General features: G+C 38.6%; 5 protein-coding genes and 3 long non-coding RNA genes across 13 annotated transcripts; 3 read left to right on the forward strand and 5 right to left on the reverse strand.

Annotated features, from left to right (window-relative positions):
• Nucleotides 1–5,684: 5,684 nt before the first annotated feature.
• Nucleotides 5,685–7,233, forward strand: LOC111191538 (uncharacterized). Its single transcript, XR_002649514.2, has 2 exons — nt 5,685–6,218; nt 7,037–7,233. It is a non-coding gene; the product is annotated as an uncharacterized LOC111191538 (long non-coding RNA).
• Nucleotides 7,234–11,652: 4,419 nt separating this feature from the next.
• LOC103021809 (uncharacterized) lies at nt 11,653–22,256 on the reverse strand. Its single transcript, XM_007241349.3, is given in 7 exon segments — nt 11,653–13,832; nt 13,834–17,865; nt 17,958–18,139; nt 18,529–18,735; nt 18,868–19,028; nt 19,165–19,318; nt 21,939–22,256. Coding segments are annotated over 7 exon segments (6,357 nt in total). The 5' UTR covers nt 21,997–22,256; the 3' UTR covers nt 11,653–12,269.
• A 5,019-nt stretch (nt 22,257–27,275) lies between these two features.
• On the forward strand, nt 27,276–33,024 carry LOC103031481 (patched domain-containing protein 3-like). The gene is made up of 4 exons (XM_049475886.1): nt 27,276–28,081; nt 29,079–29,206; nt 30,563–30,708; nt 30,845–33,024. Exons 1-4 carry the CDS (start codon nt 27,389–27,391, stop codon nt 32,482–32,484), a joined length of 2,607 nt encoding a protein of 868 aa, XP_049331843.1. The 5' UTR covers nt 27,276–27,388; the 3' UTR covers nt 32,485–33,024.
• Nucleotides 33,025–39,895: 6,871 nt separating this feature from the next.
• LOC125799363 (PWWP domain-containing DNA repair factor 3B-like) lies at nt 39,896–45,348 on the reverse strand. 5 transcript variants are annotated; one of them, XR_007438268.1, is made up of 10 exons: nt 45,081–45,348; nt 44,775–45,009; nt 44,119–44,658; nt 43,759–44,032; nt 42,060–43,653; nt 41,608–41,658; nt 41,490–41,532; nt 41,347–41,411; nt 41,062–41,260; nt 40,363–40,793 (listed from the first exon to the last, which is right to left on the reverse strand). XR_007438268.1 is itself a non-coding variant. In XM_049475912.1 (7 exons), the coding sequence occupies exons 3-7, from the start codon at nt 41,529–41,531 to the stop codon at nt 39,918–39,920; spliced, it is 600 nt and encodes a 199-aa protein (XP_049331869.1). In that variant the 5' UTR covers nt 41,532; nt 41,608–41,658; nt 42,060–42,147; the 3' UTR covers nt 39,896–39,917. The 5 variants fall into 5 exon arrangements, 1 of the variants encoding a protein (XP_049331869.1); XR_007438269.1 differs by having other exon boundaries at nt 42,060–43,356; nt 43,523–43,653; nt 43,759–44,658; XR_007438270.1 differs by having other exon boundaries at nt 42,060–43,000; nt 43,093–43,653; nt 43,759–44,658.
• A 10,193-nt stretch (nt 45,349–55,541) lies between these two features.
• Nucleotides 55,542–70,939, forward strand: sp100.1 (SP110 nuclear antigen, tandem duplicate 1). Its single transcript, XM_049475913.1, has 15 exons — nt 55,542–55,703; nt 56,061–56,235; nt 57,157–57,375; nt 58,096–58,215; nt 58,594–58,727; nt 60,887–60,934; nt 61,043–61,091; nt 61,202–61,435; nt 63,004–63,143; nt 63,319–63,387; nt 65,854–65,981; nt 67,196–67,307; nt 67,440–67,514; nt 68,417–68,560; nt 70,635–70,939. The coding sequence occupies exons 1-15, from the start codon at nt 55,560–55,562 to the stop codon at nt 70,713–70,715; spliced, it is 1,872 nt and encodes a 623-aa protein (XP_049331870.1). The 5' UTR covers nt 55,542–55,559; the 3' UTR covers nt 70,716–70,939.
• Nucleotides 70,940–81,065: 10,126 nt separating this feature from the next.
• Nucleotides 81,066–89,184, reverse strand: LOC125799366 (uncharacterized). Of its 2 annotated transcripts, XR_007438276.1 has the most exons (5): nt 88,973–89,184; nt 82,569–82,719; nt 82,031–82,097; nt 81,414–81,534; nt 81,066–81,303 (listed from the first exon to the last, which is right to left on the reverse strand). It is a non-coding gene; the product is annotated as an uncharacterized LOC125799366 (long non-coding RNA). The 2 variants fall into 2 exon arrangements; XR_007438275.1 differs by having other exon boundaries at nt 81,414–82,097.
• Nucleotides 89,185–96,058: 6,874 nt separating this feature from the next.
• LOC111191544 (uncharacterized) lies at nt 96,059–96,750 on the reverse strand. The gene is made up of 2 exons (XR_007438280.1): nt 96,663–96,750; nt 96,059–96,453 (listed from the first exon to the last, which is right to left on the reverse strand). It is a non-coding gene; the product is annotated as an uncharacterized LOC111191544 (long non-coding RNA).
• A 6,953-nt stretch (nt 96,751–103,703) lies between these two features.
• On the reverse strand, nt 103,704–107,736 carry gh1 (growth hormone 1). The gene is made up of 5 exons (XM_022666735.2): nt 107,672–107,736; nt 105,502–105,641; nt 105,267–105,383; nt 104,979–105,110; nt 103,704–104,495 (listed from the first exon to the last, which is right to left on the reverse strand). Exons 1-5 carry the CDS (start codon nt 107,679–107,681, stop codon nt 104,289–104,291), a joined length of 606 nt encoding a protein of 201 aa, XP_022522456.1. The 5' UTR covers nt 107,682–107,736; the 3' UTR covers nt 103,704–104,288.
• Nucleotides 107,737–144,179: the final 36,443 nt, after the last annotated feature.

Raw genomic sequence — 144,179 nt, forward strand, 5'->3', positions numbered from 1 at the left:
CGCGCTCAACACACTCCTGTGACTCTGCCCCGCACCCCCACACCAGAGAAAGCTGCGCTGTCTGCCCCAGAGCCCATGGACATCCAGAAAACCCGGTTAACTCCAGAGGAGCGACAGCGCCGTATCAGGCTTCGTTTATGCCTTTATTGTGGTGAGGGCGGTCATTTCAAGGCTGAGTGTGGTCTCCTGACCCGACCTGTGAAAGCTCCAGCCCTGGGACAGCGCGTGGAGTGCTCTCCACGTGCTAACGTGGTACGTAAGCAAAACACAATTCTTTGTTCTAAATGTTTCTCTTTACTAGTAAATATTGTATTGCCTAATGGTATGCTCTCTGTCTCAGCGCTTGTAGATTCCGGGTCGGAAGGGAACTTCATCAGTCTGGACCTGGTTAAGGAGCATAACGTACCCACCCGAGAACTCCTGCGTCCTTTATCCATCCATGCTGTGGACGGGACGACGGTTCGCTCCAAACCTGTTACTCTACAGACACTACACATCACCCTGCAAGCCAGCGCTCTTCATTTTGAGGAACTGCCACTTTTCGTGCTTCCCTGCACCGAGCATCCTGTTATCCTGGGCATACCATGGCTGAAAACCCACGATCCCACTGTCTCCTGGCGCGATGGGGATATCACGTTTTGGTCTTCTCACTGTCATGAACATTGTTTAGCCTTGGATGGTCTTATCATTCAGTCCACTTCTGTAGAAAGTCCTGAGGTTTCTGATCCCATTGTTATACCCGCTGAATATTCAGATTTTTTAGAGGTGTTTAGCAAGGATAACGCTACTAAATTACCTCCGCATCGCTCTTATGATTGTGCTATCAACCTAGTGGAGGGTGCCACCCTACCCAAAGCTAGAGTCTACCCCCTCACTCTCGATGAGGAAAAGGCTATGAACGATTATGTTACCGAAGCGTTAGCTCAGGGCTTCATTCGGCTGTCAAAGTCCCCTGTCGGTTCGCCGTTTTTCTTTGTTAAGAAAAAGGACGGGGGGCTGAGACCCTGTATTGATTATAGAGGTTTGAATGCCATAACTAAGAAGTTTGCCTACCCTTTGCCCCTCATTCCTTGTGCGCTTGAGCAACTACGTCAGGCTTCTTACTTCACAAAGCTCGATCTGCGTAGTGCGTATAATTTGATTCGCATTAGAGAAGGGGACGAGTGGAAAACAGCGTTCACTATCACCAATGGCCACTACGAGTATCTGGTTATGAGCTATGGTCTCGCTAACGCCCCCGCAGTATTCCAGTCATTTATGAATGACATATTTAGGGACATGATTGGAAAACACGTCACTCTTTTTATAGATGACATTTTGATTTATTCCCCCGATCTTGACTCGCATGTTCAACACGTTTGTTCGGTTCTTCAAAGACTATTAGAAAACAACCTCTATGCTAAAGCCGAGAAATGCGAGTTCCACCTTCAGAGAGTCGCATTTCTCGGCTATGTCATCAGTTCTCAGGGTGTTCTCATGGATGACTCGAAGGTAGACGCCGTAACTAGTTGGCCAGTTCCCCAATCCATCAAAGACCTCCAACGTTTCTTAGGGTTCGCAAATTTTTACAGGCGTTTCATACGAAACTTTAGTGGTATTGCTGCCCCACTTACAGCACTCACTAAGAATGCCACCAAAGTTCTTAAGTGGTCCCCTGAAGCCGACCAAGCTTTCCAAAAGTTAAAAGCCGCCTTCGTCTCTGCCCCCATTCTCAAAACTCCTAATCCTGACCTACCCTTTGTAGTTGAAGTCGATGCTTCTAATACTGGCATAGGAGCAGTTCTCTCCCAACGCAGCGGTTCACCGCCTAAACTACATCCCATAGCCTTTTTCTCAAAGAAAATGTCACCAGCGGAGCGTAATTATGGGATAGGGGATAGAGAGCTGCTGGCTGTTAAACTGGCTCTAGAGGAGTGGCGTCACTGGCTGGAAGGTGCTGCACATCCATTCACCATTCTAACTGATCACAAGAAACTAGAATATCTCCGTACAGCTAAACGCCTAAACCCCCGTCAAGCTCGTTGGTCATTGTTTTTCTCTCGCTTCAATTTTTCTATCTCGTTTCGTCCAGGCAACCGTAATACTAAGGCTGATGCCTTATCCCGTGTTTTCAGTTCCCCAGACGACACATGCCGCGCTTCCGAGCCTGAACACATTCTGCCACCCACTGTTAGAGTAGCAGCTATTAGATGGGAACTAGATGACCTCATTCAGCAGAGTCTAGCTAACACACAACCTCCGGAGGGTTGTCCTCCTCACAAGATTTATGTACTCGAACAATTTCGTACTCATTGGCTGGGCACATGCTGCCCTTACTTCTGGTCACCCTGGTGTTACACGTACGCTACAACTAATCTCAGCTTGGTATTGGTGGGAAACCATGCGAGCTGACATTCAAGCTTTCGTAGTTTCATGTTCAGTCTGCGCACAATGCAAAACACCCAAAACCCTTCCAGCTGGTAAACTATGTCCTCTGCCTGTTCCTGAAAGACCATGGTCTCACATAGCTGTAGATTTCGTTACTGATTTACCCGAATCTGAAGGTTACACTACTATCCTTACAGTTGTAGACAGATTTTCTAGGGGGGTTAAATTTATCCCTTTTCCTGCACTTCCTACTGCTCTTCAGACAGCCCAAGCTATATACACACACATTTTCAGACATTTTGGGGTCCCGGAGGACATTTTGTCAGATAGAGGTCCTCAATTTACTTCCCGGGTATGGAAATCGTTCTTTGAACACTTAGGTGTACACGTGAGTCTCACTTCTGGGTTTCACCCCACTAGCAACGGTCAATGTGAGAGGGTAAACCAGGAGTTGGGAAAGTTTTTAAGGCTATACTGCTTTAAACATGCTTCTGAATGGTCACAGTATTTGATTTGGGCTGAGATAGCCCAAAACTCCCTAATTAACTCCACGTCTGGTCTCACTCCCTTTCAGTGCATTCTGGGTTATCAGCCTCCGTTGGCTCTGTGGACAGCATCGTCCACTGAGATACTTGCTGTTGACGACTGGATGAAGCGGAGTGAGCAGGTGTGGGAGGAGACGCATCAGCAGATCTCGGAGGTTTTACGCAAGTATAAGGAGCAGTCCAACAGACACCGTGGTACCACCCCCCAATACCAACCTGGAGACAGGGTGTGGTTGTCGACCCGGGACTTGAGGTTGGAGGGGGCCTGTAGGAAACTGCTGCCTAAGTATATTGGCCCATTTAAGGTTTTGTCTCAGGTGAACGAGGTGACTTATAAGATTGAGTTGCCTGCTCAGTACAGAGTGTATAACTCGTTCCATGTCTCTCTGCTCAAGCCTCTTGTCCCAGGTCCGCTTGCTGAGGGTATTCCTGATGACGTGCCGCCCGCGGCAGTGGAGGGGGAGGATTCGTCTACCTATGCGGTTCGAGAGGTGCTGGATTCATGCAGGCGTGGCGGTGTGCTCCAGTACCTCATAGATTGGGAGGGTTACGGCCCTGAGGAGCGTTGCTGGGTTGCCGCCGGTGACGTGCTGGATCCTGCTCTACTGGCCGAATTTCATGCCCGTCACCCTGGTAAGCCTGCTCCTAGACCCCGTGGGCGTCCCAAGCGCTCACTCTCTTCTTCGGCTCCGGTGCGTCGGGGTTCCCAGTCTCACAACGCCCGCCTGTCCGGCACCTCTGAGGCTACGCCTGGTCCTCCCGCCAGTACTCCCTGTCCGTCGGGTGGACGTCATCGTGGTCGTCCCCGTTCCGGCTCCGTTCCGACTCCCTTGGGGGGAGGTACTGTCACGTCTGGTGCTGTTAGCTCCTCTGTCCCTTCCACACCAAGCTCTAACGGAGGTTCTCAGGCCAACAACTACACTACCCAGAATGCACCACCCGCTGACATCACGCACTCACCTGATCACGTGACACCTCACCTGCTTCCTCCAGGAAGTCCCGAATACTGATTACTGGCACTATAAAGGTGCACGCCACACAAACACCCACGCCGCGTATTGTAGGTTCTCCTCATTACAAAGCGTTCTATATCTCTTGTCTTCAGTTTATCTTGTGTATGACCTTGCTTTTGTTTTCTCGACGCCGATTATTGCCTTTGCCTCTGATACTGGCTTGCTTGTGTATTACCTGGACTGTTTCTCGTTTATGGTATGGTTTTGTCTTCGTTGCTCTGTTTATTGGTGATCACCCATTTTGTCTGTTTATTGTTATAATAAACTTTATATACTTTTGTCAGTATCTGCTCGTGTCTGCAATTCTGTACAAACCATGACAGCTATCTTAAAAAAAATGCCTTTAGGTCTTGATAGTTTTGGTGATATGCTTTTGTATGAGCGATTTTTGACCTCCATGTGCCCTGCAGAGAATACAGTACATTGTTAAAAGCCATTATTATTATTATTATTATTTTTTTTTTTTATATATGTTGTATTTTTTTTTTGCTGCAACAATAAATATATTAGAAACATATACAACATTTTTATTGGAAGCATTTTATTGATGGTATTGTTTGTAGAAGGACCTTTACCTTAAGAATACTACATGTCTAACAAGATCACAAAAATACACTTTCAAATTTTACATAAAATCCAGTTTGTTCATTGACATTGAGAGCTTATGGTCCTTTTGTGGAACTGTTGATAAAACCTTTAAGCATTTGTCCTAACCACCTAAACGAAATACTGCACAGGTCCCTTATCCGTGAGGTAAATCCGCTTACCTAACTGTAAATGACTAAGAGAGAGAAGAAAACCGTTAAAAATCCTCACTTTAAATACCCCCCCCCCCCCCCCCCCCCCCATTTATATTATATATGTATATAAACCCCAACTTTTTTTTTTTTTAATAAAAACATTTTCAGCTTCTACTCTTATATAACCTGGAGACTCTTATATTAGAGTGATATATTTATTTAGTTTAAAAATATCAAACTCACACATTTCTGTTGTAGTAATGGTTTATTTGTGTGAATAAGACTGAATGAAAAAGCTGCTGCAGTACATTAAACTGGGCAGTAGATGTCAGCATTGAGACACGTTTAAAAAGCTTCACAACACTTAATCATTCACAGTTTCAACTGTTTAAATGCTTTAAAACCTCCACAGCTTTATTTATGACCTGTTGCTGTTTGTTCACTGGTCTTAATAATGCTGTTTGATCAGTGTTTTCTAACATACCTCTGAGGCCTTCACAGAACAGCTGTAATTATACTGAGACTAAATTATACACAGAAAAACTCTATAAACTAAGTGACTTCTGAAGATAAAAGATCACACTGGATTTCATTTAGGGTTGTCAGATTAAAGGGGATGGAATACAAATACACACCACACTTTTCACAGATTTGTATTCACTGTTGAAAATCATGTATTATATTCTTTTCACACTTTGTGTGGGTCTATCATCTAAAGACCCAATTAAATAAATGTAAGTTTTGTGGGTAAAATATAAAAAAAATGTGGAAAATCTTTCAAGGGTTATGAATAGTTTTTTAAGGCACTGGACGTGAGTAGACAGACCTGTAATAATAGCAGTGCAGCAACATGTCATATAATAAAGTCATGTGTCCTTCACATTGTGCAATACAGTAATGAGGATTAATTCTTTCTTGAGCCTAGAATGATCACTTTTGAAACTCTTTAAGCCGCCAGACGTTTGGCAGCATAGCTGGAGCTGTGGAACTGGTTCTGAGCAGGCCCTGCCCCGGCTGGGTGTTGGGATGGAAAGTCAGGGAGCAGGAATGTAGTTGTGTTGGTGTTGTTTTTTTTTACTTTAGACTTATTGCTTTTACTGTTAAAGCCTCAGTGTGTCTCGTCTCGGTCTCTCAGGAGGGATGAAATGCTCAGAGTTTGTGGGCCGCTGCGTCGGCTTTTTCATTCTGGCTATTGTCTTCGACGTGGTGGGTCTGATAATCTTTCTCCTGGGCATATTCGCTCCCCTCAGCTTCTGGGACCTCTTTGTGATCTCCGGCCCCATCATTATCTTCCTCAGCCTGGCGTTCTGGATATTCTGGTACCTGGGGAACATCACTGTGCCGTATCAGCAGCTGATTTCCAAATGAGCCACCCTCCAACTGTCCTGTGTGGGGAAGAGGGGGTGGAGAAAGAGAGAGGGCAGGCTGGTGGTGTTTGGGATGTGGATTGGGTTTGTGTGAACAAGCCAGAGGAAACCAAACAGAGCAGGGAATACATGAATGTTTCTGGAGGGTCCATCACTGAGGTGATCAATACAAACTGGTAAGACAAGGTAAGTTTCTTCCCAAATTTCCAGTTTTACACCAAATATAGTCAAAGAACCAAGTTATATTTGGGGTCTGAAGTTGCATTTTTTGGTTTAGGCTAAAGCTACAATGATAATGTTGCTAACAAGTTAAGAAAGCTTATTGCATGGTGCTAACTGCAGGCCTAAATCATCACAAACTCTCCTCAAAATGTGTGGAGGTGCTCTGAACTTGAGAATGGGATTTATGACACTGTACAACACCCTGTAAACAAAAGTTTTCTAACATTGGTATCATTAATGGAACTCAACATTAATAATAGTTATATATTAATAATAAACACTATTGTGTTGTCTGATTATGTTGTACTTGTGTGAAGCTATTTTTGTTTCAGGTGATACTTCATAATTTTAGTTATTCTTTGCATTATAAAGAAATCTTGAGAAAATTACTAAAGTTTGTCAAGTGTGTAAATACTTTTAGAGGCACTGCATCTACAGTTTACATGTGTCTGTATGTATTTTTGCACATTGGACAACACAATATTTAAACTGGATTACTGGTTCAATTAGATATTTTTAGGCAGTAACAACTATGAGATATTCAGTATCCATTATGAACTTTTCAGTAGCTACTAAATAACATCCAGAATTGACTTTGAATTATTCAGTAACTACTATAAACTATTCTGTTTATAAAACAACTCTACATTTAATTACTAAGTAAATTTCATGAGCTCAAGCCTTACAGCTGCAGTGCCAAACGGAACTTGTTAGTCAATTACATCTGTTGAAGAAATCCATGGAAATCTAGGAAATCTGATTTTATCTGTTCTTCTTTTTAGATACAAGACTGTGGTGAACTCTCATGGATCCTGAAAGTCTCAGGACGCACCTAAAGATGCCTCAACAGCTTATTTCAGGAATTTCAATGGAACTTTAATAAAGTTTTGCTATATAATGAAGCTACAATGGATACTTATGTAATTTGGACCAGCACTTTATGCCTGTTTGATATTCTGCTTAGCCTTGTTTTTTTTTTGGTTGAAAGATTAAGTAAAACTAAGCCAAAGATAAAAAAAAGGTAGAAAACATGTCCGAACATGTTCTATAGATAAGAATGTTACATTTTATGGTCAATCGAATCACAGTACTATCATTGTCAGGATTGTCGGAAGCATGATGTACAGATTCCTCAGTAAACCTGCTGGACTGGACGGTCTGGTTCAGCCTCTTACTGTGTGTGATTCTGAATGTGAATGATTTTCTGACAGTCATTAGAGTGAAAGGCTGACTGATGATGTAGAAAAGGGTCAGGTTAACATTTATTCAGTTCTATTTTTTGACAGTGTGTGGCTATTTTGTTCCATTGGGTGAAATTGCCTTTTATTCATATTTCCAATTGTGTACTCTTTCATGTCTGCTCCTCACAATTAGAATTTCAGGGGGAATTTTTTTTCTCAATCCTCAAAGTTTACATTTTTGCATTTTGTAACAGACGTATGTAGGATTATATGACTAGACTTTGGGAGAAAATGAGAAAATCAAATAAAGATTCATTTTTGTGAAATTAAGATTGTGTGAAGCAGAAAATTTAAAAAAGCTAGAAATCTCTAACAATGATTGAAAACCCAGTTCTTCTTTATTATATCAAATCAAAAATTTTATTTACTAATGAAGTTTTACCCCTATTTTTATTATTTTTTTCTAAATTGAGCCTGATGAAACAGGCTGTCCGCAGACTGTTAAAAAGCTTTCAAATGTATTATTGTTAATTAAATTAACCTTAACTTGAATTTAAAACATATTTTTCCCAAAGATCTTAAAAATGCCACAGACAGTAAAAACAGTTCCAGTGTTCAAGCTCACTGATTTTACAACACTATAGACATAGGGAAGTGTAAATGTAACTTATTTTGCATTGGACCCTTTGTTAAGTGTCAAAACAATTACATTTTTGTTTGTGCAAACCTTTTAATGTATGTTTGTGCATGTTTATATTTGCAAAATACAGGAATCACAAGTTTACAGTAAAGTATATAAATTAAATATGAATATTGGTATAGTGTGCTTTGTTATTTTGTTATGTGAAAGAGGTCTTGATTGTGTTTCTAAGAGGTATTAAATTTAATTTCTCCATACATGCAGATACCCTGTAAATGTTACACTGACTGAAATAGATGGTTATTGAAGGTATCGGGAATTTGTTTTACACAATTTACATGTCTTTAATTCATGTCTACCGTTATGTGAAATAAAACATAATATCTTGTGTGTATCTTTTTTATTTACATTTGTGTATATATTTTAGACAGGAATAAAAATTATGTTTCAAATCATTCCCCATCCTCTGCTCTCAGAACATTTGATTCCTTCACTCATATCCCCAAATACACGCCCACACAAGACATCGCTAGCAGCCTCGAGCACACTCACAAGAACTTGGGCAACATAAGTGAGTTATCGCCTGGCAGTGTGAACACATGGCTGCTCTTTTCTTTTTCTCCCCTCTTGTTTTCTTTCTCTCATTTTCAAGCTTCTTCTCTGACTCTCTCTATAAAGACGTGACACTTAGTTTATAGTTTATAGGCTAATCCTAGCACCTCACAGCTGCAGCCCCTTTTTTACAGGACAAGACAATTAAACAACCAGACGTAACACTGACTCCAGAATCAAAATAACATGTATAATAAAGCATATTACAGCACACTCAATTACCATTGTTAATACAATAAAAGAACAGATTGGGGTAGTTTTTATTCTTGTTACTGAATATTTATAACAAAAATAACAAAATACTACATACATGCTATATACATTAATGTCACTTAACCAGTGTTTTAGCACAGTTTATGTTCAAAAGGGAAAAAACAGCAAATCATTTTTCGATTTTGTACATATCTCTTATTGCTCAATAAAAAAGTTACAATTACATGGACTTATTAGGAAATAAATGTGTTCTTGTTAGAAAGTCTGATTTTAAAACATCCCACTTAACATTTAACTATATCAATTAAAATTTGGACATGAATGCTTTTACTACCATACAAGATTCAAAACATCTCTTTAAACCCATTTTTACTTTAAAAGAAAGTCTATCAATGCAGTTACATATACAGGAAAGTTTGCTTTATAAACGTAAATTAATGCATTATTTAATTACTTATGATCAAAAACCTCAGCTCTGGAATTTCTGGAACTACTGGAGCTGCCCATAGATCAAGTGACCACAAGCATTATGGACTTCTGTTGGGCGAAGCTTCCCATTCAAAAACATCACAGAGAAGCTAGCTTGTTAGCTTCATGACTCGTTCATGGTGATATACTGTAGTGTGTTGATCGCTTTGGAGTTTGTTCTAGTGTTTATAAAGTTATAAAGTTTTTGAAGTTTTTGAAGGATTGGGGGTGAAACACTTCAGTACTAGTTAAGCCTAAAAGGTGAAACTCGTTTCTGATATGGGTAACCGTCTGTAGATGGCGCTGTGGAGGTGCGTTATTATGGACTAAGAGCTGCTGAAAATTAAACACAGTTTCACACCCACACAACTGTGATCCCTGCTGAGAGAGAAAATGCAGGAGAGTAAGCAGAGTGCTGCAAAAAACTGCAACAAATGCCACAGAATTGTTAAAGTGTAATTAAATCCCCAGATTTTTGCTGACTCCACCCTCAGCTCAAATTTTAAAAGGCTAAAAATGGAAGGGGTAGGTTGGGAGGGGCACTGGGTGATGTGTGGGTTTAGGGGCGGGGTAGGAGGGAGAGCTGATTGGCTGAGTTGCAGCAGCTGCAGTGTATCTCTGATAGCAGTGAGATGCAGATGGTTGGATGTCAGCATTGATTGATTGATCTGCATATTGTGACGTGTCTGCATACCAAGGTACAGACACATCATCCACACCTATGGTACAGGTGGGGGCGCTGCAGAGACAGAAATAACCAGCGTGTTTGCTTTATGTTGGGTACATGAGTCTCGAACACAATATGAAGCTACAGTTTCAGTCTTCCTGACTGCTTTTAAAAAGTTTATTTTTAAATTCAATTATTATACCTTTCAATTATTATACCTTGTTTTTGTTCTATACACTGTGTGCACTTTCACTGAAGAAGATAAAACTGAGCAGACAAGCACATGTTTTTTAAAGAATTAATTATTCATTTATTCATTAATTTATTAAACTTAGTTATTGAGTGTGGTTATGCTGGACACTAGTAGAGCCTACTCACATCTAAAACAATAATAGAAAATATTACAGAGGCAGTTGTTAATTGTAATTAAGTGCAGCAGGCTGTTGCAACATTTACAAACATATAAAATGTAAAAAAATATTCTTATTATATATAAAATATATAAAATAATATATAAAAAAATATATAACAGCTAATTATGATAATATTTTGTGTACCAACTTGCCAAACTCACAGTATCAAAATTAATACATATAGTAAATACATTAGTAGTCAAAGGGGATAGAAGCCTAAAAGGTAGAACTCTATTGCCATATGAGTCTGCACCCACACAACTGTGATCAATTAAAATGCAGTTAAGGGATATTTAATTGGCCCAACACACACTAGACCAAGGTTCCTTTTCCAGCTTTTACTTTCTAAACTCAGAACATTCTAGTTTCTACTGCCATTTTATTTCTCTTCCTAACAATGTGCTGCCAAATTTTATTTCACATATAGTAATTTAATAATAATAATAATAATAATAATAATAATAATAATCATACCTATTAAAACACTGATACATATATAACAGGGATGGGCAATGCTATAAAATATTATATTGTGTTATTAAAATATATTTGCACAATATTTATAGAGATACATTTGATTGTGGTCATAAAACAGCAGTAGGGACCGATCCTTACATTTTTTGAAATATTATCCCATATAAGTACAATGTGGGTACAATGGTTATTTATATTCAAAGTATAGTGCAGTTCCAATTCCGATCCTTTGAAAATTTTGTCATCAGCCCCGATTTCCGATCACACGATGGGATCAGGGACCTCTGTATTACACTCTAATCCTCCAATCCTTACATTTGAATCTTTGTCTCGCAGGAAGGAGAATAAAGAGTTAGGAGTCTTTCCCCACAACTTAAAGAGTTGTGTTATCCACTATTAGTGTAATCTTTCTTGTGAAAATCAGAAATGAGAGTACTTAGGAGCATTTACTGTGGATGACAACAAATATCTGGGAGTGCACATCGACAATAAACTAGACTGGCATGAGGACAGTAACTCCCTTTAATTATGCAATCATTTGAACTGTGTTATATAGGATATTTTATATTTATTATTACAGCCATTATTTGTGTGTTTAGATTTTTTATTCCTTACATGAATGGTTGCAACTGTAATAACCAAAATTTCCTGTGATTATTGAATTGTGACATTTCATCCAGCTGAACAAAAAAAAACAATAATGCAGAACCAAAAAATTCATTTTCAGCATTAATTTATTTGTTGAATATTAACACATGGAGTTGTTATATGTATGGTACCACATAAAAACAACCGGACCTTTTACATTTTACACTTTTTCAGACATCAAAAAAACGTAAAATCACAGCAATTACATGTATCTTAACTTTTCTGAGAAAGAAACAGATTGTAACTGCGTATGTTAAAACAATAATAACAGCATTGGGTTCCTGAACATAAAAAACTTCAATTAAACAAAAACATGAAATTTAAATTATAAACATTTACATGGACATTTTCTTAAGTGACTCTCGTTATGAAACATATAGTCACTGTTACCATTGTGCTTGACTGTGTCTTGAACTGGTCATTTTTGTAATATTTTACTTTTTAGCATAATGTCATTCAGGCAGTTGATTTTTCTTCATCACAATAGAAATGCTAAAAATTATTTGCCATTAAATATTTTTACATTGGCTTCCTTTTTTTGCCTTTTTTCTGTAAAATGTTAGAGATATGAGTTTTTGTTTGAAAGACATGCAAATTCTGTAATGAATTATTTTAGTTTTTTTTACTAATGTGAACTGTTATTCTTAGCTACTATAGAACCCCCACCATCTCTGTCAATTAAACGAGTTTAGCATCCACTTAAAGTGCTGTTGATTCTTCATTTGATTGTATATTTGCTAGGCTAGGCTCTGAACTATCTGTCAAATCAATTTCCCCACTATCTGCCTCTGCCACAACTGCCGCCAGTGCAGCCAATGTGGTGCTTGAATCAAGAAATTTGACCAGGGGAATATTCACACCTTTTTCTTGGGCAAAGAGGTTTTGCAGAGTCATGGCCAACATGGAGTCAACCCCTAGATCAGCGAGGGTCATGTCTTCACTCAGCTTCTCCTCTTTCACACCAAGAGTGTTGCAGAGGACAGACCTCACATATTCATGTGGGGATGATTTGGATTTGGTCGTCTCCAATTCTGCTATCTGGTCATTTCTGAACGCCTCCTGAACCAAAGCAGAGAAACGCATCCTGAGGGAGGCGTTTTGTGAGAGTACGTGGGTCCTCAAGTTTCTAAAATTAAATTTGCAAATTACCTGCTGGGGTCTGTTCAAAAGCAGGCATTCCTGCAAGCACTGGTGAATTTCATTCACCTCCATAATTGCCATGCCCTTTGACTCAAGGAACCTTTGGAAATGGTCTTTGTTTAACAGGAGACCAAGGTTCAGAGCACCCCAATTGATGGACTGTCCTGCAAGTCCAATGTTTCTTCTGTAATGGCAAAAGGTGTCTAGAAATGAGTTAGCTGCAGCATAATTTGACTGGGATGCATTGCCTATGAAGGAAGAGATTGATGAGTAGCACACAAAATAATCTAGTTTGCAGTGCCTTGTGGCGTGGTGTAGATTGAGAGCACCACAGACTTTGGGCTTCAAGACTTTCTCATAGAGAGCTCTGTTGAGGCTTTCAATTAAACCATCATGAAGGACCACTGCACTGTGGAAGACACCTTTAATTGGACACATTGGGAAAGTTTGTCCAATGACAGAGATCACTTTCTCCACTTGTCTAATGACTGAAACATCGCACTGTAAACTGAGTATCTCAACATCATTTTGATTTTTAACAGTGCTGATTTCTTGTTGCATCTCTGGACTAGCAGCACTTCTTGAGAGGATCACAATATGACCTCCCCCCCTCTGAGCAATGAACTTTACAGTTTCAAAGCCAAGTCCAGAAAGTCCACCCGTCACAATGTACACAGATCGCTTTTGAAAAAGCTGCTTTGCTCCTAACAGAAATGGAATATCAGACTGGATTCTGGGATTCTCGTCTCTTAGCGTAATTGTGCGTATTGTCTTGGAACCGAAGTACGATTCAGAGTTCTCCACTGGCAAGATGTCTATGCTTCCAGATGTCACTTTTTGGAAGGTGACTACTGGGAGGTCCAGTGACCTGACATCCAAATGCATGGACTTGAGCCATTTGTAGATCTGAGGCTTCCATAATTTGAGTGACCCCTTCTCTAGAACTCTAGAGACTTGAATGGGGTGTACACAAGCATTGCAGTTTTCTTCTCTGAGGATTGTTTCACAAAGAGAAAGCGAACATTGGTCCTCACAAATGGGAACAATGTACCTAACAGAGTTAAGTCTGCACACTTCTGAAAACAGAGTTCTGTCGAATGGAGGCAAAAGGACCCATGCATCGAATTTTTTTTGCAGTTTGAATGGGACCATTTAAGTTTGTCCCTACAACAACATTCCATCCTGATTTGGAAGCAGTCATGGTTAGGACTGTAAGGAAGCATGCATTGGGTGTTGAAGAGAAGATGCCTAATTTTCTCTGCTGTTTTACCCTAGGCAAGGCATGGTGCAGAATTTCCCATGAAAGTGCCAAGAAGGACACACAAGGGGCATGTCTTAAAAATTGAACTTTCTTTGTCTTGTAGCACACATCCTCTGGGATTTCAATTTTGGAGGATGCGGCTACAGGATAACAGGAAACAATGTGATCTCCGACTTTAAGACGGCTAACTGCCTTTCCCACAGCTGTGACTGTGCCACTGAAGTCAAGGGCTAGAAGCTTGTGGTCTTGTGTGGCGTAATTGTCCCAGTAAATTGTCTGGCCAAACTTCAGACCTGAAACACTGACGGGATAGTAGTCTGAGGAATGAACACACAATTTGCTCAATTGAATCTCCACGTTGTTCTCTTTGATATGAGCGCTGGAGTCTTCAGCCTGAATTGCTGATAAGCCAGTAATTGTGTAAGGCTTGGCTGTCTGTAAGACAAAGTTTTCAGGGGGGGATACCTGGACACTATTCTTGGATGTAAGAGAATTTCTCAAGGATGTGCGCACAATGTTCGACTTCAGAATCTGTCCATCTTTCACCAGCAACTCTGGGTATTTGTGACATGGGTACGACTTAAGAACCTGAGCAAAAGCCGCCACATCCTGAGAAGAAACTGAGCTGATGTCCACAAGCTGGAAGAGGAGTTCTGAGACCTCTGCCGCGCATGCCCTTATCATACCAGACAGCACAAATCCTAGAGTGACTTGGTCTACTGTGGTTTCTGAAGCTCTGTAAGTTACTGTTCTGATTGAGTGTGGGAAACTGCCTGATTTAAGTGCAGTAACAATTTTCCGGAAGACTTCACAGCAGTTGACCATTGTCTCCAGAGTTCGATCAGCACTGCATGTGGTAAGATTAGTATCACTCCAGATAAACAAAATTTCATCAAAGGGCTTGTTCACATCTGAAATATTCAATTTCAGCATCAGTGCTTGAAATCCCTCATGCAGCAACTCTTCTGCATGTTTAAAGGAAATGTACTTAGAAGTTGGAGCCAAATGCTTTTTGAGGGCTTCCGCAAGTCCTAAATGATCAGCAAATACCAAAGCTTTGGGGAAAGGAGTCTTTGGTGTAGAATTTTGATTTTCAGAATTGACTTTAAAGTCAGTATGGTAAAAAAATTCCTTAACGAGATAGGATGGACCTTTAAGGTATTTCAGTTGTGCCTGCCTGATCTCAACCAACAGCTTGCCATCTTTGTCTGTGAAACAGCCACACACCTCCAAATTTTCAGTCTCAATGTTAGTGGCTCTCAGGTAAATGACCATATCTTTTTGTAGGGGCTCAAGAACAGACAGCCTGCCTATTCCAATGGGAAAGCCAGGTCTTGACATAGCAGTTCCAGCTACAGTGACTGGAAGAAGCTGCATAAAATAGTCAAGAATTACGGGGTGAATGCAATAGTCATGCAACTGGGCAAGCAGCTCCTCAGGAACAGATACTGTTGAGATGGCCTCCCTGAGATGTTCCCCATAATGAACAGTCCCTTCATTTCTGAAGACAGATTCATACTGAAACCCACCCATATTCAGGTTTTTGTAGAGTTCTTCAGAACTCATGACTGAAGTGCATCTTTTGTAAATGCTTTCCAGAAAGATTCTCGGCTCTTCAATTCCCTGACCTTCAATTCTGTGCGTAACACTACCAGAGGCAAATGTTGCACTGCTGGAATGAATATTAAAATTGGTCTCATTTTTAGCTGTTTTGAGTGTCACTTTCATCTCTGTTGGGTTCTGACTGTATACAAATGGTCTCTGAAAGTTTACATGGAGCTGCAGTGTGTTGAGTGGAACCTTTGGTTTTGTAGCTGCTATGCAAGATGCAAGGCCAAGTTCAGCGTAAAAAGCACCTGGAATGATGGCTATTCCATTGTTTTTGTGCTGGTTTAAGTAGGACAGTGAGTTGGAGGTGAGATTACAGGCAAACTCAGTGCTGTCTCTGCTTGTCTGTGCAAGCACAGGATGACTACCTGTAGATCCTGTCTGCATAGATTCAAAAATTAAGGGCTTCTTGACACAGTCAAACCGATACTTTGGGAAAGCAGCTGGCTTGGTTTCACAGCCTCTGTAGAACTGGGCCCAGTCTACATTACATCCAGCTTCAAACAGTTTGGGCACAAGTGTAAGCATTGTCTCGTGGTCTTTTTCTGGTTGAACAGAAGAGAACACTCTGGTTTCTCTGCCCAGTATTTCTACAATATTTCGCTGCAACGCTCTTCTCGGGCCTATCTCCACAAAAACTGCATTTTTCTTGTCTTTGCCAACAGACCTCACAGCCTTTTCAAATGCTACTGGCTCCCTGACATTCTGAGCCCAGTATTCACCAGTAGAAAAATCACTGTTGCTGGCCATGTTCCCTGTCACAGTAGAATACAACTCTGTTGCCATTTCATTTTTCTTTAGGAACCCAATGCGATCCTTTATCTCTGAGAGTATCGGGTCCATTTTATGGCTATGGTAGGCAGCCGGGACGTCCAAAGCATGAAGGAAGAGCTCTTTGCTGTTTGGTAAACTGCTTAACCTGTTGAGCACACTGTCGATTGAGTCTGCGTCACCTGACAGGGTGCAAGATAGAGGGCTGTTGCAGGCAGCCAAGCAAACCTTTCCTGAATAAGATGGTAAGAGTTTTGAGACTTCTGATACTACCATGTTACTGACAACAAGCATCTTGCCACCAGTTACTCTGCTTTGCAGAAAACTACGGTGATGGATCACCTTCACTGCGTCTTCAAGAGACAGCAGTCCTGAGCAATGTGCAGCTGCTACCTCTCCTACAGAGTGGCCAAGCACAGCTTCTGGTCTGACACCCCAGCTTTTCAAAAGTTCATATATGGCAATCTGTATTGCAAAAAGGAGTGGCTGAATGACTTCAGGCTTTGAAAATTGATCTCTGTCTTCTGAGTCCTTTTCCAGGAGGTCTAGCATGCTAATTTGTTGGTAGCACTGGAAAAGATGTTCAACTTCTCTCACTTTTTCTCTGAAAACAGGCTGTTCTTTCAAGAGCTGTCTGCACATGCCTTGATAGGTAAGGCCATTTCCACAAAAAACAAAAATCAGCCTCGAATCTAACTGTGAAGGTTCGATCTTTCTGTGTTTAGCCAAAAGAAGATGCTCTTTCAGATCAGCCAAGCTTGATGATGGAAAAGCCCTCCTGTATTCATTCTTTAAATGACTTCTCCTGCATGCGGAAGTGTATGCAAGGCTTGCTATATCTAAATATTTTGCTGTGTCAAGTTTTTCAATGGTGTCTTCAATCATCATAGCAAGGGATTTTTCTGAAGCTCCAGAAAGGACATAATACTGAAGGGGCTTTGTACTCTTTTTAGTTTTAGGAACGTTGGTGTTCTCTCTGTACTGTTTGATCACTGCATGTGCATTTGTTCCCCCAAAACCGAAATTATTAATACCAGCAATCCTCCCAACATTCTCAGTCATTTCCCATGTTTTTGATTTTGTGGGGATGCTAATATTCAGAGCCTTAGTATCTATACTGGCATTGTCCTCAGAGTAGAACAATGAAGGCACAATGGTTTCATGTTTCATCATTAGGAGTACCTTAATTAGCCCTGCTACTCCAGCAGCAGACTCAGTGTGTCCAATGTTACCCTTCACTGAGCCGATACAAAGAGCGCCAGACTCAGCGGGTCGTGCTTTAGCAATGATATTAGATATGGTGTTGGCTTCAATGGGGTCACCCACTGGTGTTCCAGTCCCATGTGCTTCAATGTACTGAACCCTGGCCACGTCACTCTCTGCGTTGTAGAGGGTCCTGAGAAGCTCCTCCTGTTGTACCATAGATGGCTTGGTGATTGGACTTGCAGTGTGGCCATCTTGGTTCACAGCAGTCTTGCTTATAATGCCCCAGATATGGTCAGAGTCTGCTATAGCCTTAAATTCAAAAAACAGTCACATCAATTGATATACTGAACAAACTGAGATTTTGGTGAATATTCAGCAGCAAATTATGGATAGAAATTGACCTTTTTCAGAGGTTTGAGCAAAACAACTCCACAACCTTCTCCTCTTCCGTAGCCATTTGCGTCCTTGGAGAAAGGTTTACTGGTGCCGTCGGGAGAGATCATCTTTGCTTTGCTGAGAGCCACAAAAAGTTGTGGATCATAAATGCAACTCACACCACCACACAGGGCCATCTCACAGTCCCCTAAGATAAGGATATAACATTTATACTTTAGTAAAAACAATGAGAATAGGTGAGTGGTTTAAATGAAGACATACAATTAAAAGGTTTAAATACTGCCAGTAGGCACAGAAAAAAAGTTTACACATGGTAGGCCTGAAAAAAATTGAACTATAGATGATCTACTCAAGTCATCCAGACATTTAATACTTTTTAATACTTTTGCGTAAGTAATAATTAAAAAAAGGAAATTTACTCTTTAATTTACTGTACTCCTCAAAAATCAGTTACCATTTATATTTACATTTCAAAAACTAGAACAAGGGATGGTGTAAAATGCAGAAACTCTGAATTAATATTCAAACAAATATCACTGGCCAGGGACATTCAAAAATCAATTACTTTACCATTACCTTGTTTAATAGCTTGACATCCAAGGTGAAGAGCCACAAGTGAAGAAGAGCAAGCAGTGTCAATAGCCAGAGAAGGTCCAGTGAGATTGAAGGCGTATGAGATGCGGTTAGCTGATATACTCATAGCAATACCGGTACCAGTCCAGTGACTGATGGTTTTTGGGTTGCCCTTCATTTTGTTCAGCTCATAGTCTCTGTTCATCATCCCTTAATAAAATTAATTATAAATACCCATTAGTAATTATAACATAAATTGGAAGCAGTATATAAAATGATCAAGTATGGGACTTTTATTAAAAATAAATAAGTATAACTTAAAAATACTGAATGGAACTGTACCTATGAACACTGCTGTTTTGGTTCCGCTGGCCTTTTCTAAAGGAATGCCGGCATTTTCGAAAGCCCTATAGGTAGAGTGGAGTAAAAGCTTGTGCTGGGGGTCCATTTGACTTGATTCAGCTTCAGTCAGGCCAAACAGTCTGTGGTCAAACTCATTAACCCTGTGTGAGGAAACACAAATAAATACAATATGAAAATAATTAAATATATTTAAATATGCCTATTTGAAAATACAATATAATATATATTAGTTTAGTCCTCAAGAAAGACTGAGGAATCTGTGTGAACATGTTTTACCCATCTATGAGAGCGGCTCTGGAGGTGTACGTCTTCCCAGGTTTGTTTTGGTCAGGACTGTACCAGTACGAGCAGTCAAACCTCTCATTCGGAATTTCCACCGCACAGTTTTTCCCTTCACAAAGAACCTTCCAGAAATTGTCAATTCCTTCACCTGGAATTCAGTGAAAAACATGACTTTTTAATTGTTAATTCACTTTTAAAACCTACTATTAGAAATTATTATTTTTTTAAACAATTAACAAATATGTAAACAAACTAAATATGAGCCAATAGATTATTTAAATAAAAAAAACACTAGACAGATAAACAAACAAGCTAAATCTAAAGCTATTTTAAAACTGGCGTCATTGGTGGGGGAGGGGAAAAAGTGTGCCAAACCCATACCTGTACATTTTAAACGTAATTTAATGGTAAAGATTTTTAATTATAAACCTAAAAATAACTGAATCGTTCTTCTTTTTCATAGTAACCCCAGATCATTTAGCACAATGTTGGAAGCTGGGCTGGTTCATTGGTAGGGGTATGTATGTTGCGACGCTAGGGCACAGTTTTGTTCATACATACAGTTTTGTTCTCAATTATTTACAATTACAATTTTACTATAAACAAATATTTATTTTACATGTAATAAATAATTATACATTGTAATTACAGAGTTTTACTCATTTATCAAACTCATTTATGAATGAAATCTGACTACTGCAAATGGTAACTTAGGGATATATCTAATTTAGTTTTAATATATGCACAGTTTAGGTCCATAAAATATAGTCTTAGGTATAAGTAACTTTTCTGAATAAGAAGAGATAATAGAATGGAATGAAGATTCCCGTTTTTTAAAATAACTGTAGATGTCGTATCTTAAATGTTTACTTTTTATAAAAATTAATTATATTTAAAATAAGGAAGTGAAATTTCAGAGCGCATGTAATCAGTGACTGTTCTAAGTTACAGTAAGAATCCTGGCTGAATGACTATTCAGACTAGCTCTATGGATTTGTAAATCTCATATTATTATCCATACTAGTAAAAATATAATAGTGAAATCTGAATCTTTAGAAACATCTTGTATTAGAGGAAATAATGGCTGTGATCTTCAGTTCTTTATCTTATCTGATAAAAGATGAAATGAAATGGAATTGGCAGAAGACGAGAATTTATTAACTCCCGTAAGTCAGTCACCAGTACACAAAGCTTACAGAGTAGTTCCAACGCTTTTCCAATTGTTAATAATTTATGGATTGATACAATAACTAATGTTCATTTGGTGATGTCACTAGCAGGCAGAGAGTGTACAGTAAACTACATTAGTTCATGCTCTACTGAGTTCCTTAAAGAGCAAAAGCTGATAAGAATTACGCTTAAGATTTAATCTGTTGTCAAATTTAGCTTAGGTTTGAATAGGTAAAATTTTAACCTGATTTTTTTTTTTTAATTTAATTATTAAAATTCTTTAAGTGTTTATTTGTTGAAAAAAAAACTGTACTGGCGACCCTAACAGTACTCAGCACTGCACACTATATGATAGTGTTGGTTGGTCCTCACTAGCTGCACTGAGAGAATTGGCTAATTTATATTTATAAATCATTTATAACTCTTCTTTAATCTCATTTAATAACAATAATTATCAGAGTCGCTTCAGTGGCTGGATCACCTGTCAGATACCGAGAGTTTTTACTGAACTGGGAAAATCTGCTTTTAGCTGCAGAGAGAACACCAGTGAGCTGAAATTCACTACAGGAAACGCTGAAGCTCAGCTCTCCTGGATCACTTTAAACCTTTTAAATTTTAAACTTTTACTTTCTAAACACCACCAGAAAGCCTGTGACTGTTTTTTATATAAATGTATTTAATTTATTTTATTTATTTATTATTACTTTTTTTTAAATCCTAAGTTTTATATTTTGATTATTATGTTCCTAGTTTATTATTATTAGTTTTATAATTTTCTTTTAATTTTTGTTATTTTACTTTACTTTTATTTTTACTAGTTTATTTATTTTATATTTTATAAATTATTTTAACTTATATGACCTTTTAGAATTTTCTTTTTTACATATATATTTTATTCATATATATTAAACGTTGATTTATTCTTTTTTTTTTTACTACTTTAATGTTTTCAATCTCTTTGATGCTGTAAATGCTCAGCAACATTGTGAATGTTTTCCCGAGTGAAAATAAAGGTTAACTGAAACTTTACCATGTTATTTTCAGTGCATTAATTGTGTTAATCGTCTGATCTGATTTGACCTCAATGTTGTACACAGCATTGCTCCTGCTCAGACGTTCAGATTACTTTTTTTTTATGTTGCGAGTCTCTGCATCCCCCCTTACTCACTCATTCACACATTCTCTCTTTCTCTCTCTCTCACATACACACACTCACACACATTGCTGCTTCTGTTCCTCCTATGTCTGTTTAATGCACCTGTTTATCTCCTTAAAGAATCAATCCTTCATCATTTTTTTATTCTACATAGATGTTGTGACTGAAATTCAGCCGGTATTAAACATAGTGTAAAAGACACAATCTGTGTACAAAGTTAAAAAGATACAATTAAACACATATATAAATACAGATATAAATACAGATATAAATAAAATTTCAATTTGTTGATTATTTTACTTTACATTTACATCATTAAAAGTTTTGGTGTTAAAAAGGAAACGCAATTAATTGTGATTAATTGCAGCAAACTGCAATTGATTCTTTTTTTTTTTTTTTTTTTGGTGGCTCGATGCTTCAGTTAAATATATTTTTCTCTTACCTCCTGGAAAATTGCAGCCAATCCCAATAACTGCAATCTCTCCATCTTCTTCATCCATGCTGGAGTGAAGATGAAGGCTAATATTTGGTCAGCTTCACTTTCCAAGAGCAGAGCCAAATGCCAAGACTCTTGTGCATCATCTGAAAGAGCACAGCGCGGTATATATGTCTTGCCCAGTTACCTGCCCTCAAAGTTCATCAGCCAGAACCAGATCCAGGAATTCTGTTAAAGGCTGAATCACCAGCTCTTTAGAATCAATTTGGTATCAGATTTTATTGCAGCTGTGCAACAACAAGTTTTTCCTCAATGGTTTACATTAAAAACTCTGTGACATTGGTACAGCAGTTCACCGTGGGCGAAATCAGAGGAAGTAAAATTCATTGATTTGCAAGTCGTTATATGATTTATACAGCTTTCCAGAGAAAATAGTTTACTGTCCTCTTTTACCAATTATTAACTAATAATTAAACTGATACTCTGAAGCTCATGTAGACGTGTCAGTTGGCATGAGTACCCACTCTTGTCCTCAGGGTTTTTCCCTGCACTGCAAATATTTCTGTGTCATTTCCTCCTTTATCCCCTACAATAAGTATGGATGGACTTATAAAGTAGTTTGCAGTACACACACTGAAGTACGATGTTGTGCTTCCTTAGTCAAATCATAAAATAATACTGTATTTTTTGCACTATAAGGCGCACTGGATTATAAGACACATTATGCAACACTTGTAAGGAACAGGGCTGTCAGCAGGTCCACTAAGGCTGGGTGCAGCAGCATTGGCCTTAATGACTAACCGCTAGCGCTAGCCACGGTTAGCAGCTATTGCCACCCGACATCACTAAGGAACCCCGAGAGATATGATCAGATATGAGTTAGTGGTTTGTCCCACTAGCTTGTTTTAACACGGTAAACAGGCAGACTACAGACCGATAATACTCACCTCTGAATGGCAAAAGAACTAAGACAGTTAGCGGCTAATGCTGCTTCAGCAGTGCTAGTTGGGGTTAGCAGTAGGCTACAGGCCGATAATATTCACCTCCGAAGGGCGAAAGGCTAGCGCTTAGCGTGGTGAGTGACTAATGCTAATGCTGCTCCAGCAGTGCTAGCCGGAGTTAGCAGCAGGCTACAGGCCGATAATACTCACCTCTAAATGGCAAAAGAGCTTGCGCTTAGCACAGTTAGTGGCTAATGTTAATACTGCTTCAGTCTCGATGCTGGAGAACTAAACTGAAACTCCTGTATAACTCTGTACTTCAGCGGATGGGCTTTACTGCTCCTTACAACCTGACTGTTAAAATTCATACATAAGGTGCATTGACTATGTTTGGGGAAATGAAAGGATTTACAGTGCACCTTATAGTGCGAAAAAAAAATGTTGGTTTAAGCAAATGATTAATTGTCTTTCTTCTGTATAAAATAAAAATTGTCCTGGACAAGAACACTCCAGTTTAGGTAAGCTAAGTGTGTTATGTGCTTTTCCTTTCATTTCCCTAGTATTATATTTATTTGGTAGAAAATCAGTTTTTAAAGTTGATGTGTTGGAAGGGCAAAAACGTGCATAAAAAAAAAATCAGCATAGGATATCTGAAATCTCCTCCCACCTATATAAAAACCTGCTTTATGTTTTTTAAATGGATGATATGGATAAATCAGGTACATTTTTACTAAATAAGGCTTTTTTTTTAAAGAATGGACTTACATAGCAAAAAGATTAAACAATATATAATGAAATATAAACAAATGTCATAATAAAAATTAATAATTGTGTATTCTTATAATCTGCTAAAATTACTACACTTTTATTTGTTGATGGGTTAACGGTTGCATGGCAATCTGTGTTGGCATGCGGCTGATTTATATCTTACATCATGATTTCTGTAGAACAGACTTTCTGCCCTTACGGGAAAGTGCTCATTATCTTCTAATGCTTTATTGCGTCTAGTTCCCACTATTCCAGGTTAATCTGTTAAGAGGCTTGTATTTCTCACTGATAAGCAGCTAATTTATTGTCTTCTGAACCATAAAACACTTAATCACCTACATTTTGTTAATCATTATGAAATAAATTATAGGGCACTAGGTCTAAAAATCTGTGGACAGGAGAAAGATTACTATTGTTTAATGCTTTAAAATTATGTTTCTTAATTCCATCATCTTGATATCCATGTATAACAAAGATCAATAAAAAAGTAATCACAAACTTTGTCTCAATATGTAAAGTGGCTCACTGTAAAAAAATGCAAAAACAGGATGCAGAGTATTTGTAAACTTTTTCACTTATACATCACAGTTTTATCAACAAAAAATATTAAATTGAACCGTAAAAGAAAAACTGAAACCAGAACTATGAGCTGTGTTAATGCAAAATCCTTGACTAATCAATATATTCAAGATCGGCTGAAAGTAACCCATGTTATCATGCTACTTTAGGTAACCTGGTGTGCGACTATATTCAAACCTTGCTTACATAATCTAATGGAAAGGTTGGAAAAAGAATTTAAGACTTGCTACTTTTTTGGAATAAAAAAATAATTAATCCATTCCACCTTAAATGAAGCCTTCACATTGTTAAACCGAACCCAAACACAATTGTTTAGTAAAAATGATTTACATAATAGAACATTTTTATTCAAATATGCAGCTAAATATTATTAATGAACACAGAACAACATCAACTTAGCATCACAAATATAATTTTTAAAGCTTTTAAACTTCTGTTATAAACCAGTTAAACATGCTCTGCCTTTTACACAAGCATCAGCTCACCAATGAATCAGCTCACACTATCAGTAATGCAGCGTCTCTGTGTGCTGTAGAAACATAAAATTATATGGATATGTTTTTTTTTTTAGGAAAATTGCATTATTTTATTGCTTAGTAGTAGTTTAACAAGTAGTTTGTTTTAATTTCAGTTTTTATTCCATTTACCCCTCAAGCAGAAGGTGGAGCTACACTCTCCTCAAAATGTGTTGGAACTGTGAGGCCAATCTCGTTATTTCTGCTGCAGACTGAAAACATTTGTGTTTGACATTAAAATATGAATATGAGACAAAAGATCAACATTTTAGCTTCTTTTCCAGGTATTTACATCTGGATCTGATACACAGTTCAGAAGATATCATCTTTTATCTGAACCCACTCCAAAAAAGTATTGGAACATGTGACTTTCAGGTTTGTATTGATAGCGTGATTGTGTCCTGATATATTGTTTATTCAAATAATAAACATCACTAAAAGCTCAGTTTGAGATTTGGATTTTACCTGTACAGACTGAGCATTTATTGTTAAAGGAGTATCCAACATAAAAACCACAGAGCAGCCTATGGGTGAAAAACAACTGTGACGCTGAGACAAGATAGAAGATCAATCAGAGCCATTGCACCATAGCCAGTACAACAGTTTGGAATGTCTTGAAGAAAAAAGTCTAAACCGGTGTACTAAATAACAGGTGATGAACAGGTAGACCAAGAAAAAGCATAACAACTGATGACAGAAACAAAAAAGATCGTAAAACAACTGTTAATGACATCAGCAACAGCCTCCAGAGAGCAGGAGTGAAGGAATCACTATCTACTGTTTATAGAAGACTTTATGAACAAGAGTACAGAGGCTTCACCAGAAAACACTAAACCCTAATTACCAAAAAGTATAGGAAGGCTGAATTTGTCCAAGAAGTTACAGAGACAAAGATTAACGTTTACCAATGTGATAAAACAGATTATTTTTAGAAGGAAATGATCCTTGAGGACATGATAATGTCAGCTTACATGGTTTCTTCATTAATGTCACACATGATAGCAGCAGCACAAGTCAGAACACACTGACAAAAGAAAAAAGTTTAAGAGCATGTCACAGATAATACGCAGTTATTGCAAGCAAAGATTTTGCAACTACATATAAAATCTTATTCACTTCTATTCTTCTAATCTACTTTAAATTTATTTGTTCCAGTACTTTTCCTATAGTAAATGGGTTCAGATGAAAGAACTGAACTGTGTATCAGATCCACATATAAAAACCCAGAAATTAATGATGCAATGTTGTTTTTTTGTTTCATATTCATCTTTTAATGTCAACCTCAAACATTTTCAGTCTACAGCAGGAATACTTTGTACATTTACACAAGGTGGGCATAGGAGCCATGTTAACCGTGTTAATAATAATCAGATTTAGGTTCCCAGGGGCTTAAATATTGTTATTTACCACTCATTCAAAAACTGGGATGCAGGCAATTTAGGGAGATTAGAAATGAGAAATGAGATTATAAACCAAAAAAATAAAATTGTGTTGTCAAACAGACATTTTTATTTATTGTTTAGAGAAAATGATCCAAATGTAAGGTATTTGTAGGTCTCCCTTTACTGCCCATAATGTCATTAAACCATTCAGGGAATTGTGAGGAATTACAGTATTTTCAGATTTGGTTGCAGAGCCAGCTTAAGACATACTCAAATAATGCAGCTGTGCAGCCGCATAAGGCTCCTGTGCCACCAGGGGCCTCCTAAGAGCACCAATATCATGATAAAAAATCTATTTTAAAAATAACATTGAATAATACTTAATTGTATTTAATTGTAATTAAAATAACATTATTCACATAAAAAAGATTTTTAAATTATTTTCATAGTTGACAAACCATTAGGTTAATGGATTCCTGCTGTTGGCTTCTGCCACTGTTGGGCAGATGCAGACATGCTGCGCATATAAAATTGTTAAAAGTCCTTACAAAAACATTTTTTACCACTTGCAAAGGATATCGTTTAGCATTTAACTTTAAACCAAAACTTAAGATAGTTTCAATGTAACATAGTTCTTCTGTTTTAACAGTATAGTGTTGTGTGGGATTATTTAATGGCATACAGTACAAACCAAAAATGTTTCTTATTTTGTTCTGTCGACTTTATTTTTTTTTTATATATATAGTATATCAACTGGCCAAAGGACTGATAAGCAGATGGCAAAAAAACTTCCATCAGTAACCTTAGATGTTTCAATGATATAATTATGAACTCAATAAAGATTTAGATAGCACTGTAATTTGTATAACTACTATTAATATTTCAGAAACCAGTAACTAGTTCTTTTCCTCTATAAACTGGAACACATTACAGGCAACAGAGATAGCCGTTTCCCATCATGGCCCTAAAACCAGTTTTATTATAGCTTACCTAATAAAGCAAACACATCAGGGCTAATGCTTTAGTTCCAGAGAAACACAGTAAAGAGTCATTAATGACACACATAGACCTGCCCATTTTACCCAGCTAAACAGAACAGTATGACAACAGACACTGCACTCCATGCTGTTGAACTGTAACGCGTGTTAATGTGTAACTAGATATTGAGCTGCTACTTAACACACATAGAGATCAGAAATAGATGCTATAGAGGCCGTGGGCAGAGAAAACTCTACTCTGAAGCTCAGGAAGCTGAGAGAAGGTTTGGTAAAATGGGGAGCTGCAATACAAACTGTGTAGAGAAGCCCCTCTCTCTGGGCTTTAGGAAGTTCGGACGCTGTGTGGGAAAATATCCGTGGTGTTTTTTTATTTTGCCGCTTATTATAGCAGCTGGTCTCGGAGGCGGATTTTATTTTCTCTCTGAGCGAGAGTCGAACGACATCGAGGAGCAGTTCACACCAAAAGATGGTCTCGCCAAAGCAGAGAGGACTTTCGTAAAAGACAATTTCCCAACAACACAGGCTTTCTCTCAGCTCCGGCTGTACACCGAAGGCACATACGCCTCGCTAATCATCACGAGCAGTGCTAACATTTTAACAGTAGACGCTTTCCGAGAAATCCTTGATTTGGATGGAAAGGTAAAAAAAATCACTGCAGGGAATTCTTTGACTTTTGAGAGCCTTTGTGCCAAAACAGGCAACAAATGTATGACAAACAACATCTTAAATATTATCAACTATAATGCAAGTCAAATTGCAGACACTGCTATTAATTATCCGCTCAACAACAACGTGTTTTTAGGGACTGAAATCGGTGGTGTGACTCTAAAATCTGACAACCTCACAATTGAAAGTGCAAAAGCTATCAGACTCTATTATTTCCTGAAAGACAAAATTACAAACGAGACGGACGAATGGCTGCTTACGTTTCTGAACGTGTTCTCAGAGGATCCAGCGTCACAAACGGTAGGATTTATCACATTTTATGTTCGTGTTTATACATTTGTGGACATTTGCAAGAAATCTTAAAGTAATATTTTCATTAAAAAAGTCAGTATTGAAAAATACAACCCTGATAACAAAAATAATTTTCCACTTACTGATTCCTTTGAAGCAATGTTAAATAAAGTTGTTAAAAGGTTTTTCCATAATTAAAATTATGTTAATGCACCCAAAAAAATACAGTAATTCAATGTTCTTTTCTATCAGTGAATTATTACAAAATACTATTACTGTGTTTATAATATTTCATGATGAATGGAATAATGTTGACTTGTTAATTGTAAGAAGCTCTCATCATTCTATAGTAAAGTTGTAATTTTCAACAAAAAATATTTAAAAAAATCATATTCAAAAGTAGAGAAAATTTGAAAAAAATGTTAAAATACAAAAACAAAAATAGGCAAGTGATCAATCAGTAGCTTTATTCAGTTAAAGTTAATAGAACTGAAAGCCCTTTGTTTTTTGTATGTTGTTTAGGATGTGTATCTGATTTAAAGCACTCAGGTTCAATCAGAAATCTGGGATCCAGTCATCCCAGTGCCAAGAAATGCATTTCCCGTCTAAGTCGACTGGGACTGTTTAGTGCTACTTTCCCATCCGTATCTCTTGGTTACTCCCTGCCTTTCAAGCAGATATCTGGGTTAAGCCCTCTCACGATGACAGCGTAAACAGGTTAAATGATTGAAACATAAATAATAAATGTTAAACACTTCCTGAGACATCCTAAAACAAACAATAAAAAATTATATAAAATCTAATAAAACAGTTGCAGGCAGAATGAAGATGGTTACATGGTTATAGATGAAGAAGGTTACATGGTTATAGATGATATGAAACGTTTGTGTAGTGTACTGTAAAGTTTCAGAGTGGTAAAACTGCTGGAAAAACATTTTGTACATTGTGCATTGTTTTGTATATAACAGCAAATGCAAATCAATAATATATATTTTTTCTTTGACAGTTATCCGTATCATATTTTACTTCAATGTCCAGACAGGAGGAATTCAAGAAGAGTCCAAAAACAGTTATAAAGTTCTTCTCTGTGACTTATTTCCTGGCCATTTTCATCTCAGTTATGTCATGTTTACGGTAAGAAAGCAGTAATAATAATAATAATTATAATATATTTTATTTATTATTGTATAGTCTGTATAGTTATTTCTGTCACCCAAAGACACCATACAAAGAGTGTAAAATGCAAACAAATAAAAAATAAATAAAACACAAAAAATGTAAAAAAAAATATTTAAAAACAAGGTAAAAAGACTTGAATGAGACATTTGAATCAGATGGAAAAGGTAACTCTTTCTTTTTGTAATCAAGTTTTTATTGAAAGTTTTGTAGAAAACAGATGTAGCAAACATAGTGGAATAGGTTATTCTAAACATGTGGGTTTTGAGTGCAAGTTTAAACTGTGAAAGTGAGTTTATGTTCCTTAATGTCAGGTGGTAAGGAATTCCAGAGTTGGGAAGCAGAGCGGCTGAAAGCTCTGCTCTCCATGGTGGTGAGACAGGCGGAGGGGACAGTCAGGTGAATGAAGGAAGATGATCTGAGGGAGAGAGAGGGAGCAGCAACATGAAGAAGTTTGAGAATATATGGTGGAGAGAGATTGTAAATGGCTTTGAAAGGAAACAGAAGAATTTTGTAATTGATGCAGAACTTAACCAGTAGCCAATGAAGCTGCTGCAGGACAGGAGTGATGTGATGAAAGGATGGGGTTCTGGTCATGATACGGGTGGCAGAGTTCTGGACCAATTGAAGCTTATGGAGAGATTTGTGGGTGAGAGGGGGGCTGTGCACAAGGATGGCAGTGGAATGGGAAGTAAGGGAAGGACGAAGGCATGAAAAGATTCCCTTCAATTTACCACATAATAGCAAACTTTTAAAAACAGGGGTTGTTTATGATTCTAAAATTATTTAAAAGACATGAAATATATTGCCCTGTAATAATAAAATATTCTAACCCTGCTTGAAATGCTTAAAAATTAAATGCAATTAACTTTTAATCAAAATATGCATATGTATTATTATTATTATTATTATTATTATTATTATTATTATTATTATTATTATTATTATTATTATTATTATTCATTTAAATGATCTGCCCTGGGGCTTTTATTATGATATGATTATGGCTATAGTTTATTTCAGTCTTTAGTTATTCAGTCTTTAGAACACAGAACTCAACAGTAAATATTGAAGGATGTTAGCTTGGATGCTAACACACACACACACACATATGATTAATCTGCAAGGATTTTTTTGTTATTTTGCGTACATTTTGTTCTGTAATTAATTAATCAGAATTAGGGCATTAAAGTGATAGCCATAATTAATAACAAAGTTTCAAAAGCTACATAATTCTCTCTGGTAACTATAGCATGTACTGTTAAAAGAACACAACAATTAAATTTTAAATGACATTTTTCTTTTATTCTATAGGTTGGACTGCGTCAGGAACAAGGTGTGGGTGGCCACTTTCGGCGTGCTGTCGGCCGGTCTGGCCGTGCTGTCTAGCTTTGGATTACTTTTGCTCTGTGGGATGCCCTTTGCGATGACTGTCGCCACTTCTCCCTTCCTGATTCTGGGTATTTAAAAAAAGTTATTTTTGTTGTTAGCTATGCTAGCATTTTTGGTCAATTGCATAATATAGAATGCAAATTAATTTAAATGATTTATTAATTATATCATTTTCTTTAATAATACTAATTATGTTTTCATCAGGGATCGGCGTGGATGACATGTTCATCATGATCTCCTCCTGGCAGAAGACTAACGTTCACGATGACGTAGAAAAGCGGCTAGCAAAGACGTACGAGGAGGCAGCAGTGTCAATCACCATCACCACGCTGACCGACGTGCTGGCTTTTTACATCGGCCTCATGTCATCGTTCCCATCGGTCCAGTCCTTTTGCATCTACACGGGCACTGCCATCCTGTTCTGCTACATCTACAACATCACTTTCTTTGGTGCTTTCCTGGCTTTTAACGGCAGACGAGAAAAGAGCAACAGGCACTGGCTGACCTGCATGGTAGTGGACCATCCAAAGCCTGACTCCAAAAACAGCATCTGCTCAGTAGGGGGCGCCTATGACCCTGTCACAGAAACAGAAGAGGAAATGCCCGTTAACTCATTCTTTAAGACACACTATGGTCCATTTTTAACAAAGCCCTGGACCAAAGTTGGGGTGGTGCTCATTTACGCTGTGTATCTAGCTGGCAGTGTCTACGGCTGCATACAAATGAAGGAGGGTATAGAGCTGAAGAACTTAGCACCTGATAACTCGTATGTGGCCAAATATTACGATAATCAAGGCGAGTACTTTTCAGACTTCGGTCCCAACGTCATGGTGGTTATTAAAGATGACATGTTTCAGTATTGGAACGAAAGTGCTCGTCAGGAGCTGAACACCTGTCTTGAACAGTTCCAAAAGCTAGATATGGTAGCTACAGACATGACCACCTTCTGGCTCAGTTACTATTTGCAGTATGGTGAAAAAGTGAACGTCAGTCTTTCTGTCAAGTCAACGTTCTTCAGTAATTTACGTCTATTCCTGATAGTGTCAGGGTTCAGTCAGGATCTTAACCTCAGTTACGTCTCTCAGCGGATTTATGCCTCTCGATTTTTCGTCCAGACCGTGAACATCAGAACCGCAGTTGATGAAAAGAACATGCTGAATGCTTTCAGGCAGACCGCTGAGGACTGTTCAGTTCCATTGCTGGTGTACCACCCAGCGTTCATCTATTTCGACCAATATGCCGTCATCATCAGCAATACGATTCAGAATGTTTTAGTTGCTACTTTGGTCATGCTCTGCATTTCTCTCCTGTTGATCCCTAATCCCTTGTGCTCTCTGTGGGTGACGTTTGCTATCGCCTCCGTTATTTGTGGAGTGGCTGGCTTCATGGCGCTGTGGGACGTCAACCTAGACTCCATATCCATGATCAACTTAGTTATCTGCATTGGCTTCTCTGTAGACTTTTCCGCTCACATTTCCTACGCTTGCGTTTCGAGCAAAGCTAATACAGCAAACGAGAAAGTCATTGATGCGCTCTACAACCTTGGCTATCCCATAATACAGGGAGCCGTCTCTACGGTTGCAGGTGTAGTTGTTCTGGCTGCCGCTGAGAGCTACATTTTCCGAACCTTCTTTAAGATCATGTTCTTGGTCATCTTGTTTGGGGCGCTTCATGGACTCGTATTCATACCGGTGTTTCTCACGTTTTTCGGAATTTGCTGTAAGAAGTCTGAGGTCACAAACGACAACGAACCAATTGAAGAGCTGTCAGAACGTTCTAGAAGCGCACGGATCAAAGAGATGCATGCGTACGATAACCCATACATGAATTACAAACGTAGCTAAAGAAATGCTGAAGATTCTCTACGCTGGTTTTATACCTCAAACCAGGAGCTGGTGAATGATCGTCAGTTTGATATGCACAAAGGCTGTTTACCTTACATGGCTAAAACTGTGTGTCCTTCCTCTGAGCACTGAGCACATCAGATCTGCTATATGAGCTTCCAGAACTGTTTAAGAAAACTAGCGATAAAGATCCTTTCACCATCTGGGAAAACATCGAAGTGTATGAACTGTATGAGATATCCTTACACATATTTATTTTGTACTCCTTATGAAGTATTACAGTGGGGTATTTCAGCAATGCTACAGAAAAAAAAATAGTTTAGTATCATGACCATTTTTTACGAAAGGGATGTGTGGTTCTCTGTGGTTCTTTATGGAACCAAAAGTGGTTCTTCTATAGCATGCCTCAAAGAACCCACTGTAATACTTTATTTTATTAGCACTTGTTAAATGTACTGTACAAATGCTGTAAATATGCCATATGTATAAGTATATTCCTTGTATTGTTTGCTGTACAATTAAATCAATGCTTAATGATGATTTCTACTTTTAAGATAAGCGCTAGTTAATACAGGTTTAACCTGTTTTTTTTTCATTCAATATAATTAATTAATTAACTAATAATAAAATAAATTATTATTATTTAAAAAACACACATTTTCTTTTTAGCTTTTTGTGTGTAAATATGTTTAGCTGTGGCCTGAAGGTGGAACTAGAAGGACACTGAAGTGGCAGAAAGTATTATTATTATTATTATTATTATTATTATTATTATTATTATTATTATTATTATTATTGTTATTATTAACTATTGCTATTATTATTAATTATTAGTATGTATAATTACAATGCTAATATAATTTGCAGTTGAATAATAACAGTGGCTATTATTATTATTCAACTGTAAACTTTACAGTACATTATAAAATAATGATGATGAGTTATTATATAGTATTCATAATAACGCACTCACTGGACCAACTCCTTCCTCTAGTAACAGAAAGAAATGAAAAGTGAAAAATGATATACTGTAGTGGTAAAAATTATTATGCAGACCTGACACCATAGACATTTTTACCTAAACAGCACCCATTGACTCTGACAGCAATTACACTGGTCCACAGCGCTTTCGTGTGGTTAAAAACAATTACACTGGCCAAAAGTGCCCTGTGGTTATTAAAGTACTTACACTTATATAACAGCGCCCTCTGGTGATAACAGTAATAATAAAGTGTTCTCCACAAATAAAAATAGTCCGAAATTACTTCCTACTCCCTTCAATAGTATAAAGCTCCCTTATTAGTGTTGCGCTATATCATACCTGTCAAGTCTCCCGTTTTGGCCGGGAAACTACCGTATTTTACTCCTCTTTCCCGCCGTCCTCCTGTATTAGTATTTTCCCGTAAATTTCCCGTATTTTATTAAAATAAAAAAATATATATTATTGAGGATACAGGGCACTGACCGCTCTGTGTCTCTTAACCAATCGTGGAGTCGGTTCAAGGAGAAAGTCCCGCCTTTCAGGAGAAACAGCCAATCAGCTTGCAAGGAGGGTCAGTGTGGGGAAGCCCCGCCCTCCTCGCTGTGAGTTCAGGCAGCTAGTTGGAGCTGCTGATGTTAAAACATACATGCAGCGATTTTTCTAAAAGAAAGGTAACGGTAGTCTAATCATGGAAACTGTGATGAGATTTTTCTGATAGCTGCTTAAAAATACTCCGAAATAAAACACACAGATTAAACCTTTTAAAATAAAAAAAATTACAGCTTGTGACTCAGTTTAACTAGAAACGTGGAGAGGACCGACATTAACTGAACTGATCAGGGGTGGAGTGATCAAAAGGAAGAAGTATTAATTAAAAATTATTGTGTAGGCCCCTTAGGACTAATTTTTACTGATGGAATATATCTGGTCCATGTCCTTTTAGTAAAAGCTCATAATACCATTTTTAGGTCACCAACAGTCATTTTGCACAATTTGTGCACTCATTGTTCAATTTTAAATCCATTAAATAAATAAAAAATATATCATATAAAAGAGTGCATTTATTACAAAAAAGACATGAAATCTTAAATAAAAAAAAAGATATAGAAAAGGGTTTATAATTTGGCTGTATTAAAAGAATGACATGTGTAGGAATGTCCACAACATGTTCAGATTCTGATAATCTAATTGTAGTGTGTAAGTGGTTCACATGTGGTTATTTTAGATTTCTTGTAAACCTGTTTTAAAATGTAAGCGATACTGAACCTTCGTTGGGCTGGTGGGACGGCTTTAAGCGGACAGAGGAAAATATCCCTTATTTTTAATCTAAAACTTGACAGGTATGCGCTATATAGGGAGACACTATGTAGTTCACTAAGTAGCGGTGAAAACAGGAGTGAATTCTGACACTCCCTGATCATTATCACGCGCCAGCACCGCTCGCATAAACACACACACCTGAACAGCTGAGCCGTGTTTAAAACTGCATAAACACAGGAACTGAGCTCTGAATTAGTTATGAATAAGTTAGTGAAGCTCTGAGCTGATCCTGGAGTAATCTCTCTGACAGTGGTGTGCAGTCAGGCCTTTCTAACCCTTCAGGGGTGACAATAAGTGCATGTAAAAATGTACATAATTATTAATCAGGAGGGGTACCCACTATATTCACTGCACGCCACTGCTCTCTGCCTGTTATATTTACGCTGTTTAGATACATAATCCTCACAGTAATGAATACAAGAAGAGACGTGAAATTAACAGCGTACACGCGCTCGAAATGTTGCCAGATTGGTTCATGCTAAATGTCGAGTTGTGTCTGAAACTGACTGGAGGAAACGCTGTGATTTGACGGGAGAACAAAACAACCAAGTGTTAAGAGTTTAACTCAGCACTATTGTAGTTAGATAGCTATAGTTATAACCTTATATAAGTTATACGTTATATAGCTTATATATTATATAAGTTATATATTATACTATATATGTATTATACTATGTATTATAACTATATATAACCTTATATTTATAGTTATAACCTTGCAGAGACAGAACAATGCATAAAACACAAAACAAACATGCAGATAAAATCATTTAAATATCTTTTTTTTTAATTGGTGATATTTAATGTATTTTATTTAAGATCATGTGGGAATAAACCCTGTAATATTGTTGATATGCTGAATATCAGCTATTTGGGCGGTTTCCTTTGCATTTGGCGGATTTAAAACACGTTTTACCCAGTGAATTGGTTTTATCTGAATCCCACTGTAACAATCTGGCAACCCTGGAGGCATGCTGTCAGCTCCGTTTGTTCGACTGTCTGTTGCTTAGTAGCGAGACCCGCAATGCATTCTGGGACACATGTAGCTTGCGTAGTAAGCAGCGATGTGTACTATAAATCAGGATGCATTATGGGAGTTTATAGTGACACCCCTTATGATTCGGACACTCAGAGAAAAATGGCTGACGCACTCAATAGTGCAATAAATGATAAATATGGAGTCATTTCGGTAACAGCCTTAATTATGGTTCAACCGCAGTTAAAAAGACTTGCACTGGTCAACAGCGCCCTCTAGTGTGAAAACAAAACAAAATAACACCTGTCCAAAGGCACCCTCTGGTGATAATAAAAATGTTTATTTTCAATATTTAATGTTTATATTTACACTGTCTGTGTAATACATAGACTGTATATAGCTGGACAGAGCATAACTCTCAAAAGTGAAACCACCACAGGTCGGGCGCCCACTGCTGTTCGGCTGCAGAAAGCTGTGTAACCCCACCCATCCCCATAGGTTTCAATGGCAAAACAGACAACTTTCAATCACGTTTTTTTTCTAATATGCTGTAATTCTACCTCCATTATTTGAATGCAACAGCTAGTATAACCTCTGCTTATATTGTCAGTTTTTTATATTCTCACAGAGTTCGTTTTTTAAAACGTTATTCAGCTCTATTCAAAAAAGGTGTGGTTATTGTAAAAGGGCTGGTTATGGGCGGGACCAATAACAGACCGTCAGCTCTGCTCCGCTCCGCTCTGCACCCTGTGACCGCGAAGCAGCCCTCAGGGGCGGGGTTATTCAAATGAGTAGGCAGTCTCTCCACAGTCTTTCTCCCTCCTCTGGTCTCTACTGCGCAGACTCTGGTCTCAGAATCGCCAAAATGGCGGAAGATTTTGGCTTCATTTTCATTGAATGAATGGGAACGGCAGCACGGCGTCCATCTTTATATACAGTCTATGGTGTAATATATATAGATTTTTCCTTTTTAAGCCTGATCCACATTCAGCTCTATAATAATTACAGTACACTAATACTACAACACCCTCTAGTGGTGAAATTATTTACACTGGTTAAACAGTGCTCTTTATTGACAAAAAAATAATTATACACTTCCAGCAGCTCTGAGATACTGCTAATGTAGCTTTTTAATCAAATACTACTACTACTACTACTACTACCCAGATAGCCACCGAGTGCTGGCCCAGTACTGGGCCTTAGCTGGTTTCTGACTGTCCTCAAAGGTGGCCCAGAACCGGCCACCGGACTCGGCCCAGTGTATTTTTGAACGTAGGACCAAGTCTGGGCCTTATTCGGTTTCTGACTCCTCGAAGCTGGCTGAGAGTCGGTCACCGGACTCGGCCCAGTGTCTTTTTGAACGCAGGACCAAGTCTGGGCCTTATTCGGTTTCTGACTCCTCGAAGCTGGCTGAGAGTCGGTCACCGGACTCGGCCCAGTGTCTTTTTGAATGTAGGACCAGGTCTGGGCCTGCACTGGTTTCTGACTGTTCTGGAAGCTGGCTGAGATCCTGCCACCGAACTTGGTCCAGTGCCCAACACAAGTTAAGCAAAACTTTTGTAACTGAAGGTACTTTGTCTTTTACTGTTGGTGAATTTGTTTTCTAAGAACTAGGAGGTTCAGGAACCTACAATGTTATTCCTACTACTACAAGCTACAAGCTATTTGTACATAAAATGTATGTAAATAACCACTTTGTACATCAGTACATCAATATGATTATTATATATTATTATAGGAAACACTAATAAGGAATTTACCATTGGTTTAAATAGAGTATTCTGTTTACTCAATTAGTGTTAATGAGAGAAAAACTTTGTCTGGAAGCTCAAAGAAAGACATAAAACAAAGATTTATATTAAATTTACGTTTAATTCACAAAGTTTACATATTTAAAAAATAAAGGGAAAAAAAGAAAACAGAAACAGATTACAATTTGCAAATTCTTTTTAACTCATTCAATTGAATACACTACAAAGACAAGAAATTTAATGTTGCAAATATTCACTCATTTTGAATTGGATGCCTGTAACATGTTCCAAAAGTTAAGACAGGGGTAACAACATTATGCATGCATTATGAAGACCAAATACGAGAACGGAGACCCCGGACTGTTTCTTTAACTAGCTGAGCTCCGCGGTACAGTTAAAAAGCTCCCCACGACAGTGCTCTTACTGCCTCTCCCTATTAGGCTACAGAGGGGCATGTAGTGTTGTGTTACAGTGTTTGTTGTTGCGCCGCTAAAGTATGGAGGATGAAGAAAAAGAAATCCAACTGATTTGAAAGAATCAGGAAAAAATTGAATTGTGACCCCAAGAATCAATTTTGAATCGAATTTTGGGATTCCCAAAGATTCACAGCCCTACTTTGTACTATGAAAAACATTGGTTTAATAGGTTCGCCCAAACAAAGGTTTGGCACCTGTGGACTTCTTGTTACTTTTTACCGTATTTATTTTTATTTGTATCTGTTTTAATGCGTGGTACCTTTGCCAAGTAAAACTCAATATTAATTAACTCAACTTAATATTGAGATAATTGGTTTTAAGAAATTTGCATCGGCCTAAAACATTTTCACAGTACTGTACGTATACACACATACTGTATAGGTTTTTGTGTGTGTGTGTTTGAGCTGTACTATGGAGGACCAAAAATGACATAAGTATAAATAAATAAATGCAAATATAAATGTAGAAATAATAAATATATACATGAATAAATGAATAAATAAATAAATGTTGAAATAAATAAATAAATATATAAATAAATGCACATATAAATGAATGAATGAATGAATGAATATTTGCATAGGTAAATAAATAAATTAATACATTTCTTATTTATTTATATATTTATTTATATATTTACTTATATGTGCATTTATTTATTTATTCATTCATTCATTTATTTCAACATTTATTCATTTATTTATTTCAACACTTATTTATTCATTCATTTATTTATTTCAACATTTCTACATTTATTTATTTATTTATTTCCACATTTCTTCATTTATTTATTTATCTCCACCGTCCTGTACTTCCGGTATCAGTGAGACAGAACAAAAGGGACGGCACAGCAACATCGCGGCTATAACCCCTACTGCAGTAACAACTGCTGAAAATGAATGAGGGTCAACAGCTTAAAAATGTCGCCGCTGCAGGCCAAGGCAGGAGCAGTGTCACTACCCGATCTGTACCCCCTGCCCGATTTGTTCCGCGCATGCGCACGCATTGCAAACTGAGCAGGGGCACAGATCAGGTAGCCACGGCTGTTACACCAGCCGTTGTGCGCATGCGTCAACAGTTTTCGGCTCTGTGAGGTCGCTGCTCAAGCTTAACTTCCGTTTTCTGAATTATAGATAGACTGATAGGTGTTTAAACTAAATATATTTCGAAAATCAAACAAAATAATCTATTAAAATGTATGTATGTGGTAAACTACTTCACATTTTATTAACTTAATTACACCTTTAGCGATAAGATTAACATCTACATGCTCAAGTATCAATTTATAATGCTTACCATGAATTAATGAATGAATAAATTCATAAATAAATAGAGCCAGAACACAATAATTCGCATAGGCTAACTAGCAGTTTATCTTTCTGTAATCTAGATAGACTGGGAGATATAAATAAGTAAAATACAAACATCAACTAGAAAATAATGTTCTTTGTTCTTGAGCAGTTGATATATAAACTGTGCATTTTATGCTTTGTCAAATTTAGTATTACAGGGTGTATGAGGCATTTAAAAAATTTAATTTGTTTACCATTATAACAAACCTGTTTGGATTATATCCATTATATGGGGTGGTGGTGTGGTCTTTGACCATTTGTAGTATTCCTGAAGCTAACAAAGAGTTTATTAATAAAAAACATTTATTTTTGCTTAAAATACACAGCAGAATGTTTAGAAATGGGAACCAAATACCATGTCTCTAAATGTGGTCCTGTATCAATATGCTACTAACCATTAAAAATAAGGTACAACACATTTATCAAAATACCAGTTTATTTTCTTCTCAGAGAAAGCATGAGAGCAAAAAGCAAAACAAAAGAAAAACATCCCTCTCAACACACAACCACCCACCCTACCTCACCCCACCTCACCCCGCCCCACTCCCACCTCACCCCGCCCCACTCCCTTCTCCCTTACCTTCTGCTGTAGTTAGGACCTGAAAGAAACAACTCTTCAGCCTCTTGTATAGTTATTCCCTGTAGTGTAGACATGGCTTGGGTGATGCACTAACAAAAGGGTTAAAAAAATTAAATATAAATTATAAAACTGCATTATAAAGATTCAGCACTGCAGTGCAGTGATTAGAAGTGATTAGCAATGGTGGTGGTGTATGAGGTGTTAGTGCATGTTGTGCTGGTACAGTGAGTGGATCAGATATATCAGTGCTGCTGGAGTTTTTAAACACTGTGTCCATTTATTGTCTCTCATTCTATTAGACACTCCTACCTATCTGCACCACAGTGTATATGTAAAGTCAGATAGAAGCTCTGAGTCTGTTGCTGCATAGTTGGTGCTGTCAATACTCTAGTCCTTCATCAATGCTCACTGGATGTCCACCGCCGGTGGACTATTCAGGTCAAGCAAGTGAAACTGAGGTGTTTAAAAACTCCAGCATTAGCGTTAGTGTCACTGCTGAAAATGACCCAATAACTGTCTGAGAAAATGTATTGTGGTTATCATGGTCTCACAGTACTACTCTATTGGATTTTAAAAAAAGATACATTTGATTAAAAATTTTATGTAACTTAAGTCACAACAGGCTATTTAACATTGTTAATAGATATTTACTGCATACCTAGTAACCTTACCTCTGGGAACAAAACATCCAAAATGAACTGCACTTGATCCTCAATGTGGAATTCTACTGGTGCAGATTTCAGGACATCCTGAAGATAGAAAAATAGGGAGTCCTGTTCTTCCTCCGAGTCCAGGTACACTGGCACCCGTAGAGATGATCCCTTCTGGATTCTGCTGAGCCACTTCGAAGGCTCTTTTCCACAGAGTACACCCTTAGGTCAAAAGGCAAAGTGCCAAAAGCACTTCATCAAAACATGAGCAAACATTTAACATTTCTAGTTGAATGTCAAAAGTAGTTTATGTTAAAAGTTTTGGACTGTAAATCCACATTAAAAAAAAAAAAAAAAAAAAAGTCCCCCAACACATGGTGACAACAAGCATGAATTATAAGGCCTTTTGCTTATTTGCTTATAACACTGTAATGGTAAAACAATGTGCAAATTGTAAATAACAAACATTGTTAATGTGTGACAAACATACCAACAAATGTTGCCGGACTCCATGGTCTTGTACAGCAAAGTCTACCAGCTTCTTTTCTTGGGCTGTGCGGTTGACCATGGTTTGCACATGAGGTGGAATGTCTGAAGTGATTGACCTAGATACCCTAAAAAGTGGCTGAAGGGTCCCTTGCAATAGCCTGCTAGCCTTGTCAGTCCAGAAAGCAAACCTCTGGCCATGTCTGTTGAATCAAAAAACTTAATCAGCAGGTAATCAAATGAAATAAAATGCAGAAAAGGCATGAATACTTTAGCAGAGTGGCCTTACCCTTCAATCTGAAATCTTTCCATCAGTAGGATGCACCACCACTGGCGGATTAATGGCACATCATTCTAAAACATATATAACAATGATCAGACAATTGGGGTGGGGTTTGAAATATTTTTTCTATATTAATAGATGCAACTGACCTGTGAAGATAAATGGGGTATTGGTGCAGATACAGAGGGCATACTGTAAAAAAATAAATCTCTCTATTATACCCAATAACTCAAAATGCTGCTTATCACAACTTAAAATGATGCTTACAATGAGTATAAGGATGCCACAGTAGTTCCCAGAAGTTTGTTGAGGGAAGTGCTGGAAACAAAATATTAAATATTACTGTTAAGTAAAGGTGTTGAACCAATAGAAACAGATGTAGACAAGTGCTTCACTAAAGTAAGCTTAGGTTCCCCCTTACTGAGTTACTGCCAAAAGCCATTAATACATGAAGTAGATGTGCTGAAGATAGAGATTGTTTCAAATTGTGTAAAATAGACAAAGTCCCTAGGTCTGGACAAGAAAGAATGTATGGTGGAAAGAAGACGAATGAATATAGCAAAAAGTATCAACTGGTGGGCTAGTCATGGCTCAGTTTCCCAAAATCACAGTAGAAAATTCTCTTCAAAAGAAAATATCTATAGTCTTACATTACATTTAAGCCAACTGATGTCCAGAGTTTTATATAACCCAGTAAGAAAATAAAGAAAAGGCTTTACATCAAAACTTCTGCCGGTCTTCTCTGTCCAGGGTCTTGGGTCAATCTGGCCTGCAATATGTCTGCACATAAAATGGGAAAAAAAATTAATTATGGACACACACTTACTGAAACCTATAGTCATACAATTGTTCTCCATGGTCTAGTTTCATAAAATGAGACCTAATCCTACAGCCATCGAACAAGGCTACTGCGTAAACATAAAACAAAAGAACAAAGCTATAAATAAGCAGCCATAGAACAAGGCTTTTTGTAAATCATTTGCCATAGAACAAGGCTTTTTGTTCATTTTCAGCCATAGAACAAGGCTTTTTGTAAATCATCAGCCATAGAACAAGGCTTTTTGTTAATTTTCAGCCATAGAACAAGGCTTTTTGTAAATCATCAGCCATAGAACAAGGCTTTTGTGTAAATCAGCAGCCACAGAACATGGCTCTTGCGTAAAATATTATTGGTAAAAGCCACTGAACAAGGGCAACTTTTTCCTCTCTCTTAACCTAAATATCGTTTTGTACGAGTCATCTCCAAAACCACCAGGGAGTACAGAATCTAGAAAAATGATCTCTCTCTCCACAACCAGTAAAACCTGCAATGGACATATTTCAAAATGATAAGCTAATCAACAAACTTCATTCTAAAAATCTGAATATCTATTTTTTGAAACTGTAACTCAACACATAGCAAATAGTGATCCAGTTGATTCTGTTGCATACTCCATGCAGGGAACAAAATCGCATCCTTGGAACACAGATTGTTCTGGTGTAGAGAAAGAAAATGCAACCATTCAACTACTGTGCATTGTACAGAAATCATTGCATTAATGTGCAACTGTCTGTCTGTGTGTGTTTAACTTCACTTTACCGGTAAACTTGAGAGTGGGTCCACATTCATCGTTTTCCATGTGGGAACCACATACATGTCAGCAATGTAAACATCTTTCCCCTATTTACAACACAACAAGATTAGCAAATGTATACAAGTACCCATGAAGAAGTATACAAAATAACAATGTTTGAGCTTCTGTAATTAATTACATGTTTTTGAGCAGCTTCTCTGATGATCTTAAAACATGCATTCCCAATCTAGACGTAATAAAACAAAATAAAGGCATAAATTACACACAAAAAAAACTATTTCTGTGCCTTTGAGCAAGCATGCTGCAACATGAATATACTTACAGTAGACTCCATGCACTGATTTAACCCAAGACTCCACAAGTCCTCACGTGTAAGACAGATATTGTCATCTTTAACAATCAATTCTGCTGCTGGAAGGCTTTTGTCCAGGACATATTTCAACTGCAATTAAAAGAGTTAGCAAGGGAGGGGGGGGTGAGAATGGTGTGAGAGTGTAAGTATGTGAGAGATGGTCTGAATATACGATTGCAAAAAAATTATTGGTAGTGTCTAACAGTGTGTGAAGGAGAGTGAAATTTGGAATGGGCTAGGTGGAATCATCCCCTACCAGTTTTTCCTGGAGAGGACCCAAGTCTTTTTCCCATTTCTCTCCAGAAAAAGCATAAGGATGGTCTGTTGCTTCATCAGGTGTACCATACTCATGGTCCTGAAGTGACACACATGGAACTGCTCCATGATCTGAAGAGAAAATAAAAAAAATTAAGTCTAATATTAATAAAATAAACTTTACAATATACACCTTACATGTCAACCATTACAAAAAAAACACTACTTAGCTCTTACTTTCCAACCTGTAGAAAGGCCTTAGCCGTGAGACATTGATGCAACATCGAGTCCCATTATCTTTCACCACTGATGCCACACCCTTTTTAGAGATACTATCCACAGTGAAAGGACCTTTGTGGCGGTCAGCAAGGGTGTCTTTTCTCTGTTTTATATTGAAATCTTGAGAAATCAAGACCTCATCGCCAGGACTGATTGTGCTCATTAGCTTTCTCTTACGGTTCCTGTAAGACTTTTGTTGTCTTTTCTGCGCATTTTCAATGTTGCTAAGCACCTGAAAAAAAAAAAAATTACACTTTACTACATGCCATTGAATTAAAAAAAACTTCTGTGGTCAGACTACATGAATTTGGACCTAACCTTCTCATTTAAAATTTTCATTTCATTTACTCGGGTGTCAAGATCATCTTCTGGGTCAGCAATTTTAAAGTCTTCTCCCATGGGACAGGCGTTCATAACCTTTGGCAAATGAGGGTGCCGATGGAAGAATAAGAAATACGGGGTGTGCCTGGTTGAAGACTGGTTAAAAACAAATTAAGTTATCAGAAATAAAACATTATATATCGATTACATTATATATCGACCATAATGAATGTATAATGAATACCCACTTGCTTAGCAGTGTTAATACCATACACAACTGCAGGTAAATGGATGTCCCAATCATTATGGCTTTCATTTACATACTTCCGCAATAAACGTTTGACATTTTGATTTGTTCGCTCATCCTATATATATATAAAAAACAACAACAATTAAAACATTTCCTATTTTTTTTTAACATTACAGGGAAATGTCAAATAAAATTATGTTGAAAATTACCTGCCCATTTGTCTAAGGGTGGTAGGCACTTGAGACAGCATGTTTGATTTTCAGAGTTGCAAAGATGTTTTCATTCAGCTGTGTGCAAATCATCAAAAAGGAAATACAGTGTGCATAGCAGAATGTCAGAAAAACATGTGTGCTAATTAAGATAAATATCAATGTTAAGAATTCACATTATACTAGACTTTTACCTCATTAACAAACTCTCTCCCTTGGTCAGTAATAATTTTCTTGACCATGCCGAACAAGTAAGAGTGTCTTTATGATGGCTGCTGACACTTCAGTTGCAGTCTTATTTTGCAGTGGCTCAGCAACAACCCACTTTGTATATAAATCAGTCATGGTCAACACATACTTGTTTTTTTGACCAGTTTCTCGCAGTGGGCCAATTAAATCCAGGCCAATCACCTCCCATGCAGCCTTCACCTAAACACATATTTTCCATTACCTTTCAAAACATTTATTTTCTCTATTAAACAAAACAGAATTTGGAATACCTTAATAGAATGTAACACTGGTGTCCCCGTCTTCATGGGGTCATTTAGTTGGCAGCGGCGACAACACTTCACCTAAAAAAAAACAAAAAAAAGAAGAATTAAGTTGGGACAGTGTCTAAACATGTACAAAAAGTAAAATAAAATGCATATCATAAATACATATTAGAACAAGGGGTGTGCTATATAATTTCGTGCACAATAATATTTGTCGTTACATTACTTTGTTTTTGTTACACTATTTTTATACAAAATCAGAATCTTGGTAACTATCTATGAAAGATTTCTTTTGTTTCTACTGAATAAATAATATGAGGCTGAAGTTGGTTTGATATTCGCAGCTGCCGCTTCACTGAACCACCGTGAACTAAAGGGAGCGTTCACAAACTGTTCCGCATATTATATTTAACACCTCACATATCAACACTGAAGGAGCTATAATGAAGAAAAGCAGTACAGCTGTTTATTAACTATGTAAATATACATTATGTTATAAAATGCAATTTTATATACACGACCTTCCACTTATTTTCTGTTCTAGTGTAATTCATTCATTTCCTAAGTAGAAAACATCTTAAATAGAGAATTAGCCTCCTACCTTAAGGGAAAACCTGGCATTAGCCTGGCCAGAGCTAACTGTTAACTGTAAAATATTTATTTTAATTACTGAATATTAAATTAATAAATTTTATATATAATTTAAAAAATACAATAATATTTTAAAAGCCGTTGCGCTCAAAAAAAAATCCAGTGTGATTTTAAGAATTTTTTCATCTTGGGCCAGACCAAATACTGATACTGATAAATGATATGAAATTCTAGTCTCCTATTTTAAGGAAAACCTAGAATTAGCCTGGCCCGAGCTGATTTTATACTGTAAAATGCATACACAGCCATAATGCAGCAAAATTTTAATATAAGCTGATGGTCCAGTACGATTTTGAAGGATATTTAATCTTGGGCCATGCCAAATACACATGATATAATGAGTTTTAGTCTTCTACTTTAAGAAGAACCTGAAATACTTTATACTTTAAAACGAACTGGCAACATGGCATACAAGCTATAATGCACAAAAATTAATGAATATAAAGCCAGTGATTCCAGTGCGATTTTGTGAATACTAGAACTCTTCATCTCATGTTTATTTGTTCTGGTCCAAAATGAAAAAGTCCTTCAAAATCATACTGGAACGTCAGCTTAATATTCAATTTTTGGTGCATTATGGCTCGTATGTCATGTTGCTAATTCATTTTACAGTATAAAATCAGCTCGGGCCAGGCTAATTCTAGGTTTTCCTTAACATAGGAGACTTCAATTTCATATCATGTGTATTTGGTCAGGCCCAAGATGAAAAAATGATTTGAAATCACATTGGAACATTAGCTTTTTATTCATTTTTTGTGCAGTATGGCTCACAAAGGTTTTTAAAATATAATTTTATTAAATATTTTTTTCATTATATATTAAATTGTTAATTATATATTCAATAATTAAAATAATGCCAGGTTTTCTCTTAAAGTATGAGGCTAATTCTCTAGTTAAGATATTTTCTACTTAGTAAATGAATGAATTACACTAGAACAGCACGTTAAAGTAAAACTGGAGAAAGTAAGTGATGGAAGGTAGTGTACATACAACCAAACGAATCAGGAGCTGCGAATATCAAACCAACTTCAGCCTTGTATGAATAATACTGTAATATTTATACTAAATAAAACATTTATATGTACTGTGTTGCAGTTTTACGCTCTGGAAATAAATAAGAAATTGTGTTATAACTTCACAACATACCCACTCAGTTACATCTTTCATTAGGGTAGGCCAGAAGTATCCAGCAATCACCCTGTCTCTCGTGCCTCGTACACCGTTGTGGTTGCCGGTGCCGGAGTTATGGCACTCCATCAAAACAGACCTTTTTTCCTCCTCAGTACAAACAACTAGTCTCATATACATTTTATTTGGTCCAGTGTAAAACAATCGGTTGTCTGCCGAAAAAAAAAACACGTTTCATATTTAATTACTTATTGATATAATAAAATACTCCGAGCTAAATTAGCTAGCATAGTTAACCTAGCTATACTAACTAGTTCACATAACGGGACACTTCGCTTCCTCAGCTAACGCAAACCTTTCTAAAATATGATATGATTTTAACTTACCTTTTGCTATGAAGTTTTCAGACACACGCCGCATTTCCTTGCACATTTTTTTGTTGCATGGTGGAGTAAATGTTCCACTTAAAATGTACTCTTTCAGAGCTCTGTAAAAACGTAAGTCCTTCATTTTGAAACCGCGTTTTACAAGCTGTTTGCGACAGTGTGAGCGGAACCACAACTTGGCATTGCCTACCTGATCTGTGCCCCTGCTCAGTTTGCAATGCGCATGCGTGCGCATGCGCGGAACAAATCGGGCAGGGGGTACAGATCGGGTAGTGACAAGCAGTAGAACCAAAACTTTTGCAGCTCAAAAACCAATCCTGCTTTAGAGCGAGGATAGGACCGCCTACCTAACTATCATACAAATGCAGAAATACAGAAATAAATAAATTAATAAATGTGGCAATAAATCAATAAATAAATGTAGAAATGTTGAAATAAATGAATGAATAAATAAATGAAAAAATAAATAAATGCACATATAAATGAATAAATAAAAATAAATATAAAAAATTAGAAATGTATTTATTAATTTATTTATTTACCTATACAATTATTCATGCGTGTATTTATTTTTTATATATTTATTTATTTATTCATTTCTATGTGTATTTATATATGTATTTATTTATTTCAACATTTATTTATTTATTCATTTATTTATTTCAACATTTATTTATTTCTACATTTATATGTGCATTTATTTATTTATTTATTTATACGTATGTCATTTTTGGTCCTCCATACTGTAATACTTAAATATATAAATACATCTACATTAATTATAAGGAAAATGTGTTGATTATAAAGATTAAAATAATATAAAGACAATTAAAATAAAGATAATTTAATAATTCATTGATGTCTCCTCCTCAGTAAATTTATATCTTACTCCCTGAGAGCATTACACACCCACCAGTATAGTTTTTCTTATTTATATTTTCTGAGTAGGCTCTAAAAGCAAGTTATACCTTCTCTACACATATTTAATTGTACGCTTGTTTCTATAGATACTACTATCAACTAATAGAATCAAAGTACAGTAATAGTTTAATGTTAAATATGTTTATTGCAGTCATATTTACAAATATAATGCTGTTATGTTTTTTCTTTTGTATGACATGACCATTTTAAATTCAGCATCACATTCTTGAAATAAGTACTTGGAAAATTGGGCACCAGCAGAAGCGAAAGTAGGGGCAGCAACATTAAAACATATTAATTTACTGACAATAATAAAATGTATCTATGATTTTCCTATTTCCTTTTTTTGCCAATATAAAACATGAATAATTTAATTACTCTGAAAAGCTCCACTATTTTACTTAATGTTGTTAAATTCTCCTGTTGTGTCTAACAGGATAACTGTGTGTGTGTAATTTAATTTTAAACTTTTTCAAGTAAAACATTTTTGTCTCTAGTATACACTAATATACTGCATACACAAACAACTTCTAGTGTGATTTTACAAATTAGAGAAATGTTGACTAAAGCTTATTTGGTAGTAGTGAGTGTGTTTATATAAAAATGTGCTAGCTAAGTTAATAACATACACTTTTAACGAAGTAGCAGAGTGTGCAGGAACGTATTACTGAACTCTGGAATAAACAATACAAATAAAGATTTTTTTATATTAACTCACAGACACAGCACCATTTTATTTAACTAAAAAGCTAGCTAAAACAAACATTACACAGTGACTTGTAGAGACACACAACCACTAAGTTAACCTAGCTGACTAGCTAGCTAATGTACAACATCTAAACAAAAGTTCTGTGGAAGCATTTAGGTTAGCTAGTAAAGACCAATTCGCTAGCTAACTACCAAATTGGTTAACTAGCAAGCCTAAATGCTTTTACAGTATGTATGTTTGTAAAAGCATTTAAGCTAACGCTAGCAAACTGGCTGGTTTCTATCCTAGCTAGCTAACTGTTTATAGCTTAGCTAACGTAAATACCGAAACAGTACTTCTGTTCTGGCCTTGTACACTAGTTAACAATTTGAATTTCAAGTAAAAACATACTTTTTGGTTGTCTGTTAGTAACTGTTATAGCAACATTAACATTTACATTAACATGAAATGTGTTTAATGCTACATTCTGAGATAATTTAGCTTCAGATAATATCACCTTGATATGCTGCTAAGTTAGCTAGCTTAGCTAACTGAAGAGGCAACACAGATAGGGTTATAAATCATATTTGACGGCCAAAATATTTATTAAGTCAAAATAAATTATATTTCAAAAAAGGTACGTAATACTTAGTTAGGTTTGCTACCTACCTACAAACTTCAAAGGTTTCAGGATAGCTGCAGTTGAGGAACGTTGTAATGTTTGAGGAATCCGCGCGCCAAGTGCTACGAGAAACCGCACGGGTTGAACTGGGCTGATGCGCAGGGGCACCAAGGTAACATCTAGATTCATTTACACTCTAAACGTGATCACACGTTTGGGGTGTGCGCGACGGTTGGTTTTGGGGTCTAGGGATGCTGATCGTGTGTGTGCGTGTGTGTGCGTGTAGCAGTACTATAACAGGCTCTGTGTGTGTGTGTGTGTGTGTGTGTGTGTGTGTGTACTATAACAGGCTCTGTGTGTGTGTGTGTGTGTGTACTATAACAGGCTGTGTGTGTGTGTGTGTGTGCGTGTAGCAGTACTATAACAGGCTGTGTGTGTGTGTGTATACTATAACAGGCTCTGTGTGTGTGTGTGTTTGTGTGTGTGTACTATAACAGGCTCTGTGTGTGTGTGTGTGTGTGTGTGTGTGTGTGTGTGTGTGTGTGTGTACTATAACAGGCTCTGTGTGTGTGTGTGTGTACTATAACAGGCTGTGTGTGTGTGTGTGTGTGTGTGTGTACTATAACAGGCTCTGTGTGTGTGTGTGTGTACTATAACAGGCTGTGTGTGTGTGTGTGTGTGTGTGTGTGTGTGTGTGTTTGTGTGCGTGCATGCGTGCGTGCGTGCGTGTGTGTGTGAGGAGCAGCATAACAGCGGGAGTAAGTATTCTTACTGACAGGAGTCATCTATAACTGTAAATAAAAAGAAAATATACAAGTCAGCTTTGGTAGAAAATGTGCTAACAGTAGGGAACAGTCAGTTTTCCACTTTGTTAGTGCAGTGCTGGTACAGGGTCGTCTGCCGTATTTGAGCCAGTACACACCTGTGTTCAGAGAATCAGCAGGTTAGGTGCGACAGTCGTTCACCAGCACCAAAACGACTGCTCAGTGACACTGATGTAGAACACTCAGAAAGTGACACTGGGCCAGCTGTGGGCCAGAAGTATTTTTCTGCTTGCGACTCTAAACCAGCAGTGCCGACTTAGAAACGACTCCGGGCCAAAGTCGCTGGCTATCTGGGTACTACTACTACTAATAATAATAATAATAATAATAATAATTAGCAGTGTTAGCAGTGCTAGCCGTAATAATAATAATAATATCCAATCTACAGAAGACATTCTTTTACCAGAATTACACTGTCTCTCTCTCTCTCTCTCTCTCTCTCTCTCTCTCTTTTCATCAATTTAAGCTTTATTGGCATTTATTGGCTTTATTGGCAGATTATTACCTGCAAATGTGACGTCCTTCTGACTTTGGTCCTGGAAAAGTTAAAGAGACTTTACTCTCATGCAGTTCATGATAAGCATCTGTTGAGATGTGACTCACAGTGTACTCACTTCACCTAGTCACGACTTTTAAATATTTATAAAGATGCTGACTCATCTTGTGACAGGTCCCAGCAAATCACAAGTTACACACTCATGTTTTGGTCTTGCACATCTTTTTAATCTTACTGGGCAGAAATATTTAACTCTAGATATAACTCGGAAAAATGCTAAATCCAGTCTGGTGACGTCTTTATTTGGGGTAAACCCAACACCAGTAGCTCTCTTTGTTCTGAAGATTGAATCAGGTGTTTTTGTTCCTTTGCTGGCCAGACAAATAATTTTAATCAGACACCCTCTATTCTATGTGGATTAAAGGAGTTTTTGTTTTTTTAATTAGAAAAAATTAGAGGAATTATGCACAGTGAATAGCTCTACTTAGAATAAGAATAAAATAAACACCAGATTCATATTTTATATTTATAGAAAGCTGACCTACTCCAACATATTTACATCATAGAAGACACCCTGCATTTACTGTTTACAGAACATTAGACAAATAGTACAGCGGATAACTCTAAACATCTAAATGTGTTTTGTTTCTTTTGTTTTTCCTTATTTCATTTTAATGTTTTGTATTTTCATTCTTGTTCTTAGTTCAATTTTTCATTTAATCACTTATCATTTTTAATATTTTACTTTACTTTTACTATTATCTATTTACTTATTTACTTACTCTGATATTGACATAATAAAGTATCACATATCCGAACCCAACATTACTTTTAACATGAGGTTTTACATTTAGCAGTGTCTGAAAGAGACCCAGTTAACAACTAACTGATTACTGAATTAATGTATAGATGGGGTAGATGTATTAATACCAGTGGCGATTGCTCTAAGACTGCAAGGGAAGCTCAGCTTCCCCTAAAATGTAAAAAAATAAGTGATTAAATATATAATGTTGTGTGTACATGTCACTGATTAAATATGCGCTACACCGCGCTGAACTTAGTTCAGAATCAGCTTCTTATCACTGGTAACGCCGCGGCTTTCCTCTCACTCATTCCCGCAGCTTCACACCGCTTTAAACAGTGCGGACGCTGAGCGTCCACAGACTTCAATAGCGGAGCAAAGCGCGCGGCGAAACGAGACGAGTCATTGGATAAATGCTGAACTTTTTCCCGCCCATCGGACGCTCAGCGTCTCTGGGGGTCTATGGGGCAGTGGGCTGGCCTCGGCCGGCCAGGACGCTCAGCTTCTGCGTGATGATTGGATGATCTGTCTGAGGCGGAGTCCCTTTTTGATTGACAGCGAAATGAGCGAATCAGCGATCTTTTAGTGTAAAAATTTAAGAGTTAAACAGCAGGGCAGATCAACTGCTCAGATTAAATTGGTGTAAAAGGTGGGGAAAAGTAACAGGTATTTTCAGCTGTGCTGGTATGATAAAGTGAGCTGGCTGACTGGAAGTGCTGTAACAAATAAAATGTACTGATGGCCATTCCTCTTGATGAAACTATCTCAGGACATAAATGAACAGGGGCCTTTAGTAAGTATTGTGTTATCATTAAAAATAATTTAAATAATTTAAATTAATAAATGGATTATTTAAGGAAATTAAAACTGCCCAAAAAGGAAATAAATTTACCTGCATTTTTTTCCTTTACCAACTTTAAAGATTTTGTGTAATGTTTTTTTTACTGATCATTTTATGTTTATTCATGTCATAGCGTCTTTTTTATGTAATTGTTCAATGTAAAGAATGGGTACCTTTTTGTTGTGTAGTGAAAACTTAAAAATAATGCCTTTTGTTTAAAAAAAAAAATAAACATCTCAGGGAGAGTAGAATTTACGTATAAATAAAACTACATATGTTAAGATGTAGGCCGGAATTGAGCTTCCCCTCCTTGAAAGACCAACATCCACCACTGATTAATACATAAGCTTTTATTGATTCCTAAGTGTGTGTGGAGGTTTGATGGTGGAGTCTGACCCCCCCTAATTAAGACTTGAACCTCCCCACCATCCCCCCAAAAGGGGTGAAAACATATATGTTAGAATATGTGTACACATGAGGATGAATCTTGTAATAGAATTTTAAACACCCCTAAAATGGATCATAGCATCCCAGTTAATTATTATTCCTCTCATGTGCCTGCTTCACTATTATTGGTCATGTGGCTCGCGTTTTTATTGAGGTAGCACATGCACAACATGTAAGTGGCTTGCTGGCTATCTTTCTTATATACACTATATTGCTTTCATTAAATCACTCGTGTTTGATTGTTCCATATTAAAAAGCTTTCCCCAGAAGCGGTATGCCAAATCCCTCTCCAAGAAACCAACCCTAACATAGTAATGTTATTTTCTATGTTTTCCTCCCGCTCTTCATTCTTTAACCTGTGCCACTGTGTGTTTTTGCCATTTGAGTAGAATGAATTTTTTACCTCGTTCAGATTCTGCCTGGAGTTATTCTTCCTTTAATTCCACTGTCAGATGTTCATTGATTTGACAGGTCAGGTGGTCTTCTCCATTTTTTTTCATCAGCTCATCAGCTCACAAACATATGTCCAATCATGTGTGGTGTATCACTTTACATTCTCTCATGAATCTAAACAGAGTGCTCTTTTTTGCCACAAGATCTTTATCAATATTTAAAACTACTGAATATCTCAGTGACTGTGGACTATGTTTATGATATTGATTTATAATCATGTCCTGATTCTGATCCATAAATATTTTTGGCTCAAGAACCAGTAAAAACGCTTTTCTTCAGAGAGCTGAGAATGGAACAGGTGAGGCGTGCTGATGAGGGTGATGTATCTTCCCTCCACCACTCCAACAGCTCTCTTACTGTGCTGCTCTACTAAAGGAGGTGGAGCTTCAGTATCAAACGCCTTTCTGCCCTGGATGAAGTTCCCCACTGTGCTGATCTCTGTGCTGCTCTTCCCCAGCAGAACCATCCTCAGCTCAGATTCTGTAACACAATGGAACAAATCAGAACAGAAAATATACTATGGCACACTGTGTCAGATATTTTATCCTCAGGCAGAACCACATGCTGCACACATTACGAGGCGTACATTTCAATGTGTTGAAATTTGAGTAAGACAAAACACACACACACACTTAATATTAATAAATAAAATAAGTTGAGCAGATAAATAAAAAAACATTTAAAATGTCAGATATGTCGCCATTAGTTCTTATTTCTTAAAGTAGAACTCTGGTGTAAAATTTACTTTTGGTGTAGAAAACATAAAAAGTATTAACCTTTGTTGAATAGCCCACCTTCATTCTCCCGCAGGTGTGGCATATTAAGATGCTGATAAGACACAGTGATTACTATACAGGTGTATCTTGGGTTGGCCACAATAAAAGGCCACTCTAAAAAAATGAGAGAATTCCTTATCAGAATAGAATTTATACTTTTACAGATGTTCAAAATCACATCTGATTGCACACTTTACTGTGAAAAGACCAAAGATAACTTACTACAACAGAAACACAACTGAATGGCCTGAATAAAGCTCTATTTATTTATTCAAGATATTAAGCAGTTATTACTTTTATATTGTATACAACTTGTACAGCTTCTACTGAGACTGATTTTGAAAATGGTCATTTTAGATAGATACGGGTGGAGGGATTCTCACTGAAGCATCAAAACTATGAATAAACACATGTGGAGTTTTATGTACTTATCAAAAAATGGTAAAATAACTGAAAACATGTTTTATATTCTAGTTTCTTCAAAATAGCCACCCTTTGCTCTGATTACTGCTTTGCACACTCTTGGCATCATTCTCTTAATGAGCTTCAAGAGGTAGAGTCACCTGAAATGGTTTTCCAACAGTTTTGAAGGAAGGAGTTCCCAGAGGTGTTTAGCACTTGTTGGCCCCTTTGCCAGCTCATCCCAAACCATCTGGATTGGGTTCAGGTCTGGTGACTGTGAAGGCCTTTTTTTGTTAAGTACATAAAACTCCACATGTGTTCATTCATAGTTTTGATCCCTTCAGGGAGAATCTACAATGTAAATAGTCATGAAAATAAAGAAAATGCATTGAATGAGAAGGTGTGTCCAAACTTTTGGCCTGTACTGTACATTATTTGATGCTGTCTGTAACATTTTCCAAAACTTTCTTCCATTTTTCTACCACTATAAGGAGAAGGAGGTTAAACTGAAGTGCCACTCTTTGGCTTGTTCAGGCATGCTGACCTCTAACGAATAATCTTGGTCTGTCTGAATATGTGAAGCCTCAGGTGAAGAAACCTTAGGATAGTATTGATAAGGAGTGTTGGTGGGTGACTCAATACACTGAACCCCAGCCTCAGGTGGGAGAGGCGTGGCTCCCCCTGCGGTGAGCTGCAGAACTGCGGCTACAGTTTAGTTTCGGTTTCCTTACGTCATCCTCCCGTTTCCGCTGCTGTGCGGGTGCGGAAGAGCTGCGGAGGGTCGGATCAGGCGGGAGATTTTTAACAGCTTCGCGCCTCATCAGTTAACGCCCAGAGCGCGAGCAGGTACTATCACCTGAGAAATAAACAGCACAACCAGGACACCACCACTGCTGGACAACACTCTGCGAGAGCCACACTCTCTCACACACACATACTCACACTCTCACACACACATACTCACACTCTCACACACACTCATAATCACAAGTTTGCATAACTGCTGCAGTTCTTCTGGACAGGTAAATGAATAGGAGTGAAGGTCCAAATGGATCCGTTGGACTTTCTAACGAAGGAGGAGCTGATTCGGTTCTTTCACTGCAAGAAGACAGAGATGTCCTGCCTGGAGAACCCACACACATTCCTGAACCAGCTCCGAGACCACAACCTGCTACCAGAGAAACTCTACCAGGCAAGAAACAACAAATTCTCTCTCTCTCTCTCTCTCTCTCTCTTTCTCTCACTCGCTCTCTATTTCTGTCTGTCTGTCTCTCTCTCTCTTTGTCTGTCTTTTTCTGTCTCTCTCTATCTCTTTCTGTCTGTTTCTCCCTCTTGTTCTGTCTCTTTCTCTATCTCACTTTCTCTTTCTCTCTATCTCTATCTTTCTTTCTCTCTTACAAACTTTTTTTATTAAAAACAAATGTTTTAAGAGGATTTTGGTAAAAGAGACTCTTTTTTTCCCAGTATACACTGATAATGATCTTATATATGACTTATAAACTGTCTGCTGTACTGTAGACCCCTAACCATGGTGCTGGTGTCTGTGCAGAAGGTGATCAGTATGAGGTGTAAGGAGAGGAAGAAGGATGGTGTGTATCAGATCCTGGACTGGCTGGAGAAGCAAAGACCCGATTCCATTAATAGCTTTTGGTCATGTGTGTTTAAGGACCATATCCTGCAGCGGTACCCACCTCTACGCCTGCTCAGAAACAGCCTCCTGGATGGTCAGTCTGTTTATTCATTACATTATCATGATATTTGATTGATTTTGATCTTTACGTTGCTCTGTACCAGAGACTGTAAAAATATGGACACCGTTCCCATTCATTAAATGAAAATGAAGCCAAAATCTTCCTCCATGTTGGCGATCCTGAAACCTGAGTCTGCACAGTAGAGACCAGAGGAGGGAGAAAGACTGTGGAGAGACCGCCTACTCATTTAAATAACCCCGCCCCTGAAGGGCTGCCTCCACAAAACGCACACAGTCTATGGTCCCGCCCATATAGTCATTGTACCCACCCCGGCTAGGTGTAACCCAGCCCTTTTACAATAACCACAACTTTTTTAATAGAGCTGAATAACGTTTTAAAAAACGAATTCTGTGGGAATATAAAAATTTGACAATATCAGCAGAGGTACACTAGCTGTTTCATTTAAATAATGGAGGTAGAATTACAATATATTAGAAAAAATCGTGATTGAAAGTTGTCTGTTTTGCCATTGAAACCTATGGGGATGGGTGGGGTGACACAGCTTTCTGCAACCGAACAGCAGGGGTGGCTTCACTTTTAAGAGACGATGCTCTGTGCAGCTATACCCAGTCTATGCTCTGTACTTTAATATACTCTGGTACGATAACAATTACTTTTCTGTATTTATTCTCTACTTGTGTAATGCCATTGATGGAGTGATATATGCTTACTGGAAATTTAAGCCCCTTTTCCACTTCACACAAGTACTCCAAATATCAAGAGAATCAGAGACACTGAAACTAACATCATCAGTATGGGGTTACTTTGATACTCCGTCTGACTAGTACACTAGATATGCTTCTGACTCGTTTTTCCAATGAACTGTTACAGTTCTTTCAGACTCCATAAGTTTTTTATTTCGCTCTCATTTACTAATTGGGGTTCCTATTTCAGGCTCCTTTAGGTTCTATGAGAACCTTCCTCCCCCTGTGGACCGGACAGAAAAAGAGAAAGAACCCACAGCAGCCCAGAGGAAAGAACCCACAGCCAAGGAGAAGAAAGGAGGAAAAAAGAGAAAGAAAAGTGTTGATGAGACAGAAGAAGAAGAGGAGCCAGGCCCATCCTCTCTCTCCACCCCCAAACTAAAGAAACCCACCAACAAGCCCAAGTTCTGTGAGTGTGTGGCATAATACTGTTGGCACCTATCACATGAGATTAATCTCTTTTCAGTTCCCCTAGCACCCATATCAGTACATTCAGCAGGATGAGCAGCACAAATACTTATACTATATCTGACATATGCATGAGCTTTAATTGAGCAGAACTTTAATGGTTAATCTAATATATATATATACCTGGTCAATGACCTGAAGAGATTTCCAAGGGTACTGTGAGTAATACACGTCAGAGTTTAAAGTGATGCATGGCATGCTAAAATCAGCACACGTGGCTGGGTCTTCCAACATGACAATGACCCAAAGCACACAGCCAGGAAAACCAAGGAGTGGCTCCATAAGAAGTACATCAAGTATATCTAGCCAGTCTCCAGACCTAAACCCTATAGAAAATCTTTGGAGGGACCTCAAACTCAGTGTTTCTTAGTGACAACCCAGAAACCTGGCTGACCTGGAGAAGATCTGTGTGGAGGAATGGGCCAAATTCCCTGCTGCAGTGTTTGATGCAAACCTGGTGAAAAACTACAGGAAACATATGACCTGTAATTGCAAACAAAGGCTACTGTACCAAATATTAACATTGATTTTCACAGGTGTTCAAATACTTATTTGCAGCAGTAACACACAAATAAATTATTAAAAATAATACACTGTGATTAAAACTAAAATAAGAATAACATAAGTTGAATACTTTTTTCTCTCACTTTGCTTTTTTTAGCTTCTCCAGTAAAGAAAGGAGAGAAGGCGCCTGTTTGGACATGGGGAATTTATAAAACTCAGCTACCTGTTAAATGTGGAACTAAAGAAGGCACTTTTTATCGAGAAAAGCTGGCTACAGGTACACTTTTTTCTTTTTTTTTTCCTCAATCCAGTATCATATCATATTAAATCCTGCAGTAGATAAACGATGATGATTGATGAGTATACTTTGAAGTAGCATTTTTCTAGGGATGTGAAACAGTTATTAACTTGTTGATACTTGTCGATACTAAAATGTTTAATATTATTCCTAAATTGAATTACGATGAATATAAAGACATTTTACATGTTAATTACAATGTTTAAGAGTAAAATTGATGATTAAAATTGAATAATTAAAGATTTGTGGATGTTGAAGAGTTGTAGTGATCTTATTTTTCCTCTATAAGGCTGTACTGGTTGTAATACTGTAGTGTGTGTGTGTGTGTGTGTGTGTGTGCGTGTGTGTGCTGTGTAGGGGGTGAGTGTATTCTGTCGCAGGGCCGCTGGTTTACCCCTACTGGCTTTGAGAAGTTTGCAGGGAAGGAAAGATGCAGGAACTGGAAACTAAGCATCCGCTGTCAGGACACTCCACTGCAGAAACTTATAGAGGTGAATATGCCTTATCTAAAGAAAAGAATCTCCATAACTGATCAATGCATGTTAGGGGGTCTATAACACACTTGGGGAGGTGGGGCTTAAACTCAATATACCGGGCCGGGTTGGAGTAGAACCGGGGTCGAACACATTTTAATGAACTAAAACCATGAACATAAAACCAACATAGTTCAAGTATTTATAGGGCTGTGCAATGTGATAAAAAATGTATATCTCCAAAAGACCATTTCATATCAATATAACAATTAGAATTAATTATGTATTTTATAAAATAACCACATGAAAGACCTATTTCTTAATACAAATTAAATTTACACTCCACAAATAAAAGTATGTCCTCATATTTTATTATATTTCTCTTTTTTCAGAAACATACAGATAAAATATTAGGTAGTAACATATACTTTAAATTTTTCAGCTGCAACAAACTTCTGCACCTAACTAGAGTGAAGAACATAAATTAACAATTATATCAGTGTCTCTCAATCCTGGTACTGTTCCCCCACCTGTCCTGCTTTCTCTGCATTAACTCTCTGCATTAACCACTGCTACTCTCAAAGCACTTATTAATGAGCTGGTTATTAATGAGCTTATTAGAGCACTGAAGGGGACATCAATCCACCCATTCATCTGTTAGGGCTTAAGCTTATCTCAGCCAGCATCGGGCGGAAGGCAGTACACACCCTGGAACAGGCTGTCAATCCATCACAGGGCAGACAGACACACAAACACACTCACTCACACAAAGAGAAATCAAACCCAGGTAGTCGTGCTTTGAGGCGACACCACTACCCACTGCACCATGTGCCGCCCCTGAAGGGGATATGTGTCCAGAAAGTTTGGAAGTGTCCCCTGGTTTAGGAAAACTAAAACAGTATTTCTACCGACTCTCATTAAATCTTTTAACATGCACAGCACACAAACACAACATGTTCACTGCAGTATAATGTTGCTTGGCTGAGAAAGTCCCTCACCTGTTCAGAACGACCCCGTTCTGTAGTGCAGAATAAAAATCTAGCCGTGTATTTTGCGTCAATTTTGCAACTATATAGTAGATGATAAAGCGTAAAATTAAAGGACGTTTTTCTATCACACAAAATACATTATCATATCGCACAGCCCTTGGACTTTAGATAACTTAAATGCGGTAAGTGATTGAAAATGAATAATAATTCTAAATAAAGAAATAGTGTTAAAGTAGCATATTAAAACCATTTATTGCATTTATTTTACTCTTATTTGAGATGCTGGAAGAGGACATCTGTTACCATGTTACAATATTATTTTGGACTAGCTGACTTGTAAGTTAAATTTCCCACATTTGGGGTTGCAGCAGTGTCTGGATTCACGGCATGCCATGGAATGACAATGGATGCTTATTATACCATTGTACCTGTACTGGGGGATAACGCCAGCGAATGGAGAATAGCACCTACACATGCTCATGTCCACCAGCCTTTAAAAACTGCAACAGGCACCTTACTCAAACAGACAGGAGAAAAATACAGAGAGAAGCGATACTGATTTTATCTCCACCTCTATTAAAAAATAACACTAAAATCTGCAACATGGGATTATTCTGCATACCCCTAAACTAAACGCAGGGTTTTCTTGATTGTAAGAAATGTGGAGATAAAGTGGCTGCTAAAGGAGGCAATCTATATTTCCCCATCTATAAAACATGCACATAAAAGTAATTGTCCTGTTAATGGTTTTAATCTCTAATCAAAAAGTGTAGGGGGTTTCACACTTGTCCTAAATAAATGAATGTGCACCCAGGACAGGTTCTGGGCTCAATTGGGGGAGGAGCTTATCATCACTGATTTTACACACAAGAGCTTTTTCATACATCACTTCTCTGTCTGTGGTTTTATAAAAGCTTTAGCCTTTTTGCTGCTTTAATTGGATTTAATTTAATTTTATTTAATTGGACACAAAAACTCACGCTGTAAGGCCAGTGCCTATAGATCATATTTATAATTCTGTTTATTATTCATTTTAAAATGCCATTATGCTGTGATGCCAGGGCTGGACATTAATGAAATATCAGTATTTATTGTAATAGAAAATGTTATATACTTTTGGACACTTTAATATAAGTAAATGCTAAAATATGCTTCTCTCCCTTTTTCCCCTTTTTATTCTCTTTTTAGGATGGACACCTGCAGCCTCCACGGACAAAGAGACGCTGTGTTAGGAAGGTTATGGGCTGTTTTTTATTGATATTAAACATTTTGTTTCTGATGGTTGTATATTTTGTATGAGGTGTATTTATACAGATCAGTAACGGCAGGTTTCTGTTCTTGCAGAGCCAGAAGGTGCCGATTACTGTCAGTTCACCTGAGAGCTCCAGCTCCCGTTAGTATACAGAGACTCATCTTCAGCATTTACTGTCCTCATTAACAGTTTCTGTAACTCTCTGATTGTGTAAATAATGTCGGTGTGGGTGCTGTACCACTTTATATTAGTTTCAGACTCCAGCAGAGAGATAGAAGCTTCAGGTGAAGAAGATCAGGAGGAGCTGAGTGGAGTGGAAGAACTGGAGGAAAGAGAAGGAGACGAAGAAGAAGAAAATGAGGATGATGCAGAAGATGATGAAGATGAGACAGGGCCAGTGGACCCATCTGTGTTCCAGGCTCCTTCTTTACCAGTCAGCTGTGGCTCTGTGACTGGATTTTTTTACAAGTGCAGATTTGCCTCAGGTAGGTGTGTTCTTTATAGTCAGATGATCAGATGAGTTAATCTAGAAATATGGTTTAAAGGAATAGTTTGGGGGAAAAATCTACCTTTACAGCCGAGACATCTTTGACTTGAGAATTACTGATCAATTATTATTGCCGATTATTATTTTTTTTTTAGAAAAGCTGATCATATAAAAGGGCAGATAGTTTCAGATTTTTTAGCCCCTCTGCATTGGCCGATATCTGTGTGCAAGAGGCGTATTTATTTAGGGTAGAGTCAGCTTTTTTGGTAAATGACTTACAAAACCATCAAATAATCTTTGTATGAGATCTAATGATGTTTATAAATATTTATACATTTAAATATTTATTATATATACACTATGTATTTATTATTTGTTTGGAAAATGTATAATATTGTGGAATTATAATAGTTAGAGTATTATTCCATTCCCTCTTGAGCTATCTTGGCACAATGTTTAGGTAAGATAGACCAGCTGTTCAGTTATAATGGGCCAGTAAAATTTGCTAAGATGTCCTCACTTACCGTACGATTTCTCTGACGTACTTTCTTTAATGCTCTGCCCCGCCCACCGTAACAAACTCAAACCAATCAAAACTATTGCTACATGTCAAGTTGTGTTGTTCCAACGATACAAGAGCATTTATTGTGATTGGCTGTAAAAATGTACAGCTATGAAGCTACAGTCTTATCTGGCCATTTACCCGATGGCCTATTTTAGCTGACTGGGATGCCTTCAGGCACCACTAAATACGATTGTGGGTCTGGCTGCAGCTCACTGAGCAACCTCCACTAGGTGGCAGCTCCACATGTGGGGTCAAAAATCACAGTACCCTGTTTTTTCCTTACTGCCCCGTTTCTTAGTCCATGATTCTTAATTAAAATTGTGCAATTTTAGATAGAGAAGGTCAGTCTTCAGACAAAAAATTAATTACGTAAATGTTATATATTTAAATATATAGCTTCAGTTACTAAAAGCTAATAAATAAAATGCTTTTTAATGTGATATTCTTAATGACTGTTTGCTAAGCTAGACTGTTCTATTTTAAATCACCTCCCTCACTGCACCACCCTCCAAAACAAATGGTCTAACATTTATTATTCATTTGTAGATTTTCTGCAGTAATGAGCCGGTACTTTATTCATTTATTTACCTTTTTTAATAAACCGTTTCATTCGACAATAGAACATCGACGTGACGGCAATAGCACAGTTTATGATTATTGTACATGTTAAAAGAAACAGCGACAGACTAATCAATAAAAAAATATTTACAATACTAAGGTACATGTTCTGGGCAGGAGACAGCTCGGGACTCAAAATCGCAAAAAAAAATTTTTATGATTTATGTGTTTTCAATATTTTACTATTTTTAACTAATTAATTATATAAATTCTTCTGTCTTTTCACTTATTTGGTGGAAAGAATTTAACCAAATGATTCCAGTTGCTGAATATTTGGTGTGTCCCTAATTGAGCTGTAATTTATTACAATCAATAAATGCAGTGTACTTTTTAATATTATACCCTAAACACCAAACAAGCATGTTTTATTTTTTATACCTCAGGGTTACGTGGTAAAAGCATCCGCACTGAGGAGCGCTGGTTCACTCCGGAGGAGTTTGTGAAGCACGGGTTAAACCTGACAGACGGGCACTGGAAGAAAGATATACGATGTCATGGCAAGACGTTTAACTACCTGCGGAAGGTAAAACAAGAGACAGAGAGACAAAAGTCACGAGAAAGGTTGAAGGCACCCTAAGCTTATGGCCTTTGTGATCTTTAACATCTAGTAGAAAAATAATTTTGAATCACTTAAAGAACCCTTTTTATTCTGATTTATTTTTTTAGTGTTCACTAGAAATTGTATGTTCTGTCTGTAGAAGAAGATCCTGGAGGTACATTCCCTGCTGTGTAAATGTAAACTCTGCGGTTCTAAAGAGCAGGATCAGGTGAGCCTGAAATCCAGTCTACCAGTGTTTGTTTCCCTCAAATGCTATACATTTAGACACAGTTTACAAAGCAGGTGTAAGTGGCCCTAATGTTTACATCATATGTAACACAGATGTGTTGTTTGTGTCAGCGTGAAGAGCAGAAACCCATTGAATCTGACATTTTCCATTTTAGCGGCTTGTGGGAATTTTAGCACATTTCTCCATACAGAACAGCTTAATCTCTGGGATGTTGGGTGGTTTTCCTCACATTAACTGCTCTTTTCAGATCCTTCCACAACATTTCCATTAGATTAAGGTCAGGACTTTGACTTGGCCAATTTAATGATGCCATATGTATGTAGAAATATAAAAAATTCCAAAGGGTTCCCAAACTTTCAAGCACCACTGGAACGAAGCTCATAAACATTTAGACTAATGTATCTTTTTAATAATATTAGAAGACTTGTGTCACAAACAGGGCTGGGTATTGAAGTTCAATACCAAAAAAGGCACCAAGCGAAATGTCTCGGTACCGAAAGGTCTAAAAAAATGTGGTGCTTATTTTGCTTTTCATGAAACGCACTTAAAAATGCCAAACACATAGCATGCTCACAGTGAGGTTACAAAAAAACACGTCACCCTGGCGCCCACAAGTGGAGAGTACGCACGGAATCGCGGCTCATTCAAATTGTGATGAAATCTGAAAAGTTCACATGAAGCAATGCTGTTTAGTTACACAGAACAGACTGTTCACACAAATATCAGCTATATCCTCTATAATAAACTGCTTTTTTGCTATCTGGACAAAAACAGCATTTTTCAAAAGAACATATTTCTGGACATATTTTCTTATACATTTTCATGGGATACTACTATAAAAGTGAAATAGAGCAGTCAGTGTACGGTTAAAAAAAAATACAGATCTTCTCAAAATAAACACACAGACATTAATGTCTAAATAGCTGGCAAAAGTAAATAGCCCAATAGTAAATATGTCCAAATTGTTCCCAATGTTGTAAATTTTTTGTGTCACTACTATTATCATCTAGCACTGTCTTGGGCATGGAGCCCAACAGAGCTGCACAGGTTGCCACAGAAATTCTTTTCCACTCATCCATGATGACATCATGAATCTGGTGGATGTTAGACATCTTTCACTTCCTGTGTGAAGATGACCCACATGTGCTCCATTGGGTTTAGGTCTGGAGACATACTTGGCCAGTCCATCACCTTTACCTTCAGCTTCCTCAGCAAGGCAATTGGCCTCAGCAAAATATCTTTGGTGTGTTTGGGGTCATTATTTTTATTTTTTGAAAGTTTCCGGAAAGAGGAAATTGTTTTGCTTCAGAAAGTAGAAAGTATGTGTTGGAATTCAGCCTGCAGCACTCATGCAGCCCCAAACGATGGTGCTACCAACACCATGCTTGGCTGTAGACAAGGGACAGTAGCCTTGGTACTCCAGGACGCGGCCACATGCTCAACACCATCTTAGCTTAGTTTATCATGGTCTTGTCAGACCACAAGTCATGGTCCAGTAATCTATGCTCTTGGACTGCTTGTGTTCAACAAACTGTTTGCTGGCTGTCTTGTGCATCAGCTTCAGAAAAAGCTACCTTCTAGGACAGTGCCATGAAGACAGAGTTGATGCAGTGTGTGGCATATGGTCTGAGCACTGAAGGCTGACCTCCTACGTCTTCGGTTTCTGCAGCAATGCTGACAGCATTCATTCATCTATTTTTTGAAGCCAACCTCTGCATGTTTCACTAAATATATGAACTGTACTTTTTTGGTCGACCATGGGAAGGCCTGTTCTAAATGGAACTCATCCTGTAAAACTGCAATATGCCACTAGCCACCATACTGTAGCTCAGTTTCAGAATAATAGCAATCTTCTTATAGCCTAGGCCTTTTTTTGTAGAGAGGAACAATTCTGTTTCTCACATCCTCAGAGAGTGCTTTGCCATGAGGTGCCATGTCGAATATATGGTGGCCAGTTTTTGTAAAATTTGTAAAAAAAAAAAAAAAAAAAAAATTGTACCCAAATTTAACTGCCCTGCTCCTCATTCACAGTGACAAAACAGGGAGACACAATTTGGACATATTCCCTGTGAGGTGTACACACTTAGGTCACCAGGTATTTAATCATGAATAGCTGTGTGTTAAAGTATTTCAGAGTAAATATATTCTGCTGTAACTGTACAATGGCTAATTTAAGTTATATCCCAGTTTCATTTCTGTTGTGATTAAAAGATCAAATAAAATATTTGCAGAAATGTTAGGGGTTGGATTCACTTGTTGTGAAATGGGCTTAGCACTGAACCTTGATGTACACCTATACTATAACCCTATATGTGAGTGTAATGTAAATATTACATTTTAAATTAGATTGTTCTTGTTTAGTAAACAAATCTAAACATATTCGAATATTATTATTCTATAATAAACAATACAATGTTCTTCCTTAATCTTTTCTTCTGCTATAAGCTGGTTCAGGACAATGATGATGTGTGCTTCATCTGCAACTCTGTGGGTGATCTGCTTTGCTGTGATGAATGCCCAAGATCTTTCCATCTTCACTGCCATTTACCTGTTATAAACGATGAAACACTGGGGTAAGTGAGAGGCCATTCTCAGGACAGATTCATTTATAATGAAATAATAGAGAAAAAGGACAACATTTCTTCCAAATTTCAAATAAAAATATTGTCATTCAGAGCATTTATTTGCAGAAAATGAAAAATCGCTGAAATAACAAAAACTGAGTTTTCAGACCTCAAATACTGCAAAGAAAACAAGTTTATATTCGTTAAGTTTTAAGAGCTCAGAACTCAATATTTGGTGGAATAACCCTGTTTTTAAAAACCATGCATCTTGGCATGTTCTCCTCCACCAGTCTTACACACTGCTTTTGGATAACTTTATGCCTTTTCTCCTGCTGCAAAACTTCAACAGTTCAGCTTGGTTTGATGGCCTGTGAGGTTTTCAATTTGGTAAAATCAAAGAAACTCATATTTTTAGGTGGTCTCTTAGGTGGTCGCTTATTTTTTCCAGTATATAATTTAACACCATCTAAAATTGAGTAGGGGTGGAAATCACAGTGCTATACTTTGCCCACAATAACGATATCACGATACTGTGACACTCCAAATATTCTCTCTGATACTTCAGGGCATCTGTGTTACTGAAGAAGATAAAATACTTGTAAATTAGCAAATACAAGGAATTATGGATTTATTAGTTTCAGTTTTACAAAATTTAACAACCGATATTCTTTACTCAGGTTCACTCACTCACAATGTGGAGCAATGAAGCAGTATCTTTAGTAAGTCTGACAGGGGGGAGGCGAATTTTAGGGAGTTTAGAGAACCAACTGGTTCTGTTGCTCCTTTATGGAATGCCCTCCTTCCCTGAGGGAACAGACTATTGGAAATTTCTTTTGTAGCACATCTTATGAGTCCCAATGATCTTGTGGGATTTTAATGATGTATACTTGTTTTGTTTCATAGTGTCTTGCACTTTAAGTCAGATACTTTCTTTCAGCAGAACCTTTTTTATTAACACGTTTCATCCTAGATTTTTTTATTTGTTTAGTGTTTTTTTACCATGTAGCGCTTTGAGATTTAGTGCATTACAAAGTGATTTATTGTTGTTATTATTATTATTATTATTATTATTATTATTATTATTATTATTTAATCCAGGGCATTTTCAGAACAACTGCCTGATTTAAATTATGGCACAAGGCCAAAATGTCCATTAAAATTGTTATTGTGTGTGTGTGTGTGTGTGTGTGTGTGTGTGTGTGTGCGTGCATATTTGTGTGCAGAGACACATGGATGTGCACATACTGCGTGTTGAAGACTTACCAGAGATGCTGGCACAACGGTCACATGACCCAGAGAGAACTGCTGGACAGTGACATTACTCAATACACAGTGGTACAATCACAGATAAACACACACACACACACACACACACAGACACACACACACACACACAAATTCACACCTCAGTATTCCTGATTTCTGTGTGTATGTGTGTGTGTGTGTGTGTGTGTGTTTATTTGACAGCACTGTGAGTATTTGCTGTTGTGCCTCTATAAGGAGGACATGGATCATGTGTTTACTGAAGACCCCAATCGGACAGTAAGAGATTCTCACCCTCAGTTAATGTGTTAATGTGTAATGACTGTGTGTGTGGTAAAGAAAAAAAAAGACGTAATTTTACAGTCATGTCTCCACAGATTAAGATGCCCAAGAACAGGGGTGTCCAATCTTTTTTAAAGGGCACCAGATTGGATCATTACAGCCCAGTAATAGAAACTTATAGCTCTTAATTTTAAATAACTTTAATAACACAGTGGTGTAATAAACTGATGCTACTGTAAAGTAAAAGTAAAAAATGAAATGTGCTAGTGGTCCACTAATAATGTGCAGAGGGCCAGTTAATATCTGACTATAGGCCACATTTGGCCCCAGGGCCAAATAGAATAAAAAAGAGTACACAGAACACAGAATTGGACAAACAAAACAAAAACACAGCTGAAAAAACTGCACATTTCAAAACCCTAAAGTGTTACATAGAAAAGCTTCTCATTTTATTTATGCTCCCAAAAGCTACATAAAAACCCCACCCACTAAAAGAACCCAGTGGTGGGGTTACAGTACAGAGAAGAGAATAAATAGGGTTGGGGAACTGTGTCACAGGAAATCCAGTTCTAAAGACAGTGCTATGCTAGGTTAAGCTATGTTATATAGCTTTTGTAAGCAGCTGCAGTATTGTTAAACCAGACACTACAGTAAAATAACTAGAATGTAAATATGCATCTGAAAATTTTTACCCCAACCAAAGTCAGATACTTACAGTTTATATATCAAACAACAACTTTAATCCTAAAAGTAAACTTAATAAATAAATATATCCATTTAAACCCAGTTTTACAAAAATAATCTGCATGCTTATTTATATTTGATTCCTTTTTACTCAAGTGTATTGTGTATTTTTTGTGTTTTATCTTTCTGTCTGTCTGTTTGTGCTGTTGCTGTAGATTCCACGCTACAGCAGTGTGATCTCTAAACCCATGTGGCTGAACAGAGTGAAGGAGAAGCTGCAGAATAAAGATTACAGAACACTGATCCAGTTTGTGTCTGACATCCGGCTCATCTTTCAAAACTGCCACATCTTTAATAAGGTGAGGTGCTGCAGTGCAAATATCAGGAACCACCAAACTCTTCGTTCTTTCTCTTTCAGTCAGAACACCTGCACTCAAAAAAATAACTCATTGGATTAACTCAAATAAATTGTGGGCAGGATTTCCACACATCGACTTTGTGTAGCCTCAACCCAACCTAAATACCTCCATGGAACACAACGTAATTGAGTTGGTCGAACCCATCTTCATTATATGTAGCCACAATAACTGAAATACCCCGGTGTACTATAATGTAACTGAGTTGGTCAAACACATCTGTATCTAATGTAGCCACAACAATATACATATATTAAATTGCATAAACCGATAAAGATTTATGCAATGAAACCTAAGAGTGCTAATCCAAAATAAATTTGTTATAGTGAACTTAAATACATATTCATATATATTTAAAATTAAAATTTTCCTGAACTTGTATTTAGTCTTCTTTCTGGTTTCATTCAACTATTTTTAAATACTTATAGAAAAGTAGATGAAAGAAAACAGTAAAGAATTAAAAGTACTGAGAGCACAGCAAGAACACAGAGTTTCTGCAGCTCAGTAAATGATGCTTGTTCTACAGCTACAACACAGAGACCAAGTATTTAATCATAATATATGATCTAGAAGTTTACCTAACCTAGCCTGGGAGGAATCACTACACACTGATGGTGAGTGCTAGAAACTGGGGGACACAGCCAGTATGCAAATCGTTTGTGACAGAAGCCAATGGTAAAGAGGCTTCCAATGGCAACAGACTAAACTCAGTTATTATAAGTTGGTTCAACTCAAAGATCTCAGTTTGAGTGTATATGTGCCCACAAATGTTCATCTAACTCAGAATAATTGAGTACTGGTTAGAAATGGGTTTACAGTGTACCTCAGTTGTCCCCCCCACCCCACTTCAGACACAAAATTTGGTTGTTGTTTTTTATTATTATTCAAAACAGCAAAGAGCACAACTCTGCCCAACCAGAACTTGGCACCATGTGCTATCAGCCCTGAAGTAAAAAAAACACTAAATCCCTTCAAACATTTCAATATTTTAAGCAAAGAAAAGAGGCACTCAGGCTGGAGTCAAAGCCAGGCCACCCTTCACTTACCTCACGCCGCTTTATGACGGTCTCTCTTCCTCCGGCTTAGGCGCATGCGTACGAGAAGGTCCCGAATTGAAACAAACACATTTGTATTGGGTTCATGAATGATGGGTAAATGTATTGTGTTGAAACAATTAGATCCAAATGCATTTAATATTTAACCAATTTGTTCGAGCAAATCAAGCAAAAACATAATGTGGCACACCAAAGGAGGGCTTGGGTCATTTTTTTGAGTGTGTCCTTGTACCACATGTACAATTTCCTCATTTTCAAGATCTTTTTCTGAGGAGCTTAGATAGAAGATAATCCACTTGCATACGTGTTGAGAAAGAGAAAAAAAACAAGTATTTCCTCAACTGGAGTGAAATAAAACCCCTAACGATCTTGCAACATCTCAGAGAGAGGAGATAATCAAGCTTCATTCTGGCTCCAGATCTGAGAGCCCCAACAGGTGTTCATATCCAAGCTTTAACTGTGTGAAAACCCTTGGAGCTGGAAGCACACAATTTTTTTTTATTTGATCCATTCAAACAAAGACTTCAAAATCACTGTTTTTTAAATGTCTTGTCTTTATTAAATGACTCTTCTTAAGTGTTTTGAAGAAAAGTTGCAATTCTTATTCTTATTCTATAAAGGTACAGGCAGTTAGTGAATGGAGATGAGTGCAGTAAATGTGTCTTCAGTGAGTGTAGTATAAAGATCCCTGCCTGGAAGCTCCAGTCACTGGATAATCAGAACCTATACACATAATGTAATACACCATGAAGACCGAAGAACATCACACACATCCCAGAGAAAAGATTATTCAAGAGTAGAAGTCTGCAGCAAATCATCCTCACAAACTAAAAGAAAAGAGAGAGAAAAAAGAAGACCCATGTGACACACTACACAGACTAGCACAATGAAAAGTAATGTATCAAATTATTTCTGTCAGTTATTGAAACAAGACTGTGACGACTGTCTGTGTTTGTCTGCAGGGTAATGAGTTTGACAAGCTGGGATCCAGACTGGGTGAAGTGTTTGAGAAGGCTTTCCACACCATCTTCAACATCCAGTAGTATCACTCCTCAATCAGGAACCTTCAACTCATTATTTTAAGTAATTTTTTAAGCATTTGGCACAAATGCTAATAAAAACAGATGGTTTCCTCATGCTGTTTAATGACGTACAAATATTTCTTTTCCAGTATTGGGATTTTTTTTTACAATGAACTAATGCCTTAAACATTGAAGTCAATCAATAATAAACTGCTTGTAAATAAGTAATCAGAAGTTTTTGCTTCTGTCATCTGTGTACTAAAGAAGCTAACACTTGGTGTTTTAAATATGACAGTAATGTTATATCCTGTATCTTTATATCCTGTTGACATGAGGATATGACCACTAGTGCAGCTTAAACCAGTGAATCAGAATCATACAACAGGTTTTTAAACATCATTTTGTGTAGGTTTTTTAGTTCCTGGTCCTGGCTCAACCCTGTCCTTTACAACCCACACTCTAAGAAATGAAACACGGATATTGTTCTCATTACATAAATGATTATGCTGAAATTACTCTTACTTTTTATTTTTTTTACATTCAAAATAATCAAGTTTCATTGCATTAAAATAATAGTATGAGATTTAAGTGCAACAAAATACTGCAGATTTAAACCAATGTAACCAACTCACTTTAAAAGCACTAGCCCTTAACTGTAAAAAAAAATTCACTTTAACTTAAAATGATTAAGCAAATAATTTCCTGTCCTTTTTTAAGTTTAATTTTATGGCTCATTTGTTCTCCTCACTTACAAAATTAAGTTGACCTAACAAGTCTTAAATGTTAGCTAAACTTAAATTATTGTATCACCTTAACATTGAATTTATCATAGCTCTTTTATCATTATCTAATATTTTAAGTTGGCTGAACTTAAAATATTTAGTGAAGGTAATTGAAAAATGGATGCTAGACTTAGCAAAATAAATTGTTGAAATTAGTCACTAAAACATTTTTAGTTAGATTAACAAACTCAGAAGTGTTTGTTGTACATGTCAACAAAAAAAACACTTATATTATTAGAGTATTTTTTATTCTAGAGTAAAATCACTTTTCTGGACTTTTGCAGTACACACAAGACAGCTGCATACAAAACAAAGAAATAAAAAAAGGAAAAACACAACAAACTGTGTATTTAACCACTAAAAGTATATTTAACTAAAAAAAATCAGTATACTCTAAAAGTGATTATGTGTTTTAGTCAGGAGAACTAATGAACTAACTAAGTGGAATGAACTTATCGGCCAATACAACTCTTTAACTTTAAATATTTGGCATGTAAGCATTAATAAAGCATTAATAAAGAATTTCCAATAAAACTAAGGAGGTTATCATTGATTTTAGGAAAGGCAACAGCATTCACGCTCATTAATGGTGATACAGTAGAAAGAGTCCCCAGCTTTAAGTTCCTAGGGGTTCATATATCTGAAGATCTATCTTGAACTGTCAATACCATCTCATAACAGCGATAATATGTTAATCTAAATAGGGATCTACTTGTTACTGTTTACTGCTGCAGTATTAAAATCATCCTGTCAGACTGCATTTTAAAATGGTATACCAGCTGTACCTCGGGAGAAAGATGTACTCTACAGCGGAATCCAACTGCCATCACTCCAAGAGATCTATAGTTCCAGCCACCACCATCTGCAGTGACCGAACTCACCCCTCTAACCACCTTTTCAGCTTATTGCCTTCTGGACGCCGTTTTACGAGTTTCAGGACCACCAATGGTGATTCTCTATACATGTATTCTTAATCCGTGCCCAGGAACTGTTAGTAAAGCCTTCCAGTGACTTTGGCACTTTAAAAAAAATATTTATTTATTTTTAAGTTCCAAGCACGATCTAGAGCAAAAACTGTAAGGGCTAGAAAGACCAAACTTAAACAGAAGGGTCTTATTCCTTGGATCAGGACACACAACTTTTAAATTTGGACTATGCCCACTTAGATATTTTGCGAACTGTGGATCTGTGAATTTTTAACCAATCCTGACATGTTGGATGTCAAGCAACTCGGGAGAGTGTGAACCTCAATAGTTATTGAAAAAATCTTGACATTTTGACACAAAATGGCCAACATTTGCAATTGAGTCATCCTGAAGCAAAGCCAAATTTACTCTCACAGCCATAACTTTGTGAATGCCACTTGAAATTCACATCACAATTCTGAGGTACCAGGTCAATCATTGTAGACATCCGCCTCCATGGGGACAAATATCTGTTTCTCAGCAACCGTACAAGCTTTCACCAATAAGAATGAAACTCAAAGACCATATGTAAATCAGGGTCTGCTATCATGCTGTAAAGTGGGGGCACTACACCAAAAAATTAGTTATATCTAAATGTACATATAGCCTATATATATATATATGTAGCATATGATTCTTGGTCGGCTACAGGTCCTTCTAAAAAAATAGCATATTTTGATAAAGTTCATTCTTTCCATAATGAAATGAAAAAAAATGATTGTAGATTCATTGCACACCAACTGAAATATTTCAGGTCTTTTATTGTTTTAATACTGATGATTTTGGCATACAGCTCATGAAAACCCAAAATTCCTATCTCACAAAATTAACATATCATGAAAAGGTTCTCTAAACAATATATTAACACCTTTAAACACCTGCAAAGAGGCTTTTAAAAACTTTCAGCCTGGTTCATTACTCAAAACCGCAATAATGGGTAAGACTGCCGACCTGACTGCTGTCCAGAAGGCCATCATTGACAACCTCAAGCAAGAGGGTAAGACACAGAAAGACATTTCTGAATGAATAGGCTGTTCCCAGTGGGAAGTCTGTGGGAAGGAAAAGAGTGGCAGAAAACGCAGCACAACGAGAAGAGGTGACCGGACCCTGAGGAAGATTGGGGAGAAGGGCCGATTCCAGACCTTGGGGGACCTGCGGAAGCAGTGGAGTAGAAACATCCAGAGCCACCGTGCGGTTGGTCCACTGTGTTTTATCAAAGGCAGGGTCAATGCAGCTAGCTATCAGGAGATTTTGGAGCACTTCATGCTTCCATCTGCTGAAAAGCTTTATGGAGATAAAGATTTAATTTTCAGTAGGACCTGTCACCTGCTCACAGTGCCAAAACCACTGGTAAATGGTTTACTGTTCATGGTATTACTGTGCTCAATTGACCTGCCAACTCTCCTGACCTGAACCCCATAGAGAATCTGTGGGATATTGTAAAGAGAAAGTTAAGAGACGCAAGACCTGACACTCTTAGCTTAAGGCCGCTATTGAAGCATCCTGGGCCTCCATAACACCTCAGCAGTGCCACAGGCTGATTGCCTCCATGCCACGCCGCACTGAAGCAGTCATTTCTGCAAAAGGATTTTCGACCAGGTATTGAAACACAAAACTGGAATGTTTCCGGCTTGCATGGCAGCATAGTCTCAAAAAAGACTACATAGACTACAAAAAAGCCCTAATTAAAACAAAATCCCAGTATATTTCATCGCTTATTGAGAAAAACAGAGACAATCCTAGATTCCTTTTCACTACTGTGGCTAAACTCACCGGCAGTCAAAAACAAACTAGCTCCGTTATCCCTGCCGACATTAATCAGGCCCATAGCCAGGCGGGATTGAAGGGTTCGTTCCCCCCCAACCCCCCCTCAGCCACCCCAATTTTCAGTTCTCTAGCCTATTTAGCCGTATTTCCTTTCAGAAAATAAACATTTAGGGCGAAATATGCCTAGTTTATGAAAGTTATGAAATATTTTTTTCATATTTGCGTTTTTCGTACGTCCATATTTGATCGAATGTGGACATGTTATACACAAAATAATTTGAGGCAGAAAAAAATTATATCAACTTTAACGCATTATTATTATTAATAATAATAATAATAATAATAATAATAATAATACATTTTATTTGTTGGCGTCTTTCAAGACACTCAAGGTCACCTTACATTCCGGTGTACATACAGTACATAGATCAAGTAGTACATTTTAAAACAAAAGAGCAATAGCAATTAAATAAAAATAAAACAAACAAAGTAAACAAGTTGAAATAAATACAGAATTAATTAAAATAACTTAGAATACAAGAATCATAGTGAATAAGCCATCTTGAAGAGATGCGTTTTAAGAGCAGTTTTAAACTGCGTAATGGAGTCCAACCCATGTATGTGAGGAGGAAGCGCATTCCAGAGTTTCGGGGCTGCATAAGAAAAGGCTCTAGCGCCAACTGTGCTAAGCTTGATGTCTGGTAGTGCTAAAAGGCCTGCAGAAGAAGACCGCAGAGCCCGAGGTGGAGTGTAAATCTGGAGAAGATCTGTAAGGTAGGTAGGAGAGAGGTTATGAAGAGCTCTGAAAGTAAGTAGTAATATTTTAAAAGTAATCCGCTGTTGCACAGGGATCCAGTGTAATTGGATCATTAAAGGAGTGACATGCTCAGTTAGTTTGGAGCGTGTAATAATCCGAGCTGCAGAATTTTGAACGCACTGAAGTCGTTGGATAAGTTTATACGGAATACCTGAGAGGACTGCATTACAGTAGTCAATACGTGATGTGACCAGTGCATTAACTAGAACTTCTGTTGCATGTTGTGATAGGATCGGCCTTAACCTAGAAATATTCCGAAGGTGGAAAAAAGCAACTCGAGAAACATTATTTATATGGTTGGAGAAGGAAAGAGTACTATCCAGTATAACGCCAAGACTTTTAACCTGCGCAGCCACTGGTATAACCGATTCTGCAATGGAGAGCGAGCAGATCTTAGATTTTGAAAGTGTTGCCTTAGACCCGACCAAAAGTAGCTCAGTTTTACTGCTGTTAAGCTTTAGGCAATTATTAGTCATCCAAGTGTGTACATCACGTAAACAGGCAGTGAAAACACTAGGAGGCAGAGCAGAGGATGGATTGGTAGACACATACATCTATATATCATCAGCATAGCAGTGAAACTGAATGCCATAATGTCGGAAAATATTGCAGAGAGGGAGGAGATATATGTTAAATAAAAGTGGCCCCAATACTGAACCCTGTGGTACTCCATGTTGGACTAAGGAGGTCTCTGACCGATAGTTCTGGATCTGGACATACTGTACCCTGTCAGTGAGATAGGAGGCGAACCACTGGAAAACAGTACCACGGACCCCAATGCTAGCTAATCTGTCCAGAAGGAGCTGATGGGATATGGTATCAAATGCCACACTGAGGTCCAAAAGAATAAGAATAGAAAGAGAACCAACATCAGCTGCCTGAAGGAGATCATTGGTAATCTTAACCAGAGCTGTCTCTGTACTGTGTTTAGAACGAAAACCTGATTGGAATTGTTCAAGTAGGTTAGAGTTATCAAGGTAAGTCTATAGAACTGTGCTGCAACTACCTTTTCCAGAATTTTTGAAAGAAAGGGTAGATTTGAGATGGGCCGATAATTATTCAGATCACTTGGATCTAAGCCAGTTTTTTCAAAATTGGTCTAATAACTGCAGTCTTTAAGGATGGTGGCACGGTGCCAGTAGCCAGAGAAGAGTTAATGACATGGGTAATCATTAAAATTATGGAGGGCATACCTGCCTTAACTAAAGTAGTGGGTATAGGGTCTAAAGAGCATGTAGTGCTAGATTTTTTGATGAGATCAGAGATGTAATTTTCAGTAGTAAGACTGAAGTCACAAAGGGTAGAAAGTGTGGACAGCTCTGTAACAGTTGCTGGTAATAAGACACCCATTCCAGTGTCATCCACATCAAGCTGCTTATAGATTGTACTAATTTTGGAGTTGAAAGACTTCAAAAAAGCACTACAAAGACCATTAGAAGGATTGATGCTTATATTAGTGTCTGGTGGCTGAAGTAGTCTCCTTACCGTGGTAAAGAGAGATCTCTTTCCCCCTTCACCCGCACTAACAATGTTTGCATAATACAAATTTTTAGCAGTTGAGAGAGCATTTTTATAGTGTAGTAAATGATCAAAGTACATCTGCTTATGCACCTCAAGCCTAGTCCTGGCGTAGAGCCTCTCTAAGCGCCGACCAAGTGCCTTAAGCTCACACAGATCAGACGTATACCAAGGAGCAGTGTGTGCAAATGAAACAACCCGTGTTTTTAATGGGGCTAGTTTATCAAGAGCAGTAGATAAACTGTCATTATAGTGGTCAACAAGATCAGTAGGTGCATGGCCTGGAGCAGGGAGAGGGTTAAAAGTGATTAAACTGGCAAAGTCAGAGGGAGAGACAAGTTTGAATTCCGATATGAAATCACACAGTCTGACAGTTCAGTGATAAAGTGACTTTGAGATGACTTGGGTGGTCTATACAGAACAGCAATGATGGTTGGTACAGGACCGCAGATCTTAGCAGCCAAGAGTTCAAAGGAGGACTGTTCAGGGAGTGTGAGCGGTGTTAGCTTCATACTCTCGCGATAGATCATCGCAAGACAGATCATCGCAAGCGAATTATTGGTCGCTCCACGAATCCACACATATCTAATGAATCAGCAGACCCTCACAGACCAGACGGTATGCAAATGAGCTCTGTCAGCCAATCAGGCACCGAGTTCAGCGAGCTGAAGGGAGGGGGGGGGGGTGCAACGAAGTCCCAGCACAGTTGTAGGAAGATTTGAATAAGACAGAACACTTCAATTTATATTATTATTAATTCATGTTTAAGTTTTAATGACAATATCGATAGTGTTCCTAATGAAGTAATTTGTCACGTCCTGGTCTTGTCTTATGTCTGTGTGTTATTCCCACGTGACCTGTGCCCCTCTGTGTCTCCTGTCAGTAGTTTTCCACCACCTGTTTCTCATTTGTAGCTCCGCCCCTTCCCCAGGTGTTTCCAATTATAGTGTGTTTCCTGTTTCTTAAATAGATCCCTGTGCCACTTGTCCCTCGTCGGTCTTTGCACCTTCCCCTGTTGTTTTGTCTCTCTCAGTGTTCCATAGCTTCTCTCAGTGTTTCATAGCCTTAGCCCTTGTCCTTTGTTTATCTTCTTGTTTATTTCTAGTTCCCTGCTTATTTTCCATTGTTGCCCTGCTCAGTTAAGTTTTCCTAGTCTTGTTTAGCTTCTTGTTTATTTTCCTTGAATATATTTTCCTTGCCCAGTTTAGTTTTGTATTTATTCAGTCCCTCGTTTGTTCTTTGTTTATTTACTCCCTGTTTGTTTATATTATTAGTACTTCTTGTTTGTTTAGTTTATGTTCTCTAGTTTCACTGGTTTGTTTTGGTTCTTGGTTATTTGTTTATCTAGTTTCATTTATTTGGTTCACTCCCTTGTTCCTTGTATATATCTCCCTGTTTATGTTTACGTGTTTACTTGTTCCTTGTTTACCTGTTATTTATTTATTAAATTATTATAATTTATTTTCACCCTACCTGCACTTGCGTCCGTCTCCTCGTCTATTCCTGACAGAAAGACATGGACACAGCAGGTTCTGCGTGGACTGGCTCCAGGATGGCGATTCGCCGTGCTCCTTGTGGGACCCCGGCGCAGGACATCTCGAGGCCTCAAGGACGCCGCAGGCCTCAGTGTAGGCGTTTTAAGGGGTTCCGCCAGCCGGATGAGGAGCCCTTTTACGGGGAGGATTTTCTTGGGGGGGCGCTAAAGGTTGGTGCAGTTAGCCTCGGGTCTCGTCCCAAGTTAGGCAGTGCCTACGAGTACCCGAGGCTCGTAAAGCGGGACCCATGGGACTTTCTCGGGTGCGCTCCCAGCAGCTCTGAGGACGAAGAGGAGCTCTACTCCGCACCAGCCCGTGCTCCCTTACCGTACCCCCCAGGGGCGGTGCTCTACCCGGCTCTCGGCCGCACAGCTCCTAATGCCATTCCGACTCCTGTGAAGCCCGCGGCCGAGACGCCGCGCTCCGTGAAGCCGGCAGCCAAGACGCCGAGCTACGTGAAGCCTGCGGCCGAGACATCGCGCTACGTGAAGCCCGCGGCCGAGACGCCGCGCTCCATGACTTCCGCGACGGCTGTGGAACCGCGCTCCGTGATTTCCACGGTAGCAGCCGAACCGCGCTACAGGACCTCCCACCCGGCGAACCAGCCGCAAGCAGAGACTTTCCCTGCGCTTGACTCAGTCGGAGAGAGTAAAACTTTTTGCGACAACCGCAGCCTTGAGCCCCACAGCTGCAGTGCCAGCCCCTCAGACTGAGGAGCTGGCTTTCATGGCGGCTGCAGAGCTGGATTCCGCCGCGGCAACCCAGCCGCGCTCTGGAACTCTCTCCGCGCCGGACTTTACCGGCGGCCCCGCGCTTTCTGCCTCTACAGACTTTGCCGGCGAAGCCAAGTACGTCTCGCTGCAGCCTGTAGGAAGGCGGAGTTGGACATCCAACTCCGCCCACATCCAACCCCGCCCACATGTGCTCTTGTACGCCAACCCCCCTACTTTTTTGTTCAAGAAGCACTGTGTGCCACGTGAAATACGCATATAACGCCGATGTTGCGCTAAATTTACGCATATCTTGTGAGTAGTTCCACCACGTAGCCTTGGCTACAGCACTACACATGCTGTAGTGTAATGCACAGATATCACAAAAAATAGGCTATATATACAGTACCAGCCAAAAGTTTGGAAACACTTTCTCATTCATTTTTGGTTTAACATTGTAAATAAAGTAATACATAAGGAATCATGTGAACTTAAAAGTGTATGATTTTATTGTTTTTCTTATATGGCATGCTGCTAACTTGTGGTTTATGAGGCTGGTAACTCATTCTGTGTAACAGAGGGAACTCTTGCTCTTCTTTTTCATCACGTGTGCCATTTCTCCTTTATTTTATACAATAAGCAAATAATTGCATACGATTTGCTGTTTCCAAAAGATCAATTGCCTCTGTCCTGTATATCACAATACATTTTACATTAATCTGTCCCACTCACCAGCAGAGTAAGCCATTATTTCACTGCATTAATCCTTTAATTAAAATTTTCTGTTTTAACAATTTAACATTTAAATTTGTTAAACTAGTTGCCAGAGTGTGTAGATTTTATACATTTATTTTAGACTGGTAAATATCTCCAGAATTATTGATTAGCTATCATAGGAATCATTATTTACTTATTATATAAAGTTAAAACTTACGATATACAGTTTTTGGTTATGTTCCATATGAAATAAAGAGCACATTATCAATCATGGCTTTGCACTGGTAGAGGCTGGTCAAAGGGTGCATCTGATTATTAAAGTGTTTGATTGTTAGATCACACCTGTTCTCTGTACTGTAATGCTCTATACTTCATATTACAGATAGACAGTGCTTCTTATCACCACTCAGCAGGGGGAAGGCTATTTGTGTCATAGGCATAGCTAATATATAATAATGATATTAGAAGTAATTCTGCATCTTCACTGTCAACAGGGTGCTGAAAATATTACAGATGAGAATGACACAGCTGCACTGTATAGCATACAATTTAGGACCACCACAGAGCAGCTATTATGTGGCTTGTTGGTTATTCACAACACTACAGTGACACTGACATAGTGGTGTTAAGAGCTGTGTTGGTATGAGTGGATCCGACAAAGTAGTGCCTCTGGAGAATTTAAACACCTCGTTGTCACTACTGGACAGGAAATGCTCCATCAACCAGCATCATGTGGGCAGCGTCCTGTATTCAGCATCAAGTAGGCAGCATCCCATGGGCACTGATGAAGAATTTGCAGATTTGCAACAAACTGTGCAGCAACAGATTTAAAGATTCTGTCTCTGACTTTTCACTCACAATGTAAAGCAGCTGTTGGTAGAAGTGTCTAATAGAGTGAACAGTGTTTTATACCTACTGTATATTATACACCAGTAAACCATTATGCAACTAAAGTGTCCTAGATGCTAATTGGAGCTAAAAAAAAGAATAATAGAAGCAGAAACAAGCAGGTGGTAATAATGGTATGCTGGATAGTGTATAACGATAGAGTACAATATATCAAATGCTGTGGTTTCAGAAATTAAAATATCATATGTATACATAGCTATTTTGTCAATAATAATAATAATAATAATAATAATAATAATAATAATAATAATAATAATGATGATATCCCTCTCCTGCTTCTCCTCTCCCAATTTTGTATGGCTGACAGTAGTTCCCAGGGAAATTAACTCCATTTACAAACACTTTGTCCAAGCTAATACAATATCTTTATTGGCATTTATTGGCACACTAGCCTTTAAAATGTTTGGTTACATGCTTTGGTCAAACAAATACAGAAGTCTTTATTTAAAAATGCAACACCCAGCCACTCACACACCCAGCCACTCACACACCCAGCCACTCACACACCCAGCCACTCACACACCCAGCCACTCACACACCCAGCCACTCACACACCCAGCCACTCATGAAGCTGGCTGCAGAATCCAGGGTGCTCGTTTTCGCTGTAAAATGCCACAAGCTCCCCTCGTCTCCCATGCCCAACATAGCCTGTAATATAAGTAAAAGCACACACTTTCACAAAGTAACAATCTCTCAAGCCCCAATACCTTAAATATATTGACTTACCAATTTCTGACCTCAGGAAAAAATTATCAAAATTTATTTAGAACAAACATACCCAGTATGTAGTCTTTATAAGTTTCTTGACAGTTCTGGCAGCACTGCAGTTCGTACATCCTGCGAAACTCGTCTTTACATGCAGCACTGTGATGTTTTCATGGCACTACACCTGTAGGTTTAAAAAAATCAAGAATTTTAAAATGATTTCAAAATCAGTGAGTGTAATTCTTTTTCTAAGGGAAAACAAACATCTTAACTGTACTGAAATATCATGCTTACTGTCAAGCCACTCGAAATGTGCCCAGGCCCGGAATGATTGTTGTCCAAACAATGTCCCGGAAGAGACGACAAACCAGTGACAGCTTTAAAAAAGCTTTGTCACCCTCTTCCAGAACTGTATCTATGAGAATAAGGGGCATCTGTGAAAAACATTATAGAAGCATGTAGATTTTGATTCATGAAAATTATAGTAATTGAAAAAAATGACCAGATAACATTCTAAGGCTGCAACCAATTACTATTTTGGTATTCTATTAATCTGAGTTGGCACTTATTATTTCAATCATATCCCCAATCTCTAATTACTGTAGGAATGGCTAGCATTTTTGCCTGAAGACTGTAGTCAGCGTCATTCTGTTGACTAATCTCTGCCTTAACGTAACAAAACAGCTCTCTTCTTTTCTATCCCTTTAAAATGATAGCTCTCCAATAGCTTATGGGCTTCAAATGCCCTTGAAATGACTAGTCAACACTAGGTCAAGTTGAAATTTCAAATAATGTCAACTTATCTTTTCAGCCCAATTCAGACTTTTGAAAACAAACCACAACAGTAAAACATTTTAAATGGCCCAGTTAAATTAACCCGAAATAAAAAACACACATCCACACCCTCACACCTGTTCAAAGGAGACGTTGCCCATTCTATCTCCTTCATCAGTCACACGTTCAACACGCTGAACTTTCCTGAGAGAAAATATAATAATTAATATAATTAATACCATGCACAGAGGAAGCAAGACCAGAACTGGGAGAAGGTGTATCAGGAGTAGCTGGCAGAGGGGGAGCTGGACGTGCATCAGAAGTAGCAACAGTCTGTGGATTAAACACTTCTGCTATAGTGGTCTTGGTTGCACTGCTGCACAGAGATACATGATGTCTGAACTGGTCTTTGCATAGTATTGTATGGCTGCAATAGACACAATAAAAGTGTGCTGTAGGTGTGCAGTTTAGAGATGAAGGAAACTGTAAGACCAAAATGCACACAACATGCAATTAAGCCTATAAATATTAATATTCTTCAACTCATTATGCCCATCAATTGAGTGTAAGATGTAAGTGCATTTGTTGATTCAAGATATTACATTTACATGTTTATTTGTTATAGCCAATAAAATCAATATCTCTCTCTCTGTTTAAAGAAATACTTCCCCATACCGTTATTCTCGACTGCTTGTTTGATATGGTTTTGTAGATGTAGGCTGTTATTAAATCGCTGGTCAGTGTCAAAACTGAAGCAGGGGCATTTGAAAACACCACACTGGCCAAACCGTGAAGGGTCAGGAGTGGCCTGGACATGTGTTGGATGCTGTAAAACAGAAAGCAACAAAACACAACATGAGCTTACAATTACTATATCGGTGCACATTAATTGTAACTACATTCAGTACAAAGGTAATAAATGTGCATCGACTTAACCCTCCTGTTACGTTACGGGTCAAATTGATCCATTTAGTAAGATAGTAAAAGTATTTTTTCTGTATGAAACGTCTTCAGCTTGCCTTTATTTGTATAATTAACATATAACATGAAAATGGTTAATTTCATATTTGCAACAACCCCCTGCAAAAACTAAAACGAAATTGTAATGTTATGTTTCATTTATATGTAAAAATATTGTGTTGGTCGTTTAAAAGTAACAAAGTAGTAAAACAAAAAAAAAAGTAAGATTTTTTAAAATGGAAAAACAAGTGAATTAACCTAATTGAACTATTACCTCTATTGTACACTATTGTACTAAATGTTGATAGAACAATCAGCAATGGAGTTAGTTATTAAATATTTACTCTTCTGGTTAGGATTATTTTGGTTTCAGAAATATTTTGGATAATTAAAAATGAACCAGGTCAAATTAACCCGGGAATACCATTGCTATTCCTGACAAATTAAATAGGAGGATTAAGCATTGATATCTTCAAATATTTATTTGTATGACTAAGACTTTGAACCAATTTTAGTTAGCTAGATTATCTTGCTATCTTGTTAGCCAATTAACTTCTTGTATAGACAGTTTAAACAGTTTTTTAGGTTAGCTGACTATAACCCCTAGCTATGCCTTAAAAACAAAACTGATGCCTAGCTCACTACTAGCTATGAGAGTTTATCTGTGATACCATTAATTGGTAGCATTTTAGCCCATAAAACAGAAGGTAAGATAACTAAAGTTTGAATTAGACAAGACTGGGTGCAATTCTGCATTAGAATCCATCAAAAAAAAAAACGGCAATATGACTAGCTAGAAGCAAACAAACCACATGGTACACGCGCCGATGTAGAACCTTCATGTGACGAGGCTGAAGTTGGTTTGATATTCGCAGCTCCAGATTCGTTTGGCTCGATATTCGCAGCCTCGTATTCCCCGGCTGAAGTTGGTTTGATATTCGCAACTGCCGCTTCACTGAACCACCGTGAACTAAAGGGAGCGTTCACAAACACCCGCTGTTTATATTAAACACCTCACAGATCAACACTGAAGGAGATAGAATGAAGAAAAGCAGTACATCTGTTTATTAACAATGTAAATATACAATATATTATTAAATATAATTTTGTATATTGTAAAATATTTATTTTAATTACTGAATTTATAATTATATATATTACAATAAATAATTAAATATACATTTAATAAAATTATATTTTAAAAGCCATTGCGCTCAAAAAATATGAGGCAGATGTTCAAGTGTGATTTTGAAGAACTTTTTCATGTTGGGCCAGAACAAATACACATGATCTGAAGAGTACTAGTCTTCTACTTTAAGAAAAACCTGGAATTAGCCTGGCCCAAACTGATTTTATACGTTAAAATGAACTGGCAACATGGAATACCGATCCATAAAGCACAATTTTTTTATGTAAAGCTGATGTTCCAGTGTGATTTTGAAGGACTTTTTCATCTTGGGCCAGAACAAATACACATGATCTGAAGAGTACTAGTCTTCTACTTTAGGGAAAGCCTGGAATTAGCCTGGCCCAAGCTGATTTTATACTTTAAAATTAACTGGCAACATGGCCTACCGATCCATAATGCACAAAAAAATTGAATATAAAGCTGATGTTCTAGTGTGATTTTGAAGGACTTTTTAATCTTGGGCCAGACCAAATACACATGATCTAAAGAGTACTAGTCTTCTACTTTAAGGAAAACCTGGAAATAGCTTGGCCCAAGCTGATTTTATACTTTAAAATGAACTGGCAACATGGAATACCGATCCATAATGCACAATTTTTTTATGTAAAGCTGATGTTCCAGTGTGATTTTGAAGGACTTTTTCATATTAGGCCAGACCAAATACACATGATCTAAAGAGTACTAGTCTTCTACTTTAGGGAAAGCCTGGAATTAGCCTGGCCCAAGCTGATTTTATACTTTAAAATTAACTGGCAACATGGCATACCGATCCATAAGGCAGAAAAAAGTTTAATTTAAAGCTGATGTTCTAGTGTGATTTTGAAGGACTTTTTAATCTTGGGCCAGACCAAATACACATGATCTGAAGAGAACTAGTCTTCTACTTTAAGGAAAACCTGGAAATAGCTTGGCCCAAGCTGATTTTATACTTTAAAATGAACTGGCAACATGGAATACCGATCCATAATGCACAATTTTTTTTATGTAAAGCTGATGTTCCAGTGTGATTTTGAAGGACTTTTTCATATTGTGCCAGACCAAGTACACATGATCTGAAGAGAACTAGTCTTCTACTTTAAGGAAAACCTGGAAATAGCCTGGCCCAAGCTGATTTTATACTTTAAAATTAACTGGCAACATGGCCTACCAATCCATAATGCACAAAAAAATTGAATATAAAGCTGATGTTCTAGTGTGATTTTGAAGGACTTTTTAATCTTGGGCCAGAACAAATACACATGATCTAAAGAGTACTAGTCTTCTACTTTAAGGAAAACCTGGAAATAACTTGGCCCAAGCTGATTTTATACTTTAAAATTAACTGGCAACATGGAATACCGATCCATAATGCACAATTTTTTTATGTAAAGCTGATGTTCCAGTGTGATTTTGAAGGACTTTTTCATATTGTGCCAGACCAAATACACATGATCTGAAGAGTACTAGTCTTCTACTTTAAGAAAAACCTGGAATTAGCCTGGCCCAAGCTGATTTTATACTTTAAAATGAACTGGCAACATGGAATACCGATCCATAAAGCACAATTTTTTTATGTAAAGCTGATGTTCCAGTGTGATTTTGAAGGACTTTTTCATCTTGGGCCAGAACAAATACACATGATCTGAAGAGTACTAGTCTTCTACTTTAGGGAAAGCCTGGAATTAGCCTGGCCCGAGCTGATTTTATACTTTAAAATGAACTGGCAACATGGCCTACCGATCCATAATGCACAAAAAAATTGAATATAAAGCTGATGTTCTAGTGTGATTTTGAAGGACTTTTTCATCTTGGGCCAGAACAAATACACATGATCTGAAGAGTACTAGTCTTCTTCTTTAAGGAAAACCTGGAATTAGCCTGGCCCGAGCTGATTTTATACTTTACAATTAACTGGCAACATGGAATACCGATCCATAATGCACAATTGTTTTTATGTAAAGCTGATGTTCTAGTGTGATTTTGAAGGACTTTTTAATCTTGGGCCAGACCAAATAGACATGATCTGAAGAGTACTAGTCTTCTACTTTAAGAAAAATCTGGAATTAGCCTGGCCCAAGCTGATTTTTTACTTTAAAATGAATTGGCAACATGGTATAACGAGCCATTTTGCACAAAAAAAACACTGTTCCAGTACAATTTTGAAGAATTTTTTAATCTTGGGCCAGAACAAATACACATGATCTGAAGAGAACTAGTCTTCTACTTTAAGGAAAACCTGGAATTAGCCTGGCCCAAGCTGATTTTATACTTTAAAATGAACTGGCAACATGGAATACCGATCCATAAAGCACAATTTTTTTATGTAAAGCTTATGTTCCAGTGTGATTTTGAAGGACTTTTTCATCTTGGGCCAGACCAAATACACATGATCTGAAGAGTACTAGTCTTCTTCTTCAAGGAAAACCTGGAATTAGCCTGGCCTGAGCTGATTTTATACTTTAAAATTAACTGGCAACATGGCCTACCGATCCATAATGCACAAAAAAATGTAATATAAAGCTGATGTTCTAGAGTGATTTTGAAGGACTTTTTAATCTTGGGCCAGACCAAATACACATGATCTAAAGAGTACTAGTCTTCTTCTTTAAGGAAAACCTGGAATTAGCCTGGCCCGAGCTGATTTTATACTTTAAAATGAATTGGCAACATAGCATACCGATCCATAATGCACAATTTTTTTTTTTATGTATAGCAGATGTTCAAGTGTGATTTTGAAGAACTTTTTCATGTTGGGCCAGACCAAATACACATGATCTAAAGAGTACTAGTCTTCTACTTTAAGGAAATTTTGGGATTTGCCTGGCCCGAGCTGATTTTAGACTGCACAATTAATTGGCAACATGGCAGCACAAAAAAAATATTATTTAAAGCTGATATTCCAGTATGATTTTGGACTTTTTTTTAAGACCAAATACACATCAGATGAAGAGTTCTGGTATTCTCAAAATCAATGCTTTATATTCATTATTTCTGTGCAAAATGGCTTTCATGTCATGTTGCCAATTCATTTTAAAGTATAAAATCAGCTTGGGCCAGGCTAATTCCAGGTTTTTCTTAAAGTAGAAGACTAGTACTCTTTAGATCATGTGTATTTGGTCTGGCCCAAGATTAAAAAGTCCTTCAAAATCACACTAGAACATCAGCTTTATATTCAATTTTTTTGTGCATTATGGATCGTTATTACATGTTGCCAGTTCATTTTAAAGTATAAAATCAGCTTGGGCCAGGCTAATTCCAGGCTTTCCCTAAAGTAGAAGACTAGTACTCTTTAGATCATGTGTATTTGTTCTGGCCCAAGATTAAAAAGTCCTTCAAAATCACACTAGAACATCAGCTTTATATAAAAAAATTGTGCATTATGGGTCGTTATGCTATGTTGCCAGTTCATTTTAAAGTATAAAATCAGCTCGGGCCAGGCTAATTCCAGGTTTTCCTTAAAGTAGAAGACTAGTACTCTTTAGATCATGTGTATTTGTTCTGGCCCAAGATTTAAAAAATCTTCAAAATTGTACTGGAACAGTGGCTTTTTTGTGCAAAATGGCTCGTTATACCATGTTGCCAATTCATTTTAAAGTATAAAATCAGCTTGGGCCAGGCTAATTCCAGGTTTTTCTTAAAGTAGAAGACTAGTACTCTTTAGATCATGTGTATTTGGTCTGGCCCAAGATGAAAAAGTCCTTCAAAATCACACTAGAACATCAGCTTTACATAAAAAATTGTGCTTCATGGATCGGTATTCCATGTTGCCAGTTAATTTTAAAGTATAAAATCAGCTTGGGCCAGGCTATTTCCAGGTTTTCCTTAAATTAGAAGACTAGTACTCTTTAGATCATGTGTATTTGTTCTGGCCCAAGATTAAAAAGTCCTTCAAAATCACACTAGAACATCAGCTTTATATTCAATTTTTTTGTGCATTATGGATCGGTAGGCCATGTTGCCAGTTAATTTTAAATTATAAAATCAGCTTGGGCCAGGCTAATTCCAGGTTTTCCTTAAAGTAGAAGACTAGTACTCTTTAGATCATGTGTATTTGGTCTGGCCCAAGATGAAAAAGTCCGTCAAAATCACACTGGAACATCAGCTTTACATAAAAAAATTGTGCTTTATGGATCGGTATTCCATGTTGCCAGTTCATTTTAAAGTATAAAATCATCTTGGGCCAGGCTAATTCCAGGCTTTCCTTAAAGAAGAAGACTAGTACTCTTTAGATCATGTGTATTTGGTCTGGCCCAAGATGAAAAAGTCCTTCAAAATCACACTTGAACATCTGCCTCATATTTTTTGAGCGCAATGGCTTTTAAAATATAATTGTATTAAATATATATTTTTATTATTTATTATAATATATAATTATAAATTCAGTAGTTAAAATAAATATTTTACAATATACAATTAGCTCCGGACAGGATAATGCCAGGTTTTCTTGAAAGTAGGAGGCTAAATCTCTATTTCAGATATTTTTTACTCAGGAAATGAATGAATTACACTAGAACAGCAAATTCATGTTGTAAGTAAAACTGGAGAAAATAATTGATGAAAGGTCGTGTATATAAAATTATATTTAATAATATATTGTATATTTACATTGTTAATAAACAGATGTACTGCTTTTCTTCATTCTATCTCCTTCAGTGTTGATCTGTGAGGTGTTTAATATAAACAGCGGGTGTTTGTGAACGCTCCCTTTAGTTCACGGTGGTTCAGTGAAGCGGCAGCTGCGAATATCAAACCAACTTCAGCCGGGGAATACGAGGCTGCGAATATCGAGCCAAACGAATCTGGAGCTGCGAATATCAAACCAACTTCAGCCTCGTCTTCATGTGCGTATCAACGACTCACCGTTTATTCATAAAATATAATATAGAAAAACAAGAGGACATTATAAAAATAGCTCTGTTAACTTAAAAAATAGCTCAATATTTGTACTTACCGCCATAACCGGAGATATAAATCAGATAGATGCTTTAGCTGCTTTCTCGGCTACAATTCCTGTTTACCGGGAGTAAATGTAGGCGTTCGTGACGGACGTAAGGTGGGTGTTGCTTTAGACGTAAGGCGGAGTTGGACATGGGCGGAGTTGGATGTGGGCGGGGTTGGATGTCCAACTCCGCCTTCCTACAGGCTGCAGCGAGCGGCTCCTCGGCGAAGCTGCAGATCCAGTCCGGGTTTTTGATCTTCCCGCGGTCTCAAGCCCCGCTGCTGCTATGCTGGATCTCTACGCGCCCAGCTCCGAAATTCTCTCGGCTGCTGAGCCACGCCCCCGGATTCCTGCCGTCCCGGAACCTGCATGCTTCCACTGCCCGAGTCGCCACCCAACCGGTTCCTGCTCCCAGGACAGTGTTTGGCTCCAGGTACCACGTACCCAGGCAGGCACCGAGGTCCCCGGACTTTAACCCCAGAACTGTGCCCAGGCTGGCTCCTCAGACTTTTCCACAGACATTTGCCAGTCTTGGGCACCCACCCGTGTCTCTGGTCCCCATGTCTCTCCCCGTTTTGGTCCCTGTCTCTGTCTATGTCCCTGTACCCGTGTCTCTCTCTGTCTCTGTTCCTGTCCCAGTCACCGTGCTTGTTTCTGTCCCTGTTAATGTCCTCGTCCCTGTTCCCATGTCCAGTCCCGTCCAGTCTCCTGTCCAGTTTCCGTGCCCTGTCCAGTCTCCTTCTCCTGTTCAGTCTCCGTCCCCTGTTCTGTTTCCCAGCCCTTTCCAGTCTGCGTCCTTGTCTAATGTCCAGTCCCAGTCTCCCGTCCAGTCTCCCGTCCAGTTTCCTGTCCAGTCTCCCGTCCAGTCTCCGTACAATGTCCAGTTTCCGTTTCAGTCCCTGGTCTCGTCTCCTGTTGTTCCCAGCCTCTCCCCGCCGCCAGCCCCCGGGGTTCGTTTTTACGCGCCTCGGGAGCTGCGCGTTTAGGGGGAGGCTTCTGTCACGTCCTGGTCTTGTCTCATGTCTGTGTGTTATTCCCACGTGACCTGTGCCCCTCTGTGTCTCCTGTCAGTAGTTTTCCACCACCTGTTTCTCATTTGTAGCTCTGCCCCTTCCCCAGGTGTTTCCAATTATAGTGTGTTTCCTGTTTCTTTAAATAGATCCCTGTGCCACTTGTCCCTCGTCGGTCTTTGCACCTTCCCCTGTTGTTTTGTCTCTCTCAGTGTTCCATAGCTTCTCTCAGTGTTTCATAGCCTTAGCCCTTGTCCTTTGTTTATCTTCTTGTTTATTTCTAGTTCCCTGTTTATTTTCCATTGTTGCCCTGCTCAGTTTAGTTTTCCTAGTCTTGTTTAGCTTCTTGTTTATTTTACTTGAATATATTTTCCTTGCCCAGTTTAGTTTTGTATTTATTCAGTCCCTCGTTTGTTTCTTGGTTTATTTACTCCCTGTTTGTTTATCATTAGTACTTCTTGTTTGTTTAGTTTATGTTCTCTAGTTTCACTGGTTTGTTTTGGTTCTTGGTTATTTGTTTATCTAGTTTCATTTATTTGGTTCACTCCCTTGTTCCTTGTATATATCTCCCTGTTTACGTGTTTACTTGTTCCTTGTTTACCTGTTATTTATTTATTAAATTATTATTATTTATTTTCACCCTACCTGCACTTGCGTCCGTCTCCTCGTCTCCCTGCCTGGGTATTCCTGACATAATTCTTATCTATTTATATCAATAGTAGAGAGATAGACAATAAAGGACAGCTACATCAGAGACAATGGCAATGGCAATGGAGGGCAGCAACAGAGACAATGGAACAAAGCAACAGAGACAATGAAGACACATCACAGGTGTAGGAAGTTTGAGTAACACTTACATTTATATCAAATTTATGTTAACAGTGGGGAGCAACAGACAAACAAATAAGGACAGCAACAACAGATTCACAACAAACTTATAATGAATAAAAAATGTCTAAATTAAAAGGTTTGAAGTGTGCTCGTGTATTTAGGGGGCATTGGAGTAGAGAGCCAAATGAAGTCCACTTTTGGGGGAAAAAGATCCCCCCCATCACAATGCTGGCTATGGGCCTGATTAATAGTAATGATTTCATGAAGTTCTTTGATGATAAAATTAATAGCATTAGACAAAAAATTCAGTATCACCCCCAAAATTTACCTATAGATATGAATGCTGCTTCAGCTCTGAGGAACACCTAGAGTGTTTCAGCCAGGTTACAGAAAAAGATTTACTTAGTGTAATTAACTCATCAAAATCAACATCAGTCAAGGATTCAAGGAGATTTTATTGTAATTCGCATCACATGTGGTACATGAGGTGGAACAAAATTGTGATCTCACGATCCAGTTTACACCCAAAGAGCTGTTATTAAAATAGATATATAGATAAAAAAGAATACAATAAAAAAGAATATACAAAATAGATTGATAAATACCCCAAAAGAATAAAAAAATAAATACAGAGTAGAAAGGTTCAGCAACATGAAGTCCAGAGTGCAAGTGTTCTATAGCAGCATGATATGGAATTAGAGTAGTGGAGATAAAGTGTCTCAGTGCAAGTAAAGTGACAGTGTTTGTAAACAGTATTTTGTCCTTGGTGTCAGTGCAGTGGAGTTTAAGAGTCTTACAGCTTCCGGAATGAAGCTGTTTCTGAGTCTGGTTGTTTTGCACTTAATGCTCCGCAGCCTCCGGCCTGAGGGGAGTGGGACAAAAAGTGCGTGTGCTGGATGGGCGGGATCCTTCCTGATGCAGGTGGCCCTTTTCCTGCATCTGGAGGTGTAGATGTCTGTGGTGCTGGGGAAGCTAACTCCAACAATCCTCTGTGCATCCTTCACCACCCTCTGCAGAGCTTTCCTGTGTGCAGCAGAGCAGCTTCCATGCCACACGTTGATGCTGGAGCACACAACGCTCTCCACCACACATCTGTAGAAGGAGGTGAGGACTGCGCTCCCGAGTCCAGCTCGTCTCAGCCTCCTGAGGAAGTAGAGCCGCTGATGTGCGCTCCTGACCAGAGTGGAAGTGTTGTTGCTCCAAGTGAGGATGCTGGTCAGGTGCACACCCAAGTACCTGTAGCTGTCAACCACTTCCACCGCAGATCCTGCAATTGTGCAGGGGGAGGTGGGCATGCTTGCCCCTTCTGAAGTCCACAATCATCTGCTTTGTCTTTTTTACATTGATGCAGAGGTTGTTTTCTCTGCACCAATCCTCCAGGTGTTTATGGAGGGGGAGGAGATGTTGTGAATCCTCACAGACTGCGGCCTGTTGGTCAGGAAGTCTAGGACCCAGTTGCACAGGGAAGAGCTCAGACCAAGTGAGGAGAGTTTGGTTATCAGTGTCTGAGGAATCATGTTGCTGAAAGCAGATGTAAAGTCCACAAAGAGCATCCGAACGTAGGAATCCTTCTGCTCCAGGTGGGTGAGGGCAGTGTGGACCACGGAGGAAATGGCATCCTCTGTGGATCGGTTCTTCCTGTATGCGTACTGGTGTGGATCCACAGTGATGTTGATGGTGGCTTTGATGTGGGTCTGAACCAGTCTTTCAAAGCACTTTGTGACTATTGGAGTGAGGGTTACTGGCCGGTAGTCATTCAGACCTGTCACTGCGGAGCTCTTGGGGACCGGGATGATGGTGGCGGTCTTCAGGCAAGTGGGGACAGCTGCCTGGATGAGAGACACATTGAAAATGTCGGCCAGGACGTCCGAGAGCTGGTCTGCGCAGTCTCTTAGCACCCATCCGGGGATGTTGTCCGGGCTGGCAGCTTTCCGTGGTTAATCCTCCTCAGCGTCCTCCTTTCTTCTGCTGGTGTCACGCTGAGAGGGCTCCTCTCCTGGTGAGTGTGGGAGTCTGGTGCTGGGGGGTGTGTCAGGGTTCTCAAAGCGGGTGTAGAACTTGTTGAGAGCCTCAGGCAGGGATGGGTCTTTGGAGCTTTGTGCAACGTTAGATTTGTAATCCGTGATGCACTTTATGCCCCTCCACATGCTCTGCGGATCCTGGGAGGAAAAGTGTCCCTGGATTTTCTGAGCATATGCAGCTTTTGCCCTCTTAACTCCAACAGTCAGCTCTCTTCTAGCCCTCCTGAGTTTGTCTGAGTCTCCAAATCTGAAGGCAGCATCCCTGGCTTTCAGCAGAGAACACACCTCTGCGTTCAGCCAGGGCTTCTGGTTCGGGTAGCAAGTCACAGTCTTGGTGGAAGTGACATCCTCCACACACTTGCTGATGTACCCGAGAACAGCAGATGTGTATTCCTCCATATCCAGCTCCCCCTCACACTCAGCAGCCTCCCTGAAGACCTGCCAGTCTGTGCAGTCGAAGCAGTCCTGCAGCACAGAGGTGCCGTCACTGGGCCACACCGTGATGGTTTTCTGTGTGGGTTTTGAGCGTCGCAGCGGGGGGTGGTATGCGGTATATTAGATCATGTATATTAGATCCAGTACCCACACAATTATTTAAACAGGCACTGCCAAAGGTGGGAAAATCATTACTAGAAATAGTAAATTCATCCCTTGGCATGGGCTACGTACCCAATTCTCTTAAATTGGCGGTCATTAAGCCCATTATCCAAAAGCCAAATCTGGACCCCCGCGAGCTTGCTAATTATAGACCAATTTCTAATCTTTCCTTTATAGCCAAAATCCTAGAAAAAATCGTGTTTAACCAGCTGCACTTGTATCTACAAAGTAATAATATTCATGAGTTTTTTCAATCTGGATTTAGACAAAACCATTGTACTGAAACAGCTTTACTTAGAGTAACTAATGATTTACTTAACTAATGATTTTACTCAGCTCTTGATAGGGGCAGTAATGCCATCCTTGTACTGCTAGATCTGAGTGCTGCCTTTGACACCATAGATCACGCTATTCTACTTGATAGGTTAGAAAATCTTATAGGAATTAAAGGATCTGCCCTCACCTGGTTCAGATCTTATCTGAGAGATCGTTTCCAGTGTGTTTACTTAAATAACGAATGCTCTTATCAGTCTAGAGTAAAATATGGTGTCCCTCAAGGATCAATACTGGGTCCATTACTCTTTACTCTTTATATGCTACCACAGGGTAAAATTATCCGTAGGCATGGTATTAACTTTCACTGCTATGCTGATGACACGCAACTTTACATATCTGCTAAACCCAACGAGGAGCTCTGTATAAATCAAATAACAGACTGTATTAAAGAGATAAAAAATTGGATGAGACACAACTTTCTCTTATTTAATTCTGATAAGACTGAGGTCCTTCTATTAGGTCCTAATATTGATAAAAACAAATGTTAATACTGTAGATGTAGACGGTCACTTAATTATACCTTGTAAAACTGTGAAAAACCTTGGGGTCATCTCTGACCCAATTCTTTCGTTTGATGCTCAGATATGTAGCATTGTCAAAACTGCATTCTTCCACTTAAGAAATATAGCTAAAATCCGCAGTATACTCTCTCTGGAAGATGCTGAGAAGCTGGTACATACATTCATAACCTCCAGGCTGGACTACTGCAACGCGTTGTTGGCTGGAAGTCCACATAAATTACTTCATAAACTCCAGCTAGTTCAGAATGCAGAGTGCTTACTAGAACCAGAAAGTTTGATCACATTACACCTATTCTTTCATCCCTACACTGGCTACCTGTTAAATTTCATATAGCCTATAAAATACTTCTCCTGACGTATAAATCCCTGAATGGTCTGGCCCCGCATTATCTACAGGAACTCCTTACTCCTTACAATCCGCCACGTTCACACTGCTCCCAAGACGCTGGCCTGTTATTAGTCCCGTGTATTAGAAAAAACTATGCAGGAGGAAGAGCGTTCTTTTATAAAGCTCCCCAACTTTGGAATAGCCTCCCTATTAATATACGGGACTCAGACACACTCTCAATCTTTAAATCTAGACTCAAAACATTTCTATTTGCTCAAGCTTTTGAGTAATGTCTCATTACAATTTTCTTCCTCTTACAGCTTATCCAGCAAATATAAACCCTGTCCTAATCATCTGCTTTCTCTTTCTCTCCACATGTCCTGAGCTGCTGCTGCCAAGTGCCCATCGCACTCCAGCAGAGTTTTATAAAACCATTCTAACCCCTTTTTCTTCCTCTCTGTTCTCTCTCTCTATCTCTCTCACATGTGCTGAGATGCCTGGCCGGCCGGTCGGCCTGGATGTGTCCGTCTATGGTTCCAGCTTTCAGGAATCAGCCCTGTCCTTCTACTCATCAGAATTATTACACAACCCTTCTAACTTCTGCTTTTTGTTTCTCTTTCTTTCCTTTCTGTTTCTCTATCTATCTATCTCTTTTACATGCTTGGAGATGCTGTTCCTGATGTTCCCAGTCTGGCTCTCCACTGCCCACTGTGTTGTTCTCCGGCTCTGCAACCCTGCACTGATTAACATTAACACACTCAGTATCTGTTTCTGTATTAGCCATATCTCTATAGTTTGTGCCCATCACATTCTTATATTCATAAATTAGTACCTGTTATATTAGCCATAGTTCACATTAATTCTCTGTACTGTTTTGTTCTGTTATTTGTTTGTTGTTTGTTACTTGTTTGTACTGAGCAGGTCAACCCGAGTAGGATGGGTTCCTCTGACTGAGTCTTGGTTCCTTCCAAGGTTTCTTCCTCTTAAAGTTTTTCTTGCCACTGTGTCACCATAAAATTGGCATCTCTGTGGTGCTGCTCATAAGAGGCGTGGACCTGTTTTTCCTGTAAAGCGGCTTTGTGACAACCTTTGTTGTAAAAAGCGCTATATAAATAAAATTGAATTGAATTGACCTGTAGATAAACTTTTTTTAATTTATTACCAAATGCTCCAAATCTATGGTGGCTCTGAAGGCAAAACCACATAAAAAAAACGTCCTTTTATCTTTAATTGCTTCTCTTTATTTAAAAGGGCGTCAGTTAATTTTATTGTGATTCTTTTTTTGTGGGTTTTTTTCGGTTTTGCCCTTCAGGACCACCGTACAAAACCCTGAAATACAATAAATGCCCGGTTTTAATACTTGACTGTTATGAATTGTGCACTTATTGATAAAAGGGTGAATCTATTGAAAGGTGTTTTGCAGACATTATTTTCATAAAATGTACTTACCACAGTTTGTCATTGTTAGTTTTATTAATATATTTCAATACAATAGATACAATTTAATTGTGAAGTAAGCATCCAGTAGTTTTGTATGATCTTAAAGCATATATGTATCAGTACAGTATGGAGGCATGTTCAGGATGTCGATATGAATCTTGGTTGGTGTTTTTCTCTCTGAATTCTTTCCTTCTCTGCTTGTTCCTTACGCCTCTGATCCTCCTTCACTTTTTTCTCCTCGTTTTCTCTCTCTTTTCTTTGTCTTTCGTTTTCTTCCATTTTTCTTTTTTCTGCTGACAGTCTTTTGTTTTCTTCCCTGAGCCGCTGGGCTTCTTGTTTTGCTTCTTTCTCTTCCTGGCTGATGCCTCCACCCATCTTACAATGATGTACTTTACTTCAGGTTGATGTGCTGTTGGTGTAAAAATGACCTGCATTAGTGAGAAAAAAAGCTATCTGACTTCACTAACAGTTTAATCCAATAATGTATCTTTGCAGAGGTTTTACATAAAGCAAGACGGTGAGAATTATTTTCCTCTAAAGATGTTTAGAAAATGAAGAATGTAGAAAAAAATATATATCTGAGATCAAACGCAGATATAACTCAATAAAAACTCTTACCAGAAATACAAGCAAAAGAGTAGATGATCCTGAGAATTCACTGATCTGTCAGTTTCAGATGTGTCTTTGAGTTGCAGTCGGTTTATCTGTAAGAGATAAAAGCACTGATATTCAATGTGATATTCAGCATAACAGAAACTGAAAGTATGTTCCTGTATAATTACTGCGACAAAGTGCCAAGACAAATTTAAAAGATAGCTGTCAAAGGATTTTTTCTTTTTTTGGCAAAATTGGTGGTCTCGGCTCTGATACATCAGCTCACAAATTCCGACATCACCTTAGGTTTAATGTGAGGAGAGAGCACTAACCACCCACCCTGAGGAGTGTGGCCTATTGTGCTCTTTTGGACTCTGGCTGCTGAGGGCAAGCAGCATGATCTCGGATCATAGTGGCATTGCTAGACTACTCGGAGCCCATGTTCAATTGTTTTTTATCAAGCAAATAATTTTCCAGCTCATGTATACTTTAATTTAAGTCAGTTGCTCTCCTCCTATATAAATGTAGGTTAACAGTCTCCAGAAGGCATCTGGCAGATTTTAAGATGTTTGTTGTAGCCATGATGTAGCAATGGTGCTCTCAATAGACTTTATTTGGATTTAGGTTGTATTCTATAGCAGTAATTCTGCTATAGTCGCACTGATTGTGTCCACCCCCCACAATCAGTAAGCTACTAAAGCTGTCCATACTCTGCATGACTTTGACAAGACTAAAAAAAAAGTTTTATAAGTCTGAAATCTGACACACTCTCTAAAAACTCCTCACAGACTTTTTAGTCACAGAATAGTCACAGGCTAAGATTTTACAAAGACTGGGATCACTAACTGCAAGACTGCAACTAGATTCTTTCTGAGATTATTTCCCATCATGCTTTTGGTGGAGTTTACATACAATACATATTACATATTAAACTACAAATAATTAAATTACAGTCAATACTGTGATTTATCAGAGACTCACAACATTTTTCCTCATCAATTTCTTTCACACTGTTTGTTCTTGATATTTTTAATAGAATACATTTCATGTTCAGCTCTAATTATAAGCTTCTTTTCACCCTTTTTTTGCTACACTCTTGTATAGCAAAGAATCACAGCTTCGCTGCTATACATTTGCATTTGTTTTAGATAGAATTAATGCAATAAAGAACATCGTTCTTGCAAAATGTGTATTTATTAAACATGTTTATTAAAAATAACACTTCACAATTAGACAAAGTAGGGCAAAATAAAATTACTTTAAATATAATGACAGTGCTACCTGTGTTTAAAATACTTACTTATTAAAGTAAGAACCAATAACCTATTAACTGCAAAATGTGTTCTTTTTTAAATTGTTTGTAAAAAGTCACTTGAAATATATTCTTGTCCTTCCAATAGCTCCTATTGGTTGTTGACATTGTTCACGTCACTATTTTCGTGAGTGAGTCTCAAGACTTGCGATAATATAAATATAATTTTTCTCTTTTTTTGCATTGTTGTCTCATGTTACTCTGTCAGACATTCCCCATCTTTCTCTTCACAATACCATAATAGATTCTTAATGGGGTTCAGGTCTAATTGTTTCAATTCATTCTCCCCTTAAAAACTTACTGTAGTAATGCATATATTTAACTCTGCCTCATTCAGTCTGTTACACGGAGGAGAACTCAAACACAGATAAAACTGACATAAAGCTCACATCTCACAGCTCCTGGTAGATGCTGACTTTGGACTTGTTATAACAGTGGACCAGCACCAGCAGATGTCATGGCTGTGTGTTAAACCTACTTTGTTGACTCCTTTTGTTAAAACCTAAATTCTGTACCCATCTTCTACTAGGAATGTATTGTCTTCCACTGTGACAAAAAGGTGACTTTACAACCTAAACATGTTACTCCACATTACATTTACTGTTGTTAGAAAAAATATGCATGCAATGTCTGAATTATATACATAGCACAAAAACTGATCAGTTATCACCTAATTTTTAAAATAATATAACAGTTTTGGTTATTATTATTATTATTATGTATTGTTTGTCAATTCTGTTGTATATTTACATTTTCTTCACTCTTGTTAAAAGAAGACTTTGGGTCCTGCGTTTTTATTTTTTTCTACTGAGAGCACTTCTTTCTAGAACAAAGATTTTTGGCAGAAGTTAATATAAACGTCAGGACATGTGGTCTAACTGTGAACTACAAATGAACGGAAGTCAGGTTAGATCAGTGTTTCTTAAGCCTGTTCTTACATATTCTATTGCATATTAACACTGTTCTGCATATTCTAGAGCTTCCTCTGTTTAAAGGCACTTAATAAAGTGGTGGTATAATGTGTCTAATAAACTGCTGGATATACATAATGATTAATTTAGGATCCATAGGGGACTAAGAGATTTTAACAGGTGAACTAAATAAATGACTGTTTATTAGCTGATCAGTTGGATTTAGTCCTTTAGTAAAGGTACTGATTATATGATTATACTGTTTTAAAACCACAACAACTGGAACAGTTTAAATGCTTAAAACATTGGCATACTATAACATGGTAACAAGAAAGGATTTTACAGAACCTCTTTTTGGCCTGCAAACTCAATACAGTATACTCTCTGAAATTTTGTTTTCTAATGTAAAATCATAAAACTTAACTTTAAGCCATTTGCTTACATTCCGTAACTTATGAATGGTAACTCCAGCACCCCTCTGCCAAACCATGCCACACTACTCAGGCATTGTGGTACACCCAGCCACTTCCTTCTAGCCTTATTCATAATTCTTAAGCCTCGGGACCACACCATCAGTGGGCACCTTACACAATGCAACAAACCAAACTGCAGATAACACAGTTCTGCTTTACTTGGCAACCTGGCCCCACCTTCAGGCCACCTAGAAGCTCTTATAATCACCTCCATCACCAATGCTAATGGTGAAATTGTACAATGTACATTTATACCTTTATCTCCAGCCTTTGCCAAGTAGTGAAATCAAGTAATCAAACTTTATTTAAACTACAGTACAACTACAGTACAATTGCTGGTGGCCTTCATTTACAGTGTAGCCAAGCCAATACATAGAATATAGATTCAAAAACAAAACACTTTTTAATAATTACACATAAGATCTAAGACAAATTAGGTGAAGGAGTAAAATTTATTGTATTTTACAGACTATAAGACACAGCGAATTATCAATCAATCAATCAATCAATCAATCAATTAATCAACCTTTATTTCCGCTCGGTTATATATTGAGGGTAACCCTCATTTTCAATGCAGACGAATATTACAAAAGTAAAGGGCCTGAAAAATAAGTTTAAAATATAAAAACAAGCTAATAATTTAATTAAGCAGAATAAAATAAACTCAGAATAAAAGGATATGCAGACAGGCTAAAATGTAAAGCAATGAAACAAAAAGATAAATAATTAGAATAATAAAATATAAACTCAATTAAAGAAATAGAGGACTAAAATAACATCACAATTATAAAAAAAAGGTAATTGATTGTCTGATTGAAACAAAATAAATAATAATAACAAGTTAAACAATTATAAAAAAATAAAAGAATGAAATAAAAAGGTAAAAGGCGAAAGTAAAACCAGTAATAGAACAAATAAAAGTATGAAATGAATAAAATAAATAAAAGGTTAAAAGGTAAAATATAAAATTAGATAAATAAAAAACCAAAATAAATAAATAAATTAAAGGGTAAAAGAAAAACTCAACTATATCAGTTACAGGCTGTCTGAAGGTGGTTAGATATTAAAAGTTTAAAATAATTTAGTGACACCAGCTGCTGCTCTGTAGCTAAAAGCAGATTTTCCGAGTTCAGTTAAAACTCTCAGTTTCTGACAGGTGATCCAGTCGGCTGATAATTTCTGGTGTTTATAGAAATCATGGATGAGATATAGGATGGCATATGGTCGGAGAGCGAATTATAAATATATATAAGCCAGTGTGTTTCTCATCGATCTGTTAGTGAGGACCAGCCTACTTTTTGGTACAGTCTGCAGTGGTGAGTAGTGTAAGAGTCATCAGTAATGAACCTTAGAGCAGAATGATAGACTGAATCCATCAGCGTAGTACAATAATGACAGTAAAGTCGCCTCCACCACCACTCTAGCAAACATAGGCAGACAAGAATTATTACGATAAAGGAAACCCAGTCTCTGTCTGCACCAAATAACTAAATTATTTATATGAGTTTTAAATGAGAGTTTTTCATTCAGCCAGATGCCAAGGTACTTATACTCTGTGACTCGCTCAATGTTGGATCCTGTCAGGCTTCTAATAGTCAAGGTATTAATATTAATATTTGGAGATCTGAAGAACAGCATTAAATTCGTTTTCTTAGCGTTTAAAACTAATTTATGATTGTATAAATCAGTCTGCAAAGCATTAAATGAACACTGAAGCTTTTCAATTGCTTCATGAACAGAATCAGCTGAACAGTATAAAATGGTATCATCTGCATAAAGGTTCACTTTGCAGTCTGAGGAAGACCAAGAATCACACATTGTCTGAGAGGTAATTTTGGGGCCACTGCATTGAATTTTCGTCAAAACCACAATCTTTTGCAGGTGTGCCAGAAGAAGACTGTGGTCAACAGTGTCAAAAGCTTTTGTTAGGTCAGTAAAAATGGCAGCACAGTGCTTCTTCCTGTCTAGGGTGGTGTACAGGTCATTTAAAACCAGTGTGGTTGCAAAGATGGTACTGTGTCTTTCTCTAAAACCAGATGTATGGGGAGAAGGTTTGGAGTGTGAAAACACCATGGTTCTGGTTGGCAGCAGAGGTAAGATCACACTCAATCATAGACATGCTTATGTCTGCATTCTTAAATGTATGACCAGCTGTAACAAAACTATAAGACCCATTATCAATTAACGTCTATTTTCTGGCCTATTTTATACATAAGGCGCACTTTAAGTGACAATAGTAAGATACAATGGTGTCACCATGTTTCCCTTCTAGTGGGGAAGCTGGGGGGAGTGCCTGTAAACAAAACTGTTAAATAAATAAATAAATAAAAACATTTTCTTTTAAAGTCAAACTAATTCTGGATATTAATATACACAGACTTCTCTCCTGAAGACTGTTTATTTGGGTGAGTAAAGCATGCAATATTTTCAACTGCATGGTTAGCAGCAGTGCTAGCTCCACTAAAACTCCTGCATTACACTGTACTTCAGTGGAATGGTTTTTTTTTGCACTGATGACTTTATAAGTGTGAAAAATACGGTATATAAGCAATAACTAATACTATTAAAAGAAAGAATTAAAGAAAGGTAAAGGAAACGGTTAAGTTCAACTAAAATAAAGACAACTAAATCATACCAAAATCATAACATGTCCTGTGTGTTTGTGTGTATGTATTGGTCAGCCAGTCAGCCATTGATATTGGGTTGTTTTTCCAAAGTAAAGGTTATGATCAGGGCCGCTGCTAAGGTTTTGGAGGCCCTAAGCATAACTGGTCAGGGAGGCCCCGCCCCCCCCAAAAAAAAAAAAAAAAAAAAAACACACACACACACAAACACAAAAGGTTTACGCAAAATTTTACTATTTATTAAAATTACACATGTAACTGTGAATATTTACAACGTTATAAGTAAGGCCAATAACAGTGAAAAACAGCACAAGAGTACTATTTATAATGTATAAATAATAAATGAAACGATGCATGTCTATTTTAAGCAGTGGACACGTCATTTACACAAGCCAGCCTTAAAGGTTATGAAATTATCGTTTATATTCGTGGTGTATTTATATCAGCCTGTCAAAATCTATAGAGCTGTCTGATCCTGCTGTCATACAGACCATTTGGATAGTGCACTGACGGCATTAGTCAATAGGTAGGCTACTCTGTTTATTAATTTTTTATTAAAGTCACTAAAAATCTTCAAACTACACTACTACTATTTGCAAACGTGCCACGTGCCTTGCAATACCCAGATTAGTTTCTAGTTAAGCGTTTAAAGCTACCAAATCAGCAAAGCCAACGTAACTAGCTCAGGCAACACCACTGAACATGAAGTAATCAAAACTATTTAAACCTTTATCATCGAAGTTACTCACCAGAAAGGGATGTATGGGCCTCATCTTTCTGCTTCTTTTTCTTCTTCTCAGCTCCAGACTCAAACCGTCGCTTCATAGTTGAATTACCATTTAGTAGCAACTTCGCGCGGTGAACTTGTCTCCTGCCAAACTCAAGTAGCGTTGCTACTTTAGTTAGGACTAAGGTTGCCAGATAAGTTACGATTTTTCATCCTATTTGTTTATTTTATTTTAAGTTTTTAACTTACACAAATATTGCACTGGACAAGTTTTTGTATAGAATGGCCACATACACTTTAAAAATGGTTAAACATGCGCAAGATTTAGCGCCTCCATGCATTTTTTGATTATTTATTTGACTGGAAAATGTCACATCTGGCAACAACCAACAGAGCAAACCGAGCCGTGCCATTTCAGGCAATAGGGGTGGGGGCATTATATTATGCACAAAAATAATAACGTGCCGCTTTTAAGTAGTAGAGTAGGTGCCCCATGCAATGTTTAAAGACAAAAAAGATGAGCGTATCATAAATAATTCACATTGGGTTTTAAATTTAAATTTAATAATGTCAACACATTTCATTCTCAGTCAATTTGGCTCCCTGCAACTGCAAAATGGTTGAGGCCTAACGCTGGCTGCGTTGTCTGCGTATGCAGAGCGGCGGCCCTGGTTATGATGTTGCATCATTGCTCAGCACAAGCAGATGATCTAAGTACTTTCCCACTTTTATCAAATTAAATCAGATCAGATAGTGGAGAAAGCAGCTGTGGCCAATGCCCTTGGTCTTACCTTTAAAATGATCATTTTCTTATTCCCATTGGTTTCCATAAAAGCTTAAAACATGTGCTGCACTTTTATTCAATCTATCCCCCACCCATTGGACCATGGTGCTGAACCTGCCAGTCTCTATTATTAATAAAAATGCAGATAGCTGGCTTCTGTCAGTCAGTGGAAGAACATGCTAGATTGTGTCTATGTATTTTGCCAGAAGCCTTTGCAAAAAAAAGTCACAAATATTATGATATACTACAGAGAACAGCTTTATTGGAAAATCATAAACACAGCAGCACAAAGCATTATACATAAGAATAGTTGGAGGTAATTTTTAAGTTAAGAATAAAACCTTTAATTTAAAAATAAATGCTATATGTGTTTCACATTTACACCGGAACTTTTTCATTCAACCAAAGTTAATATTGTTTAATTTCCTTTTAATAAACCTTTTTTGTCTTTATATTCAACAATTTTCTAATTAACAACCAAAAAACTATATCCAGTAAATCAAGTAAAATATATTCTTTTAAAGGCATATTTGCATAGCACCACTCTGAAATATGTCCCATTTCCAACCTCAGTTGCAGAGACAGAAAAAAATGACATTTACTAATGAATCTTACTCATGAATGCATGGGTTTTCTTTGGCAAGCAAAATAAATACAGAGATATATTAGAGAAGAAACTCTGTAGAGACAAGTACATTAGCCACACCTGACCGCAGTTTTAATTAACTGGCTTTTGCAGCTGGTCCAAATTTAGATTTCAAAAAGTTTCAAAAAGGCAAGCAGATCACAGGCTGTGGATAATCGCATCTTTCTTGTCCCCTACAGGGTGCAGTTAGAATCAAGGGACCTCCTGCAGTTGGCCACCCTCAGATAGGTTTCCACCTTGTGCATGTCCTTCTTGAAGCAGGCCAGCAGACGGAAGCTCTTTCTGAGGTCGCTTTCGCCCAAGGTCTGGTAAAAGTCTTCAAACGGTAGGGGCAGGGAGTCATTCACGTCATTCACGGTGAGTTGGCCATCCTGACATCCCTGTAGAGTTTATACAGAGTCACAAAAGCTCTGGAGCTAACACACCCATCAAACAATCTTTAAAGAAGAGATCACATTGTTTGCAGTTCTGTCAATATGTTAACGAACCTTAACCCTAATCCATATAAAAAAACATATGTTCAAAATACAGACATTTCTAAAATCCTTTGTCTCAGTAACTACCGTGCACTTAAGTGCTGTTTACTAAATTATTAAAGTTTTTTATTTGATAGACAGTTTGCCCTATGCCCTTTTTTTTATTCATGAGTGTTCAAAAAGATCCTCATCAAATAAGCATGTAAAAAGTCAGTGTTAAACGGGCCTGACACAATGTATGCAAAACCACACATTTTACACTGCAATGCAAATTTCTTTAGTTTCGTAAATTCCAATCTTTGCAAAAACAACGGAAGAACCCTTTTTTCGGAGTGTAAGTTTACGACAACGTAATTGGTGTATTTAATTCTCTTTCTGTTTACTTACGTCAATAAGCACACTGATGCCCAATTTCAGGTCAGCCAGCTTCTCTGTAATCTGGTTAAGGTTTCCGAGGTTCCTGCTGGGGTGCTCCCAAGACTCGATCAGGCGGTATGAGATGTAAAGCAATTGCAGAACCTTTTAACACAGTGTAAATTTAAAGCTTTGGTAAGTTAACATTAGTTTAGGTTCCTCAGCATTAGGTAATAATTTAAGTAAAAAATTGTATTGACTTTATTAAATGAGATAGAGTTCTGTTACTAATTCATATCATTTTCTTTTAAATGATCTTACAGAGCTTTTCTGGGTCTCATCCTTGCCAGTGGGGGCTTCAATGGAGTCAGAGTTGCAGAAGGACAGGGGGAAAATCTTGCTCAGCTGTCTGCGTTCATCAGGTAGCAGACGTTCCTCCTTTAAAATGGCAACAAAATCAGTTAAATCGCTGCTGTATGAGGTCTGTGTGATTTTTACAAAGATAAAAGTTTCATTATTATTATTATTATTAGCAAAAAGATTAAAGGAGTTTTACGAAATCAGTTATCATCTTGGCAGCCAGCTGATGAAGGTGTTGCACCCGGATGACTGCGTTGTTGAAGAGCCGCTGATTCTCAGAGGTTGAGCCTTGGCTTACGTATAGAGTAGCCACCACAACAGAGAGCAGCATCAACCCTTTAAAATGATGGAAACATTTTTATGGTTACTTTCATATTTGCACTGGAATTAATAGAGATTTCTAATAATAACTGATTGGTTTCTAATGATTTGTTACATTTTGTCCTTGAAATTTACTTATGTATTTATACAGACTCTAATATATCGCTGGATAGCGCTGTCTCATGTCTTCCCACAGTCCAAACACATGCCGTCAGGTGAATTTAAGATGCTGAAATCGTCAAATCGGTGTGTGTGTGTCTTTTTGCAGGCCTCTACATCACTGCTATTAATGTTATTATTTAAACTAATATCTAATTTTCATAATAATTTAGACATTTTACCAAAACTTTTAAACCACTGACTGGTGAAGTAAACAATTCTAATTCTCTGGTTACCCTATTGCAGGGTGGGAACTATATACTAGGCAGCGAGTGAACAGAAAGTTCTTTGGAAGCGGGATGTGTTGAAAGCAGGACAAAAAAAACAAAATGCAACAGAATCTTTGACCAAAACTAGATTGTGATGGCCAAATAATTGGGTCAGAACATAAGACAGGTTTTGTAAGATGTTTCTGGTGTGCAGCTCAGTACCTATTAAAAGTGCTCCAAGAAGGGGCAACTGGTGCACTGGTTTCAATGGATCTGCCTTTACTAGTCTTTAGCAGTGATGGTATAGTTACTTTGAAAAAGTAATCCAATTACTGATTACTCCTTTAAAAAGTAACTTAGTTACTTTATGGATTACTTGATTTTAAAAGTAACTAAGTTACTTTACAAGTTACTTTATTAGTTACTTTCAGCAGCTGCAGACACCACCTCCCGCCGCGGCGCCGCCTTAACATAAAAAACTATAACCAGTTTTGCCAATACTCCAAAGGGAGGTGGTGTCATACTGGACCCAACTACTGAGAAGGATTTAATTCTGACAGTGTTCATTTAAAGCACCGGAACTTTTCTTGTCTTTACGGTGTGTGCGCTCTGCGCCACAGTGAACTTCCAATAACGTGAGGTGTAAAATCTTTAAATGCTCTCCTCTGCCCTGGCTAGTGAATTGGGACGCGGCCGCAAAAAAAACGCCTTTATAAAGAGATAGGGGGCTTCGAGAACTGGCGAAAAACGAAAACGGGTGGAAACTAAAGACACGCCGAGCGCGAGAGAGAGAGACAGGGGAGAAAGCGAGACGCGTGTGATTGGGGAAGAGCGGAGGGGGAATGGGTAAGGGAGCGGTGTGTGTGTGTGTGTGTGTGTGTGTGTGTGGAGGAGATGAGGTGGAGAAAGAGAGAGAGAGTAACGCACAGTGACTTAAATAAGTAACTTTAATCTGATTACTGGATTGGAAATAGTAACGCGTTAGATTATTAAAGGGTCAGATTAGAGTACTAAGTAACGCGTTACTGACATCACTAGTCTTTAGTGTCAGATAAAGTTATGGCTGATTGATGTACACATAGCACTACACTTTGGCTCTTTCACAGATTGTTACAAATCATGTTTTAGCACAGACTGCATTACAGAATTAACTACAATCTAAAATACCTGAATAGAGATCATGCATATGTTAATCATAAAGGCACAATAAACCTAAAGGATGAAGAGAGATTAAAAATAATTCATTAATCATTAAAAAAGAATACATTTTATCTATCTGGTCGTACCACAGGGGGAAAAAGAAACCCAAAGCATTTGACATCACATTTTTTAAAATGGTTTCCACTTCAAAAGAATAAAAAAACAACATTACAACATCTTCAATGTGGCAGTGTGCTCTGTCATATTGTGACACACAAACATCATCAAAATGTAAAAAAAATTAAAAGTCTATATTGTGGTAATAGCCGCAATCTGTCCTGTTTATGTTTGACGTTTATCTGTTAATATTCTGGTATTCTGATAAGTAAAAAAAAATGTATTATTATAAAAAACAAACATATTTTGTTACAGAAGTATATTGGTATAATAATGAGCCTTATCCTAAGATACTTAGTTGTGATATTATTTTAGGGCCAACCCCTATGTCAGTGTACCCTTCAAAAGTGAAGACCTTACCTTTAGCCATGTTGCTCAGAAGTCAGATCAGAAGTCTCTCAGTTTAAAGCTGGTGAGGGGTTGTGTCTCTCGTTCTGGTTTGCTGATATTTATATGTGAGCAGAGCTTGTTTAAATGCATCTGTATGAGCAACATGACACTTGCCACAACAATGTTTGCTTTATTCATATGTATTAGTATACATATAAAACTGGCATATGTTTTTTGTCATTTTTGCATTCGACCGTTTCCATGACGTGAGGAGGGATGGTGCTGGACGAATGGCTTGAAAGAACTTGGCCAATTTGTGTCAAACTGAAAGCATACACAGTGGACAGTACATCTGCACCTGCACTGAGAAGTGCCGCCACATTACACACCAGAATGTTGAGTCTGAATTTGACTGAAATGGAAAATGTAGTTAATAAATGAGAGAAAGGTTGAAGGTTTTTTCATGAAATGCCTTTTTTAAAGAAAGATCAATTGCCAGTATTTTTCAAAAATTCAAATCTGGTTCTTAAATGTAGTATCTATCTCTGAGACACTGCCAATAAATCAAGAAATCAAAAAGAACAAATGCATTACTAAAACTAAATGAGAGAAGGATGTTTTGTAATAACAGCTCAGTTTTAGTGATGAATCTGTATGTTCAAGTGTGCAGACACCTGATCATCCAATGTTCCTTTCTTCTGAGATTAAATGTAGTAAAAAGGCAGTACAACAAATGTAACCTTTTTGTACATTTAAACAAAAATTTGTACTCTTAGGAAAAACTTAAGACACTTTAACTAATAGATATATGCCCCCTTCAGCTGAAATGATTTCAGTGAGATGCTTCTGGTACATCTGATGAAAATGTTCCCCACTCTTCAAAGCAGAGTTCTTTTAGCTGTGGGATGTTTGAGGGGTTTCTTCCAAGTCACCCAGCAGCATCTCTATAAGATTAAGATCTGAACTTTGATTCAGCCATTTCAGGACCCTTCATTTGTTCAACTGGAGTTTAAAAACTTTTTAACTTGAATTTAAAACATTCATACTTAAAACTAGAGTTTATATTTTTTATAACTGGAGTTAAAAATCAATATAACTGGAGTTTAATAGCTTTAAAACTGATGTTCAAAATTTTTTTTTACTGGAGTTTAAATAGTATATAACTGGAATTTAAAAGGTTTATATCAGGAGTTAAGAAGGTTTATAACTGAAGTTTAAAAGGTTTATAACAGAAGTTATAAAGGTATATAACAGGAGTTTAAACAGTATATAACTAGAGTTTAAACTGTATATAACTGGAGTTTAAAAGGTTTATAACTGGAGTTTAAAAGGTTTATAACGGGAGTTATAAAGGTTTATAACTAAAGTTTAAAAGGTTTATCACAGGAGTTGTAAAGGTTTATAACTGAAGTTTAAACAGTATATAACTGAAGTTTGAAAGGTTTATAACTAGAGTTTAATAGGTTTAAATGTTTAAAATGTCTGCGGTGCTGAAACATTTGATATTGGGAATGACTACAGGTTGCAGTATAAAATCAGTGTGGTATATGATATTTATTTTGGGAGTAGCAGATGATGGATGGTAAGAAGGGCATCTGTGTAAAAATAAAAGCATTGTAATTATTAAGGGGAAAAACAAATGAATGTGAACTAGTTCCTTTTTGCAACTATGAAATTTAAATTGTGAATCAGTTTATTTAAACTAAAAAGTGTGAACTGGCACAACACTGGTGATACATATTCAATTATGTTTTCATCAAACCTGTTCAAACAGTATTTGTACTGAAGAACTGCTGTAAGAAAGCTTTATAGAGCTTCACGTTCCTCGAAGAAAATACTTTTTAATTAGTTCTTCTCAGACCTACAGCCCGTGCAAATAACTAAGAGTCATAACTCAACATTACAACAGTAAATACAACAATAACTTCAGCAGATAGTCTCAAAAATGCATTATGGGGCTAAAACCCCACCCACTGCTGTATTAAATGCAATTTTAATAAACATTCATGCATGAACTAAGTATATATGTCTAACGGTATCCGTTTACTTGAATGATCCATTGTGCCTCATTTATCTAACATTTAACTACATGTCTATTAAATGCAACAAATATTAATTATTCTCAATAGAATCCAAACCTTACCCTAAACAGAACCATTAATTTACCCCTAAAACCTTACTCTAATTCACACCTTGATCTAAAACTTAAACTAAATTCCAAACCTAACCATAAAATGAAAGGATAAGAGTATGGGTTACAGTTGGGCGTAGAGTTGTTACGCCCTCGCTTTGTTCCCCTGTGTTTCTCCTTTACTTTTCCATCACGTGTGTGTAATTTGTAGCTCCGCCCCTTCCCCAGGTGTTTCTAATTATAGTGTGTTTTATGTTACTATAAATAGCCCTCCTCTGCCACCTTGTCCTCCGTCGGTCTTTGCACCTTCCCCTGTTGTTTTGTCTTTCCACATTTCTAGTAGTTATCGCCACGTTCCACAGTTCTTTGTTTAGTAGTTATTCTCTGTTTATTTCTCTGGTTGGTTTCCTTGTTTATTTCTTATTTATATTTACGTTTATTTCCTAGTCACGTTATTTCTTTGTTTTGTATATATTCACGTAACTTAGTTATCCCTGTATATATCCCTAATCCTGTTTGTTATTATCTGTTTTACGTTTCTCCCTGTTGTTTGTTTATGTACATATTTATATTCGTTATTCCCCTGTTTGTTTATTTGTTATTTATTAAAAGTTTGGTCTTACCCGCATATAAATCCGCCTCCCGTCTCATCCCAGCGTTACATAAAGACCGACCATATGGATTTTGCGCGTAACCCTTGGGCTGGATGCAAGCTGGCCATCCGTCACGCTCCCTTTGGGACCTCGGCGCAGGATAATCCGAGGCCTCGAGGCCGAAGAAGGCCTCGGTCACGGCGCTCTAAGAGGTCCCAGGATCCGGAGGATTTTCTTGGGGGGGGGCTAACGGTTGGGGCCATCGGCCTCGCTCCTAACCGCGAGGTAGGCAAGGCGGGCAGAAACGCGGGCTGTGAGGACTATTTCTGGGATTACGTGGACCTCCTCGCAGCCGCGTCCAGTTCGGAGGACGAGTTGTACTGTCCGACGAGAGCCCGCTTGCCGCCGCTTGCGGAGGCTATCCTCCACCCGCCTCCCAGGGCACGCTCCACCTCGGCGGCTCCGCAGCTAGCTTCAGCGGCTAACCAGCTAGCATCTCCGGCGGCTGCAGCTCCAAGCTTCTCCAAGGCTATGCGGCTAACTCAGCTAGCATCTCTGGCGGCTGCAGCTCCAAGCTTCTCGATGGCTCATGTTTCTTTGGCTGCTACGGCGCTCTCCTCTCCAGCTGCAGCGGCATCTGCTTCTCCTACGGCGGCAGATCCAACCTCCTCGGCGGCCGCCCAGCCGCGCTCCGATGCGCTGGACTCTTCCGGGGAATCTGCAGCTCCAGCCCGGGTTTTCGAGGCTCCGAGGGCGGCAGCAGATCTCCGCTCCAAGGTCTCCATGGCAACGGCGCTACACTCTGCTGCTCCTGCTGCCCTGGAACCTGAATACGCTGTGGTAAATTCATGTCAAGTCTCCGTGCTCTCTTCAGCAGCCCAAGTCTCCACGCAGACACCTACTGCCCAAGGGTCCAAGTCTGTTTACGTGAGTGTTCCTGTGCCAGCGGTGCCCACCGCCAATGTTCCTGTGCCAGCGGTGCCCACCGCCAATGTTCCTGTGCCAGCGGTGCCCACCGCCAATTTTCCTGTGCCGGCGGTGCCCACCGCCAATGTTCCTGTGCCAGCGGTGCCCACCGCCTATGTTCCTGTGCCAGCGGTGCCCACCGCCCATGTTCCTGTGCCAGCGGTGCCCACCACTCCTGCTACGATGCCAGCGGTGCCCACCGCTCCTGCTACGATGCCAGCGGTGCCCACCGCTCCTGCTACGATGCCAGCGGTGCCCACCGCTCCTGCTACGATGCCAGCGGTGCCAGACACCGTCCATGTTCCTGTGCCAGCGGTGCCCACCGCCCATGTGCCAAAGCCAGCAGTGCCCACCGTCCATGTCCCTGTGCCAGCGGTGCCTACCGCTCCAGCGCCGACCACGCCGCCAGCCCCACCTGCTCAAGTCGCCGCGCCGACAGCTCCAGCTGCTCAAGATGCCGCACCGCCAGCTCCTGCTGCCCGAGACGCCGCACCGCCACCAGCTCCTGCTGCCCGAGTTGCCGCGCCTCCAGCTCCTGCTGCCCAAGCCGTCGCGTCGCCAGCGAGGCCCGTCACCACACCCATGCCCATTCCTGCACCCAGAACTAAGTTTCGCCCCAAGCCCCATGTGCCCAGGTCTGCCCCAAGGCCCCCGGACTCCAGAACAAGAACTTTGCCCAGGCTGGCTCCACGGACTACCCCACAGACTTTAGCCAGTCCTGGGCATCCCCAAGTTTATTTGGTTCCCATGTCGCTTCCTGTTCTGGTCCCCGTGTCTGTCTGTGTTCCTGTTCCTGTCTTGTCTGGTTTTTCTGTGCCTGTTCCTGTCACCGTCTTCGTGTCTGTTCCTGTTAATGTTTTTGTTCCCGTTCCCATGTCTAGTCCTGTCCAGTCACCCGTCATGTCTCACGTCCAATCATCGTCCCCTGTCCAGTTTCCTGTCCAGTCTCCTGTCTTGCCCAATGTCCAGTCTCCAGTCACGTCCCCGGTTCAGTCTCCTTTCTCTGTCCAGTCTCCTGTCCGGTCTTCAGTCCAGTCTCCAGTTCTGCCCCATGTTAAGTCTGAGGTCTCGTCTCTTGTGTTTTCCGGCCTCTCCCCGCCGCCGGCCCCCGGGGTTCGTTTTTACGCGCCTCGGGAGCTGCGCGTTTAGGGAGGGGCTTCTGTTACGCCCTCGCTTTGTTCCCCTGTGTTTCTCCTGTACTTTTCCATCACGTGTGTGTAATTTGTAGCTCCGCCCCTTCCCCAGGTGTTTCTAATTATAGTGTGTTTTATGTTACTATAAATAGCCCTCCTCTGCCACCTTGTCCTCCGTCGGTCTTTGCACCTTCCCCTGTTGTTTTGTCTTTCCACATTTCTAGTAGTTATCGCCACGTTCCACAGTTCTTTGTTTAGTAGTTATTCTCTGTTTATTTCTCTGGTTGGTTTCCTTGTTTATTTCTTATTTATATTTACGTTTATTTCCTAGTCACGTTATTTCTTTGTTTTGTATATATTCACGTAACTTAGTTATCCCTGTATATATCCCTAAACCTGTTTGTTATTATCTGTTTTACGTTTCTCCCTGTTGTTTTTTTATGTACATATTTATATTCGTTATTCCCCTGTTTGTTTATTTGTTATTTATTAAAAGTTTGGTCTTACCCGCATATAAATCCGCCTCCCGTCTCATCCCAGCGTTACAAGAGTTACATTCAATAATGCAATTTAATTTCAGCTTAGAGTAAAGTCTCGTCTAACAGACACAGCTGATTAATATAATAAATAATTGTAATATGTAGCACATGTAAACAAAAAACACTGTACATGCAAGACGTACATTACAAATATATATATTAAAAAAGGTTTTTACACAGATAACAATACATAATAGTATGGGCCATACGTATACAGGATTTATAAGGCATTTATATTGAAACCTCTAAATAAAGTGTTACTTAAAAATAAATCACCTTATAGGTAACATATATGGAAACATCCCTTGAAATAAGGAGATATATGTTATATATTGTATTTCTGTGTGGGTAATTTATAGCATTAAAGAGATGTGTTGTGATTATAGAGAACATGTAGAGTGTTGTGCACATTGAAATGCTCTCACCTCCATCAGAAAGGTTACTTCATCAACATTAATGATCACAGATCAGATCATGATGTATACATGTCTGAGGTGGAACAGGAAAAGTGTCCTGTTCGGGTGTGCTGGCAGGTCATGCATAATATTCCGTGTTCAGAGACAGGGGAAATGTCAGCACGGCATTATGGGATTAATGCCCCGCCAGGAAAAACAGAATCTGATCTGTTTACGTGATTTTTGTTACGTAGGCCATGTTCATTTTCTGTACCAAGGTCTTGTTTATGAGGGAAGTGAATTTCTTTGGCCAAACAAACAAAATGCAGTAAAAAAAGTTACAGAAAAAAGAAGAGACAGTGAGTATCTGAGCTGTTTAGGAGACAGTGATCTGGCCTGTAATGGGAGTTGATTATTATTGTATACAGCTTGGCTTTAGTATTCTGAATCTGTACTGAACTCTGACTGTAATTACTCTCTAAAGATATGGATTATATTTAGGGCTGTTTATTTGCATCTGGTGGAAATAATCTGTAGTAATAATCTGAGTACGTTTGAGGTTAGTTTGTCAAGTATTAATATTTAAACAAGTTTTGCACCATCCTACCTAATATAGTAGAAAGTAAGACCTATAGGTTGTATTTTTAGTAGTGCAAAGGGTTTTGTACTTTCTTTGAACTATTTTTCATAATTTTAACAGTTTGGTTAACTGTAATTCAGTACAGAGTTGATTTAACAAAATCTCACAGTGAAACTTTTTGAATTTATTCTTTCATCTCCTAGTCGCTTGGCCTAAAAGTCACATTAACACATTTGTTAAGCAGGAACAGTTATGTCATGGGTTAAAAAGGGAATTTTAAAAAACTCGCTGACTGCATACATAATAGGTTAGATTTTTTTATTTTTACTAAACTATTTAAACTTTTTAAATTATTTAAATTCTACAATTGTGTTTAAATTATTCCACACAAATGTTTACAAAAAAGAAAAAAAGTTAGGTTTTATTAGCCTGTAGTTGGAAACTCTGTCTCTTGGGGGCAGTCTACTGAACAGAGAACAGTTGTACAGCTGTGGATTCTTTCCTGAATCTCTGCTGAGATGATTTTGCCACAGTTTGGACAGTGAAGGTACACTGTAAAAAATGATTTTTTGACTTTTATTTATTTTATTTAATTTTATTTTATTAAGTGTAATTAAGTAATCCTCTACAAGAATAATCTAGTACAGTGTAGTTACTTAAGAATTTAATATATAATTATATGCACTACTGGGTGTTTCTTTGTAATTGTTTGTCGTCAAATACATTTGTAAATTTCAGTCTAAATGCCAAAGTAAAATGTACGGAGCTCCTAAAGGGACGTGGTGTATTTTTTTTTTTTACGTAGAAAGTGGTGAGCACCGCTTACTAAGTCGTGAGCACCACTTACTAAGTCGTGGGCAAGACTTACTAAGTCGTGAGCACGACTTACTAAGTCGTGAGCACCACATACTAAGTCGTGAGCACCACATACTAAGTCTTGAGCACCACTTACTAAGTCGTGAGCACCACATACTAAGTCGTGAGCACAACTTACTAAGTCGTGAGCACCACATACTAAGTCGTGAGCACAACTTACTAAGTCGTGAGCACCACATACTAAGTCGTGAGCACCACATACTAAGTCTTGAGCACCACTTACTAAGTCGTGAGCACCAGATAACGGTAGCTAGCAAGCTATAGTTTAAACTGGCATATGTTCCACAGTGTAATGTGATTTTTTTTTTACGTAGAAAGTGGTGAGCACCACATACTAAGTCGTGAGCACCACATACTAAGTCGTGAGCACAACTTACTAAGTCGTGAGCACCACATACTAAGTCGTGAGCACCACTTACTAAGTCGTGAGCACCAGATAACGGTAGCTAGCAAGCTATAGTTTAAACTGGCATATGTTCCACAGTGTAATGTGATTAACTAGCTAGGTTAGCTAATGTTATCTATATTTCATTGTGAAACGTTTTAGCTAACGTTAGCTAGGTTAGCTAATGGTAACTACTTTATTTCAGTGGGGAATGTTTTAGCTAACATTAGCTAGGTTATCTAATGTTAACTACTTTATTTCAGTGGGGAATGTTTTAGCTAATGTTAACTACTTTATTTCAGTGGGGAATGTTTTAGCTAACATTAGCTAGGTTAGCTAATGGTAACTACTTTATTTCAGTGGGGAATGTTTTAGCTAACGATAGCCAGCTAACTCTTATTAGATGTGCACAGAAAAAGCTTTTGGGCACACACATACACACACACACACACACACACACACTCCATCCAGTTATCAAAATCATATTTATTTAGCCGCCATGTGTGATCAAATGTAGGCTGCTTTTACAAAGATCTAGCTTGCTAACCTAATGCTAGCTACGTTAGCTTAGCTTTAAGAATTTCATTGCTCTCTGTACAATATATGGTAGGCTTGGGATAAAGTAGCCGCTGTGTTTGGTGTGTGTGTGTGTGTTAGCTAACATTTTCCACTGAAAAAAAAGTAGTTACCATTAGCTAACCTAGCTAACGTTAGCTAAAATATTCCCCACGGAAATAAAGTAGTTACCATTAGCTAACCTAGCTAACTTTAGCTAAAATATTCCCCACTGAAATAAAGAAGTTAATATTAGCTAACCTAGCTAATGTTAGCTAAAACATTCCCCACTGAAATAAAGTAGTAAGTGCTCACGACTTAGTATGTGGTGCTCACGACTTAGTAAGTCGTGCTCACGACTTAGTATGTGGTGCTCACGACTTAGTAAGTGGTGCTCACGACTTAGTAAGTGGTGCTCACGACTTAGTAAGTCGTGAGCACGACTCAGCTGCGAGAGTCACGGGGCGCGGCTTTGCAGCCGCGAGAGACACGGAGCGCAGTGTCTCAGCCGCGGACTTCACGAAGCATGGCGTTTCGGCCGCAGGCTTCACGGAGCGCGGCGTTTCGACCGCGAGAGTCACGGAGCGCGGCGTCACGGGAGTCGGGATGGCCTTAGGAGCTGTGCGGCCGAGAGCCGGGTAGAGTACAGCCCCTGGGGGAAACATGGGAAGCCCGATCAGAAAGAATATCTTCAGGAATACCAAAATGCATAAAAATGTGAGTATAGATAGCCTTTGCCGTTTGTAAGGCAGTTAGTAACACAGGAAAAGGGATAAACTTGACACCCCTGGAAAAACCTATCCACGTGGAAGACAACCTGCCTCGTTCCAGTTACGAAGAAGGCACACCCGAAGGAGCTGAATGACTACAGGCTGGTCGCTTTGACATCCCACGTGATGAAGACAATGGAGCGACTGCTGCTGGACCACCTCAGACCTCAGGTCCACCATGCTGAGGACCCACTGCAGTTTGCGTACCGTGAAAAGGTGGGAGTGGAAGATGCCATCCTCTATCTCCTGCACAGAGCTCACTCTCATCTGGACAAGGGGGGAGGTGCTGTGAGGGTCATGTTCTTTGACTTCTCCAGTGCCTTCAACACCCTCCAACCCCTACTGCTGAGAGACAAGCTGATGAAGATGGAGGTGGACATGCACCTGGTTACCTGAATCACTGACTACCTTACTGGGAGACTACAACATGTCAGGATCAGGCACTGCTCCTCTGATACAGTGATCAGCTGCACAGGAGCACCACAGGGGACTGTTCTCTCTCCAGTCCTGTTCACACTGTACACATCAGACTTCAAATATCACTCGGAGTCATGCCACATTCAGATGTTCTTTGACGACACTGCAATCGTGGGGTGTGTGCGTAATGGTGATGAGAGGGAGTACAGAAACCTGGTTGAGGAATTTGTGTTGTGGTGCAAGATGAACCATGTGCAGCTGAATGTCTCCAAACCCAAAGAGATGTCCAGGTCCAGGCCCTCTGCTCAGCAGCCAATCTCCATTGAGGGGGGGCGATGTGGAGGTGGTCAAATCTTACAGATACCTTGGTGTACACTGACTCCCTCTACAGGAAGGCACAGAGCAGACTGTACTTCCTCAGAAGGCTCAGATCTTTCAACATCTGCCAGAAACTCCTGCTGATGTTCTACCAGTCTGTGGTAGCCAGCGTCCTCTTTTACGCTGTAGTGTGTTGGGGAGGCAGCATCAGCAAGAGGGACGCTGGACGACTGGACAGGCTGGTGAGGAAAGCTGGTTCTGTGCTGGGATTAGAGCTGGAGTCCTTAACACCACTGGCAGAGAGGAGAGCCCTCAGCAAGCTGCTGAACATCATGGACAATGTTTACCACCCTCTGCACAGCACCATCACCAGGCAGAGGAGCTCATTCAGCGGCAGACTGCTGTCCCAGTCCTGCTCCACAGACAGACTCCGAAAGTCTTTTGTCCCTCAGGCCATAAGACTTTTCAGCTCATCTCAGCACAGCAAACTAAAGACTCTGTGACACTTTTTCACCCTGGCAACTCTGGACACACCATGGACACACCCTCAGCTATGGACACACTCTCAGACTTGCTGATGCCTATAACACTATTTTTATAGTTCTACCCTATTTTGCACTAGTAGTTCATTCACTAGTTCATCCATCTACTGTTTACGTATCTTTTGCACTGCTGAATTTAAATCATTATATAACTGTTTATTTGCACTTTCTGTATAGCTGACATCAGTTATCCTCACTTCATGCACATCAACTGGTGTTCACTGTCTATTGTTCAACTGCACTACCTCCATTCTACATTACACACACACACTAAAGACTGCATTTTTACATTGTACATTCTATTTTCTATTTGATTGTATATATATGTATCTTTATATTTTATATATTTTATTTTGTAACCTTGTGTATTCGATTTGTAACTCTGTGTCTGCTGCTGGATGCTAGAATTTCCCCTTGGGGATCAATAAAGTATCTATCTATCTATCTATCTATCTATCTATCTATCTATCTATCTATCTTTCCATCTATCTCTCTCACAACAGTAAGTACAGTGGTGTAGCCCTTGGATTCAGGTAAATAGGTTACAAAATCTACTGCAATGTGAGACCAGAGTCTTTTAGGTACAGATAAAGGAACTAGCTTACCAGCTGGAAGGGTTTTGGGTGTTTTGCATTGCGCACAAACGGACCAAGATACAACAAACGCGTGTATGTCAGCTCGCATGGTTTCCCACCAATACCGAGATTAATTGCAGAGTATGTGTGACACCCGGGTGGCCAGAAGTGAGTGCAGAAGTGATTGCCAGGCCCCTGGCGGTTCCAACTATGGAGCTCAGACCCTACTTGGGCCTCACTCAACAGCCAGGCACCTGGGGTTCCAACTATGGAGCACAGACCCTACTTGGGCCTCACTCCATAGCCAGGCCCCTGGGGGATCCAACTATGGAGCTCGGACCCTAATACCCCCTCCGGAATCTTTGTGGCTTCAGAGTCAGGTAGGAATCAGCCTTAAAATGGTCCATAAATCCCCTTTGGAACCATAGTTCAGTCTCTTTATAAGCTCTGCCATGCTTAAAAATGAATGGGGAATAGTCTCAGGTGCTTGGACCCGTAGTCATTGCAATTCTCCTCACAAGCCCGACGTGACCCCTTGGAACCCCACCCCCCGACTAAAAATCCTCCAGAGCATGGGCGAACTTGCTCCGAGGCCGAACGGAGTGCACCTTTGTCGGATACGAGAGTAGGGCGAAGGGGGTCAGAAATCCTGGAGCACGCCACCCTCACTAGTATAGGCATGAAATGGTAGACCAAAAGTGTGGTCATTTTTTCAACTTTTTGGACCTACCACTGGTAGACCAAGTTGGACATAGTCATTTTTTTTATTTTTGCACCGAAAACTGGTAGACCAAGTTAGAATTTGTCATTTTTTCGACTTTTTGCACCGACCACTGGTAGACCAAAATGTCATTTTTCACACGAAAATGCAAGCCAAAAAATGTGCAATTTAGCTGCATTCCTTTTTTGGCGATTTTAAGCCTTGCACTTTCATCAGTGTTCCAGTGAAAATACCATAACCCTAGTCTTCAGCTGTGACCCTAACCCTATTCCAACTGCAGGCTTAACCCTTGTTGCTTCGGTTATCATAACTCTAACGCTAACCCTAACCCTAATCTTCAGCTGTAACCCTAACCCTATTTCAACTGTAAGCTTAACCCTAGCTGCTTTAGTTATCATAACCCTAACCATAATCTTCAGATGTATCCCTAACCCTATTTCATCTGTAAGCTTAACCCTAACTGCTTTAGTTATCATAACCCTAACCATAATCTTCAGCTGTATCCCTAACCCTATTTCAACTGTAAGATTAACCCTAGCTGCTTTGGTTTTCATAACCCTAACCCTAGCTTCAGCTTTAACTCTAACCCTATTCCAACTGTAGGCTTAACCCTAGCTGCTTCGGTTATCATAACCCTAACCCTACCCCTAATCTTCAGCTGTAACCCTAACCCTAATCCAACTGTAAGCTTAACCCTAGTTGCTTTGCTTTTCATAACCCTAACCCTAGCTTCAGCTTTAACTTTAACCCTATTCCAACTGTAGGCTTAACCCTAGCTGCTTCGGTTATCATAACCCTAACCCTACCCCTAATCTTCAGCTGTAACCCTAACCCTAATCCAACTGTAATCTTAACCCTAGCTGCTTTGGTTTTCATAACCCTAACCCTAACCCTAGCTTCAGCTTTAACTTTAACCCTATTCCAACTGCAGGCTTAACCATAGCTGCTTCGGTTATCATAACCCTAACCCTACCCCTAATCTTCAGCTGTAACCCTAACCCTATTCCAGCTGTAAGCTTAACTCTAGCTGCTTTGGTTTTCATAACCCTAACCCTACCCCTAATCTTCAGCTGTAACCCTAACCCTATTCCAACTGTAGGCTTAACCCTAGCTGCTTCGGTTATCATAACCCTAACCCTAGCCCTAACCCTAATCTTCAGCTGTAACCCTTAACCTATTCCAACTGTAGGCTTAACCCTAGCTGCTTCGGTTATCATAACCCTAACCCTAGCCCTAATCTTCAGCTGTAACCATAACCCTATTCAAACTGTAAGCTTAACCCTAGCTGCTTTGGTTTTCATAACCCCAACCCTAACCCTAGCTTCAGCTTTAAGTTTAACCCTATTCCAACTGTAAGCTTAACCCTAGCTGCTTTGGTTTTCATAACCCTAACCCTAACCCTAGCTTCAGCTTTAACTTTAACGCTATTCCAACTGTAGGCTTAACCCTAGCTGCTTCGGTTATCATAACCCTAACCCTAACCCTAATCTTCAGCTGTAACCCTAACCCTATTCCAACTGTTAGCTTAACCCTAGCTGCTATGGTTTTCATAACCCTAACCCTAGCTTCAGCTTTAACTTTAACCCTATTCCAACTGTAGGCTTAACCCTAGCTGCTTCGGTTATCATAACCCTAACCCTACCCCTTATCTTCAGCTGTAACCCTAACCCTAATCCAGCTGTAAGCTTAACTGTGGCTGCTTTGGTTTTCACAACCCTAACCCTAACCCTAGCTTCAGCTTTAACTTTAACCCTATTCCAACTGTAGGCTTAACCATAGCTTCTTCAGTTATCATAACCCTAACCCTAACCCTACCCCTAATCTTCAGCTGTAACCCTAACCCTATTCCAACTGTAAGCTTAACCCTAGCTGCTTTGGTTTTCATAGCCCTAACCCTAACCCTAACCCTAGCTTCAGCTTTAACTTTAACCCTATTGCAACTGTAAGCTTAACCCTAGCTCCTTCGGTTATCATAACCCTAACCCTAGCTTCAGCTTTAACTTTAACCCCATTCCAATTGTAGGCTTAACCCTAGCTTCTTTGGTTATCATAACCCTAATCCTAACCCTACCCCTAATCTTCAGTTGTAACCCTAACCCAATTCCAACTGTAAGCTTAACCCTAGCTGCTTTGGTTTTCATAACCCTAGCTTCAGCTTTAACTTTAAGCCTATTGCAACTGTAAGCTTATCCCTAGCTCCTTCGGTTATCATAACCCTAACCCTAGGTGCTTCAGTACCCCTAACCATAAGCGTAGTTACTGCTGTATTCCTTACCCTATTCCACTTGTAGGCATAACCCTAGCTACTTCAGTAACCCTAACCCAAACCCTAGCTTCAGCTGTAACCCCAACCCTATTGCAACTGTAGGGTAAACCCTAGCTGCTTTGCTTATCATAACACTAACCCTAACCCTACACCTAGCTTCAGCTGTAACTCTAACCCTATCCCAAGTGTAGGCTTAACCCTAGCTGCATCTATTATCATAACCCTAACTGTAGTTACAGCTGTAACCCTAACCCTATTACAACTGTAGGCTTAACCCTTGCTGCTTTGGTTATTATAACCCTAACCCTATCCCTAAATTCAGCTGTATGCTTAACCCTATCCCAACTGTAGGCTTAACCCTAGCTACTTCGATTATCCTAACCCTAACCCTTGTTACAGCTGTAACCCCAACCCTATTCCAACTGTAGGGTAAACCCTAGCTGCTTTACTTATCATAACCCTAACCCTAACCCTACCCCTAGCTTCAGCTGTAACTCTAACCCTATCCCAACTTTAGAACTAACCCTGGCTGCTTCAGTAACCCTAAGCCTAGTTACAGCTTTAACCCTAACCCTAATCCAACTGTAGGGATAACCCTAGTTGTTTTGTTAACCCTAATCCTAAGCCTTCGCTGAAAAAAAGCTGTTGGATTCACATGGAAAAAGTATGTACATCGGTTGCACATAATAAAGTTGTGTTTTCAAAAAAATAATAAACATCCATATATATTTTTGTTTCACCGAACATGACTTTAGGATATTATTTTAAACCTATTCTTTCATGTACAATATAGTCAAATGCAAAAGGTTTACCCAACGTGACTTTCTTATGTTATTTTAAAGCTAATCTTTCATGTGCAATATAGGGGCATGGTTAAAGATGACTTAGTGGGAGAGTAGAGTATAGATGTTGGTGGTTAAAGGTGAGTGAGATGGAGACTAGATAACAGAGGTGTGGTTAAATGTAAATCAGAGGTAGATTAGATAAAAGGAGTGTGGTTAAAGATGATTGAAAGGGAGATTAGATTATAGGGACGTGGTTAAAGGCGAGTAAGTGGGAGAGTAGAGTATAGGGGGCATGGTTAAAGGTGAGTTAGTGGGAGATATATAATCTATAATCTAATCTCCCGTTGACTCACCTTTAACCACGCCCCTATACTCTACTCTCCCACAAACTCAACTTTAACCACACCCCCTATACTCTACTCTCCCACTAAATAACCTTTAACCACACCCCTATACTCTACTCCCACAAACTCACCTTTAACCACACCCCCTATACTCTACTCTCACACAAACTCAACTTGAACCATGCCCCTCTAATCTAACCTCCAACAAACTCACCTTTAACCACACCCCCTATACCCTACTCTCCCACTAACTCACCTTTAACCACACCCCTATACTCTACTCCCACAAACTCAACTTTAACCACACCCCTATACTCTACTCTCCCACTAACTCAACTTTAACCACACCCCCTATACTCTACTCTCCCACTAACTCACCTTTAACCACACCCCCAATCCAGTGCCTTCAACACCCTCCAACCCCTACTGCTGAGAGACAAGCTGATGAAGATGGAGGTCATGCACCTGGTTACCTGAATCACTGACTACCTTACTGGGAGACTACAACATGTCAGGATCAGGCACTGCTCCTCTGATACAGTGATCAGCTGCACAGGAGCACCACAGGGGACGGTTCTCTCTCCAGTCCTGTTCACACTGTACACATCAGACTTCAAATATCACTCGGAGTCATGCCACATTCAGATGTTCTTTGACGACACTGCAATCGTGGGGTGTGTGCGTAATGGTGATGAGAGGGAGTACAGAAACCTGGTTGAGGAATTTGTGTTGTGGTGCAAGATGAACCATGTGCAGCTGAATGTCTCCAAACCCAAAGAGATGTCCAGGTCCAGGCCCTCTGCTCAGCAGCCAATCTCCATTGAGGGGGGGCGATGTGGAGGTGGTCAAATCTTACAGATACCTTGGTGTACACTGACTCCCTCTACAGGAAGGCACAGAGCAGACTGTACTTCCTCAGAAGGCTCAGATCTTTCAACATCTGCCAGAAACTCCTGCTGATGTTCTACCAGTCTGTGGTAGCCAGCGTCCTCTTTTACGCTGTAGTGTGTTGGGGAGGCAGCATCAGCAAGAGGGACGCTGGACGACTGGACAGGCTGGTGAGGAAAGCTGGTTCTGTGCTGGGATTAGAGCTGGAGTCCTTAACACCACTGGCAGAGAGGAGAGCCCTCAGCAAGCTGCTGAACATCATGGACAATGTTTACCACCCTCTGCACAGCACCATCACCAGGCAGAGGAGCTCATTCAGCGGCAGACTGCTGTCCCAGTCCTGCTCCACAGACAGACTCCGAAAGTCTTTTGTCCCTCAGGCCATAAGACTTTTCAGCTCATCTCAGCACAGCAAACTAAAGACTCTGTGACACTTTTTCACCCTGGCAACTCTGGACACACCATGGACACACCCTCAGCTATGGACACACTCTCAGACTTGCTGATGCCTATAACACTATTTTTATAGTTCTACCCTATTTTGCACTAGTAGTTCATTCACTAGTTCATCCATCTACTGTTTACGTATCTTTTGCACTGCTGAATTTAAATCATTATATAACTGTTTATTTGCACTTTCTGTATAGCTGACATCAGTTATCCTCACTTCATGCACATCAACTGGTGTTCACTGTCTATTGTTCAACTGCACTACCTCCATTCTACATTACACACACACACTAAAGACTGCATTTTTACATTGTACATTCTATTTTCTATTTGATTGTATATATATGTATCTTTATATTTTATATATTTTATTTTGTAACCTTGTGTATTCGATTTGTAACTCTGTGTCTGCTGCTGGATGCTAGAATTTCCCCTTGGGGATCAATAAAGTATCTATCTATCTATCTATCTATCTATCTATCTATCTATCTATCTATCTATCTATCTATCTATCTATCTATCTATCTTTCCATCTATCTCTCTCACAACAGTAAGTACAGTGGTGTAGCCCTCGGATTCAGGTAAATAGGTTACAAAATCTACTGCAATGTGAGACCAGAGTCTTTTAGGTACAGATAAAGGAACTAGCTTACCAGCTGGAAGGGTTTTGGGTGTTTTGCATTGCGCACAAACGGACCAAGATACAACAAACGCGTGTATGTCAGCTCGCATGGTTTCCCACCAATACCGAGCTGAGATTAATTGCATAGTATGTGTGACACCCGGGTGGCCAGAAGTGAGTGCAGAAGTGATTGCCAGGCCCCTGGCAGTTCCAACTATGGAGCTCAGACCCTACTTGGGCCTCACTCAACAGCCAGGCACCTGGGGTTCCAACTATGGAGCTCAGACCCTACTTGGGCCTCACTCCATAGCCAGGCCCCTGGGGGATCCAACTATGGAGCTCGGACCCTAATACCCCCTCCGGAATCTTTGTGGCTTCAGAGTCAGGTAGGAATCAGCCTTAAAACGGTCCATAAATCCCCTTTGGAACCATAGTTCAGTCTCTTTATAAGCTCTGCCATGCTTAAAAATGAATGGGGAATAGTCTCAGGTGCTTGGACCCGTAGTCATTGCAATTCTCCTCACAAGCCCGACGTGACCCCTTGGAACCCCCCCCCCCCCCCCCCCCCCCCCCGACTAAAAATCCTCCAGAGCATGGGCGAACTTGCTCCGAGGCCGAACGGAGTGCACCTTTGTCGGATACGAGAGTAGGGCGAAGGGGGTCAGAAATCCTGGAGCACGCCACCCTCACTAGTATAGGCATGAAATGGTAGACCAAAAGTGTGGTCATTTTTTCAACTTTTTGGACCTACCACTGGTAGACCAAGTTGGACTTAGTCATTTTTTCAACTTTTCGAGCCTACCACTGGTAGACCAAGTTGGACATAGTCATTTTTTTTATTTTTGCACCGAAAACTGGTAGACCAAGTTAGAATTTGTCATTTTTTCGACTTTTTGCACCGACCACTGGTAGACCAAAATGTCATTTTTCACACGAAAATGCAAGCCAAAAAATGTGCAATTTAGCTGCATTCCTTTTTTGGCGATTTTAAGCCTTGCACTTTCATCAGTGTTCCAGTGAAAATACCATAACCCTAGTCTTCAGCTGTGACCCTAACCCTATTCCAACTGCAGGCTTAACCCTTGTTGCTTCGGTTATCATAACTCTAACGCTAACCCTAACCCTAATCTTCAGCTGTAACCCTAACCCTATTTCAACTGTAAGCTTAACCCTAGCTGCTTTAGTTATCATAACCCTAACCATAATCTTCAGATGTATCCCTAACCCTATTTCATCTGTAAGCTTAACCCTAACTGCTTTAGTTATCATAACCCTAACCATAATCTTCAGCTGTATCCCTAACCCTATTTCAACTGTAAGCTTAACCCTAGCTGCTTTGGTTTTCATAACCCTAACCCTAGCTTCAGCTTTAACTCTAACCCTATTCCAACTGTAGGCTTAACCCTAGCTCCTTAGGTTATCATAACCCTAAACCTAACCCTACCCCTAATCTTCAGCTGTAACCCTAACCCTAATCCAACTGTAAGCTTAACCCTAGCTGCTTTGCTTTTCATAACCCTAACCCTAGCTTCAGCTTTAACTTTAACCCTATTCCAACTGTAGGCTTAACCCTAGCTGCTTCGGTTATCATAACCCTAACCCTACCCCTAATCTTCAGCTGTAACCCTAACCCTAATCCAACTGTAATCTTAACCCTAGCTGCTTTGGTTTTCATAACCCTAACCCTAACCCTAGCTTCAGCTTTAACTTTAACCCTATTCCAACTGCAGGCTTAACCATAGCTGCTTCGGTTATCATAACCCTAACCCTACCCCTAATCTTCAGCTGTAACCCTAACCCTATTCCAGCTGTAAGCTTAACTCTAGCTGCTTTGGTTTTCATAACCCTAACCCTACCCCTAATCTTCAGCTGTAACCCTAACCCTATTCCAACTGTAGGCTTAACCCTAGCTGCTTCGGTTATCATAACCCTAACCCTAGCCCTAACCCTAATCTTCAGCTGTAACCCTTAACCTATTCCAACTGTAGGCTTAACCCTAGCTGCTTCGGTTATCATAACCCTAACCCTAGCCCTAATCTTCAGCTGTAACCATAACCCTATTCAAACTGTAAGCTTAACCCTAGCTGCTTTGGTTTTCATAACCCCAACCCTAACCCTAGCTTCAGCTTTAAGTTTAACCCTATTCCAACTGTAAGCTTAACCCTAGCTGCTTTGGTTTTCATAACCCTAACCCTAACCCTAGCTTCAGCTTTAACTTTAACGCTATTCCAACTGTAGGCTTAACCCTAGCTGCTTCGGTTATCATAACCCTAACCCTAACCCTAATCTTCAGCTGTAACCCTAACCCTATTCCAACTGTTAGCTTAACCCTAGCTGCTATGGTTTTCATAACCCTAACCCTAGCTTCAGCTTTAACTTTAACCCTATTCCAACTGTAGGCTTAACCCTAGCTGCTTCGGTTATCATAACCCTAACCCTACCCCTTATCTTCAGCTGTAACCCTAACCCTAATCCAGCTGTAAGCTTAACTGTGGCTGCTTTGGTTTTCACAACCCTAACCCTAACCCTAGCTTCAGCTTTAACGTTAACCCTATTCCAACTGTAGGCTTAACCATAGCTTCTTCAGTTATCATAACCCTAACCCTACCCCTAATCTTCAGCTGTAACCCTAACCCTATTCCAACTGTAAGCTTAACCCTAGCTGCTTTGGTTTTCATAACCCTAACCCTAACCCTAGCTTCAGCTTTAACTTTAACCCTATTCCAACTGTAGGCTTAACCATAGCTTCTTCAGTTATCATAACCCTAACCCTACCCCTAATCTTCAGCTGTAACCCTAACCCTATTCCAACTGTAAGCTTAACCCTAGCTGCTTTGGTTTTCATAGCCCTAACCCTAACCCTAACCCTAGCTTCAGCTTTAACTTTAACCCTATTGCAACTGTAAGCTTAACCCTAGCTCCTTCGGTTATCATAACCCTAACCCTAGCTTCAGCTTTAACTTTAACCCCATTCCAATTGTAGGCTTAACCCTAGCTCCTTCGGTTATCATAACCCTAACCCTAGCTTCAGTTGTAACCCTAACCCAATTCCAACTGTAAGCTTAACCCTAGCTGCTTTGGTTTTCATAACCCTAGCTTCAGCTTTAACTTTAAGCCTATTGCAACTGTAAGCTTATCCCTAGCTCCTTCGGTTATCATAACCCTAACCCTAGGTGCTTCAGTACCCCTAACCATAAGCGTAGTTACTGCTGTATTCCTTACCCTATTCCACTTGTAGGCATAACCCTAGCTACTTCAGTAACCCTAACCCAAACCCTAGCTTCAGCTGTAACCCCAACCCTATTGCAACTGTAGGGTAAACCCTAGCTGCTTTGCTTATCATAACACTAACCCTAACCCTACACCTAGCTTCAGCTGTAACTCTAACCCTATCCCAAGTGTAGGCTTAACCCTAGCTGCATCTATTATCATAACCCTAACTGTAGTTACAGCTGTAACCCTAACCCTATTACAACTGTAGGCTTAACCCTTGCTGCTTTGGTTATTATAACCCTAACCCTATCCCTAAATTCAGCTGTATGCTTAACCCTATCCCAACTGTAGGCTTAACCCTAGCTACTTCGATTATCCTAACCCTAACCCTTGTTACAGCTGTAACCCCAACCCTATTCCAACTGTAGGGTAAACCCTAGCTGCTTTACTTATCATAACCCTAACCCTAACCCTACCCCTAGCTTCAGCTGTAACTCTAACCCTATCCCAACTTTAGAACTAACCCTGGCTGCTTCAGTAACCCTAAGCCTAGTTACAGCTTTAACCCTAACCCTAATCCAACTGTAGGGATAACCCTAGTTGTTTTGTTAACCCTAATCCTAAGCCTTCGCTGAAAAAAAGCTGTTGGATTCACATGGAAAAAGTATGTACATCGGTTGCACATAATAAAGTTGTGTTTTCAAAAAAATAATAAACATCCATATATATTTTTGTTTCACCGAACATGACTTTAGGATATTATTTTAAACCTATTCTTTCATGTACAATATAGTCAAATGCAAAAGGTTTACCCAACGTGACTTTCTTATGTTATTTTAAAGCTAATCTTTCATGTGCAATATAGGGGCATGGTTAAAGATGACTTAGTGGGAGAGTAGAGTATAGATGTTGGTGGTTAAAGGTGAGTGAGATGGAGACTAGATAACAGAGGTGTGGTTAAATGTAAATCAGAGGTAGATTAGATAAAAGGAGTGTGGTTAAAGATGATTGAAAGGGAGATTAGATTATAGGGACGTGGTTAAAGGGGAGTAAGTGGGAGAGTAGAGTATAGGGGGCATGGTTAAAGGTGAGTTAGTGGGAGATATATAATCTATAATCTAATCTCCCGTTCACTCACCTTTAACCACGCCCCTATACTCTACTCTCCCACAAACTCAACTTTAACCACACCCCCTATACTCTACTCTCCCACTAAATAACCTTTAACCACACCCCTATACTCTACTCCCACAAACTCACCTTTAACCACACCCCCTATACTCTACTCTCACACAAACTCAACTTGAACCATGCCCCTCTAATCTAACCTCCAACAAACTCACCTTTAACCACACCCCCTATACCCTACTCTCCCACTAACTCACCTTTAACCACACCCCCTATACTCTACTCTCCCACTAACTCACCTTTAACCACACCCCCAATACTCTACTCTCCCAATAACTCAACTTTAACCACGCCCCTCTAATCTCCCTTTCACTCACCTTTAACCACACCCTTATAATTTAATCTTCCTCTTACTCACCTTTAACCACGGCCCCTATACCCTACTCTCCCAATAACTCAACCTTAACCACACCCCTATAATTTAATCTCACTTTCACTCACCTTTAACCACGCCCCTATACTCTACTCTCCTACAAACTCACCTTTAACCACACCCCCTATACTCTACTCTCCCAATAACTCAACTTTAACCACACCCCTATAATTTAATCTCACTTTCACTCACCTTTAACCACACCCCCTATACTCTACTCTCCCAATAACTCAACTTTAACCACATTCCTATAATTTAATCTCACTTTCACTCACCTTTAACCACACCCCCTATACTCTACTTTCCCAGTAACTCAATTTTAACCACACCCCCTATACTCTACACTCCCAATAACTCAACTTTAACCACGCCCCTCTAATCTAATCTCCCTTTCACTCACCTTTAACCACACCCCTCTAATCTAACCTCCAACAAACTCACCTTTAACCACTCCCCTATACTCTGTTCTCCTACAAACTCACCTTTAACCACACCCCCTATACTCTACTCTCCCACTAATTTACCTTTAACCACACCCCCTATACTCTACTCTCCCACAAACTCACCTTTAACCACTCCCCTATACTCTATTCTCCCACAAACTCATCTTTAACCACGCCCCTATACTCTACTCTCCTACAAACTCACCTTTAACCACACCCCCTATACTCTACTCGCCCACTAACTCAACTTTAACCACACCCCCTATACTCTACTCTCCCACTAATTTACCTTTAACCACACCCCCTATACTCTACTCTCCCACAAACTCACCTTTTACCACTCCCCTATACTCTATTCTCCCACAAACTCATCTTTAACCACGCCCCTATACTCTACTCTCCTACAAACTCACCTTTAACCACACCCCCTATACTCTACTCGCCCACTAACTCAACTTTAACCACACCCCCTATACTCTACTCTCCCAATAACTCAACTTTAACCACACCCCTCTAATCTAATCTCCCTTTCACTCACCTTTAACCACACCCTTATAATTTAATCTTCCTCTTACTCACCTTTAACCACGCCCCTATACTCTACTCTCCCACAAACTTACTTTAACCATGCCCCTATACTCTACTCTATTTATTTCTATTGTTTGGATGATGCTGAAGATTACATTATTAAGTATATACGCATAGCATGTGGTGTCAATGGCTTCCTTTTAAGGACCATTCAGGATTATATTTTCAGTAGTAAACTTGTGATCATTAATGATCATTATGTATTATCAGATATTAAGGAAATATATAAAGTTCAATCACTGACAGCAGTTGACAGCAGAGCTAAAGCAAATATTTTCTAAATTCAGCATGTTGTGTGGTCTCTGTCTCCCCCTGCTGCCCATTCCCCAGCACACATTCCCACTACACTTAGTACTCAGTACTCTCTGGTAGTTAATAGGAAGAATTAAGAGGCACCAGCAGAAACAGTTACCTGTTTACCGGGAGCCAGAGCACATAATCTTTTAGGTAGTCGGCAGAGTAGGGTTAGAAGCTGCTGACAATTCACTTCATTACATTACATTACATTACATCACATTTGGCAGACGCTTTTGTCCAAAGCGACTTACAATAGTCAAGTACAGAAGTAAAATAAGTTAAAGGTAAAACATATTTGGATAGGGATTAAAGTAGGTAAAAGGGAAATAATAGGATAGAGGAGTGAAGGAGGGTAAGAAGGAAATGAGGTTAGAATCCAGAGCCGGGACCAGGCCGCAGACAGAGAAGCTTAACCTTCTGCGAGCTGCAAAGAGACGTTACCAAGATACCAGTGTATTCAGACTGTGTCTGTCCCCCGAGTGAAACAAAAACATCAAAAAACTCAAACAGTCAATCCAAATAACTTAACTTATATTAAACAATCATATCCAGACTGTAGCACTAACACTTCAAGCCTACAGATTGGTTTACTTAACATAAGATCTTTAAATTCAAAAGCAGTTATAGTGAAAAAAATGATAACTGTTTAAAAATTCGATATTCTGTGTCTGACAGAAACCTGGATTAGGCCAAATAAATATGTATTATTAAATGAAGCCACCCCTGCAGGCTATAATTATATACACAATCCGAGATTGTCTGGTAGAGGAGGTGGGGTCTGCATACTTTTCCGAAATACCTTAGTTAGCAATCAGAAACACTATGATAATTTTTTACTTCTTTTGAGCCTCTTTACACCAGTATAATTAATCCAGTTACAAAAAAGAATGCATTTTCTTTAATTAATATCTACAGACCACCAGGGCCCTATCTACACTGTAAAAAATATGAATTGGCTCAATCTAACTCAGTCAAGTCATAATTTTGCTTTGACTCAGTTAAGTTGTGGATACATAACATTTTAAGTTCATTTAACTTAACTCAGCCAAGTTATCATTTAGATTTGACTCAGTTAAGTTGTAAATACATACAATTTTAAGTTTATTTAACTTTTAGTCAAAGCTAGATGATAACATGACTGAATTAAGTTGAATGAACTTAAAATGTTACATATTCATAACTTGAATCAGTTAGGTTAATTCAACTTAACTGAATTTTGTTCACACAACAAAAAAAATCTCAACAAATTTAGTATATTATTATTTAACTGACAATACTGACAGTGTAATATTGGGGCAGTATAGGATTAAACTCTCTAAAGAGTAAACTCTGTAGCTCAAAGCCAGCATACTGTGAGCAGTAGGAACACAGAATAAAGTTAATGTGCTCTTACAGCTCTACAAACAATGAGGCCTGGCAATCAACAAATATATTACATTATTTCATGCCCAGGATAAGGTAGCTTTGGGCAACAGACAACACAGAGATGGTAAGTAAGGTGGAGGCCACACCCAAATATATGGTAGCAGGAGCCTATAGGAAAGCTGTATGAACCAACACTGTAGAAAGAGCATTGACACCTGTAGTGACTAAAAATTGGTTAAAATCACATTTTTTCATTGGCTTAACAAACATTTTTAAAATTACAGGTTGAAGTTCTCTGAACACATTTTATTGAGTTGTACGGGCCGGTAAGTTCACTCAGCTTAATAATAATAGTTCTCCTGAGTAAAACACAGAATTACTTTTTAGAGTGTAGAGTGTTTAAGAGAATTTAGTGATTTTGTCACATATTTAGCAGTAAGTAATGATAAAGTGATTATAGTTGGAGACTTCAATATTCATTTTGAAAAATTGGATGATCCATTTAAAAAGGCATTCACATCGATTTTAGACTCAGTTGGTATTATTCAAAATATAACAGGACCTACTCATTACTGAAATCATACTCTGGATTTAGTTTTGACCCTGGGTGTGAGCATAGATAACCTGAATATTCATTTTCAAACCTCCGCAATTTCAGATCATTACCTAATTTCATTTAAATTACATCTCAGTCATAATATACGTACATCCCATAGCTACTCTGTAAAACGTTCAATTACGCCTTTTACAGCCCAACAATTTACTGATAAGCTTCCAGACTTATCAACTCTAATGTATTCTCCTATAGACCCAGTAGAACTAGACAAACTAAACAAATGTTATATGTTGTAGCTCCCCTTACACATAAAATAGAGAGACAGAAAAAGCTCACACCATAGTATTATAATCTTAAATAATAATAACTTAAATAATCAAACCTCAGATTCCAGCCATTCACACCAGCAGCGCTTTTATGGACTTCTTCGATGGTAAAATTGAAAACATTCAGGATAAAATTAAACAGATAAACAGCACATCCTCTCTTTCATCTGGTGTTGTCGATATAGAACAAAACCCTGTTACTGAAGTTAGGTTGGAAGTCTTTAACCCACTTCCACAGCTAGAACTAGAGAAAATGATCTCCTCTTCAAACAGCACAACCTGCACACTTGAAGCAGTTCCCACAAAATTATTAAAACAGGTACTACCAGATATAATTAAACCTCTGTTAATGATAGTAAACTCATCGATCACCCTAGGCCATGTACCCTTTAAAACCTCTGATCAAGAAACCATCTTGATCCTACTGTACTGTATAACTATAGACCTATTTCAAACTTACCGTTTATTTCTAAGATTTTAGGAAAAGCTGTGGCCCAATAACTTTGGCCCAGATCTATAAAAAAATAAATCTGGGTTTAGGCCTCATCATAGCACTGAGACAGCTTTATTTAAAATAACAAATGATCTACTTATTGCTGCCGAGCAAGGCTGTGTTTCTCTACTGGTACTTCTTGATCTGAGAGCAGCCTTTGATACAATAGATCATACTATCCTTTTAGAAAGATTAGAGAACATGGTCGGTGTAACCGGAACTGCCTTAGCATGGTTTAAATCGTACTTAACCGATCGCTATCAGTTTGTGAGGTTAAATGATATGTCTTCCAGTTATACTAAGGTAAGATATGGAATTCCACAAGGCTCTATATTACGACCGTTATTATTTACATTATATATGCTCCCACTGGGCAAAGTTATTAGAAAACATGATGTGAATTTTCATTGTTATGCGGATGACACTCAGCTCTTCATATCAGCCAAACCTGATGACAGAGTGAGATTAAAGAAAATCGAGGATTGTGTAAAAGATGTAAAATCATGGATGTCGCACAACTTCCTCCTTTTAAATAGTGATAAAACAGAAGTTATCCTATTAGGCCCCAAAATTCTAGAAATAAATGATCAGACTTAATGCTAAATCTGGCCGACTTCTCCGTCACACCTGGTTCAGCAGCTAAAAACCTTGGAGTTATCATAGATTCAGATCTAGCATTCGATAAACACATATCTAATGTTACTAGAACAGCTTTTCTACACATACGTGACATTGTCAAGCTAAGATTACTTAGATCACAAGGTGCTGAATTCAGAGCGCTTCAGGAGAAAGATTTTTCTCTTATAAAGCACCGCAACTCTGGAACAACCTTCCCGAATATGTTCGGGACTTTTTAAGTCTAGATCAAAAACGTACTTATTTCCTTTAGCTTTTGGTAATTAATGTTTTTCCCTTTAGATAAGGCTGCAGATTCAGGGGTTCATGGACAGAGGAAATTGTGGTAAACTGAGATGCTGGTGCTGTTGTTCTCCCACTGCACTCAGTCACTCAGGTTTGTGGACGGTGGAGTGGGTGGATGCCAGTGTTTCAGGGAGCCTCCGTGTCTATGTTACCTTCTGGCTCTCTGCCTTTAGTTAGGCTGTTTTATTTAGATCTGCCGGAGTTATTTGCCACATTCTGATAATGTTTTATACTCTCAGTTTTACATAAATCCAGTTAAAATTAATTCCATCTCTCTGCTTTCCTCCGAGTTACTGACTGCCCACCTGTCTGACCCGATACTGATGGATGTTGGACCCTCAGGCTCTGATGTCTCCTGTCTGGCCAGACTGATGGAAGTTTCTGGAATTCAGCCCTTCTCCATCACCCACCACAGATCAGCCGCCCATCATCCAGTTTTGCAACATACCTTGGACTAGCTGTTTAAATAAGCTACATGGAATGAACCACTAGCTAATATCACCTTGGCTTTCCAGGACACTCAGGGTTCCTCAGTGTAGCGTTAACCACAGCTAGCCATAGTGGAAATCTAAGCTTACTGTAAATAAACATAATTTACTTACCCAAATAAACAGTTTTCAGGGAAAAAATCTATGTAGAGTAACATCTAGAACTCGCTTGACTTTAAAAGAAAATGTTTTTTTTTTTTAAGAATTACAGTTTTGTTTTAGCTTAGCTTTACAGATCTGTGGCGAGACCTGCTGAAATAGAAGGAAAACATGGCAACACCCCTTGTCCTTACTAGTGTCGCATAATGCGCCTTATAATCCAGTGTGCCTTGTGCATGAAAATAAACCAGAAAATAGACGATCATTAATAGTGCACCTTATAATTTGGTGCGCATTATGTTGCAAAAAATATAGTAACTATGAACCCATATTGTAAAGTTTTACTGACTTTTTTTAAATATCTAACTACAGTGAGTAAACATACACATTTCAATGATGACTTATTATAAGTATGGTTTTGGTTATTTTTTGTTTATAATTTAACTGCTGCTGCTGCTTTTAAGGTGGATCAGAAAAGTTGCAGAAAAAAAGACTTGTTTAACTAGTTTTGTAGATTTTGCTACAATTAGAAAGAGTAGAGAGCTAACGCCTCTCTCTTTACTACAAAACTACAGCATGCCTAGGGGCTGCTGCCCAGAATCTGCTGGTGTAGAGCTGCGTCTGGCTCACCGGATATGCAGGTGGTTGATGATGCCTGTTTGTGTAGAAATGTAATATTTCTACAATGTATATTTTAACTCTTCCCCCACATGAGGGAGCCTGAAGCACTGTACACCACAGGCTACAGGAATACAGGAAACCCTAAGTGCACTGAGTGCTGCTGGTTTCATAAAGGCATCTCACCAGTAACTTTTCTTAGCTGGTTGAACAAACATCACACTGAACACTCTCCACCAGTCACAATTCTCCTAACACTTATATGCTCTATAAAACTGGCAAATTATTAGATCTTGCAAGATTTATACCACTTAGTAAACACTGTTTTGTGATGTGAACATCTAACAGCTTTAAATAGTTTAAGAGCACTGCAGTAAAACAGCAGTATTTTTCCTATTAGCACCAACCATTTTAGATTCAGAAGATTTCACAGTATCCCATAATATGTCTATGTCGTGTTTAGTACACCAAACCTTTTAACAGCAATTTCACAGATGAAAATTTCAGTTATATAAAAACATTAATGTAACCGTTACACAAGTTTTTCTGTTAATTATAAAAAGCTTTACAGAACCAATTTTCACAGTTAAAAACATGTAAAACAATTTCAGAGCTGAAACACGATTTTCACTGAAACTTCCCTGGAGTACTGTCTGAGAACATTTGCCTGCAGTTGTTATGCTGCATCTTTACATTTTTAAAGGAAAGTTGCTCTAATCCAACTGACATTACTGGTCAGGTCAGTGCTAGCGACTCTTGTTTCAGCGCTCTCGCTGTCATCTGGCTCTGAAGTGAGTTCTATGATCTTTGGTGAGGGCAGCCGGGTGGGTGCACTGATGGAATTAAAATCCCCAGCTCTATATTGAGAGATAACTTCCTGGGCAGCTTCTGAAACACTTTATCATCATCCCTGTCACCACAGTTATCTTGTTTGTGTCTCTGTCTCACAGACTTACATCTGTGTTTTGAGGATCTTTTTTATGATTTTAGGATTGAAAATGCTGCAGTTTCTCTATATAGAATGTCTTGTTAAGAAAGGGCAGCATGCTGGTATGAGTGTCTCCATTATGCTCGATGCTGAGTGACCTTCAGCCCCGAGAGGCACGCAAGGAGTGTTTAAGCTGCAAACACTGGCATTCACTGGCTCCTGTCCACTGCTTTAAACCCTTCTGTGGGTGGGGTTGCAGAAGGGCCAGGGAGGTCCTGAGCTGTGTGGTCATCATTCTTGATGGATGTCAGAACACCTTATCCCTAACTGGAAGGCCAGAATTCTGCAACTTCCGGTAATCGCTTTGGAATTTCTCAAGCCTATAGGAGAAGGAAGTGCAGCCAGGGTTAGAGGGAGAGGGAGAGATAGAGAGGAATAGGGATGAGAGAGGGAGCAAGGGATGGAGGAATGGGAATCCTGAAAAATGAATACACTGTATTGTAGACATGCCATTAGGAATTCCTGGCTACTTTCAGATATTCCATGCTCATGAACTGTGTCTGTGTTCCATGAAGAGGAAATCTCTCTAAAGATCATTGTAATGTATGGTATCCTTCTTGGATGAGACCACTAGGGCTATTTTAAAGAGCTATCGTGTAACAGCTGAATCTGTTACTTCCGCTGGCACCAATGCCATTTAAAATAATGACATTTTTATTCTGGTGCCAAGATAAAGATGGGGTGGGGCTTGATTTATTAATGGTATTAGCATGTGCAAACTATTTTTAAGGCTGTTTATCAATCAATCAACCTTTATTTTGACAACCCTCATTTTTAATGTAGACGAGCAATTACAAAAACAGGGATTAAAATGACAATAAAAATAATAACTAAATTTTATCATTTTAAAATAACAGTAAATAAATATAAAAATACAATTAGATTTTAAAAAATATTATATTTAAAATATTATATTTAATTGATAAGAAACTAAGCTCAAAAGAAGATAAGATTAATATAAAAAACAGTTAAAATTAAGCTAAACTAACTTTTACATAATACTATAAAAATATAAATGAACTAAAAAAATTAAAACAAAAATAAGAATAATAATAGTAATAAAAATAAAAGAAAATCAAAATAGTACAAAAAAGAAATTAATCACGTTCAAGACTAGAAGTAAAAAAGAAAAACAGGCAGAGTAAACAACCAGCAAATAGACCGAAAAGGGCTATCAAAACAAGTTCAAACTACAATAAAGACAAACAGGAAATACAAGCACTCAGTATGTTCTTAATACATACAGTGGCCCAAACAGACAAGTCTACAGACACAGGTCAACAGGTGTGACTGATTAGTGCTCAGGCGACAATGAATAAGGAAGAGTTTTGTGATTGGTTGTTAGAGGCAAGGGATCAACTGGTGGACTATGGAAAACAAAGTCTCTCTCGTTTTATAAGAGAGCCAACAAGACAATAATTATAATTCTCCAGAACAATCCACACTTTGAATGACTTTACAGATTAGAATAAGATTTACATATTACTGATTCAACTATGTTACGTAATTAAAAAGAATAATATTGGTTTGTTCTTTAAAATGTACTTTAAACTCAAAAGTTTGTCAGCTTAAGTGTTTTCAATGGCTTTCATCCTATTGGGTTTACACACACCGGCACATCCTATTCAGTGTCTCTCGATGTTTGTATTCATATCTTTGCAATAGCGCAGTTCAGAAAATGATCTTCTGCCTTTCACTGTGTCTGACTGGTGTCTGGCCTTGTCTTGAATAAAACTGACCAACAGACAGTAAGTAAATCACAAAAGTCCTAATCTGTTGTAGAATTTTGGATGTTTTTAAATTCAGCCTTCCAGTGAAATTAGTTTCTTTGGCGAGGCAAAGAATCAGGTGCTGTGTCTTTCTCATTACCTCATAACTCCAAGTCACGTATGCTAATAGATGTAAACAAAAGAGCAGACCAAATAGATTCAGCAACAATTATATAAAAAAAAAAAAACATTTCAGCATTGTACGGTGGCTTGCAAAAGTATTCATACTTTTGAACTTTTTCACAGATAGGCCAGAGAAAAAATAAAAGCAGGGTTAGGTTATAATAAAAACATATCCCAAGCTTTGAGCATCCCAAGGAGCAATGTACAATCCATCATCCAAAATGCAAAAGGGGTTCTACAACCTCAAACTTACCTGGTCAGAGAAGCAGTTAAGAGGCCCCTTGTCACTCTGGAGGAGCTGCAGAAATGCACAGCTCAGGTGGAAGAATCTGACGACAAGATAACTGTAAGTTGAACACCCCACAAATGGCAGGAAGAAACCATTGTTGAAAGGAAGACTTCAGAAATGGTGTTAGCAGTTTTCCACAAGCCACATGGGACTCTGCAAAGCATTCCCTCTGTGTAACATGGTGGTGGAGGCATCATGTTGTGGGGATGCTTTTCTACAGCAGGGAAATGTATTGGACACTGGAAAAGACATTCAATAAGCCTAAACATACAGCCAGAGCTACAGTGGAATGGTTTAGATCAGAATAATTATGTATTATAATGGTCCAGTCAAAGTCCTGACCTTAAATCCCATTGAGTATCTGTAGACACTCTCATTTCAACCTCGCTGAGCTTAAGTTATTTTGTAAAGAAGAATGAAAAAAAAGTCTCTAGATGCACAAAGTTGGTAAAGACATACCCCAAAAGGCATGCAGGTGTATCTGCAGTGAAGTATTCATATAGGGGACTAAATACTTTAATACATTTTGAAAACGATGTATAATTTTTGTTCTATTGCCCAAAATGTTCATAAAATACATTTAAATTTGTGTTTGTAAGGTGACAAAATGTGAAAAATATTTTTGCAAGCCAGGGAGGCAGGTAAGTTTGTGGACAGCAAAGGGTTAGTGGCCTGCAAATGTCCATTTCCGTCAACACAGATGTCCACATGTCAAAAGCATCCCTGGTATGTTTAGAATCTTCTTGTCTGACTTAACGGTAACCTTTAACCCTCAGGAATCACAGGACCTATGACCGAGCTCTTAGTGCTGCCAGAAGTGGTGCTCCTGCTACTTTTTTTTTCAGAACTGACCTGGCATCAGTTTGGCCCTGCCACCTCTAATCATAAAGGCTGGCATTTAAGGAAGAGAAAGCAGGTTTTGGGTGAGCCTTAAATGGCTTCCTGCCATGTTCTACTCCTCTCTTCATGCTTCACTCCAGAGACTGTAAAAAAGATGGCGCTGTGTCGCCACTTCCATTCATTCAATGAAAATGAAGCTAAAATCTTCCTCCATGTTGGCGATCCTAAAACCCGAGTCTGCGCAGTAGAGTCCAGAGGAGGGAGAAAGACTGTGGAGAGACAGCCTACTCATTTAAATAACCCCGCCCCTGAGGGCTGCCTCCACCAAGCTCAAACAGTCTATGGTCCCACCCATACAGTCATTGGTCCCACCCCGGCTAGGTTTAACCCAGCCCTTTTACAATAACCACAACTTTTTGAATAGAGCTGAATAATGTTTTAAAAAACAAATTCTGTAGGGATATTAAATATTTGACACTATAAGCAGAGGTTACACTAGCTGTTGCATTTAAATAATGGAGGTAGAATTACAGGATATATGAAAAAAACGTGATTGAAAGTTGTCTGTTTTGCTATTGAAACCTATGGGGATGGGTGGAGTTACACAGCTTTCTGCAAGCACACCTTTAAAAAGCTGCACACAGCTTTTGCAGAAAACTAATTCTGAGGCACATGAGCAACGTTTCACATTTGAAGCTTGTGAAAGGTATTTTTTTAGATTGTATTTGAAGCTTCTATAATAACATACATTTAAACATACAAAAACTCTTGCACCCAGAAGGAATCATCTGACATGTATTCAATTTGGTGGGCAGGTTTGAAATGCAAATGATTGTATTAAATTATATAGGAGAATGAGGTATTTCTGCACCTGACCACATAATGCTGTCCCATTGCTCCTTGTGCTGTTGTGATGGTAGCATCCTTCCTCTCAGAGAAGAGTTTAAAGTATTTTACAGCTCTTACAGGCCTAACCAAGAGTACATATTTTTCCAGCTCTTTCTGCCTTAATACAATGAACAAATCCTGATTCATTTTGAGTTGTTATCCTCTAAATTTTAAGGTCTTGCTGAATCTCCTGGTTTTCTGGTTATATCATTAATAAACATCTTCTTTATATATGTATATGTATATGAAGAGTTTGATTCCAAAACGCGATAAACGCCATTTTTAAAAAAATTAGTTAGAGCCAGAATCAGAATGTTATGTGACCACTCTTGAAAAGCCAATATTCAATTTTTATCAAAACGCCACATCCGCCGTGTAATACTGCCCTGTTTTCTCTCTTTCTTTCCAAAACGCGACAAACGCCAGTCTTGTTTTCCCGCAGAACGCCACATCAGTACAGTACAGTCAATCACAGTGCAGCATTCCAGGAGCTATCTATTGTAAACACGCGCCCTGTTGAGCCGGCCGGTATTTCGTGTAGCCTACTTTCACTTTCGTTTTTCACTCTCAAAGTCCGCGAAAATGAACGGTTTTGATGGTATAGAGGAGCCTGTTCGTGAAGCAGTTATTGAAAAAAAGAGAAAGCCATCAAAACAGTCTCATGTACGTGAAAAGGTAAAGAAAATGAGGCATTCAGGAGGGGGGAAATGCCGGCTGTCATCTGCAGTTCACACACACACACACACACACACACACACACTATACACACTATACTACACCACACTACACTACACTACACTACAACTACTACAATTTTCCACTTTTTCGAAAAGAAATGTTTTGAAATTTGTGTTTTTAGGCCCAATGGTTAAACTATTTTATTCAGATGTACAATTTACTGTTATTTATTATTGTATTTTGCACATTATTAGTAAAAAAAAAATTCTATTGATGGCAAAGGATATATAAGACATTTTGAAAAAAAAATTGGCATGGATTTATTGCGTTTTGCGAAAAAAAACCGAATTATTTTTAAAAATAAATCTTTAAATATTAAAATCTTGATTTGATTTTTTTGCGTTATTTTAACCTTAGTATGGTATTTGATAGTTTGAAACAGAAAACAGTGGTTTTCAGCCTACCACTTTCTCGCTAAAGAAAACTCTTTTTTACACAAATTGATAAAAATGGATTTATACCGTTTTGGAACCAAACTCTTCATATGTATGTACACTGAGTAAAGAAAGTATTCAGACCCCTTAAAATGTTGTATTATTTGTTTCATTGCTGTCATTTGCTGAAATACAAAAAAATATATATTTCTCATGAATGTACACTCAGCACCCCATCTTGACAGCAAAAAACAAATGTAGAAATTTTAGCAAATTTATTAAAAAAGGAAAACTGAAATATCACAGTCATTAGTATTCAGACCCTTTGCTCAGTATTTTTCAAAAGCCACGTCTTTGTTATTTTATCTGTGTGCTTAGGGTCATTGTCTTGTTAGAAGGTGAATCATCAGCCCAGTCTGAGGTCCAGGGCACTCTGGAAAAGGTTTTCTTTCAGGATATCTCTGTACCTGGCCACATTCATCTTTTCTTCAATTGCAACCAGTCATCCTGTCCCTGCAACTGAAAAATACCCCCATAGCCTGATGCTACCATCACCATTTTTCACTGTTGGGATTGTATTGTGCAGGTGATGAGCAGTGCCTGGTTTTCTCCACGCATACCGCTTACAATTAATGCCAAAAAGTTAAATCTTCTTCTCATCAGATCAGAGAATCTTAGTCTCATAGAATCTTCTCGTAGTCTGGGAGTCCTTCATGTGTTTTCAACTAATGTTAATTAATGTTTAAAACTGTACTAGAAACACTATAATTAAACACAGACTTACAAACATTTATTCATTTGACAGTTTACTCCCAAACCTGTTGTACATTTGTGTTTTCAAATGAGCATAACGTTATACACTATACTGTCAGGTGAAAAAAAAATGAAATTATATTTTATAGATCAGTATCCAGTTAAGGGCAGTTTAATTCTGTAAATTGTGATCTGACTTGTTGAAAACTGGCCTCATGTCCAAGTTTTTTCCTTAGCCTTTGCTTAAAGGCAGCCTAGCATAGCATTATCTAAAAATAGCAAGCAGACAGACACATGGGCTGTGACTGAAATGGCTCCCTATTTACTAGTTAGGGCACTATTAAATATGTCAGCCATTTTTCTTTGAGTGTCCGAATCGTAAGGGGGAATTCTAACGTGATTTTGAGGGCACTAAAAACTCCCATAATGCATCATGTTTTTTAGTAAACATTGCTGCTTACTAAGCGAGCTAAATGTGTCCCAAAATGCATTGCGGGTCTCGCTACTCAGCAACAGACAGCCGAACAAAAGGAGCGGACCAATTCACTGGGTAAAACGTGTTTCAAATCCGCCAGAAAACCACCCAAACAGCTGATGTTCATCATATTAACAAAATTACAGGGTTTATTCCAACATGATCTTAAATACAATAACTTAAATATTTTAAATATCACTAATTGCAAAAAAACAATATTCTAATGAATTTATCTGCATGTTTGTATGGTGTTTTGTGCATTGTATTATAGGACACACAAACCAAAGAAAGGTAAATACAGTACATAAAAAAGCTGGCAAGCAATGAAATAAATAAATACTCATATTCGGTGTACGATGTTAATTTCAGGTTTTCTTTATGTAGTTCAATAATGTGAGGATTATCTTTTAAACAGCATAAACATACAGTCAGATAAATTACTTCATGATCAGCTCAGAGCTTCACTAACTTTAACTCAGAGCTCAGTTCAGTGTGTTTGTGGAGTTTTAAACACGGCTCAACCCTCTTTCCTGTGTGTGTTTATGCGACCGGTGCTGGTGCATGATAATGATGAGGGAGTGTCCGAATTCACTCATGTTTTACTTAGTGAACTACATAGTGTCTCCCTAAATAGCGCTACACTAACTGACTGGAGATTTCGGTCACAGTCATGTCCGAACCTGATGCTCGTCACCTCACTAGAAGAGGATGTGTTTCTATTCTGTAACTTTTATAATTCATGAAAAAATAACAATCTAAAATAACAAATAACAAATAAATCCACCTAAAACACTATTTAAAAAATTGTGATTAATTTAATTTAAAAAGCGCATTTGTTACACAAAGACAATTATACAGTTTAACAAGCCACATTAAACATGCTGTTCTTATATTATATTATATTATATTATATTATATTATATTATATTATATTATATTATATTATAGTATATTATACAAATAATATAAAGGTAATTTTTTTTATGTAGGTACAAGTCATAGGTGGTTAAGATGTTTGTCACTTTCAGAGAATTCCCTTTAAAATGTCAGATTTAATGAGACTAACAAACAACAACCCATTAAACTCTATCAGATCTGGGTGTGATTGTTAAACTGCAGGGTCACAGGTAATTTGTGAAGTGATTTCTCTTGGTGAGTGCTGTGCTCTGGTGCTGTTACTATATTATACTTTTTTTATAATGACGGGAGCAGCTGGAAAGTTCTCATTGGTTTACATGCTTAAAAATATCAAATAAATACATAAAATATCCACTGATCTGGTCAGAACACCAGAGTTAGCAAAGTCAGATCCAGAAAAACTACAGTTCTTACATCACTTTGAATGTGCTACAGTTTAACTGTCCCCAGAAAACAACTTGAATATGTAGAGATTTCCTCTTTAAACTCTGAAATGCAAAGTGAGAAAATGTGTTTTATACAGTGTCATTGTGCCTCAAATCATCCAGTGAACAAAGTATAAAC

Source organism: Astyanax mexicanus, chromosome 3 (assembly GCF_023375975.1).
Source record: "Astyanax mexicanus isolate ESR-SI-001 chromosome 3, AstMex3_surface, whole genome shotgun sequence".
In the NCBI taxonomy this organism is placed as follows: domain Eukaryota; kingdom Metazoa; phylum Chordata; class Actinopteri; order Characiformes; family Acestrorhamphidae; genus Astyanax; species Astyanax mexicanus.

Excerpts from the sequence above, each read along its gene's own strand:
- LOC103031481 (XM_049475886.1), top strand. The coding sequence starts at position 27,389 with ATGGGGAGCTGCAATACAAACTGTGTAGAGAAGCCCCTCTCTCTGGGC. Across the intron at positions 29,207-30,562 it reads TCAGTTATGTCATGTTTACG|GTTGGACTGCGTCAGGAACA; the intron begins GTAAGAAAGCAG and ends TTTATTCTATAG. Across the intron at positions 30,709-30,844 it reads TTCTCCCTTCCTGATTCTGG|GGATCGGCGTGGATGACATG; the intron begins GTATTTAAAAAA and ends TGTTTTCATCAG.
- gh1 (XM_022666735.2), bottom strand. Across the intron at positions 105,384-105,501 it reads CCAAGATGATAACTGATTTC|GAGGAACGTCTGCTACCTGA; the intron begins GTAAAACTCCTT and ends GCCATTTTAAAG. Across the intron at positions 105,111-105,266 it reads ATGAGACCCAGAAAAGCTCT|GTTCTGCAATTGCTTTACAT; the intron begins GTAAGATCATTT and ends CTGTGTTAAAAG.
- LOC125799363 (XM_049475912.1), bottom strand. The coding sequence starts at position 41,531 with ATGCCCTCTGTATCTGCACCAATACCCCATTTATCTTCACAG. Across the intron at positions 41,261-41,346 it reads GAAAGATTTCAGATTGAAGG|ACATGGCCAGAGGTTTGCTT; the intron begins GTAAGGCCACTC and ends TTGATTCAACAG. Across the intron at positions 40,011-40,592 it reads TGGATGTTTTGTTCCCAGAG|TGCATCACCCAAGCCATGTC; the intron begins GTAAGGTTACTA and ends CCCTTTTGTTAG.
- sp100.1 (XM_049475913.1), top strand. The coding sequence starts at position 55,560 with ATGGATCCGTTGGACTTTCTAACGAAGGAGGAGCTGATTCGGTTCTTT. Across the intron at positions 57,376-58,095 it reads CACCAACAAGCCCAAGTTCT|CTTCTCCAGTAAAGAAAGGA; the intron begins GTGAGTGTGTGG and ends TGCTTTTTTTAG. Across the intron at positions 63,144-63,318 it reads CGTTTAACTACCTGCGGAAG|AAGAAGATCCTGGAGGTACA; the intron begins GTAAAACAAGAG and ends TTCTGTCTGTAG.